This window comes from Eschrichtius robustus, chromosome 2 (genome assembly GCF_028021215.1).
Source record: "Eschrichtius robustus isolate mEscRob2 chromosome 2, mEscRob2.pri, whole genome shotgun sequence".
Classification (NCBI taxonomy): domain Eukaryota; kingdom Metazoa; phylum Chordata; class Mammalia; order Artiodactyla; family Eschrichtiidae; genus Eschrichtius; species Eschrichtius robustus.
This window is the reverse complement of record NC_090825.1, coordinates 173,134,078-173,259,285: the sequence shown is the minus strand read 5'-3', so window position 1 is coordinate 173,259,285 and position 125,208 is coordinate 173,134,078. Positions and strand designations below refer to the sequence as shown.

The 125,208-nt window shown below is 47.8% G+C and overlaps 4 protein-coding genes and 1 non-coding gene across 15 annotated transcripts; 4 read left to right on the top strand and 1 right to left on the bottom strand.

The window, feature by feature from the left end:
- Positions 1–10,228: 10,228 nt before the first annotated feature.
- LOC137760362 (small nucleolar RNA SNORA40) lies at positions 10,229–10,309 on the bottom strand. The gene has a single exon (XR_011073316.1). It is a non-coding gene; the product is annotated as a small nucleolar RNA SNORA40 (small nucleolar RNA).
- A 19,780-nt stretch (positions 10,310–30,089) lies between these two features.
- ANGPTL4 (angiopoietin like 4) lies at positions 30,090–35,621 on the top strand. The gene is made up of 7 exons (XM_068534920.1): positions 30,090–30,597; positions 30,774–30,884; positions 31,011–31,128; positions 33,337–33,450; positions 33,777–33,872; positions 33,961–34,242; positions 34,966–35,621. The coding sequence occupies exons 1-7, from the start codon at positions 30,262–30,264 to the stop codon at positions 35,145–35,147; spliced, it is 1,239 nt and encodes a 412-aa protein (XP_068391021.1). The 5' UTR covers positions 30,090–30,261; the 3' UTR covers positions 35,148–35,621.
- An 8,938-nt stretch (positions 35,622–44,559) lies between these two features.
- On the top strand, positions 44,560–55,117 carry RAB11B (RAB11B, member RAS oncogene family). Its single transcript, XM_068537085.1, has 5 exons — positions 44,560–44,694; positions 51,735–51,930; positions 52,791–52,984; positions 53,336–53,416; positions 54,076–55,117. Exons 1-5 carry the CDS (start codon positions 44,655–44,657, stop codon positions 54,219–54,221), a joined length of 657 nt encoding a protein of 218 aa, XP_068393186.1. The 5' UTR covers positions 44,560–44,654; the 3' UTR covers positions 54,222–55,117.
- Positions 55,118–65,071: 9,954 nt separating this feature from the next.
- On the top strand, positions 65,072–79,135 carry MARCHF2 (membrane associated ring-CH-type finger 2). Its single transcript, XM_068537084.1, has 5 exons — positions 65,072–65,192; positions 69,008–69,235; positions 74,408–74,603; positions 76,077–76,286; positions 78,313–79,135. The coding sequence occupies exons 2-5, from the start codon at positions 69,060–69,062 to the stop codon at positions 78,469–78,471; spliced, it is 741 nt and encodes a 246-aa protein (XP_068393185.1). The 5' UTR covers positions 65,072–65,192; positions 69,008–69,059; the 3' UTR covers positions 78,472–79,135.
- A 2,334-nt stretch (positions 79,136–81,469) lies between these two features.
- HNRNPM (heterogeneous nuclear ribonucleoprotein M) lies at positions 81,470–120,423 on the top strand. 11 transcript variants are annotated; one of them, XM_068537083.1, is made up of 17 exons: positions 81,470–81,625; positions 90,090–90,259; positions 97,660–97,712; positions 98,612–98,619; positions 98,705–98,798; positions 99,916–99,954; positions 100,072–100,107; positions 100,774–100,927; positions 101,795–101,844; positions 102,722–102,782; positions 105,344–105,445; positions 106,719–106,763; positions 107,224–107,301; positions 114,811–114,864; positions 116,901–117,703; positions 118,354–118,405; positions 120,001–120,423. In XM_068537083.1, exons 1-17 carry the CDS (start codon positions 81,513–81,515, stop codon positions 120,162–120,164), a joined length of 2,076 nt encoding a protein of 691 aa, XP_068393184.1. In that variant the 5' UTR covers positions 81,470–81,512; the 3' UTR covers positions 120,165–120,423. The 11 variants fall into 11 exon arrangements, with proteins under 11 accessions (XP_068393184.1, XP_068393183.1, XP_068393177.1 ...); XM_068537082.1 differs by having other exon boundaries at positions 99,916–100,107; XM_068537076.1 differs by lacking the exons at positions 81,470–81,625; positions 90,090–90,259; positions 97,660–97,712; positions 98,612–98,619 and adding an exon at positions 111,330–111,428 and having other exon boundaries at positions 98,711–98,798.
- The last annotated feature ends 4,785 nt before the right edge of the window (positions 120,424–125,208 follow it).

Sequence of the window (125,208 nt, the reverse complement as noted above, 5' to 3'; positions counted from 1 at the left end):
CCAGTGTCTGGGTGAGGGACCTGGACCCTGGATCTTTCCCACCGCAGCGCCTTTGCGCATGCTACTCAATCTTCCTGAACTGTTCTTCCCTGCACCTGTTCACTTGGCCACCTTCTCCTGCCTCTGGGGGCTCAACCTGTGTGTTCCAGTCCCCTAAAGGCCTAACGTGGACCTTCTCCAGTCACTATCTTTCCAGTCACTCTGTTTTATGAATCTAATAGCTATATACTTTCAATATCTGAAAAAAATCTATTATTTATTTGTTTCCTTGTTTGCCATCTGTCTCCCCATAAGGACAGGGAACTGATTGATTTTGGCCCCTGTTTCATCCAGTGCCCCGAGCACACAGTAGGTACTTAATAAATGTTTGTTGAAGAAACAGACTCACAGATATAGAGAACAGACTTGTGGTTGCCAAGTGGGAGGAGGGGTGGGGGAGGGAAGGATTGGGAGTTTGGGATTAGCAGATGCAAACTATTATATATAGAATGGGTAAACAACAAGGTCGTACTATATAGCACAGGGAACTATTTCAATATCCTGTGATAAACCATAATGGAAAAGAATAGGAAAAAGAATATATATATATATATATATATATATATATATATATATATATATATATATAACTGAATCACTTTGCCGTGCAGCAGAAATTAACACAACATTGTAAATCAACTATACCTCAATAGCTTTTTTTAAATAAATTTATTTATTTATTTTTGGCTGTGTTGGGTCTTTGTTGCTGCACGCAAGCTTTCTCTAGTTGCGGCGAGCGGGGGCTACTCTTCATTGCGGTGCACCGGCTTCTCATTGCGGTGGCTTCTCTTGTTGCGGAGCACGGGCTCTAGGCGTGCGGGCTTTAGTAGTTGCGGCACGCGGGCTCTAGAGCGCAGGCTCAGTAGTTGTGGCGCACGGGCTTTGTTGCTCCGTGGCATGTGGGATCTTCCAGGACCAGGGCTCGAACCCGTGTCCCCTGCATTGGCAGGCGGATTCTTAACCACTGTGCCACCAGGGAAGTCCTACCTCAATAAAATTTTTAAAAAATGTTTGTTTAAAGAATGATTTGAAATTACATTGAACTCTTTAACCCATTTGGAAAATATTATGATCGAAAGTGAGTCTACAGATTTTTCCCCTATTAATTTAGCATTTATTGAGCACCTACGGTGTTCCAGGCACTGTGCAGGTCCTTGAGGGGAACATAATCCCTGCCATCCTGGGCCTCAAAGCTGAGAGGAGGAGACAGATTTTCAAGCTATGGTTTATGGTAAGGGGGTAACAGGGATGGGAGCTGGAGTCTATGGGAAGAGAAAAGGGGACACATCATTGTCGTAGAGGATCTGGGGAGACAGCCTGTAGGGATGACACTTAAGGAAAGGTACTCCAGACAGGAGAAAATGCACATGCAAAGGAAGATATGGTGAACTTTGACTAAGTCATGATGTTGGTGGGAGGGGAGCTGGAGGGACAGGCAGAAGGGTGTGTCTGAAGCAGCTCAGACTTTATCTGATAAAATGGGGCCCACTGGAGGCAGGTTACTTTATTCCAGGATTCATCTCTCTATTTGTCCCAGTGCCGCTCTGTTTTAACTACAGTAGCTTTAGAATATATTTTAATATCTGATACTCCACTTTTTGCAAAATTCCTGGGCTATTTTCATTGTCTTTTTTTTTTCTTCCAGATAAACTGTAGAATCCTGTCAAGTTTCCCCTATAAAAACTACAATGGAATTAAAAAAATTTTTTTTAATAAAATAAAATGCATTACAAAACAGAAACAGGGACTTCCCTGGTGGACCAGCAGTCAAGACTCCACGCTCCCAATGCAGGGGGCCCGGGTTTGATCCCTGGTCAGGGAATTAGATCCCACACGCCACAACTAAAAGCTCCCACATGCCACAATTTAAAAAAAAAAAAAAATCCCACAGGCCTCAGTGAAGATCCTGCACGCAGCAACGAAGATTCTGTGTGCCACAACTAAAGACCAGGCTCAGCCAAATAAATAAATAAATATTAAAACAACAACAACAACAAAAACAGAAACAGACTCACAGTCTTCAAAAACAAACTTATGGTTACCAAATGGGAAAGGTGGGGGGGAAGGGATAAATTAGAGGAGTTTGAGATTAACATATACACACTACTATGTATAAAATAGATAATCAACAAGGACCTACCCTGTATAGCACAGGGAATGCTACTCAATATTCTGTAATAAACTATATGGGGAAAGAATCTGAAAAAGAATGGATGTGTGTATATGTATAACTGAATCACTTTCCTGTATACCTGAAACTAACACAACATTGTAAATCGACTATACTCTAATATGAAATAAAAATTAAATTAAAAAAATTTAGAAATGCACACACACACAGAGCTAGATCCAAGAAACCACATAAAAATAAATGTATAACTTAAGGAGTTCCTGAGGGGCAGTTCTCAACCAGGGGCGATTTTGTCCCTTGGGAGACATTCAGCAATAACTGGAGACATTGTTGATTGTCAGGATGGAGTCGGGGGAAGGGCTGTCCTTGGTCTCTAGTGGGTGGAGACCAGGGAAGCTGCTAAACATCCCGCAATGTACGGGGTATTCTCCCACAACCAAGAATCATCTGGCCTGAATGTTGATAGCGCTGAGTGTGAGAAACTCAGCTGGAAGGCAAACATCATTTTAACCCGCACCCAGGTCAACAAAGAACATGTCACCAGCGACCCCAGAAGCCCCTCCAACAGGCTGCATCCCAATCACAGTGCCTCCTCGCTCCGCAAAGTAACCACTGTTGTGACTTGTGTGATAATCACTGCTTGGCATTTCTGAATAGTTTATCATGGAAGTTTGAATCTCTAGACACTGTGGTTTAGTCTTGCACATGCAAAAAAATAATAATAATATATCTTTTAAGTCTCTTAATTCATGGGTTCCCCTCCATCCCTTCCCTGCCTTGCAGTAAATTGATTGCACAACTCAGGCTGTTTCCCACGGTCTGGGTGGTGCTGATCCCATCCTCGTGGTGCACGCTGGCATGGTTCTCTGTCCTTCATCTTCCAGGCAAATTTGCAGTTGTTTCCAGAACTGGGATTAGACTAGGGTTTGATGCCTTTGGCCCGATTGTGGGTGCCGTTCGTCCCTTCACCATCAGGCTCGCACTCTTTGTCTCTCCTTGCATGAGGCCAGCAGCCATTGAGAACTAACTTGGTGGTGAATGCAAAATAGCGATGTCCTCCTCCTCGAATTTTAGCTAATTTTATTAGCTAAAATTCTTCCCTTGCAGATGTTTCCCCTTATGTTCCATTTGGTTACCTAGTGGCACGTTCATGTAGGAGTGCTTGATTCTTTCCCTTTAGAGACCACTTACCTAAATAGTGAATTAATTCCCCATAATCCTCTGAAAGTGATAAATTAGGCTCGTTCTTTTTTTCTATTTTCTTTTTTGATTGAAGCATAGTTGATTTACAATATTGTGTTAGCTTCTGGTGGACAGCAAAGTGATTCAGATATATATATATTCTTGGGACTTCCCTGGTGGCGCAGTAGTTAAGAATCCGCCTGCCAGTGCAGGGGACACGGGTTCGATCCCTGGTCCTAGAAGATCCCACATGCCGCGGAGCAACTAAGCTTGAGCGCCACACCTACTGAGCCTGCGCTTTAGAGCCGGCGAGCCACAGCTACTGAAGCCCAGGCACCTAGAGCCGGTGCTCCGCAACAAGAGAAGCCAAGCCACCGAAATGAGAAACCCACACGCACTACAACGAAGAGTATATATATACATTCTTTCTCAGTTTTTTTTTTTTTTTAATTATTAGCACCTTTAATTATTATTTATTTATTTATTTGGCTGTGTTGGGTCTTCGTTTCTGCGCGAGGGCTTCCTCTAGTTGTGGCAAGCGGGGGCCACTCTTCATCGCGGTGCGCCGGCCTCTCACTATCGTGGCCTCTCTTGTTGTGGAGCACAGGCTCCAGACGCGCAGGCTCAGTAGTTGTGGCTCACGGGCCTAGTTGCTCCGCGGCATGTGGGATCTTCCCAGACCAGGGCTCGAACCCATGTCCCCTGCATTAGCAGGCAGACTCTCAACCACTGTGCCACCAGGGAAGCCCCTCAGTTTTTTTTTTTTTTTTACCACGCTGCAAGGCTTGAGGGACCTTAGTTCCCCTACCAGGGATTGAACCCACATCGTCGGCAGTGAAAGCACAGAGTCCTAACAACTGGACCAGCAGGGAATTCCCCAGATTCTTTTTCATTACAGGTTTTTACAAGACACTGAATACAGTTCCCTGTGCTATACAGTAAGCCCTTGTTGTTTATCTATCTTATGTATAGCAGTGTGTGTCTGTTAACCTCAAACTCCTAATTTACTCCCCCCTTTCCCTTGGTAACCAAAAGTCTGTTTTCTATGTCTGTGAGTCTGTTTCTGTTTTGTAAATAAGTTCATTTGTATTATTTTTTAGATTCCACATATGTGATATCATATGATATTTGTATTTCTCTGTCTAATTTATTTCACTTAGTATGATAATCTCTAGGTCCATCCGTGTTGCTGCAAATGGCAATATATCATTCTTTTTATGGGCTAATATTCTATTGCATATATGTACCACATCTTTATCCATTCATCTGTTGATGGACACTTAGTTTGCTTCCATGTCTTGGTTACTGTAAATACTACTGCTATGAACATTGAGGTGCATGTATCTTTTGGGTTTTCCTTTTAATATTTATTTATTTTTTATTTTTTGGCTTCATTGGGTCTTAGTTGTGGCATGTGGGATCTTTCCTTGTGGTGCGCAGACTCAGTAGTTGTGATGTGCAGGCTCTGTTGTCGTGGCATGCGGGCTTAGTTGCCCCACGGCAGATGGGATCTTAGTTCCCCACCAGGGATCGAATTGGTGTCCCCTGCGTTGCAAGACGGATTCTTAACCACTGGACCACCAGGGAAGTCCCACATGTATCTTTTTTGAATTAGAGTATTCGTCTTTTCCAGATATATTCCCAGGAGTGCTGGATCACATGATAAACCTATTTTAGTTTTTTTAGGAACCTCCATACTGTTCTCCATAGCGGCTGCACCAATTTACATTCCCACCAGCAGTGTAGGAGGGTTCCCTTTTCTCCACGCCCTCTCCATGGCTGCATTTTGTCTTCATTGCTGTGCGCAGGCTTTCTCTAGTTGCGGTGAGCGGGGGGCTACTCTTCGTTGCAGTGGGCGGTGGCTTCTCTTGTTGCCGAGCACGGGCTGTAGGCGCAAGGGCTTCAGTAGTTGTGATTCTCAGGCTCTAGAGCCCAGGCTCAGTAACTGTGGCACAGGGTTGCTCCGCGGCATGTGGGATCTTCCTGAACCAGGGGTCAACGCCGTGCCCCCTGCATTGGCAGGCGGATTCTTAACCACTGAGCCACCAGGGAAACCCTATTTGTAGACTTTTTGATGATGGCCATTCTGACCAGTGTGAGGTGACACCTCATTGTAGTTTTGATTTGCATTTCTCTAATAATTATAGGCTGGCTCTTTCTTTAAGTAGTTATGAGCTTATGGATTTAAATACATTGTGCTCCAATCCATTATCCTCACTGGTGGGCCCACCTGGCCAGTGGGAGCTTTTACTGGTTGGAACTTTTTGAAGCAACTCTGATAGTTTTCTTGCTGTCTCCTATGACCAGATGTTCCAGGCACATCTTGGACATTTCCTGTCCCAGACCTGGCATCAGCCAGAAACTCTGGGGGCTTTTTTTGGTGGGAAATTATATTCATTTGGGTGTTAGAAATGCTCATTTGCTATTGGGTTGGCCATGTGTCTAGACTTTCTTGGTCAAAAGAGCTAAAAGGAGGGAAAAATATATATAATATAATATCTATATATATATAATATAGAGAGAACATATAATATATTGTCCTATAACATAACACATAATTATATATCGTAATATAATCTGTATATAATATATTATAATATATATGTAATATATTATAATGTACATTTATGCATATACATATGATATATATGTCCATATTCTATTATATACAATACTTTATGAATTCATTCTCATATTTCCAGTTCAATTTCAGGACTGCAAGATTTTTACTCAACCTCTTTCTGGTTGGTAGAATAACATCCCCCCAGGGATGTCCATATACTAATCTCTGCCACCTATGAAAATGGTACCTTACATGGCAAAAGGGACTTGCAGATGTGATTATGTTAAGGATCTTGAGATGGGGAGATTGTCCTGGATTATCCAGTGGGCCCAATGTCATCGTAAAAGTCCTTATAAGTGTTGGCAGGAGGGTCAGAGTCAGAGAAGGAGATGTGAAGACAGAAGCAGAGGTGAGAGTGTTGTGATTGCTGGAAGGGGGGCCACCAGCTGAGGATTGCAGGTGGCCTCTAGAAGCTGGAAAAGTCAGGGATATGGACTCTCCCCAAGAGACTCCAGAAGGAATGCAACCCTGAGGACACCTGGATTTTTAGCCTGGTGAGACCCATGTTGGACTTTTGAACTCCAGGACTGTAAGATAATCAATTAATGTTTTGAGCCACTAAATTTGTAGTAATTTGTTACAGCAGCAATAGGATACTAATGCTATCTGTTTCTTCTTTCTTCCATAAAAATCCTGGTTCTTAAGAACACAGATGAAAACAGAATTAGAATGTCTCAGAATCATTCATTTGCTTTAATGAACACTGCTCACACAGTGGTCTCAAAGAAACAATGCGAATACTACCATCAATATGTTACTAAAACTGTTTTAAAGTATCTCTTGCATATACTCTCCCCTTTTGCCATCATATAGATATATTTGTACTGCATCTACACTGAGAGAACATTTATCCATTACATACATCACCCTTCCTTGTTTAGTGCCCTTCAGTCTTAGGTTTACAAGTAATGTTATGTTTCACACTCTTTGCAGTCATAAACACATGCCTTTCTAGACATTTGTTTATCTGAAATGGAATCCTCAAGACCTCATGGAAACCATCTTCCCTTAGCTCTCACATGTTGATAACAGTCTACATCCTTTATATGTGAAAGTCAATTTTGCTGGATATAAAATCCTTGGCTCCCATTTTCTTTTCTAGAATATCTCTAAACATGTCACTCCATTTTCTTCTTGCATAAAGCATTGCTCTCAAAAGCCTGATGAGAGGGACTTCCCTGGTGGTCCAGTGGTTAAGAATCCGCCTTCCAATACAGGGGACGCGGGTTCGATCCCTGGATGGGGAACTAAGATCACACAGCCGAGGGGCAAGGCCGCGCACCTCATCTACTGAGCTCCCACGCCTCAATGAGAGAGCCCGCCTGTCACAAAATACAGAGCCCACGTGCTCTGGAGCCTGCGCACCACAACTAGAGAGACAAAGCTCGCACGCCACAACTAGAGAGAAGCCCACATGCCTCAACACGTGCTGCAGCTAAAACCCAATGCAACCAAAAAACAAAACAAAACCTGTATATAAATTTAGATATAATTGACATTATAAGATTCAGTCATTTCATCCATAAACATGACACATCTGTTAATTAATCCAAGTCTTATTTCAACCTCCTAGTAAAGTTTTAGAGTTTTCTTGAAACAGACCACACCCTCCTCCTCAAGATTATTCTCTTTGGGGGAGAAAGATGGCTGCTTTTTTTCTTTTTAATATTTATTTATTTATTTATTTAGGCTGTGCTGAGTCTTAGTTGCGGCACATGGAATCCTTAGATGTGGCATGCAGAATCTTAGTTGCAGTATGCATGTGGGACCTCGTTCCCCAACCAGGGATCGAACCCAGACCCCCTGCATTGGGAGTGTGGAGTCTTACCTACTGGACCACCAGGGAAGTACCAAAGATGGCTGCTTTTGTAGATAGAAGCTCTGTTTCTTATCTTTTCCTAATTGGCTGCTTTCACCATATTGGAATTCTATTGGTATTGTGTATTTGTGTTCATTTGTTGTGTCCTATCTTTCCTAGAAACACTGAATGAGATAAAAATGGGGATGTGAGAGAGAGAGATGGAGCTGGAGGTGGAAGGGGAGCCAGATGGAGGTGAGACTTGGGAGGTGAGAAAGACAGGGCTTCAGCCTGGGTGGAACTATAACCAGGTAGAAACACGGAGGGACCAGTTTGGGGGCAAAGGCATAATCCCTCCTCTGTACAAACCCTCTCATGGCTCCCATCTCACAGAATGTAAGAACTAAAATCCTTAGAGTGGCCCACAATGACCTGCATGACCCGCTTCTGTCACCTCTTGACTTCCTCTCTCCTCCCACTCACTCTCCTGCACACTCCTTCTGCTCCACTAGGAACAGTTCTGCCTCAGGGCCTTTGCACCTGCTGCTCCATCTTCCTGGAATGCTCTTCCCATAGATGTCCACACAGCTTCTGCCTCACCTCTTTTGATCTCTGTTCAAATGTCACAGTGGGGCTCCCCTGGCCGCCTTCCCACGCTTTCTCCACTCAAGACGCCTCTTTGGCCTGCACTGATCTTTTTCCCTAGCACTTATAACCTTCTTATACATGTCTATCTGTTCCTCACTGGAATGTCAGCCCCATATGAGCAAGAACTTTTCTGTCTGTCTTCTACACTGCCTGGTCCCCAGAGCCTCAAACAATGCTTGGCACACAGAAGGTGCTCTATAAATACTTGATTGCTGAATGAAAGGAACGAAAGGTGAATTTGGATTCCATGTGGACCAAGGATATCCGAGCAGCGTTGGAAGAATGTCCCAGCCTCTCCAGCTAGTGTGGAAGTATGTAACAGGGAGAAGGCACTTTGATTGGGTGGGTGAAGGGGAAAGATGCAATTATCTTTGATCTCTCTCTCTCTTTTTTTTTAATTTTTTTTTATTTTATTATTTTATTTTATTTATTTATTGTTTCTGGCTGCATTGGGTCTCCGTTGCTGCGTGCGGGCTTTCTCTAGTTGCAGCGAGCGGGGGCTACTCTTCATTGCGGTGCGCGGGCTTCTCATTGTGGTGGCTTCTCTTGTTGTGGAGCACGGGCTCTAGACGTGCAGGCTTCAGTAGTTGTGGCATGCAGGCTCAGTAGTTGTGGCTCGCAGGCTCTAGAGCGCAGGCTCAGTAGTTGTGGCGCACGGGCTTAGTTGCTCCGCGGCATGTGGGATCTTCCTGGACCAGGGCTCGAACCCATGTCCCCTGCATTGGCAGGTGGATTCTTAACCACTGCGCCACCAGGGAAGCCCCTTTTTTTTTTTTTTTGCACAAAATGTAAAGGTTGTTTTTTTTTTTAATGTGTAACATAGGCAAAATTATTTGTCAATAAATTTTTAAGGAATTTCTCATGTTCTGATTCTTTCCACTGCCAATCACCTTAGTGCCTCCAAGGTCATAATCTTCAAGATAAGACAGCCCTTTCAAAAAGAAGTTTTGCTCAGTTCACAGTTGTCATGTCATTTGGTCCACAATTCTTTTAGTTGGGCTTCTTTGATCTCCAGTGGAATACGGACACACTTCAAAATTCCCCACCTGTAATCTTTGGGATCCAATTTCCTCAAGCAAGTTACTTTAGGACCACGGTTACGGTCAGGAGATGGTTCTGTCTGGTTCTGAATTTGACACTCTCTAAAAATGCATTATGTTCAAATTATACTCACTCCTAAGCTATCACACCCTAGAACAGTACAGATCGTTGGGATATGCCAATAACTTTTTAAAGTCCAGACACTGTGTTCTCAAGGTAAAAGCCTTAAAGAAAAAGCCATCTCAGGGACTTCCCTGGTGGTCCAGTGGTAAAGAATCCACCTTATAATGCAGGGACTCCAGTTCGATCCCTGGTCAGGGAACTAAGATCCCACATGCCACGGGGCAACTAAGCCTCCAGGCCACAACTACCGAGCTCGCGCACCTCAACGAGAGAGCCTGAGTGCGGCAAATTACAGAGCCCTGGGGCCGGCTCACCACAACTAGAGAAGAAGCCCGTGCGCCACAACCAGAGAGAAGCCCACGTACCACAACAAAAAGAGCCCTTTGCCGCAACGAAAGTTCCTGCACGCCTCAATGAAGACCCTGGGAGCCGCAACTAAGACCTGATGCAGCCAAAAAAATAAACAAAATGGCTTTTTAAAAAGCCATCTTTGTTTCATGTCAACATTAAAAATAGAGCACTAAATCAATGTATCTGATAATTTCCCTCATATCTTAAGCTTTCAAATTATCAACTCTATAGTGCCGGAAGCAATCTTTATGTTAATCAATACACCCCCATCACTTGAATCTGTTTTAGGTATCATGTTCCTTCTTATCTGTATCAAAACTCACACTGAACAATCAGTTCTGGGTCTCAAAAGAGGATTAGATCTCTTAAATAAGCTTTTTTTTTCCTCCAGATTCCTAAGACCATTGATGGTAGAACACGTGACCCTTCTCTGTTCCACCCTATCCCAGGCTGAGGCTTGAGCCAGAGGAGAGGAGAGCTAGTCTCCTGGCCACTCCAGGACGCACGTGAGCCTCTTGGGAGCCGCCTTCAGCTCCTTCGCCAGTTCAAGGGCCTATTGGAAACTCTGGAGCAGCGCCCGCCCTGGTCTGGGATGCCCAGCTGTCCCAGAGAGTCTGTGTCTGCCCCTCAACACTCACATCCCCAGCCCTGAGGGCTCATCAGCCCCAGTTGAGGGTCTCAAAGGGCAGCATCTCCCTCTGCCCAGTCCCCCGCTTCGCCCTCCACCCTCCTCCCCAGGCTCAAAATCTAACCGGTCCGTCCACATCCTATTAGTTTCACCACCTGAGTAGTTCTGGAATTTATCCCTGTCTCCCCATCTAGTTACTCAAAGACCCCACCATCCCAGGCCTCCCTGCTGCCCTCCTGCCCCCCATGCCCGTCCCCAGCTTTGAACAATTCACATTTATCCCCAGGCAGGAACGTGTTGGGGTTTCACATATGCCGATGTATCCCTTTCTGAGCCTGGTTGAAATTTACATGGATGTGCAGTTCACTGTTACTCTTCCCACTTCACACGTATGTTAGAAGCAACCTTTTCAGCCTGTTCAGTATTTATTTAAAACAACTATTAAGGGACTTCCCTGGTGGCGCAGAGGTTAAGACTCTGCGCTCCCCATGTAGGGGACCTGGGTTCGATCCCTGGTCAGGGAACTAGATGCCATGTGCATGCCGCAACAGAGTTCGCATGCCACAACTAAGGAGCCCGCCTGCCTCAACTAAGACCTGGCACAACCAAATAAATAAACAAACAAAATAGATATAAAAAAACAATTATTAAAATCAGGACAATTGATTCAGGCCAGAATCCTCAATGGATGAGATAGTCAGTGAAAGTTTCATGAGGAAACAGGATATTTGTGTAGTTTCAGTGTAACCGCCCATAAAATACACATTCATGACAGGAAAAAGTTGTCACTTCACAGAGGAGAAACAGACAGATAATGCCTTCATCAAGTGATCATAGTTAAAATGACCAGGAATGGGGCAAATGGACAAATCAAATCCTAATATACTGCATAGAGAAGAACGCACCATCACTTCTGTGGTATTTCTTCCAAAGATGCTTAACCTGAATCTAATCATGAGGAAAATTAGACAAATGCAATGTCCCAGACAGGGACGTTCTACAAAACGACTGGCCTATGACCTTCAAAAATGTCAATGTCAAAAAGTCTACAAACAACAAATGCTGGAGAGGGTGTGGAGAAAAGGGAACCCTCCTACACTGTTGGTGGGAATGTAAATTGATACAGCCACTATGGAGAACAGTATGGAGATTCCTTAAAAAACTAAAAATAGAGCTACCATATGATCCAGCAATCCCACTAGCGGGCATATATCCAGACAAAACTCTACTTCAAAAAGATACATTCACCACAATGTTCATAGCAGCACTATTTACAATAGCCAAGACATGGAAACAACCTAAGTGTCCATCAACAGATGAATGGATAAAGAAGATGTGGTATATATAAATACAATGGAATACTACTCAGCCATAAAAAATAATTAAATAATGCCATTTGCAACAACATGGATGGACCTAGAGTTTACCATACTAAGCATAGTAAGTCACAAAGGGAAAGACAAGTACCATATTATATCACTTATATGTGGAATCTAAAATACCACACAAACGAACCTATCTACGAAACAGAAACAGACTCACAGACATAGAGAACAGACTTGTGGTTGCCAAGGGGGAGGGAGGTGGGGGAAGGAAGGATTGGGAGTTTGGGATTAGCAGATGCAAACTATTTTATACAGGATGGATAACAAGGTCCTACTGTATAGCACAGGGAACTATATTCAATATCCTGTGATAAACCACAATGGAAAAGAACATATATATATATATATAAACTGAATCACTTTACCGTGCAGCAGAAATTAACATAACATTGTAAATCAACTATACTTCAATAAAATTTTTAAAAAAGTCAATGTCATGAAAGACAAGGAAAGGAGAAAGGACATTCCAGGCATGACATCTGTCTGCAATGCGTGATCCTGGATTGGACCAGAGATCAGAAAATAAAAATTACTAAGAAAGACATTATTCGACCTTTGATAACATTTGAATATCTGTAGTTCAGGTAGCAAGATTAGTAGATCAGTATTAAATTTCCTGATTGTGATCATTATACTGTAGTTATATAAGCAATGGTTCTCCACAGGGGAGGGGGGAGGGGCACTGTCTGTCATCCAGGGGACGTTACGTAATGTCTGAAGACATTTTTGGCCGTCACAGCCGGGGTGTGTGTGCTACTGACACCTAGTGGGCGGAGGCCAGGGAGGCTAAAACTCCTACAGTGTAGGACAGCCCTCCACAGCAGAGAATTATCCAGCCTCGGTATCAATAAGGTAGAGAAACCCTCCGTAGGAGAAGGCCCTTTTTCTCAGGAAATATAAATGGAAGTATTTAGGAACAAGAAAGAGTCATGTCTGTAACCGGCTCAAAAAAGGTTCAGAAAAAAAATGTGTATCTATATCTATACCTCTCTCTCTCTCTACACACCTAGATGTGTGTGTGTATCTTCCTTACCCCAATTCCCCAAATGCTAACCTGTTGCCACATTTGCGTATTTTTTTCTCTGTTTGATTCCGCCCCCAGCCCCCCACCGCCAACCCGAACTTCTTAGTGTTCCTCAAACTCATCAGGAACATTCCTGCCTCAGGAACCTCAGGGCCTTTGCACTGGCTATTCCCTCCTTCTAGAATGCCCTTCCCCCTGATATCTGCCTGACTGACCTCTTCACCTCCTTCACTTCACTACTCACACACCCAGTGAGACGGTTCCTGACCACTCTAGTTAAAATTGCCAACATCCCCCCATTCCGTATCTCCCTTCTTCGATTCATTTTTCTTTTTAGTACTTATCGCCATGTAACATGCTATATATTTTCTTCGTTTACTGTGGCTCTCTCACACAGCCATTGTGCCAGCTCCATTAGGGCAAGGCCTTTGTCCCTGGTGCTTAAAAAGGGGCCTGGCACACAGTAGGTGCTCAGTTCATTGATGAACGGATGAATTGCTGATAAGTAAAAGAGATGGCCTGAAAGGAGGAGGAAGTGGGGGGGCGGGGAGGAGGAGTAAGAGGAAAGTTGCTACTCATCAACTCCACATCTCCCTTTACCTCCTCCTTTGAATCCTTCATCTTCTAGGACAAGACCTCGAGGCCACTTCTGGGGGGCCCTTCGGCCCTCAGGAGTCGCGCACAGGGGGCGCTCAGCAGCCAGGGGCACTTTCCTTCCCTCCCGGGAGCCCGGGACAGCGGAAAGGAACGCGCGTGAGCTGCTCTCTGACTCGCCACCAGGGGGCCGCTTCGGGTAAGAATTATTCTTCAGAAAATTTCTAAAAGAGAGAAAGGAAGGAAGGAAGGAAGAAAAGAGAGAGAGAAAGAGAAAAGAGAGAAAGAAAGAAAGGAGGGAGGGAGGGAGGAAGGAAGGAAAGAAAGAGGCAATCTCTAGCTTTTTCTTATTGTTACAAAAATACTTGCTTAAAATGAGCACATTCATGGGATTTCCTTGGTGGTCCAGTGGGTGAGACTCCGCGCTCCCAATGCAGGGGGCCTGGGTTGGATCCCTTGGTCAGGGAACTTGATCCCACATGCATGCCGCAACGAAAGATCCCTCATGCCACAACTGAGACTTGGCGCAGCCTAAATAAATAAATAAATGTTTAAAATTAGCATATTCATCATAGAAAATTAAGAAACTAAAGAGAGAAATAAAAATTGCTGCACTAGCCCATCAAAATTGGATCTACCAGGGACTTCCCTGGCAGTCCAGTGGTTAAGACCCTGCACTCCCAGTGCAGGGGGCCTGGGTTGGATCCCTGGTCAGGGAACTAGATCCCTGATGCCACAACTAAAACCCGGCACAGCCAAATAAATAAATAGTGGGAAAAAAAATTGGGGGACTTCCCTAGTGGTCCAGTGGTAAAGAGTCCACCTTACAATTCAGGGGATGAGGGTTTGATCCCTGGTCAGGGAACTAAGATCCCACTAAGATCCCAACTGAGCCCCCCGGCCACAACTACTGAACTCCGGCACCTCAGCTAGAGAGCCTGCGTGCTGCAAACTACAGAGCCCACATGGCCTGGAGCCTGCGCCCCACAACTAGAGAGAGAAAACCCACATGCCACAACTAGAGAGAAGCCCATGCACGAAGAGCCCACAAGCCTCAATGAAAGATCCTGCATGCCTCAACGAAGATCCTGCATGCCGAAACTAAGACCAGATGCAGCCAAAAATAAATAAAATAATAAAATAAATAAATAATTTAAAAAATTGGATCTACCAACATATTTTACTTGGATCTCTATTTGCTTCTTTAAAATTTTTATTTTAACATTTGATTTTGGAGAATATTAAACCAAAAAAAGTAGCAAAATGTACTTCATGCCGCTAAACTGTACACTTCAGAATACTTCAAATGGTAAATTTTATATGATGTATATTTTTCCACAATGAAAAAAAAAAGTAGATTGTATAACATGAACACCAGTTACCAACTCAGTCTTGTTTCATCTCCCCCGAGATTCCCACTTCCTCCCATCTGGATTACTTTGTTTTTGTTTTTGTTTTGTTTTAAGTGATATTTTGGTGAAATCACATACAACTTTTTAAAAATAAACCTATTCATTTAGTTTTGGTTGCATTGGGGCTTCATTGCTGCACGCAGACGGGGCTTAGTTGCTCCGTGGCATGTGGGATCTTCCTGGACCAGGGCTCAAACCCATGTCCTCTGCATTGGCAGACGGATTCTTAACCACTGCGCCACCAGGGAAGTCCCTGGATTATTTTGAAGCAAATCCCAGATGGTCCCTCTCCTGTGAATATTTGAGCATGCATTCTAGGAGATAAGGACTTTTTTTTTTGGAATCATTTCTTTTTAAAATACCCATAATAGCATTATTATACTTTAAAAAGTTATTATCATCAAATGTCCAATATGTGTTCAAATTTCTAATTGTCTCATAAATGTTATAATTTGTTTTGTTATCTTTTGTTTTATTATTTTAGAGATGTTTTGAATAAAGATACTTAAATATCCATACATTGCATTTGGTCAAAATGTTTTAAAATCTCTTTTGATCTAAAAATTTTCTCACCATCTTTTTATTTTTTATTTCTTATTTATTTATTTATTTGCAATTTATTTGTTAAAAAGAAAAAGATTTATCCTCTCACAGTTTGGATTTAGCTGACTGCACACCTGTGGTGTCATTTAAGATGTTCCCCTGCCTTCCATATTTTGTAAAATTTGTTATCTAGATATAGACCAATGCTGTCTAATAAAAATATAATGTGAGCCACAAATATGAATGTCACGCAATTTAAATTTTTCTAGTAGCCACTTTAAACACGAAAACAAAGAGGATGAAATTTATTTTAATCATATTTTATAATTACTTGTATTGAAGTATAGTTGATTTATTTATTTGTTTCTTTATCTATTTTTAAATTTTTTTAGCCGCACCACTTGCCCCCAAGGGATGGAACTCTTGCCCCCTGCAGTGGAAGCGCAGAGTCCTAACCACTGGACCGCCAGGGAATTCCCAAGTATAGTTGATTTATAATGTGTTAATTACTGCTGTACAGCAAAGTGATTCATTATACATATATATACATTCTTTTTCATATTCTTTTCCATTATGGTTTATCATAGGATATTGAATATAGTTCCCCGTGCTATACAGTAGGACCTTGTTGTTTAGCCATCCAGTATATAATAGTTTGCATCTGCTAATCCCAAACTCCCAATCCTTCCCTCCCCCAGCCCCTCCCCCTGGGCAACCACAAGTCTGTTCTCTATGTCTGTGAGTCTGTTTCTGTTTCATAGATAGGTTCATTTGTGTTGTATTTTAGATTCCACATATAAGTGATGTCATACGGTATTTGTCTTTCTCTTTATTTTGATCAGTTAATTTTAACCTAACATATCCAAAATTTGATGATTTCAGCATGAAATGAATATTAAAAACTTAGATATTTTAACACTTTTTTTTTTAACCAACTCTTCCAAATCTGGTGTGTTGTTTACATTTAGAGCACATCACATGTCAACTTGGAATGGCCACGTTTCAAGTGCTTGACAGCCACAGGTTACCTCATTGCTGCTATTTTGGACTTTGGACATTCTAGAGATTTTTTTAGGTTCAAGTTCGATTTTTCAGCACAGTGACTTCTTTGGTGGTGATGGGCACTGCCAGTAAGAGATGCACAGCTGCCTCCCTTTTGTGATCTGGGCATCAACAAATATCTTAATGAATAAATGAATGTTCCCACAGAAACCCTGCCTGAGATTATTAGTCCATTTCTCTGTTTCTCACCAGCCTCTTTTCTCATAAACACGTTTAAAAAGAAACATTGGAACTGAATCACTTTGCTGTACACTTGAAACTAACACAACATTGTAGATTAACTGCACTTCAACTAAAAAACAGGAATGGAAGAAATATTGGAATGCTACTGGATACACAGTTTGGATTTCTTGTTTAACACACCCTATATTTTTCCTAGGTCACTAAGTACTTCCTTAAAATAGTTTGCAGGGCTTCCCTGGTGGCGCAGTGATTGAGAATCTGCCTGCCAATGCAGGGGACACGGGTTCGAGCCCTGGTCTGGGAAGATCCCACATGCCGTGGAGCGACTGGGCCCGTGAGCCACAATTACTGAGCCTGCGCGTCTGGAGCCTGTGCTCCGCAACAAGAGAGGCCGCGATAGTGAGAGGCCCGCGCACCGCGATGAAGAATGGCCCCCACTTGCCGCAACTGGAGAAAGCCCTCACACAGAAACGAAGACCCAACACAGCCATAAATAAATAAATAAATAAATAAATAAATAAATAAATAAATAAATAAATAAATAAATAAATAAAATATTAAAAAAAATAGTTTGCAATTTGAAATCTTGTTGCACTTGATGGCTGTTCCTTAATGTTGGAACACTTAGGTTGTTTCCAGACTGTCAGCCAATCACTGTTACAATAAGTCATTGGTTAGGGAAGTGGTTAACTGATTCATGAAGATGTTGTAATTTCAATGAAATAACTAAGCTTGAAAATAAAACCATAAATGTTCTGCAAGGGAAAAAAAGGGAGAATCTTATCTTGCAATAAGGATTTTCTGTGACTTAAAACCTAGAAGACCTTTTTTTTGGTCTTTATTTTTTAAATTGAAGTATAGTTGATTTACAATGTAGTGTTAGTTTCAGGTTACAGAAAAGTGATTCAGTGGTACATATATATGTATACATATACATTTGTATATATAAATGTATACATATACATTTATATATATATATATATATATATATATATATTCTTTTTCAGATTCTTTTCCACTATAAATTATTACAAGATATTGTATATAGTTCCCTGTGCTATACAGCAGGTCCTTGTTGGTTATCTATTTTATATATAGTAGTGTGTATCTGTTAATCCCAAACTCCTAATCTATCCCTTCCTCTGCAATCTAGAAGACATTTTTAAAAATTGATAAGTTTGCTCTCTTTCATACACACATAAAATTTCTGTATGGCAAAAAATATTTAAAGCAAAGTCAGAGACAAATGAAAAGCTGAGAAAAAAAGTTTGCAATTCATATCACAAAGACTTAATCTGCCTAGTAAAGAACTTCTAGAAATCAATAACAAAAAGAACAACACAAGAATTTTTTTAATAGGGCAAAGGAAATACAAATGGCTATTAAGCATCTGAAAAGGTCATCTCATACTAAGACAGATGAAAATTTAAACTATGTGAGGTACCGTTTTCCATGTATCAGAGTGGCAAAACTCCAAAGTTTAATAAGGTAATTTATTGGCAATGCTGAAAGAAAATAAGTGCTCTCATAAGTGGTCTCTCACTGTTGGTGCCAGTGTATACTGGCCCAACTCCATGGAGGGCAATTTGGTAAAATTCGTCAAAATTACGAATATATATCCCTTTTGACCTAGTAATTCCACTTTGGGAAATTCATTCTCCAGGTATAATTGCACAGGTACAAAATGACAGTCTGCAAGGTTATTCATTATTGTATGGTTTGTAATAGCAAAGGATTAGGGATAACGCAGGTCCTTAATAGGGACCTGGTTAAATAAATTATAGTACAAGCATAAATGGAATACTATTCAGCTACCATATAAAAAATGAGGAACCTTCTATGGGCTGATAAGAGCTCTGAGATTTATGTCAAGTGAAAAAAGATACAAAACAGTGCATGTGACATGCTATCTTCTGTGTAAAGATAGTGGGGAAAATTGCTTATATCTGTATAAATAAATGCAAGAATACAGAGGAGAAACTATTGACAGTGATTCTGGGTATGAGTGAGGGGAACTGGACAGATAGGGGACAAGAGTGTTAGGGAGATTGAAATTAAAAGTTTTAATTAAAAAATTTTTCCGGGGCTTCCCTGGTGGCGCAGTGGTTAAGAATCCGCCTGCTAATGTAGGGGACACGGGTTCGAGCCCTGGTCGGGGACAATCCCACGTGCCACGGAGCAACTAAGCCTGTGTGCCACAACTACTGAGCCTGCATGCCACAACTACTGAAGCCCGTGCACCTAGAACCCATGCTCTGCAACAAGAGAAGCCACCGCAAGGAGAAGCCCGCGCACCGCAACGAAGAGTAGCCCCTGCTCGCCGCAACTAGAGAAAGCCCGCGCACAACAACGAAGACCCAACGCAGGCAAAAATAAATAAATAAATAAATGTATTTATTTAAAAAAATTTCCTCCAAGAGAAATGAAAGCACTCTCCCATCAAAAACTTGTATGTGACATTGGATGCAACTAGAGATTATCATACAAAGTGAAGTAAGTCAGAAAGAGAAAGACAAATACCATATGATATCACTTACATGTGAAATCTAAAATATGGCACAAATAAACTTATCTATGAAACAGAAACAGACTCACAGACACAGAGAACAGACTTGCGGTTGCCAAGAGGGAGGGGGGTGGGGGAGGGAGGGATTGGGAGTTTGGGATGAACAGATGCAAACTATTATATATAGGATGGATAAGCAACAAGGTCCTATTGGCATAGCACAGGGAACTATATTCAATATTCTATGATAAACCACGATGGAAAAGAACATAAAAAAGAATGTATATATATGTATAACAGAATCACTTTGCGGTACAGCAGAAATTAACACAACATTGTGAATCAACTATACTTCAATTTAAAAAAAATTTTTTTAAAACTTGTATGTTCTGTCAAAGAAAACTGCTCGCAAAAATCACACACACGCAAAAAGTTGTATCAGTTCTCAGCAAGATTTTCAAGTAACGTATTTCATTAGTTGATCTAGCATGGTTACAAAAGCCATTTTCCTATTACTCTGTTTCTTGTCTTTCCCATTCTAACATCTTTCTCAGTTACATTGTCTGCATGTGTGTCATTTCTAGCCTTCAGAGAAACAAACAAAATCTAAAATGTATGTGATTTTTTCCCCAGTATTTTGAAAGCAGAGCTCAGTAAACAGCTATATTAATCAGATTCTGTTAAAATGTTACCGAGTTGGTGAGTACCAAAATTGGTTTTTATCACAATTCCGTTAAGTAAAAATACTCATCAAGATTCTGGGCTTTAAAGTATTTCAAACAATTGGTTAATATTTTTAAAACTAGAAGGAGATTCTTTGATATGCAACAAAAATTTTACTGTTTATATATATTACTGTTAAATTGCCATTAAATTTGATATGTTTCCATGTCATTTTTTATACCCATATTTTGTGGAGAATACCTAATTTTTGTTATCTTTAGTTAATCATGGTTTTATATTAACCCATCTTTAAAATAACAATTTTTTATGTCAAATGCAATGTATGACTATTATATTTGGATAGAACATTAAAAAGTAGTTAACCTAAAAAAAAAAAAAACAAAAAAAAAACTTGTATGTGAATGTCCATAACAGCTTTATTTTTAATAAACAAAGACTGGAACAACCCAAATGTCCTTCAACAGATGACTGGATACAGAAACTGTGGTTTATCCATATCAACATTAAAAATAAATATACAGGGCTTCCCCGGTGGCACAGTGGTTGAGAGTCTGCCTGCCAGTGCAGGGCACACTGGTTCGAGTCCTGGTCTGGGAGGATCCCACATGCCGCGGAGTAACAGGGCCCGTGAGCCACAGCTACTGAGCCTGCGCGTCTGGAACCTGTGCTCCGCAGCAAGAGAGGCCGCAGCAGTGAGAGGCCCACGCACCGCGATGAAGAGTGGCCCCCGCTCGCCACAACTAGAGAAAGCCCGCACACAGAAACGAAGACGCAACACAGCCAAAAATAAATCAATTAATTTTTAAAAATAAATAAATAAAATAAATAAATAAATATACTATTGATACACACTCCAACAGGGATGAATCTCAAAATAATTGTGTTAAGTAAAAAAAAGCAGGCAAAAAAGGAGTACATTCTATGTACTCTATGTGATTCCGTTTATATAAAATTCTAGGAAATGCAAACTTACCTGTAGTGACGGAAAGCAGGTCATGGTTACCTGGGGAAGGTGGGAGGAGCCAGTGGGAGAGGTTCTTAAGAGGCACAAGGAAGCTTTTGGGTGTGATAGAGATTTCCATTACCTTGATTATGGTGATACATTCACAGGTGTTTACATAGGTCAGAGTTGATTAGATCGTGCACCTGAAGTATGTGCAGATTATGGTATGTCAATTACACTTCAATATACTGCCAAGATGTTTTCCCCACCGTTTTTGTCTTAGTCCTCTTGGGCTGCTATAACAAAATGCCACAGGCTGGGTGGTTTAAACAACAGAAATTTATTTCTCACAGTTCTGCGGAGGCTGGGAAGTCCAATGTCAAGGTGCTGGTATATTCGGTTCCTGGGAAGAACTCTCTTCCTGGCTTGCAGATGGCCACCTTCTTGCTGTATTCTCATATGGTGGAGAGAGAGAGAGAAAGCTCTCTTCTGTCTCTTTTTCTAAGGGCACCAATCCCATCATGGGAGTCCTGTCCTCATGACCTAATCATCTCCCAAAGGCTCCACCTCCAAAGACCATCACACCTGGGGGTTAGGGTTTCAACATAATGAATTTTAGGGGAACACAAACATTCGGTCCATAACAATTTTGAAAAGGAAAATGTTTAGACATACAAAAAAACTTCAAAAGTGATTATGAATAAACCTGGATAAACATTCTCAAACAAAGTTTTAGGTGGACACACAATTAGGGAAAGGGAGACTTCTCCAGCTATGGTTTTTATTATTTTATTTTATTTATTTTTAAAATTAATATTCTCTTCTTTAGAAAAATATTTATTTGTTTGTTTGGCTGAGCCAGGTCTTCGTTGCCGCATGTGGGATCTTTAGTTGCAGAATATGAACTCTTAGTTGCGGCATGTGGGATCTAGTTCCCTGACCAGGGAGTGAGCCCAGGCCCCCTGCATTGGGAGTCTTAGCCACTGGACCACCAGGCAAGTCCCCCAGCTATGACTTTTAGACTTTTGGGGTTTGGCACAATGCAAATGCCTTCCCCATTCAAAATTCTAACTTACAAAAACAGACAAGATTAAAAAAAAAAAAAGATTCATTAGTTTGGAACTAGAGAGAATTAGGTTGAAATCTTGGCCTTTCTAAGTTGTCTGTCTTTGGCCAAGTGTGTGAACATCTCAGAACCTCACAGTTTTCCCATCAGTCCAAAAGGGAAAGGAATGCTTTTGTTTTCAGCGCTGATTAAAGGGTGACAAAAGATAGACTATGCACGTGCCTAATGGGATAAAGGTGAATGCTAAATTAATGTGCACTGTTATAATTATTATTCTTACCTTAGTGAGTTCAGGGCTGTTTGCCCTGGTGTCCAAAGGCGGCAGGTTCACACACGCGCCAGCTCCCAGGCTGGGAGGACTGGGAGACGGGTGGAGATGGGGAGAGTGTCTTGGGCAGAGGCCATTCCATTCCTTTCTGGAGCCCCAGCCCAGAATCTGAGTCATTCTTTCTGCTCTGAGACTCTGAGGCTCCTGCCCTAAAACTGACCTTTCCTGATGACCTGATGTGACTAAAGGCTGACAGGAAAGGGCATGGGCAGTTGCCAGGGGTGGCAGGGGCCACTCCTCGGGGGGACCAGCAGCCTTGTTTTGGGATGTCCACATACAATGTCCCTCTGGGCTCGTCTGGAAAGAATCAGTCACATATCCCACACTACAGTGCATTATTCATGCTCTTCCCAAATCTGGGTCACCTATTCCATATCCTTTTCATCTGGATAATCTTACTGTTCCTCAGCCCCAGGGCCCCTGCCCAAAAAGCCTTACCTGCTGGGATAGGTCCCTTCTCTGACCTCTTCTAGGCCCCTGTGCTTCCCCATTACAGCACGCATCATCCAATATTAAAGTTAAGTGGTTAAACAGACATAGAGAACGGACTTGTGGTTGCCAAGGAGGAGGAGGGGTGAGACAGGGAAGGATTGGGAGTCTGGGATTAGCAGATGCAAACTATTATATATAGGAAGGATAAAAAACAAGGTCCTACTGTATAGCACAAGGAACTATGTTCAATATCCTGTGATAAACCATAATGGAAAAGAATATGAAAAAGAATGTATATATACATATAACTGAATCACGTTGCTGTACAGCAGAAATTAACACAACATTGTAAATTAACTATACTTCAACAAAATAAATTTAAAAAATAAAAGTGCTTAAAATAATCAAAATTAGGTCAAAAGATACAAACTTCCAGTTATAAAATAAGGAAGCCCTGGGGTTGTAACATACAGCATGGCAACTATAGTTAATAATACTATTGTATATTCAAAAGTGGCTAAGGGTAAATCTTAAAAACTCTCATCATAAGAAAGTAATTTTTATTTTTTGGCCGCTCCGTGTAGCTTGCGGGATCTTAGTTCCATGACCAGGGATTAAGCCCAGGCCCTCAGCAGTGAAAGCACAGAGTCCTAACCACTGGACCACCAGGGAATTCCCAAGAAAAGAAATTTTTTTTTTTTAACAATTTTTTTTTTTGGTATTTATTTATTTATTTATTTATTTATTTATGGCTGCGTTGGGTCTTTGTTGCTGTGTGCAGCCTTTCTCTGGTTGCGGTGAGCGGGGGCTACTCTTCATTGTGGTGCACGGGCTTCTCATTGTGGTGGCTTCTCTTGTTGTGGAGCACGGGCTCTAGGCACACAGGCATCAGTAGTTGTGGCTCGTGGGCTCTAGAGCGCAGGCTCAGTAGTTGTGGTGCACGGGCTTAGCTGCTCTGAGGCATGTGGGATCTTCCCAGACCAGGGCTCGAACCCGTGTCCCCTGCATTGGCAGGTGGATTCTTAACTGCTGCGCCACCAGGGAAGTCCAAGAAATTTTGTAACTCTGTATGATGATGAATGTTAACTAGACTTATTGTGGTGATCATTTGGCAATGTATATAAATATCGAATCATTATGTTGTACATCTGAAACTAATATAATGTTATATGTCAATGCTGTCTCAATGAAAGAATTTTTTTTTTTTCTGCGTTGGGTCTTCGTTGCTGCGTGCGGGCTTTCTCTAGTTGTGGCGGGCAAGGGCTACTCTTCATTGCGGTGCGCGGGCTTCTCACTGCGGTGGCTTCTCTTGTTGCAGAGCACGGGCTCTAGGCCTGCGGGCTTCAGTAGTTGCAGCACGTGGGCTCAGTTATTGTGGCGCTCGGGCTTAGTTGCTCTGTGGCATGTGGGATCTTCTCGGACCAGGGATCGAACCCGTGTCGCCTGCATTGGCAGGAGGATTCTTAACCACTGAACCACCAGGGAAGTCCCAAGAATAAATTTTTAAAAATCACAATTAACGGTGCTAATATGCGCAAACAGACTTGCCCCCTGGTACTATGCCCGGAGGTCACAATATCACTGCCGAAAAATGCATAGTAATCGGGAGGAAGCATCAGACAAATGCAAAGTGAGGAACATTCCACCAATAACTAGTGTGTGCATTTCAAAAAAGTCAATGTCAAAAAAAAATGGTACAGGGCTTTCCTAGTGGTTCTGTGTTAAGACTCCACCTTCCACTGCAAGGGCCATGGGTTCAACCCCTGGTCGGGGAAGTAACGCATGTTGCAAGGTGTGGCCAAAAAAAAGAAAAAAAAGGTACAAATGAACTTATTTACAAAACAGAAACAGAGTCATAGATGTGGAAAACAAACTTATGGTTACCAAGGGGGAATGGGGGAGGGATAAATTGGGAGATTGGGATTGACATATACACACTACTATGTATAAAATAGATAACTAGTAAGAACCTACTGTATAGCACAGGGAACCCTACTCAATACTCTGTAATGACCTATATGGGAAAAGAATCTAAAAAAGAGTGGATATACGTATATGTATAACTGATTCACTTTGCTGTACACCTGAAACTAACACAACATTGTAAATCAACTATACTCCAATAAAAATTAATTTAAAAAAAGTCAATGTTGTGAAGGACAAAGAAGGATTGAGGAACTGGTCCAGATTATGGGAGACTAAGGAGACACAACAAGGAAATGCACCATGTGATCCTGGATGGGACGCCAGAGGGGGGAAGAAAAGCTGTAAAGGACCTGATGAAACTGGAATCTGGACTTAAGATTAGATAACAGCATTATGTCAGGGTCAAACTTCCTCAAGTTGCTATCTGTGCTGCAGTTACGTAAGTGAAAGTCCTTGTTCTTAGTAAAAGCACTAATCATGTCTGCAGCATACCCTCAAATCATTCAGAAAAAAAAAGTGTGTGTGATTATCTTTTTTTCTATGTGTATTTTATATATACATATATATGTGTGCATTATATATGTGCATGTGTATAATAGGTGCGTGTGTGCATATTATATGTATATACATGTGTCTCTCTGTATATAAATATTTCTCTCTCTCTCCTCCTCTCTCTTTTGTACAAGAATCATCTCTGTTTTATTTATTTCACAGAGTAATGATTTTAATTGAATACATTTGGGCACAGTAAATATTTGACATGAAAAGTAGTTGTATCAGAATGGGCATCAGAAAAATAGCAACTCATCTTTACACATAATAAGTAGAAAATATTTTTTCTGTCTGTTCATGTAAGTGTTACAAATCCTGAGAATGTTATACACTGAACAAACTAGGTACTACCTTATAATTAAATCTTGCATACATATATATATATATAGAGAGAGAGAGACAGAGACAGAGAGAGACAGAGAGGAGAGAAATATATATGGAATATATATATATATATATATATATATATATATATATATATATATATATATATATAATTTGTGTGTAACATATATATGCCTCTCTTCCTTTATGTGAGGGAGGATCACCAGAGAAAAGAACTGCTCAGCTGAGTCCACTGGATGTGGTTTTGAGCCACTAAGTTTGGGGAATGTTTGTTACACAGCAAAAGAAAACTGATACACTAATGCTGTTAAATAATAAAATATGTTCTATCCTCCCAGTTTTTTAAATATGCCTTCAAAACAATATGAAAGGCCAGATTCAAATTTATTATTTCTTTTTTGTTTTAATAAGATTTGTTTTTTTTAGATTAGAGTTTTTAACTTGTGGTAAAACATACATAATAGAAAATTTTTAACCATTTTAATGTATACAATTCAGTGGCATTAAGTACACATACAATGTTGTACAACTTCTACCTAGTTCCAGAACTTTTTCACCAGCCCAAATGGAAACTCAGTGGTCTAAAAGGAAGTCTATGGGCTCCAGTAAATATACCCATTGCTCCCACAACTCCTTGCCTGGTGGAGGCATTCACCCTCCAAAGTGCAGTGCCATAATAGAGGTCCCTCTTGCCCTGGTCTGAGGCTGGCACTGGCAACAGAAAAACACCAGCCCAAAGGCAATGATCAGAGGCTTAAAGGATCTGCAAAAAAACAGAGCATGGAAGGGCCTGTGTCGCACAGCAGTGATGGGGCGGGAGGGCCTCCCTTGGCCAAAGGGGGCAGCTCCCCTTCGGCTTTGGACCGTTGCAAACAAGCAGGACTGCAGACCACTCCTGTTGGACCTTCCAATTTTGCAAGAGAAGCAGAAATTCTAGATTTTCATTAGAAATCTCCTGATACTCAAAATTCTGGGCAGACCAAACCAAGCATATCTTCAGGTGGAATTTGGCCTGTGGGGTCCAGCATAGGATCATGCAGGATCTGTGCCTAAAACATGGGTGAGGGGGACTTCCCTGGTGGTCCAGTGGGTAAGACTCCATGCTCCCAATGCAGGGGGCCTGGGTTCGATCCCTGGTCGGGGAACTAGAGCCTGCATGCATGCCGCAACTAAGAAGTCCACATGCTGCAAATAAAAAGATCCCATGTGCAGCAACTAAGACCCAGCTCAGCCAAAAAAAAAAAAAAAAAGGTGAGGGATGGGGTAAGTGGGAGAGCAGAGCTGGCAGAGGGGGCTTGGCTTCTGTGCAAATTTGAGCAGGAGACAGGATTGCAACTTATGGGTGCAGCATTAGCTGCACTCCATGTCCACCACTGGCAGCACTCAAAATAAAGCATGGTTGGAGCAGGTTTAAGCTCAATAATAATCCTAGTCTTCCTGGGAAACTTTATTCCCCCCACACCTCCTCTCTCAGACTATGTGATCTCTCTGCACCTCTGTTTCCCCTTCTTTAAAATAGAGACCTTACAGGATATACTAAGTGAATGAATATATGTAAAATACATAAAATAATGCCAAGTGCAGGGTGGGCACTACTTAAGTGTTGGCTACTGTATTAGCTGCATAATGAGTGGCTTAAAACAACAAGACACATTTATTATTTCATAGTTTCTGTGGGTCAGGAGTTTGGGAGCAGCTTAGCTGGGTGGTTCTGGCTTGGGGTCTCATGAGGTTGCTAACAGATGCCAAGTGAGGCTACATCATCTGAAAGCTTGACTGGGGCTGGAGGATCTGCTTCCAAGATAGCTCCCTTGCGTGGCAGACAAGCTGATGCCGGTTGTTGGGTGGAGGCCTCAGTTCCTCACCTTGCGGATCTCTCCAAAGGGCTGCTTGAGTGTCCTCACAGTATGGTGGCTGGCTTCTCCCAGAGCAAGTGAGCTAATCAAGAACAAGGCAGAAGTCACATGTTTTTTATGACCTAACCTCAGAAGTCACACACATTGTCATTTCAACAATATCCTCTTGGTTATATGATGGAGAGGAACTACACAAGGGTGTAAATATCAGGAGGCAAGGATCACTGCACTATTATGAATAAAGGTCACATGGCTGCTAAGAGCAGAGCTGTGAGTCAGGCATCCTGGTTTCAAATCCTAGCTCTGTCTAGATAACTGTGAGAACTTGGACAAGTACTTAACCTGTCTTTCACTGCATCCTCATTTATAAGATAGAATAACAGTACTTACTTCATTTGGAGTTGTTATTGGGATTAAGGGAATATATAATCACTTCAGAACAATTCCTGGCATATAACAAGTGCACAATAGGTGTTTGCTGCTACTTTTTTTTTTTTACTTGAGTTGTACACGTCATTATTTATTTATTTATTTATTTATTTGGTGTGTCAGATCTTAGTTGTGGCATGTGGCTCCTTAGTTATGGCATGCGAACTCCTAGTTGCGGCATGCATGTGGGATCTAGTTCCTGGACCAGGGATCAAACCCGGGCCCCCTGCATTGGGAGCACGGAGACTTAACCACTGCACCACCAGGGAAGTCCCTGCTGCTACTTTTTTATAGACAGCTCCTCCACTGACAGATCAGCTCCTCCCATACAACCCACCAGAAGCCCCAATGATTGAAGACTAGTAGAGAGGGACTGAGGGGCCCCCAGTAATCTAGGTCGTAGAGATACAGATGGAAAGACTGTTCATGAGACTGTGTCCTGCTCCAGACTGAAATCTCCCAAAGGCAGGGATTTCCTTCAGCTGCCCACAGACAGACCAAAAAAAAAATTCAGTTTTACTGCTTTGCTTTCTGATGAGAAACTCCAGCCCGCATGTCACCTTTCTAATGCCATTTACTTTGCCCAGAGTAGCCTACATTGGGTGGAGGGGGCATCTTGCCCACCATTATGGACCCAGCATAGTAACCAGCACACAGCAGGTACCAAAAAATCAATTGATCACGGTGATATGTTATCGCTGGGTCAAAGGTATATTCCACAGAGCAGTTTTTTAAGATATAATCCAGGGCCAGCTCCGGGTCCCTGGACAAATTCTTTTGTAGCTTGTTCACTGCAGGTGCCTCTAAGAGGCTTGGGTGTACTTTGTGCCCTCTGAAACACAGCACAGAGGTAGAAGCCCCTTAAAAGTGGATCAGAAAAAGGCCTTCAGGTTGGAAAAGTAATTGATCATTTTTCTCAGTGCAAGAAGCCAGGGAGGAGGAGCGCTCACTCTTGGATAGCTATGTCCCCCACTCAGAAGGAGGCCAGGGGCTGGGGGCTGGACAGGCCGGCTGCCAGGGCAGATGGTGGCTGTCTGGATCTATTCCTTGCCAAGGTTCTCCTCTCTGCCCTTCCCACCTGCCTGTCACTGCTGCCGGGATCTGCTATCCTGGCACCTGGCCCAGCCAAGTGTATGGGGCGCACAGTTTCGGATTCCAGAGGCTGAGCTGGCTCGGAGCCCTGCTGAGTCAACTCTGTTTTTCTTGCCTGTTCTCTGAGCCATCGTGCCCTGGGTTTTTCCTGGCAGGCAGGTTTTCTATGCCAGCCTCAATTTTCAGGGAAGGTATAGGGAAGTTGGTGGGAATGGAGGAGGAGAACTTTGGTATAAGTTTGTTGAATAAATGCTTAGCCTTGTGAAATGAAAGCCGTCCACCTCACAGGCTCACTCAATTCTTCCTCTGTCCCAACTCTGTCCCTACCCCAGGCTCAGAGTGTTGGGGTCTCTCCACCAGCCTGGGAGCTCCATGTAGGAGAGCAGAGGACTGTTTGTTGAATGAATGAATGAATGAGGGAGAAGGGGGAGACCTTCCTTCCATGTATCCCCTCTTTTTGTTCCAAGGTTCCTGCTTTGATTCAGGCAAACACTCTGAAGACCCTGACGGTAGAGAGTGGGCAGTGGGGAGAGAGGCCCCCGCTGGAGACTGAACAAGACAAATCTGGGCCCTGCCACCAGGGCACTAAGTTGTGCGGAGTGGGATGAAAGACGTTAAAGGATCCCACAAACACATCTGCAACGACCAAGCCTTGAGCGGGAAGGAGCGCGGGAGCCCGAGATGTCTCCCCGGGAGACCAGCCTGGTCTTGGGCGGGGATGTTTGAGGGGTCCCGGGCTTCCCGCCTAGCCCTGCTGGACTGAGCGTACCAGGACCCTCTTCCCCAGCTTTTGACTTGGGGAGGGGGTCAGGAATGCAGCCCTCACGCCCCATCCCCGCTGACACCAGCGCCTTTTCCCCAATGAGCGCGGAGGGGGTTTGGGGGGGCTCGAAATTCCGGCGCTTGGAAAGGGACCGCGGGGAGAGGAAGTCACGTCTTCCACGGTCAGTAGAGAAGGCACGATGGACCACGCACGTCGGGCCTGGTGGGAGGAGCCAGAGTTTTGCACCTCCCAGGGCGCCCCTCACCCCCAAAACTACCCGGCCTCCAGCACACTGAACCTCACCCCCGGCCCCACGCCCCGCCCCCGGAACCCCATGCGCCCCGCCTCCCAGGCTCCTCCTTCTACTCCTGCACTGTGCTTATAATAGAGGGCGTCGCGGGCACAAGCCGAGCTGTGATTCGAATCTTTCTTCTGGCTTCGGCGCTCAAGCGAGTCTCCACCAGGGCCCCGGCGTCTCCACGCCTCTCATCTCGACCTCCGAGTCCCCCTTGCGCCCCCTCACCCCTGCCTCTCCGATTCCCCGCGTCCCGGCGTCCACACCACCTGGAAGGATGCGCTGTGCGCCAACAGCCGGAGCAGCCCTGGTGCTGTGCGCCGCCACCGCCGGGCTGCTGAGCGCGCAGGGCCGTCCGGAGCCTCCCGAGACGCCGCGCTTCGCCTCCTGGGACGAGGTGAATGTGCTGGCGCACGGGCTCCTGCAGCTCGGCAACGGGCTACGCGAGCATGTGGAGCGCACCCGTGGGCAGCTGGGCGAGCTGGAGCGGCGTCTGGGCGCGTGCGGGGCCGCCTGCAAGGATCCTGAGGGGTCAGCCGCGCCTCCGTTCGCCCCGGAGAATCTGGTCCCTCCCGCCGGCGACGCAGTCCCGGAGACCCTCCGCAGCTTTCAGGTACGTACGCTCCTACTGCCCTGGAAGGGTGTGGACGGGAGGGGGCACATCCTGGACTCCCTGGGCTCTCCTGCCCGGGTTTCAAAGGATGGAGAGTTGGGAGTAGGACCGGCGGATGAATGGAGAAGTTGGCGGCAGAAGGCCAGATCCTCACCAGGGTTTTATACTCTCCCCAGACTCAGCTCAAGGCTCAGAACAGCAGGATCCAGCAACTCTTTCAGAAGGTGGCCCAGCAGCAGCGGCACCTGGAGAAGCAGCACCTGAGAATCCAGAACCTGCAGAACCAGGTGCCCGATGCTTGCCCCAGATGGGGAGGGAGGTTGAAGTTGGACCTATGGGTCTGGACGTGGAGCTAAGCAGGTCGAGCAGCCTGAGCCAGCCAGACCTGACCCCCTCCTCCTGTCCTGTCCCAGATGGGCCACTTGGCCCCCATGCACCTGGGCCACGGGGTGGCCAAGCGTGCCAGGAGGAAGAGGCTACCCAAGATGGCCCAGCTTGCTGGCCCAGCTCACAATATCAGCCGCCTGCACAGTGAGTGTCCAGCCCTTTGCTGTTCTCTGGAAACCACCCCCCCACTATTCTTGACCCCCCCCCCCACCTTGTCAGGTCCACCTTACTGAGAAGGAGAGAGGCCCCGGCCCTGCGTCCCTGTGGGCTGACGGGTCTCTGGTGAAGGGGTGACTGGGACACCCCCTCCTCAGCCCTCTCCCTGCCTCATGGGGCCACCCCACCCTTCTTCCCAGCAAGCCAGTGGGATTTCCCCAAAGCCTCACGGGGCCACTAACTGGAGCAGCAGGCGTCTGGGAAAGAGGGTCCAAGAGGGACTTGAGCTGCAGGGGTGTGGGAAAAGGGGTGGTACAGCTCAGGGACACCTTCCTGGAGGTTGGAACCTTCTAGGAGGACAGGATGGGGGACAAAAGGGTGCCAGCTAGGGAGGCTGGAGCCCTCGTTGGGTGAAGAGAGAATGGCGGCCTGGGAGGGGAGGTTCTGATGTTTGGCTGCCACCCACCCCCCATGGTCTTTTAGACTGTGGATCTAGGAGGGGAGGCTAGGGCAGGGAACCCCCATCTCCTTGGCCACACGCACCACTCTTGCATCTCTTACAAATCCAGGCCTCCTGACTCACACATCTCTTCCGTCCCACAACCTTCTATTGGCCCGGAAGTCCCTGACCAGCCGTTCCCATGCCCCCCCCCCAAGTTCTGGTTCCTTTATTGTGTATGCCCCATAGCACCCCAGATCTCCTAGCATGTCTGTAGGTGTCTGACACAGATTCCCAGCTCCCGGTGTCTCTGTCCCACTGATCCAGACCTGGCTGGCTTCCCTGTGGTCCTCGTACCCCATCACCCAGCCTGGCATCTGCAGCAGTCTGCAGCCAACTGGGTGAAAGTTCAGATCTCCCTCTTCACACCCTCGGGCTGGTTGCTGGCTTCCAGCCCTCTAGTCTTGAGGGCTCTGGCACCTCCCCGTCCCACCACTCTCCCTCCCCTCCCCAACCAGGAAGGGTCCATTACGCCCTCCCAAACCGGAGCCCTGGGGTGAGCGGCTTCTGGGTGGGGCCCTCAGGCATAGATCCAGGCTGGGGAATGTGATGGGGAAGGGGGGTCGTGTGTAGGTTTGGGGACTCCAGGCGCGGCCCTGCCAAGTTTGGGAAAGTTCAGAGCTGAGGAGACAAACAGCTGGTGTTAATGGAAGCCACATTGGTGGTTTGGCGGGCTGCCTGTTGTGATTGGAAGAGAGGAAAGTAGGGGAAAGGGGAGCTGCCTCAGGGGCCAGAAAATGCCTCCAGTCATCTGGGCCCGCCCCCATTCCTACAGTGTGGACACATTCACCCCGCGACCTGAGCCTTCCCCTCCCCCTGCGACCTTTCCCCTACTTTCCGGGCTGGGCTGGGGCTGGGGGCGGGGACTTCCCCGGTCGGCCGATGTGCCCTGGCCATCCCTCCCTTTTTTCCTCCGTCCCTCCCTCCTTCACTCCTTAACCCTTCCCCCTCCCTCTCTGATACCTGGGACCCCAGGCAGGGCCTCTGTGGTGTCCCCAAGCCCTATCCAGGCCTGATTCCCCACCTGCCACTGGACAGAGCAGAGCCCCCTCCTGTTTATCGCAGTTCTTGCCCCATCCCCACTCTGGTCCAGCTCCTTCAATCATTCCTTCATGGCATCTTTAGTAAACACCTGCTGTGGGCTGGGATCAGCCTGGGCACCGGTGCCATATGGGGGGCAAAGAGCCATTCCTTGTCCCTAGCCTCATGGACCTCATTCAGTGTGCGGAGTTGGAGAGAGACCATCAGATGACCCCAGTGTTGGGGAGTAGGAAGTCCTCAGTGCCCCTAACCTGGTCTGGGGGGGTCAGGGACATCATCCTTTTCAGAAGCTGGAACCTTTAATGTGAGGCAAAGAAAGCTATGAGGGAAGTGGGTCTCAGAACACTAGCACGTGCAAAGTCCCTGTGGCAGGAGGGTGTGTGGTACCAGGAAGGGTGTGTGGCCAGAGGGTGGGCGTGCAGTGCAGGAGGAGGGAGGATGGGTATAGCACCCAGTCCTGGGGTGCCTTGTAGACTGTGTTGAGGAAAGGCATGGGGAGCTATGGAAGACTTTAGGCAAGTGGGGGGAGTGTCATGAGCTCCAGATTGCCCTCTCCTGTCTCTGTCACCCGCTGCCCAGCCCCCAGACATGCCTGTTTCCTGGAACCCCCAGGACTGCTCTCTGCTTCAATCCCCCCACCCTTGTATGCCCTGCAGAACTGCCCAGGGACTGCCAGGCACTGTTTGAAGAGGGAGAGAGGCAAAGTGGATTGTTCCAGATCCAGCCCCAGGGGTCCTCCTCATTCCTGGTTAACTGCAAGATGACCTCAGGTAGGGATGCTCTGGCCCCCCAGGTACCCCAAATATCATGGGCCCGGTTGTCTTTCTGTCAAATGCAGCTCACCCCCCTCCCTCCCTTGCTCCCCGCTTCCTCCTTCCCTGCTGGATCCTTGAGACAAAGATCTAGGCAGAGCCCTCCGCCTGCTGACCAGCCCATCTTTCTCCTTCGACCATCTTCCTCCAGTCCTGCTGGGATGGATGAGAGGAACATTGGTCTTCCTTGGTTTAGAGGTGGTTTGGGGTTTGGGAGCCAGATGGGGGAGTCAGGGTCTCTTGTGAGAAGAATCCTCCTGGTGACCTTGCACCTTTCTGGGCAGATGGAGGCTGGACTGTAATTCAGAGGCGCCAGGATGGCTCAGTGGACTTTAACCAGCCCTGGGAAGCCTACAAGGATGGCTTCGGAGACCCCCAAGGTGGGTGTTTCCTGCAGGCCAGAGGCACAGGGGGAGGAGGGGGCCACCGAGGTGGGTCGTTCTCACAGATGGGCCTTTCCCACTGTAGGCGAGTTCTGGCTGGGCCTGGAGAAGGTGCACCGCATCATGGGGGACCGTGGCAGCCGCCTAGCTGTGCAGCTGCAGGACTGGGAGGGTAATGCCGAGTCACTGCAGTTCCCCGTCCACCTGGGTGGCGAAGACACAGCCTACAGCCTGCAGCTCACGGCACCCGTGGCCAGCAAACTGGGTACCACCACCTTCTCGCCCAGCGGCCTCTCCCTGCCTTTCTCCACTTGGGACCAGGACCACGACCTCCGCGGAGACAAGAACTGTGCGAAGAGCCTCTCTGGTGAGCAAGCAAGCTCTGTCCCTCCTTGTCTTGCCCTTTGCCACACAGCTGGGACCTCCCCTCCCTACCTTTCTGCATCCGTCCCCTGCCTTCAACTCCATCTATTCCCTCCCCACTTTTCTCCTTATGTGCAGCATACCCTTGGGCAACTGACTTGACACTTCACTTACCCCATCTTTAAAATGGGTATAACCACACCGTCCACACCATAGGATTATTATGAACATACGACGAGATGACGTTTGTGGGATGGTGGCTGGTGTGTGGCAAAGCCTCCGAGACAGACCCCAACTTGTTCTAATGAAATCGGAGGCAGAGCCCGGGCCCTGTGAAGTGAAACATATGAAACTTGCCTTTTGGTGGGTCAAAGAAGGATGGAATAGTGGTTAGTTTCATATGGTTCAATCTAATATAAACTAGTGAGATGCATGACAGTCATAGAGAGGCTTTAATAAATGTTTGCCATGTGCCAGGTGCGGAGAAGTCACTCGCCAGGGTCACAGACATAAAAGCTGCAGTTACTGGGAAGGGGGGTGCCCAGAGCCCCTGAGGTGCCTTTGTCACAACCTGGGGTTCCTCAGAACACAGTTTGACAACCACTGCCAAAGTCATCTCATCTAAAGTGTGTGACGTCCCACACCCAGCCTCATCCCCATCCCGGCCCCATTGGAGGCCCAAGGACCCATGGGCCTGACCAAGTCCCCTTTTCTCTGACCCCGGCAGGTGGCTGGTGGTTCGGTACCTGCGGCCACTCCAATCTTAATGGCCAGTATTTCCATTCCATCCCGCGGCAGCGGCAGCAGCTTAAGAAGGGCATTTTCTGGAAGACCTGGCGGGGCCGCTACTACCCGCTGCAGGCCACCACCATGCTGATCCAGCCCACAGCGGCCGAAGCAGCCTCCTAGCCGCCTCGCTGGGGCCTGGTGCCAGGCTCCTGGAGGACGGTGACTGATTCTGGCCCAGCATGTGGCCACTCCCTGCCTGGGCAGGGGCTCCGAGCAGGGGCCATCTGAAACCTCATGGACAGAGAAGATGTCCACGACTGGAGATGCCCCCGCGATGAGTTGGGGGCTGCGGGAAATGCCCTCTGAGAAGAACAGAGCTGCAGGGCTGCAGGGCACAGACCCCGAAAGCGTGGGACACGGGGGCATTGAAGCCCACTCCTCGCCCGCCCGAGGAGTAGGGGACGCAGAGGGACCACTCGGGGGCAGCCAGGCCAGCCCTTGATGGCGGATTCAGTCACGTTGACTGGCTGGGGGACCAGGACTCCCATAGGCCCCGGGCGCCCTTGTGGTGCTGTAGCGTGTGGGTGCTATAGGCGAGCCCGCACCGACGGCATCTGGGCTGAGCCCACAGAATTCTTGGAATAAAAGCAACCTCAGAACATTTCGTTCCTTTTCGTCCTTTGTTTTTGTTTTGAAAAGTGGACAGTTTTCAAAGTCCACATAAACATGTTCCCAGGGTGGAGGGCGAATGCTTCCAGGGCTCTTGAGGACAGCACTGGTTATCCCTACCACCTCTGACAACTGATTTCAATTTCCTTCACTTATGATTTCATGATGCATATCTCATTTTTTATTTTCAAAGTTACAAAATAAAACCCTCATTCAGTCTTTCTGGAAGCAGGTAATAGAGGAAACAAGAAGCTCTTCCTGACCATACCTACGTGTATGAATCACTATTAACTTTTTAGTGTCCTGCCATCTGATAGAAATATGATGTGAGTTGTGTGTTTAATTTTACTTTTTTTGTAGCCACATTTTTAAAAAAGCAAAAAAAACAAGTTTTAAAAGAAACAAAGTAAAAAAATTTTAGGAATATACTTCATTGAACCCAATATTTCCCCAATATTACTGTTTCAACATGTGGTCAATATAAAAGTTATTGATGAGATATTTGACATGGCTTTTTGTACTGAGTCTTCCAAATTCAGTATGGATTTCACACTTACGGTGCATCTCAGTTTGGACTGGCCGTATTTAAGGGCTCAGTAGCCACAGTGGCCAATGGCCACCATCTTGGACAACCCAGCTCTACTGTGTGACATTAATGCAGTGTTCTGGGTAAATTCTTCCCATTTTTGGCCATGTCTGCAGAAGTTTTACTTTCAATTGGCTTTAAATATATATATATATATATCTTGGGACTTCCCTGGTGGTCCAGTGGTTAAGAATCCGCCTTCCGATGCAGGGAACGCAGGTTCGATCCCTGGTCGGAGCTAAGATTGCACATGCCGCAGGGCAACTAAGCCCGAGCGCCATAACTAGAGAGCCTGCGTGCTGCAACTACTGAGCCCGCACACTCTGGAGCCTGCGTGCCACAACTAGAGAGAAGCCTGCCGGCTGCAACGAAAGGCCCCACATGACGCAAGTAAGACCTAACGCAGCCAAAAATAAATAAATATTTTAAATATATATATATGTATCTAAAATTCAGCTAATATTTCTTGAGCACCTACTACAGGTCAGGCCCTGTCCCAAGTGCTTGGGATACTCTAAACAGAAAGATCCCTGCCGCACCAAGCTTGCCTTCAAAGCCCCTCCCATTACAGAGAAGGTGACCTATAATTGATGGTCCAAACTGGAGACACTGTTGAGAGTGAAAGCGGGGGTGTTGTTAATAATTAAGCCAGATGACAGATGTAAAGCAGCTCCCTCCCAGGCATATAGGGACTTACTGACCCAGTTTCTAAAAATGTAGTCACATATCTTACAGCATGTGGAAAACCCTGCCATAAATAGGTTAGTAAAACTAAACTCGGTGAAAACAAAACAATGCAAATGCTTTCAAAGTCCAGCTAGAGGGAATTCCCTGGCCGTCCAGTGGTTAGGACTCCACGCTTTCACTGCTGTCAGTGTGGGTTCAATCCCTGGTGGGGGAACTAAGATCCTACAAGCCCTGCAGCCAGGCCAAAAAAAAAATCCAGCTAGAAAACTGATCTATGGTGAAAAAAAACCCCCACAATAAACGAAAAGTTGTTGCCTCTGGAAGGGTGGGAGGTGGGATAGGGATTGACTCGGAAGGGATATAAGGGAACTTTCTCGAGTGATGGTGATGTTCTGAACCTCAACAGAGGTGGGTTACTCCCGTGTTCACCTTTGCCTTGGTGAGTATACACTTAAGATTTGTGCATTTCATTGTATGTAAATTTCACCTTAAAAAAAAAAAAAAGCTACAACAGTCATAAAAAGACATGGAACTCTAGTTAATGGTATGCATGCTGAAGTGTTTTAGAGGTGCAGTGAACTGATGTCTTCAAGTTTGTTTTATTTAAAATTTTTTTCCAGCTTTATTGAGACGTAACTAACATACAACAGGACTTCCCTGGTGGTGCAGTGGTTAAGAATCCGCCTGCCAATGCAGGGGACACGGGTTCGAGCCCTGGTCCGGGAAGATCCCACATGCCACGGAGCAACTAAGCCCGTACCGAGCCTGCGTTACAGAGCCGGCGAGCCACAACTACTGAAGCCCACATGCCTAGAGCCCGTGCTCTGCAACAAGAGAAGCCACTGCAGTGAGAAGCCTGCGCACTGCAACGAAGAGTAGCCCCTGCTCGCCGCAACTAGAGAAAGCCCGTGTGCAGCAACAAAGACCCAACGCAGCCAAAAATAAATTAATTTAAAAAAAACATAAAACATTGTGTAAGTTTAAGGTGTAGGACATGTTGACTTGATACACATATACTGCGAAATGAGAAGCACCCTAGCATTAGCCAACGCCTCCATCACATCACACAATTATCTTTTCCTTTTTGGTGGTGAGAACACTGAAGATCTACTCTCTTAGCAGCTTTCAGGTACGCAATACAGTGTTACCTGTAATCACCATGCTGTCCATTAGATCCCCTAAATCTTCAACTTCCTTTGAAATGCATCAAAAAATTAGATGACGGGTGACTAGAGAAATGGATATGCGATAAAGCAAAATGTTAATAGTGCGATCTGGGTCTGGGTATTCTCTGTACAATTCTTTCCGTTTTTCTAAATGTTTAAAAAATTTCACAATGAAATGTATGTAGGGAAGAAAATCCTAACGAGATCCTGTTGCCTTCTAAAGGCTCTCATCCTTCATCTGAGCTCAAAAAGGGAGATGAGGATTAGATAATTGTTGAAGAGATATGAGCAGGAGAGAGTGAGCCTCTCTCCTTGATGAGTAATAAAGGTCTTCGAGAATTGAAAAAAAAGGGAGAGGGATAAATTAGGAGTTTGGGATTAGCATATACACACAACTATATGTAAAATAGATAAACAACAAGGACCTACTGTGTAGCACAGGGAACTATACTCAATATTTTGTAATAACCTATAAAGGAAAAGAATCTGAAAAAGAATATATATGTGTGTGTGCGTGTATAACTGAATTACTTTGCTGTACACCTGGAACTAACACAAAATTGTAAATCAGCTATACTTCAATAAAAAATTTAATTCATTTAAAAAAAGGAATTGAGGGCTTCCCTGGTGGCACAGTGGTTAAGAATCCGCCTGGCAATGCAGGAGACACGGGTTCGAGCCCTGGTCCGGGAAGATCCCACATGCCACAAAGCAACTAAGCCCCTGCGCCACATCTACTGAGCCTGCGCTCTAGAGCCCGTGAGCCACAACTACTGAGCCCGTGTGCCACAACTACTGAAGCCCGCGCGCCTAGAGCCTGTGCTCCACAACAAGAGAAGCCACCACAATGAGAAGCCTGTGCACCGCAACGAAGAGTAGCCTCCGCTAGCCGCAACTAGAGAAAGCCCGTGCGCAGCAACAAAGACCCAATGCAACCAAAAATAAATAAATAAATAAATTTATTTTAAAAAGGAATTGAAAAAAGGTAGGACTTTTGCAGTATGTGGTTCAATGTTATTTAATGCACTGCTTACGATTATCACCCATATCATATGGCACATTATCATAGGGCACATGTTTGGGAAAAACAGCATCTGCCTGTGCCCTGAGCCCCAGCTGCTGTTTTAATAGGAGAACCTATTTTTCCAATATTCCTAGGGGTTCCTTGGGAAGGTAGTGGGGGCCTCTTTCACTAGAGGAGAGCCTCTGTGTTGGGGACACACTAGCTTCCCTGGGGCCCTGGCTGAGCATGGGTGACGAACTCCTCAACACTTGGAGGCCAGACCCTCTCCAGGATCCTTGTTTGGGGGTGTCCTGTATCGGGCAGGCTTGGAGAGTCTCCCTTGAGACCACTGTGGCTGAACTGGTGGGGAGTCCAGTCTGTTGAGGTAGGGGCAGAGCCCTCCCAGTTATGCCCTCTTTATTCTCAGGTTCTGCCAAAGAGGGCTGATTGCTCCTTCTTCTGCTATCACCTCCTCCTCCAACACAGCATTTCCTGCCCCTCCATCACTGGGAACGACAGAAAGAGTAACCACCATGGCTGGGAACCAAACAAGAGCCAGGAAGTGAATCCTGACCCAGCCAACTTCAGAGCTGGCGCTCTTAACCATATCACTCTCCTGCGGAGGGGCCAGGACAGGACACTCAAGCTCTGTGGCCTCAGCTCCTGCATCCGGAAAATAGGGATGGTCTGGTACCCCACCCTCCCATCCGCACCGCCCCTTCCTGTTCTCCAGGTGCCGTGAGGATTTCATGTAGCATTACATGAAAAGCAGTCTGAGCAGTGTCTGGCTCATGGTGAGCACACAACATAAACATGAGCCATCATTACAAATACTATCATTACTATGAGCCATGCTGGGTGGGCGCGGGAAGAACATGACCCAGACAGGAGAAATGCCTTCATGGTGGAGGTCACTTTTGAGTCAGTTTTTAATTTTTTCTTCTTATTTAAAATCATGTTTATTAAGAAGGTTTACTTTTAAAAAAAACCATTTATTTTATTGAAGTATAGTTGATTTACAAGGCTGCGGGGTTTTTTGTTTTGTTTTTTTTGGCCATATGGCTTGTGGGATCCTAGTTACCCGACTAGGGATTGGACCCATGCCCTCGGCAATGAAAACACGAAGTTCTAACCACTAGACCGCCAGGGAATTCCCTACAATGTTGTGTTAATTTCTGCTGTACAGCACAGTGATTCAGTTATACATATATATGTATAATTTATATATATATATATATACATATATATATATTCTTTTTCTCATATTCTTTTCTATTATGGTTTATCACAGGATATTGAATATAGTTCCCTGTGCTATATAGTAGGAACTTCTTGATTTTTTGTTTTTTTTTAAGGCCTTTATTGAATGTGTTACAATATTACTTCTGTTTTATGTTTTGTTTTTTTGGCTCCAAGGCATGTGGGATCTTAGCTCCCTGACCAGGGATGGAACCCACACTCACTGCATTGGAAGGCGAAATCTTAACCACTGGACCACCAGGGAAGTCCCGACCTTCTTGTTTATCCATTCTATGTATAATAGTTTGCGTCTACTAATCCCAAACTCCCAATCCATCCCTCCCCCATGAGTCAGTTTTCAAAGGATAAAAATTCTACAAAGATGGGGGAGGGGTGTGGCACCGCAGGAGGAGAGCACTGTGAGAGCAAAAGCCTGGTTGCCTTGGAAGGAAGCACAGCTCCTGTCTGGCGAACCAGTGCATAGCCCCACCTGGCTGCAGCGAGAGGCAAGAAGCTTGGGTGGTGAATGCGGGTGGGGTGGGGAGGGGGTTTGGGCGGGAACGTGCTGGGCTTCAAGCCAACAGCCCAGGAGTGTGCAAAGGCCACTAGGGTCCTCCCTGGTCTGGCTTCCAGCCTGCCTCACCTTTTCCCCTAATCTCATCTCTGGGCCCTTGGACTCAACTCTCCAGCCACTGTGGCCTCCTGGCTGTTCAGAGCCATTGGGCTCTCTCTCACTTGTTTGTTTTGTCTGTCTAAAATGCTGTTCCCACCACCTCCTCCCCCTCCCTTGGACTCAGTGCAAATGCCACCTCCTCTGGGATGCCTTCCCTGCCTCCCTAACTAAGTAGATCCGCCATCACATAGCCCAGTTTATTCCTGGGCTCACTGCACTCTGAAATTTCTTGTGCGTGCCGTTGTTTACTTGCTTCTTGTCTGCCTGTTCCACTAGACTGTCAGCTCTGCAAGGGCTGGGACTTGGTCTCCTTCAACTCTGCATCTCCAGCCCATAGAGCATTGCCTGGCCCAATGCAGGTGCTCAGTAAATGCTCACTTAAGGAAGGACTAAAAGATTTTTAAACAGGGGAGCAAGATAACCTGACTTATGTTTTAAAAGACTCTCGGGGTGGGGGGGAAAAATTAGGAGTTTGGTATTAACATATACACATTACTATATATAAAATAGATAAGCAGGGACTTCCCCGGTGGTCCAGTGGTTAAGACTCTGCTCTCCCAATGCAGGGGGCCCAGGTTTGATCCCTGGTCAGGAAACTAGATCCCGCATGCTGCAACTAAAAGCCCGCATGCCTCAAAGAAGATCCTGCACGCCGCAACTAAGACCCGGTGTAGTCAAATAAATAAATAAATATTTTTAAAAGTATATAAATAAATAAAATAGATAGCCAACAAGGGCCCACTGTATAGCACAGGGAACTATATTTAATATCTTGTAATAACCTATAGTGGAAAAGAATCTGAAAAAGAATATATATGCCACTGAATCACTTTGCTGTACACCTGAAACTAACACATTGTAAATCAACTATACTTCAATTTTTTTAAAATAAATAAATTTATTTATTTATTTATTTTTGGCTGTGTTGGGTCTTCGTTGCTGCGCACAGGCTTTCTTTAGTTGCGGCAAGCGGGGGCTACTCTTCGTTGTGGTGCACGGGCTTCTCATTGTGTGGCTTCTCTTGTTGCACAGCACAGGATCTAGGTGCGCGGGCTTCAGTAGCTGTGGCATGCAGGCTCAGTAGTTGTGGCTAGTGGGCCTTAGAGCGCAGGCTCAGTAGTTGTGGCGCACGGGCTTAGTTGCTCCGCGGCATGTGGGATCTTCCCAGACCAGGGCTCGAACCCGTGTCCCCTGCATTGGCAGGCGGATTCTTAACCACTGTGCCACCAGGGAAGCCCCCCCAATTTAAAAAATATATTTATTTATTTATTTGGTTATGCCGGGTCTTAGTTGCGGCAGGCAGGCAGGCTCCTTAGTCGTGGCATGTGGGCTCCTTAGTTGCAGCATGCAGGCTCCTCAGTTGTGGCACACAAACTCTTGGTTGTGGCATGCATGTGGGATCTAGTTCCCTGACCAGGGATCAAACTTGGGCCCCCTGCATTGGGAGAGCAGAGTCTAAACCACTGCGCCACCAGGGAAGTCCCTATACTTCAATTTAAAAAATACATAAATAGGAACTGCCTGGTGGTCCAGTGGTTAGGATGCGGCTCTTTCATTGCTGAGGGCCCAGGTTCAATCCCTCGCTGGGGAGATAAATCCACTAGTCATGTGGCGTGGCCAAAAAAATTTTAATTTAATTTTAAAAATAAATAAATAAATAAAAGACTCCATGTGACTGGTATGGGAAGAACAGACTGTGTGGGGTGAAAGCAGAGCAGGGAGCTTTGGGAGCAGGAAACTACACAGGTCCGTGAAGTGATGACAGGGCCAGTATAGGGGTGGTGGCAGTGGTGAGGGTGAGAAGTGGTCAGAAATTTAGGAGGGAGGAGGGACAGAATAAGGCAACTGAGGGAGGGGTTGGGAGAGAGGGGCAGGGGAGTAAAGGACGAGGAGGAGAGGGGAGTCCACCACCTCTGGCTTTGATGATGTGGGTGAAGGGATGGAGTCACAGGAGGAGGAGAGGATATTGGAAAAGAGGCCAAATTTGTGTTTGGGATGCCTGATTGTCATCCCAAGGATGAGGTCCAGGAGGCAATAACTATTATAATTAGCACATAAGCTATACTTACATTATCACTAATCAAACATTTATGGGACTTCCCTGGTGGTCCAGTGGTCAAGACTCCGCACTCCCAATGCAGGGGGCCTGGGTCTGATCCCTGTTCAGGAAACTAGATCCCTCATGCTGCAACGAAGATCCCACGTGCCACAACTAAGACCCGTACGGCCAAATAAATAAATATTTAAAAGCAAAACACAGCGTTTATTGCCCACTGGGGACACAGCAGTGACTGCCACAGACACAGCCCCTGCCCTCACATGGCTGATGTTCTGTTGGTGGGGGACAGAAACTAAATAGGATTGTGAAAATTTAAAAGAGGAAACCTCAACTAAAATTGGAGTCAGGAAGTCTTGCAGAGGGAGCTCTTATGCCCTGCCACTCCTCAGTTACCCCAAACAGGAAGACAGCCAGACCCCAGCCAGAAGAGATGTATGTACCTTGCACTCCCAAACAGTAACTGCAATTACTTTACTAAAGCTGGAGAAGAGATTTTCTTCCCTCCCAGCAACAAGCCCAGCCAATGGAAACACCACAACTTAGCCAATGAGAAGCTGTCCTCACCTGAACGCTTACTTTCCTCCGAATTAACTTTCATTTTACTATTGTCCATGACTTCTTGTCTCATCCTCTTTTCTATAAAAGTCTTCCATTTTGTACAACCTCTGGGAGTATCTCTGCTTGACAGATGAGATGCTGATTGATTCATGAATCTTTTAATAAAGGCAATTAGACCTTCACACTTACTCAGTAGAAGTTTGTTTTTTAACAGGATCGAGAAAGAAATGCATACTTTAATGTCAAGTAGGGATAAATCCTTGGGGTGGGGGATGGAATAAAACAGGATAAGGGGACAGAGAAGGGGAGACAGTCTGACACCCAGTAAGGATTTATAAATATTTGTTAAACAAAGACTTAATGACAGACAGTGGATGGTTGATTTAGTATGTGTTTAGGTCAACGATCTAGTCATACTCCAAAGATTCCATAAGGTGAGTTTCTCCCGTTTTACAGAGGGAGAAAACTGCAACCCAGAGAGGAAAGGGGACCTCTAAGCTAAAGAAGTCCCCACTCAGATGTCCCCCCAGAAACTGTCATTTCTGGGGGCAGCGGGGGTGGGGGTGCGGGTGGGCGGCCCAAAGAGCAGCGCGCATTGACCTATGACGTCATCGGGACGGTAAATAGCGTAACACTACCTGGACGTAGCCCTATTTTCCCTCCCGGACAGGTCCTCTGCTGGTCCGGTACTGTCTGGATCAAACCCCTCATTGGCTACTCGCTCCGTCAATCCGTTTCATTGTTCCAGTTTTCCGCCCCGCCTTCCAGATCTCGCCTGTGATAGGCTGACGAGGCCGTCACTTCAGAAAGGTCCGCATTCCTTCCGCCTTTCTCCAGGAGACCGAGGGAGAAGAAGGTGGATCTCCGGCGGCGCCCACCCCTGGGGCACTGCTTCCGCCTCTTATTGGCTTCTCTGGGTGCCGGTCGCTACGCCACCCATCGCTGATTGGCCATCCGGCCGCCGCTCTGCGCGGCGCCGGCTCCGCCCCCGTCGGGTGTTTGTGGTGGGGCTGCGAAGTCGCCAATCCCGCCGGAAGCGCCAGGACAATGGGGACTCGGGACGACGAGTACGACTACCTATTCAAAGGTGCGGTTGGTGGGGCACAGACGGGCGAGCGGGCGGCGGCGAGGCGCCGGGCAAGCACCCAGGCTGCGCTCCAGGCCTCTGGGCCCATGCCGGAGCCCGAGGCTTGGGGCCTGGCAGGCCAGGCAGCCGGGATGGCCAGTGCAGGCCGGGCTTGGTCAAGTTCGGGCCGGGATGCGGAGTCATGCGGAGCAGGCTGTCCAGAGAGGCTTGGGGGCCCGGGATGCTCCGAGGCGGGGCCAGGGCCCAGGGGGGTGGGGCCCGGGGCAGTGGGAGAGGCCGTTAGGGGCGGGGCAGTCAGAGGGGACGGGGCCGCCCGAGCATTTGGCGGTCCGAGCTGGGTGGAAAGCTCCCTTCGTGATGGGGGCGTGTCCGTTAGAGGCGGGGCTAGGATGTGGTGGGCGTGTCCAATAAGTGGGCTAGGGTGGGCGGGTGGGGGTGTTGCTCTCGTGGAGTAGGAGGGGCCAGTCTTGATTGGTGGCAGTGCATCTGGGGGCGGAGCCCGGGAAGGGAGGGGCGGACAATGGGGGTTGAGGTGCGAGTGTGGCGGGGGGTGGGGGTGGACCCTGGATTGGGGAGCAGAGTCGGAATTGCGTGGAGGGGCACCTGCGGTGGTGGCGGGGGACTGTGTGTGCTGAACCCAGGCCTGGTGGTTAACAGCAATAATTATATCTTAACTCTTAGATCTCTTGAGAGCGCTGTCCAAGCACCTGCACTTTTCTAAGCACTTTACACACATGAATTCATTGAAATCCTCACCACGACCCTGTGAGATCGATATTATCCAGCATCTCTCTTTATGGACCTGGAAACTGGAGGGACAGTTTAAGTATTAAATCAAGATTTGAACCCAGACCACTTAAGGAGTGTATCTGGGGGAGCTTGTGGCTAAGATCTGGGACTGGTGTTGTCAGATGGTCTCCTCCAACCTGCTGGAGGATCTTCCCTGCCAGGGCAACAGAGGGCTCTAGGAGCCTCAAGTAAGGCCTAGAAAGGTCAGGCAGCTTAGGGGTCACTGACTTTCCAGTGCCTTCTGTGCCAACCTAGGCTTTGGCCAGGTCCTGTGCTGCTGTGTTGGGCTCCCTGGCTGGCATTGGTCACCCTTGAGAGCTAACCCCTGGATGCACACAGGACACCTTTGCCATGCTGCCTGCTGCGTGAGGGGGTGCTTCCCATGCCAGCCATAGACATCTTTCCCTCGTTGGGGGAGCTTGGCCATCCCTGGGAGTGTGGCCTGTGTGACACTGTGTGTCTATGGTATTATCCCTGGTTGGGTCTGGGGTTCTGGGGACCTTGGGAATGTAGAAGATGGGATGGAGCGCTTCCTACCTGGGATATCCACGTGGTAAAAGGTTTCTGGGCAGAGAGAGTCCCCATGCAAAGGTCCGGAGTTGCCACACAGCACCATGGGCTCGAGGAGCTGCCTGCAGGCTGATACGTTGCTGGCAAGTGAGGCTGTGTGGTCGGCAGGCATTGGGCCCAGGCCCTTGTGCCGACTGAACCTTGGGGTCTCACTTTAGAGGCAGAGGAAGCTCTGTCAGGGCCTTGGGGACGGATGACAGGTGACTGGACGCCAGTCCTGCTGCAGCTGGTGCCTGTCTCTACCCAGCCCACCCTGAGGCAGCTGCTCCTCAGGTCCTGGCTGGCACCCACCTGGGTGTGTTACTACAAGGGCAGGGGGCGTTCCTCCCAGTGTTTCCGTGGTCATTCCCCACTCGTTATTTTCAGCCGCTTGCTGTTGTAAATAACCCAGCTCCAAGTGTTTGCATGAGTCATCTTTTGCCCTTTGGGTTATTTCCTTGAAGTATGTTCCCAGAAGTCCAGTTATTGGGTCAGGGGCAATGGAGCAGGCTGTGCGCTTCTCAGGATTCATCTCCGGAGTCCTCTTCCTGGAAACACTACTGCGACAGCTGGTGGGGGGGGGGGGGTGGGGCGGTGCCTGCCTGCCCCGCTGCCCTCTGCCACTGGGCTCCTTTTCTGAGTCAAGCAGGTGCCCTGCTGACTGTCTCAAGCCAGGTCAGAAGAGAAAGTGTAACTCACAAGGTCAGCGTTTACCAAACTGGTCCTCTGAGACCTCACCTTCACACTTAACGCCTTGTTGGAGGACCCTCTATTATCTTTTAATATTTGTTTGTTTGTTTTTATAAATTTATTTTTTATTTTTGTCTGTGTTGCATCTTTGTTGCTGTGCACGTGCGGACTTTCTCTAGTTGCGGCGAGCGGGGGCTACTCTTCGATACAGTGCACGTGCTTCTTATTGCAGTGGCTTCTCTTGTTGTGGAGCACAGGCTCTAGGCGTGTGGGCTTCAGTAGTTGTGGCACATGGGCTCAGTAGTTGTGGCGCACGGGCTTAGTTGCTCTGCGGCATGTGGGATCTTCCCAGACCAGGGCTCGAACCTGTGTCCCCTGCATTGGCAGGCGGATTCTTAACCACTGCGCCACCAGGGAAGTCCCCTAATATTTGTTTTTAAATCCACTCAGTTTTTGTCTCACTTAAATAGGAAAAGGAAATTCTTTCTGACTCACAGAAGGAAGGAAGGAAGCCAGCAGGCAGGCAAGCCGCCACCATGGCATCACTGGCCATAAACATGGCAGGTAGACTGAAACGTGAATACACTGCACCCCACAGACCCTCCTGAGACCACGTGGCCTGCAGAGGGTCAGGCCTAGGCAGTAGAGAGGTGTCCAGGACACAGCTGTGCCAGAAGGGTTGACAAGGACCAGTACTCTCACCGCACATCTCCCCAGCCCTGCCTCCTGGCGCGGGGAGTCCTTCAGGAGTGGAGGGGGGCTGTGATCCTCTCATCCCCCATCCCGTGCCCAGCCTCCCTCAGGCTTCAGTCACCTTCCCCTGGCCCTGCCCTGGGCACAGAGGGCCCACACCTCTCATGTGGGACCCTGGCTGCCCCCCCTCTCCAGCCTTCCCACCACTGACTTGCTTTTTTTGGCAGCCACGTCACAGGTTGGCTCTCCTGACCTCCCGGCGGAGGCCAGCAGATCCCCCTGGTGTTCCACCCCACCCCAGCCCCCATGCGGCTTGTTTTCCTCCCTGCTCATCCCCCCCCCCCCACCCCAGGAGTGAGGTTGTTTATTTGTACCTAATTATAGATCCTCACATTTATCCTGCTAACATTTTATCCTTTTCAGCGAACGGCCATTTTCCCAGCCTGCCGATCAATCCCCGGGGGCGCCCCAAACTCTTCTCTGAGGGACTGGGCGGCAGGGGCCACAGTGCGAGCAGCTAGGTCCCCGAGGGCCACCAGGGCCTTCCCAGAGCTCCCGCCACTCACTCCCAGGGAACAGGCCGGCCCCAGTGCTCACCAGGTGCTCCCGAGGCAGCCTCCTGGCTCTCCAGCCTGAGCAGGCCTCGCACCTGGCCGGCTGGTCTGGGACCCGAGCACACCAGCTCCCCCCATTATGAATGGTGGCCCTGCCTGTGCCCCGGTGTCGGGCACCTGTCCTCTGCTGTCTGATTCCCCCGGGGAATAGATCTGGCTCTTCCTCCCCCGGCCAGTCCCTGGGGCCTGGAATCTGCAGGGCCTGCTTCCTGGCAGAGGGGTGGAGCCCTGCTCTGCCTGGAGTCGGGGAGCCGAGCGCCCCCAATGGCCACTCGGTGACCTGAGTGTCAGAATGGGGGCCCCAGATGTGCCACACTGTCGTGGGGTGGGCCAGAGGACCAAGGGCATCCAAGAGGTGCCAGCTCTTTGTTTTTGCCAACTGGGCTTGCCTGCTCTGCCAGCCAAGTGGTGTGCCCAGGGGGACCGTGTCCTGGCCAGTGATGCCACCAACTCCTGTGGAAATGCTGGGGGCTGTGTCCTCAAGGGCCCTTTCTTTCCCTGAGACAACAGATGACTTGTATCTTGGACAATGCCATTCTCATTCCCAGCCTGCACACGGGACCAGCCCGGCCGCTGCCCTGCCGGCCACTTCTGCATTGGGCACCGCGTGCCAGGGACCGCAGGGGCAGCCCCGCCTTCCCGCCATTTGTCCGGGCAGCAGCTGGTGGCCCTTGTTCTGCTCTGGGCCCCACTGTTCTCACTGGGTGACCTTGGGCCAGGGAACTTGGTCACTCTGTATTGAGTGTCTCCAACTGTACACGATAATGTGAACATCTGTCCCTGGGGTGGCCCTGAGAACTCCGTAACAAAGCCTTTAGGGCTGGGCCTGGCCTGAGGGGCTGAGGAGATGGTTGGCTGGGCCAGGGCAGAACCCCGATGTGGCAAAGGGGACCCTGAGGCTGGACAGCTGGACAGGGCTGGGAAGGGAGTGAGAGGGTGGGGAGGATACAGGCAAGGGCCCAAAAGGACCCTCCTCCTCATTTCCTGTTCTGTTCCTGAGGATGTGAGAACTACGTGCAGAACTCCCTGGCTTTGGCCGGGTTCCTATAGCTGCCGTGGGCAGGAGGTGACGGGGTGAGGGCGTGGACAGTGGGCCCTACGGTCAGTCCAGTCATAGCCCCACTGGCATGGCTGGGCGCCCTTGGCCCTCAGCCCCAGGCCCATGTCCATTCACCTCTTTCCACCTTTCTCTGAAGTCAACTTGGCATTCTTATGCTGGGTGCCCCCAGTGTCAGGGGAGGACCCCGACACTCATCACAGGTGTTGTGGGCTAGGCCACGTGGTGGTTTGGGAGAAGAGGAGAAGCCTGAACCCACGGATTTTGAAGGACAAATAGGAGTTTGCTAGCTACTCTAGGGGTTCACGATACCCCAGATGGTGGGAGAGGAGGAAGCTGAACCCAGACCCCTGCGCTCAGCCCTGGATCCAGAAAACCTGGGTTCACATCCTGCTGGACCACTCTCCAGCTGGGTGGCCCTGGGCAAGTTGCTGCTTGCTGAGCTTGGTTGGGGGGTGGGAGCGAGCCTGCAGTTATGCACGGGCTCAGACCCCAGCTCTACCCTTGGTGACCACGTGCCTTAAGCTGGTCATTCCCCTGTCTGCACCTCAGTTTCTCATCTGTAAAATGGGTCACGTGATGCATATGTGAGGTGATGGCACATCCAGAGCTTTCCCAGCACGGAACGTTCTTCCTGTTCTTCTTGTTCTTGGCTCTAAAGCAGCCGGACCCAGAGAGGGTGCTGGGTCCTGGGGGCTGCCTGGCCCGCCCCCTCCTTACTTGTGGCCCAAGGATGGTGACCTGGGCATCTTCCAGTGTGGGGGGAGGTGGGCCTGGGAAGCTCCGCCAGCCACTTCGGCGTTTGTTCATTTGACAGGCATTGATCAGGTGCGTCCCGTGCGCCGGGCAGTGCACCAGGTCCTGGGGATACAGCAGGGAACCAGACTGTCTGAGATGGCTGCCCTTGAGGCAGAATGACAAAAAAAAATCTATAAGGGAAACCTGGTGAGTGTGAGAGGGTAGGGAGAGCTATGGGGGAAAGGTAGGGGAGGGGAATGGGGAGTGTTGGGGGGAGTGGGTTTTTGGGGGTTTTTTAAAATATTTATTTATTTGGCTGTGCCGGGTCTTAGTTGCGGCGTGCGGGATCTTTAGTTGCGGCATGCCGGCTCTTAGCTGCAGCATGAGGGATCTAGTTCCCCGACCAGGGATCGAACCTGGGCCCCCTGCGGTGGAAGCACGGAGTCTTAACCACTGGACTGCCAGCGAAGTCCTGGGAGTGGGGTTTGAAGAGGATGGCTGCCATCCGAGGGGCCACACAGAGGAGATGAGGGCAGGAACCTGGTGGGTACCTAGGGAAGAACACTCCAGGCAAAGCGTATCGTTGCAGGGAGGCCCGTGTGTCTGGAGCAGAGTGAGCAAGGGAGAGAGAGGGAGGAGGTGAGGGCAGGGAGGGGACGGGGCAGGTCATGCACGGCCCTGTGGGCTGCCTGGAGGACTTTGGAGGGGGGAGCCCTGGAGGGCTGTAAGCAGAGGAGGGATGGGACCCACGCAGGGTGCTCACAGGCACCCTCTGGTGGCCAAGAGGAAAACAGCCTGTTGGCTGAAGCTGAGAGTAAATGTAAGGGCGGGCACCAGGGAGGGGGCTGTCACAGCAACCGGGAGTGACGGGAGTGATGATGGCCTGGGGTCGGGGAGCAGTGAAAGTGGTAAGAAGCAGCAGGAATCTGAACACGTACACATAGAAGTTCTCATCAAGGAAAAACTTTTCATCGGGGCCTTGAGTGACCAAGTCTGCAGCCCCCGTGGCTCCCCACGAGCCAGAGCCACCCTAGGGTGCCAGAGCCTAAGGCCCACACTTGGGGGTCCCTGTGGTTTCCAGCTGGGGCGTCCGGAAAGAAAGGCTGTTTCTTCTGCGCCGCACACACACCTATGCACACACTGACACGAGTCCCCACTGTGTCCTGGGTCTGAGCACAGCCCTCCAGGCCCAGGCCCCCCCAGGACCCTCCAGCCTAGAGCTTGGAGTGGCTGGGCCCCTAGAGGCAGGGCTTCTACAGGTGGGGGCAGGAAGCTCAATAAAGGGAGGGATGGAGGGAAAGACCCGCCTATGCCTGCCCTGCTCTGCCCTGCACTGCTCAGGAGGGCCCTTGTTCCCACCTCCCTGCAGGACGATCTGACCCCCCACCCCCACCCCGTCTTAGCATACGAGATGCTGGCTGAGTTCTGATCCCAGGCATTCCCATGTCCCCCTCCCCGAGGTGGCTCTTGTTACTGTCTCCCTTTTCACACCTGTGGAAAAGGCAGCCCAGAGACGTTAAGTGACTTGCCCAAGGTCACCCAGCCCTGGGGCTTTCTCAGGCATGCCTGGCTGCCCAGGTCACCAGGCCGCCGTGGAGGTTTGGGAGTTGATGGATCCCCAAGCTGCCTTCTGCCAGGATGCATGGATCTCTGTGTCCCATCAGAGCAGGGGCAGCCCTTCTCTGAAGGACCCTATTCGCTTCTGTACCAGGAAACGTGGTGCCTCGGGCCAGGGGCCCCAGGACAGCTCCGACTCTGCCCCGTCCCTGGCTGTCGCGTGTCTGCAGCACCCGGGGTGCCCCTGTGAAGGTTCTGTGGGTGGACGTGGGCAGCATGTGGGGTCTTGGCTCGGGGCCACTGCCCCCCTCTGACCCAGGGAGGCTCACTCATATCTCTCCCCGCCCCCAAAGTGGTGCTCATCGGGGACTCGGGCGTGGGGAAGAGCAACCTGCTGTCGCGCTTCACCCGCAACGAGTTCAACCTGGAGAGCAAGAGCACCATCGGCGTGGAGTTCGCCACCCGCAGCATCCAGGTGGACGGCAAGACCATCAAGGCGCAGATCTGGGACACCGCCGGCCAGGAGCGCTACCGCGCCATCACCTCGGCGTGAGTGGCGGGGCTGGGGAGGCCGTGGGCCCCAAGAGATGGGTAGGAGTTGGGCTGGGGGGGCGGGGGAAGGGGAGAGCACAGACCCGAGAGCAGGGGGCGCAGGGTGGAGGGACAAGACACCCAGGAGCTGTGGGACCCTCTGAAAGGCCAGTGCCCAGGCTTGGTCAGGCTGTCACCCCAGGTGGGCATGTCCCACAGCCCCTCTGACCCCTGGCGTCCCATTGAGGCACTGCAGTGTCGCCGGGTGCTGGCTACACGGTGAGGGCTGTTATCAGGCTCTGCCCGCTCCCCAGCCTGCCTGCTCGGCCCGCCCTGCCCAGCCATGTTCCCAGCCTTCCTTTTCCAGGTGCAGCCCTGGCCCCCCTGGCCCTCCTGTGGCCACCCCACCATCAGGATCCCCTCGACTGCCTCTTCCCTGACCCTCCCAACTCCTGGCCATTCCCTGTTAGTCACTTGCTGTCTTCTGGAATCCCTCCACCGAGGCCTGGTCACCTTCTCGGCTCCTTGATCCCTTGGAGTGGATGTGTGTCCATCCGTCTCCTTGGTGCTCTGGGCGGGCAGGGCCACGGCAGGCATTAGAGCTTCTGCCCTTTCCCTGCATAGTCACTGTTTTCCTCCTCCCCTTTTGGTGGCTGACCCCGTGGGTGTCTTCTGACCCCAGATGCCAAACTCCCTCCTTAGGCCTCCCCATTCCTGAGCTGAATCTGGGGAGTGGAGCCGGGGCCTCAGGACACGCACCCCTCCCTCGAGGCCCTGATGGCCACCCCTCGGGCCAAGGAGCCACTGCCCACAGAGCCTGGGGGGCCCCCAGGGACGCTGGCTCGGCTCACGCCTGGGCCCTACCCCCGTCCCTGCAGGTACTACCGTGGTGCAGTGGGCGCGCTGCTGGTGTATGACATCGCCAAGCACCTGACTTACGAGAACGTGGAGCGCTGGCTGAAGGAGCTGCGGGACCACGCCGACAGCAACATCGTCATCATGCTGGTGGGCAACAAGAGCGACCTGCGCCACCTGCGGGCCGTGCCCACAGATGAGGCCCGCGCCTTCGCAGGTGAGCGCACGCCGGGCCGGAGGGCGTGGCCAGAGGGCTGCTAGGTGTCGCTCCGGGCCATCTGCTCTGGCCAGGGCCTCTAGGTGCCACACTCCTGAGAACGAGACTCTGACTGAAGCATCCGAGAAGCATCTGGAATGCAGGCAGCTCCCCTGCACCAGGTGCATCTTCCCTGGCCGTGCCCATGGCTGCAGGGGTGGGCATCTCAGTCCTACCCCTTCGGTCCCAGCCCTTTATTTCCTGGGCCAGGTGAGCGGACAGGCAGCCAAGGTCCCCAAGAGGAGGGTATAGGGGACCACCCTGCCCCCCCTCCAGCAGCGGACTCACCTGGGCAAATATTCTCTCTTTCAGAAAAGAACAACTTGTCCTTCATTGAGACCTCAGCCTTGGATTCCACCAACGTAGAGGAAGCTTTCAAGAACATTCTCACAGGTGGTCACAGGGCCCAGGTGGGATCACAGAGGGTGGGCGTGGGAAGGGCACCAGCCACACGGGTCACGTGCTCCAGAACGTAGCCCCTGAACCTTCCTTCCTTAAAACTGCTGTTCAGTCTGGACACGAGGACAAACAGGGCACCCTCCACAGTGTGAGGCCAGATCCCACCCCTGCTGGCACTCAGGGCACAGAGACCCTCTCAGCCCAGCTCCCGTAGACGGGCCCTGCCATGGCTTCACTAAAGAATAGCCCACAGGGTCAGCTGGGGAGGCAGGTGACCTCAGGGTCCCAGAGCCCCTGGGCTTCTGGGAGTTTCTCCTGAGGGAGGAGGGCCTCTGATCTTAAAGAATGAGAGGCCTGGGCTGGGAATTAACATCTGCAAACAGATATGGGTCCTTCCCTTGCTGAGTACACAGCCAGCATTGGGGATGGGCAGGGAGCCTCCAGGAGCCCAGCCCATGGCATGGCTACCCCTGACGTGATGGGGGTGCACAGGGCACAGTGGGAGCCTTTGGAAGGGGTTCCAACTCAGCATCCAGGGCGCTACCGTGAGGAGGTGACATCCAGATGAGTCCTGTGGGAGGGGGAGGTAACCGAGATTGGGGGCACACAGCGCATTCACCCTGTGTCGTTCTCCCCGCCCCCGCCCACCGAAGAGATCTACCGCATCGTGTCACAGAAGCAGATCGCGGACCGCGCAGCGCACGACGAGTCCCCCGGAAACAACGTGGTGGACATCAGCGTGCCACCCACCACCGACGGACAGAAACCCAACAAGCTGCAGTGCTGCCAGAACCTGTGACCGCCCCGCGCCTGGTCTCAGCGTGCGTGCACGTCCTTGTCCTCCGCCCGCCCCTCACTGCCCTGTCCTCCCCGCCCACCCCCTCCGCCCTTCTGTGACTGGCTCCTGCCCTCCCATCGAGCTCCGCACGAAGAACAGGAGTTGAGCGGCATCTCCTGTCCCGCCCAAGGAAAGCTAGAAGCCCCGGCTGCTGCACCTGCTCTCCTTGGGTCCCAGTGGGCATCTCAGCGGGGCGGGGAGGGTGGCAGGATGGACCGGGCCGGCCAGAGGCCAAGAGGATGGGCACGCCGAGCAGGCTTCTCCAGTTTTCCACGGTAGCCACCGGGGAGCAATCGCCGCCCTCCCTCTCTGGCCAGCTGGCCCAGCTGGCCCCCGGTCCCCACCCAGAACCCCATTCCAGGCTGAAGCCCGAAGAGCAAGGCGCCAGGGGCCGGGCAGACGGACACTCTTGGCTCTCGGCATCCCGCTACCCCGCGCACAGCCAGCAGCGCACATGCCTTCGACCTCTCCCGTGCGTGCGGGATTCCAGCTCCTGCCTGTAGATTTATGCTGGGAGAAGACCCTCTCCCCACCTCACCCTCCTTTTTGCACGCGGCGCGCTCTCCTCCCACCACCCCCTCCCTGTGCCCTTCTCTCTGTCTTGTCTCCCTGTCTGGTCAGGAACCTGTTTGCAAGTGAAGCAATATCTCCGTGTTTTGTATATACAACCGCTCTTGTAGCCTTTGGTTTTTTTTGTTATTGTAGAGAAACACAGATTCTTTATACACTTTGTAAGATTTATGCCAAACCCTAGCTCTCGATCTCTTATTCTTCTTGTGGCCCGTGCACTGTTGCCCCGATGCCTCGTTTCTCTCGCCCGGTTACTAAAATGTATAATCCGACTTCCTGTACAGAAACCTGCCGCTGCGCCTTTGTCTTCTTTCTCTCCACCAGGCGGCGCTCCTGAGCCAGGGTCCCTCGCTGCAAGCTCCAACCGCCCTGGCTCAGCCCCAGCCCCGCCCCCCCCGCCCAGGACAACGCGGAGCACCCTGAGCTGACCACGGGGGGCCTGGGGCGGGTGAGGGTGTGGTGGGGTGGACCTGCTTCTTGCTACCCGTGTGGCGGGGAGGAAGGGAAGGCGAGGAGTTGGGCAGTTAAACTCCCTGGCCCTAGGACAGCAGCCCTAAGACCGGAGGGTGCCCCTTGGGAAGGGGTGGGCTGTGCCCGCTGCTCCGTGTTCTCAGCCCCCGAGTTGGGGTTCACGGCTTTCATCCACTGCCCACCCACCTAGCCACCACCTCACCTGTCACCTTGCCCAGGGAGGTTGGCGATGCCAGTCCCACCCCAGCTCCCTCCATCCCAGACTGACCTTTGAGGAGGGCCCACTGGGGGGACACTGGTGATAGAGGAGAAGCGCGCAGGTTGGGGGGGCAACTGTTGCTCTGCCTCTCCTCAGGACCCAGCTTCTCCCGCTGGTCCGGGTGGCAGGGCTGGCTTGAGGGCCACTTGCCACTGCAGAGGAGGCATATAGCCATCCCCCCAGGCCTATATGGGCCCTCCACCCTACCCTGCCCTGATCACATGACCCAACGTGTGCTTCCTCTCACCTGAGTGCCGGCAGCTGTTCTAGAAGCTCCAGCCTCTGGCTAAAGCCACTTGTGCCCTTGACCCCTAGGACAGTCACCAGAGAGGGGGATGCACGCCCTCCAGGCTCTGGCTGCCCTGCCTGGAGGGATGGGCGAGCCCAGACACACCTCTCCCGAGGAGCTCAGAGCCACAGGGGCTGTTCCGACAGGGGCGGTGGAGTAAGTCAGGGTGCGTGGTCCAGGCCAAAGGGGTATCCTGGGCCAAGGCCGTTGGTGGGAGAGCTGGGGGTCTGGTGGGGGGCGTTCATAACAGCCCTTGGGGGCACTGATTCCCCTGGGTTTGGACGGGGCAGGGCGTGGAGAGGGCGGATGGTGGAAGGAGGCGTCGGGAGGGCTAGGAAAAGTGGTAAGGCACGCTGAAGGGTTTCAATCAGTCAGAAGATGAAATCTGGGACTTCCCTGGTAGTTCAGTGGTTAGGACTCTGCGCTTCCACTGCAGGGGGCACGGGTTCCATCCCTGGTGGGGGGAACTAAGATCCCGGATGCCCCACAGCGTGGCCCAAAAAAAAAAAAAAAAATCTTTCTGGAGCCTCTGTGATTGGCCAGCCCTGGGGCACATACCTGAGAACAAGAATGATGTGACCCTGTGCCCTTGGGGGATCACAGTACAGCGATGTTATTTCAATTACTCTACGTTCAGTGATTTACTAAGCACAGCGTGTTCTCTCTGTGCCAGGCACTGTTCTTTATTTTTTTTTTAAATATAAATTTATTTATTTTATTTATTTTTGGCTGTGTTGGGTCTTCACTGCTGCACGCGGGCTTTCTCTTGTGGTGAGTGGGGGCTTCTCATTGCGGTGGCTTCTCTTGTTGCGGAGCATGGGCTCTAGGCGCACGAGCTTCAGTAGTTGCGGCTCACGGGCTCTAGAGAGCAGACTCAGTTGTTGTGGCGCACGGGCTTAGTTACTCCGCAGCATGTGGGATCTTCCTGGACCAGGGATCAAACCTGTGTCCCCTGCATTGGCAGGCGGATTCTTAACCACTGCACCACCAGAGAAGCCCCAGGCACTGTTCTTAAGTCTTTTTCTTAAATGGTAAAATAAACCATAAAATATTACCGTAAAATATACATAACATAAAACTTACCATCTTAACTATTTAAGTGTACAGTTCAGTGACGTTAAGTATCATATTGTTGTACAAGCATCTGCACCATCCATCTCCAGAACTCTTCATCTTGCAAAACTGAAACTCTGTCCCCATTAAACGCTAACTCCACATCCTCCCTCCTCCAGCCCCTGTCAGCCACCATTCAACTTTCTGTCTCTATGAAACTGACTCTTCTAGCGACCTCCTATAAGTGGAATCAGACAATATTTGTCCTTTCGTGACTGACTTCATTCACTGAACATCATGTCCTCAAGGATCATCCATGTTGTAGCAGATGTCAGGCTCTCCTTCCTTTTTAAGGCTGAATAATATTCCATTGTGTGGATATTCCATTTCTTGTGTATCCATTCACCTGTTGATGGGCACTTGGGTTGCTTCCATCTTTTGGTTATCGTGAATCACGCTGCTATGAACGAGTATGCAAATATGTTTGAGTTCCTGATTTTATTTCTTTTGGGTCCATACCCAGAAGTGGAATTGCTGAATCACATGGTACTTCTGTGTTTAATTTTTTGAGGAGCTGTGTTAACCTAAATAAATTATGATACATAAAAGATAAGAACATGATTCCACACACACACACAAAAATAAGTTTTGGACTTCCCTGGTGGCGCAGTGGTTAAGAATCTGCCTGCCAATGCAGGGGACACGGGTTCCAGCCCTGGTCCGGGAAGATCTCACATGCTGCGGAGCAACTAAGCCCGTGTGCCACAACTACTGAGCCTGCGCTCTAGAGCCCGTGAGCCACAACTACTGAAGCCCACGCACCTAGAGCCCGTGCTCCACAGCTAGAGAAACCACTGCAATGAGGGGCCCGTGAGCCACAACAAAGAGTAGCCCCCGCTCGCCGCAACTGGAGAAAGCCCACGGGCAGCAACGAACACCCAACGCAGCCAAAAATAAATAAATTAATTAAAAAACAACTCTTACAAGTCATAATTTATTTACTATTTACAACAGCCCTAGGAGGTAGGCATAATTTACTAGCCCCGATTTAGAGATTTAGGGGAACAGAAGTGAGTGACTCACCCAGGAAGGGTCCCACAATTAGTAAGAAGCAAGCAGGTTTCAATTCCAGAGCTGGGTTTGTAACCACTAAGCTATGAGGCCTTACCCAATGTTTATTGAGTGCCTACCATGAGCCAGAAAGCCCTAATAAATTGAGAAGATGCCCAGATAAAAGACTAGGAAGAAGCATACAAAAATTTTTATGGAAAAATTCAAACACATAAAAGTGGACAGAATAGTCTAATAATGAACTCCCATAGGCCCATCACCCAACTTCAGCCCATCTAATTTCACACTATTCCCCTCCTGTTTGCAAATCCCAGACACTCCAGCTATAAATATTTCAGTATGTATCTCTAAAATACAAAGACTTTTTTTAAACATAATAACCTCAATACTATCATGCTGCCTAAAGAAATGAGCAGCAATTCCTTAATATCGTCAAATAGCTAGCCAGTGTTCACATTTCCTGATTGTCTTATAATTTGTTAATGATTTATTTGAATCATAGTCCTCTGGTTTCAATTGGTTGATGCTTCTCTTTGGTCTCGTTTAGCTTATACATTCTCCCCCCCCCCCTTTTTTTTTTTTAAAGGAATTCCTTTATTTTATTTATTTATTTATTTATTTATTTATTTATTTATTTATTTATTTTTGGCTGTGTTGGGTCTTCGTTTCCGTGCGAGGGCTTTCTCTAGTTGTAGCAAGCGGGGGCCACTCTTCATCGCGGTGCGCGGGCCTCTCACTATGGCGGCCTCTCTTGTTGCGGAGCACAGGCTCCAGACGCGCAGGCTCAGTAGTTGTGGCTCACGGGCCTAGTTGCTCTGCAGCGTGTGGGATCTTCCCAGACCAGGGCTCAAACCCGTGTCCCCTGCATTGGCAGGCAGATTCTCAACCACTGCGCCACCAGGGAAGCCCCATTCTCCCCCTTTGATCTCTTTGTTTTCTTGCCTTTTTTTTTTTTCTTTAAAAAATTTTTTTAAATTTTTAATCTTTTTAATTAATTTTTATTGGGGTAAGTTGACTTACAATGTTGTGTTAGTTTCTGCTGTACAGCAAAGTGAATCAGTTATACATATACATATAGCCACTCTTTTTTTAAGATTCTGTTCCCATATAGGTCATTACAGAATATTGAGTAGAGTTCCCTGTGCTATACAGTAGGTCCTTATTAGTTATCTATTTTGTATACAGTAGTGTGAGTATGTCAATCCCAATCTCCCAATTTATCGCACCCCCCCGCCCTGCTTTTTTTTTGGCTGGCCATGCGGCATGTGGGATCTTAGTTCCCCGACCAAGAATCAAACTCCCCCTGCAGTAGAAGGGCAGAGTCTTAACCACTGGACTGGACACTTCATAGGTGATATCGTGTACATAACCCTAGGAGGCAGGTAATGTCAGCGCATTTCTCACTCGTGGTGGTAGTGCCTGCCGATAAACATCACCTAGATTCATAATCCATTAAGAGTTACAAAGTGGTGATAGTCAAATCTGCCACTTCTTCATTGACTTTTGGAATAGGTCTGTAAAGAGAAATTTCCCCTCATCTATGTGGTTACCCAGAGGTACAGATGGTGTAAGTCAGCATAAATACTTAATTCTCTCTTTAGCTTGTCAATTTTCAAATTTCATAATTTTCAAGATTTTGAGTTGGTTCCCAAGTAGCCTTCAAAAGTGACTGGTTGGGCGGGGGAGGGATAAATTAGGAGGTTGTGATTAACATATATACACTACTTACATAAAATAGATAACAAACAAGGACCTACTGTATAGCACAGGGAACTATACTCAATATTTTGTAATAACCTATAAGGGAAAAGAATCTGAAAAAGAATTTATATACATATACACATATATATGTATGTATATGTGTATATATATACATATATATGTGTATATATATACACACATATATATATCTGAATCACTGTGCTGTACACTGAAACTAATATGACATTGTAAATCAACTATACTTCAATTAAAAAAAAATACATGGAAAAAGTAAAGTAAGCAAAAAATTTAAAAAAAGATAAGCTAGGGATAACTGCCAATCAGTTTTTGATTGACATATGATAACCAGTGTTACTGATTTTATATATAATGCCATAAAAATTGAACAAAATAAAATGAAAGAAAAAAATAGGTTTTCCAACCTGTACTCTTGTAAAATAAAATAAAAAGGAATTACTAGAAAAATGAAAAAAAGTTGCTGGCTATTTATTTTTTAGTTAAAATGCATAGATTTAGCTCCTCTGTCGGGGCCAAGCTTTCAGCCAGTGTGCCCAAAGGGGGTGGAATTAAACAGGAAGTTTATATCTGGGACTGGGTCTTGGCCAGGGTGTCTAGAGTTTGGATACACACTGGGTGGGGGTCAGGGGTGGGGTGGAGTGCTGGGGAATGATCACTAAGTGTCACGGGAACCAGGTTTTTCACGGTCACAGAAGGACTTTAGAAACATGTAAAGGGGCTGGGATAAACCTTGGTGTTGGATTAGAATTAGAGATATTGGTGTGCACCCATGGGTTTAAAGACATAAGATAATATAGGGACATATTGTAACATATTACAACGAGAGAAGCAAGAAATGACACTGGCCTTCCCTGGTGGCGCAGTGGTTAGGAATCCGCCTGCCAATGCAGGGGACACGGGTTCGAGCCCTGGTCCGGGAAGATCCCACGTGACGCAGAGCAACTAAGCCCGTGTGCCACAACTACTGAGCCTGCGCTCTAGAGCCCCATGAGCCACAACTACTGAAGCCCGCGTGCCTAGAGCCCGTGCTCTGCAACAAGAGAAGCCACTGCAATGAGAAACCTGCGCACCGCAAAGAAGAGTAGCCCCCGCTCGCCGCAACTAGAGAAAGCCTGTGCGCAGCAACGAAGACCCAACGCAGCCAAAAATAAATAAATAAATAAATTTGTTAAAAAAAAAAAAAAAAGAAATAATGATACTGTGGTAGCAGTGAGCCCACCTGGCACCCAGATCTTGGTTTCTAAATATCATTCCCCACTAAACAGAAGGAAAGCTCCTTGGAGAAAGGGTGGAGTCCAGAGCTGGGGCAGGTAAAATTTCAAGAAAAAATCACACTGGAACATCTTGTTGAGCCAATAAGGAAGGAAGTGCCAAAGATGGAATTAGAAAACAATCATCATTTAGCAACCATTATCTGATAGAAGAGACAGACATGGTGGACACCTCCGTGCCACTCCCTTTTTCCTGCCTTCATTGAGGATGTGCTGCCTGGAGCCACAGCAGCCATCTAGCTACATGAGAAAATGGCCAAGAGAATCTAGGTCATTAACCCTATTATCATTTGACCAAATCAATGCCAGCAGCCATCCTCCTCCAGAATTCTTGTAAATAAAAATAAAACCCTCTTTGCTAACAACAGCAACAAAATTTGATTCAGGCAAGAGTCATCAATGAATATTCAATCTGGTGGGTGAAGGTCTGTTGAGGAGCGGATATTTAATTAGTTTCATGGTATTTTCCAATAAGGCACTTACTGATAAGTGCAACACACTAACTCATGCTGGAGAAACCTGGAAGACACCATTTAATTAATTAATTAATTAATTAATTTAAAAAATATTTTTAATAGAGGAGGAAGGAACATTTCCCACTTCATTTTAATTAATTAATTTATTTATTTATTTTTGGCTGTGTTGGGTCTTCGTTTCTGTGCGAGGGCTTTCTCCAGTTGCAGCAAGCGGGGGCCACTCTTCATCGCGGTGCGTGGGCCTCTCACTATCGCGGCCTCTCTAGTTGCGGAGCACAGGCTCCAGACGCGCAGGCTCAGTAGTTGTGGCTCACGGGCCCAGTCGCTCCGCGGCATGTGGGATCTTCCCAGACCAGGGCTCAAACCCGTGTGCCCTGCATTGGCAGGCAGATTCTCAACCACTGCACCACCAGGGAAGCCCTATATATATTTTTGATGTGGACCATTTTTAAAGCCTTTATTGAATTTGTTACAATATTGCTTCTGTTTTATGTTTTGGTTTTTTGGCCGCAAGGCATGTGAGATCTTAGCTCCCCGGCCAGGGATGGAACCCGCACCCCTTGCATTGGAAGGGGAAGTCTTAACCACTGGACCGCAGGGGAAGTTCCTGGAAGACACCGTTTTAACATAATCAGGTTATTATAATTAGGGTAGGTTATAAGTAGTGGAAGAAATCAACATTCTTTGCCTCCTGATACATGCTCTGAGAACATAACATCACTTCTGTGTTTCTGTCCTAAATGCATAAGTCATGAGGAAATATTAAAGAAAAGCAAATTGAGAGGCTTTCTACAAAATAACTAGCCAGCCAGTAATCTCCAAAAATATCAAGGTCATAAAAGACAAGGAAAGAATGAGGAATTGTTCCAGACTGCAGGAGACTGAATTAGACAGCAAAATACAGCATGTGATCCTGGGACGGATGCTGGAGCTTTAAAGAACTTTACTGAAACTCTGAATGGGATTTGGGAATTACCGGGTGATATTGGATCCATATTAATTTCCTGATTTTGAAGATCATACTGTGATTATATGGAAGAATGTGCTTTACTTAAGAAGTAAACTGGGACTTCTCTGGTGGCACAGTGGTTAAGAATCCGCCTGCCAATGCAGAGGACACGGGTTCAAGCCCTGGTCCGGGAAGATTCCCCCATGTCGTGGAGCAACTAAGCCCGTATGCCACAACTACTGAGCCTGCGCTCTAGAGTCTGTGAGCCACAACTACTGAGCCCACGTGCCAAAACTACTGAAGCCTGTGCGCCCGAGAGCCTGCGCTCTGCAACAAGAGAAGCCACTGCAATGAGAAGCTGGTGCACTGCAACGAAGAGTAGCTCCTGCTCGCCGCAACTAGAGAAAGCCCACGCGCAGCAATGAAGACACAGCGCAGCCAAAAATAAAAATTAATTAATTAATTTATTTTAAAAAATTAAGAAAACCAATCAGTTAAAAAAAAAAAAAGAAAGAAACACTAGGGACTTCACTGGTGGTCCAGTGATTAAGAATCGGCCTTCCAATGCAGGGGATGTGGGTTTGATCACTGGTGAGGGAACTAAGATCCCACATGCCTCGGGGCAGCTAAGCCCGTGCACCTCAACTACTGAGCCCACTTACCACAACTAGAGAGAAGCCGGCGTGCCTCAAAGAAAGAAAGAAACACTGAAGAATTAAGGGTTAATGAGACACCATGTGTGTATCTTATACTCAAAGGATTCAGAAATGTTAACAATTGGGGAATCTGGGCAAAGTGTTTATGGGAGCTCTGTGCATTCTTTCTGCAACTTTTATGTAAATTTGACATTATTTTAAGATAAAAAATTAAAAACCCAAATGCACAAAGTTGAACATTTGATGCATTTTGATCTGCAATCATTATCCTTATTGAGGATCAAATTGTCCAGTTTGTGGCCAATGGAAGCTTCTAATTGGCTCCCATTGACATTATCTTACCAGGTAATGTCTTTGATAACTCCCTTTCTGGTATATCAAGATGTGCCATTTTTGTCTGTACATTTCCTGCCCCTGACTCAGAATCAGATTTTTCCTCAGTGTTCCTGGCTTCTTTCAATTGGAAATGGTATTTAGAGACCATGATCTGGGCTTATGGGGTGCTTATTACAAGAAGGTTGGTCTTTGTTTCAGACTTTTTTTCAGTGGACAGAGGTAGGAAATGTTTGCTTTTTATAAAGATAAAATATATCATGATACTCCCAATTCAAATTCAAGACCACAGGGTTTTTCTTTAATGTGATCAATCTTACATCTGTACCTCCTTCATTCTCTCTGAAAAGCCCTGTTCTTGCCACCAACATAATCACTCCTTTACTTTATCCCAGACTAAATGTGCAACAAGCTCAGAATAACAATTTTAACACCACCACCACTATTATAGTGGTATGTGCAATCAAATTGTGGCGTTTTAAAGTCACTAGTTCATCTCTGCATTGTTTTGTCACCAACTGGATACACAGGTTAATTCGTTTTATCTTACTTTTGTTTTTAGGGATATCTTATATTTTAAATTTTGTTTTAAAGTTATATAAAATATTTACATGGTTGTAAAGTCAGATATCCAAAACAAGGTACAGTTTTAAAAGTCTAGCTTCTATCTTTGTCCCTTCTATTCTACCCCTTCCCTCTATAGGTAACCTTTTAAAAAATGTTATGATTTATTGTTCCATTTTTGAAAAATGTAAGCTAGTACACCACGAAAGAATTTGATTAAGGTAATTGAGCTGATCTACATATTCAATAAAGGCAGGGGAAGGGGAAGAAAGGAGTATTGAGGCAATTCTCCATCCCACCTCAAGCTCTTTGCATCCCACCTCAAGCTCTTATCCCACCCCAAGCTCTTCGCCATTGTCAGTTCCATTGCTTCTTTAGGGAAATATTTTTGGACTTTCCAAATAGTCCATGATATGCCTCCCTCACTCGCTATAATTTATCACCTTTGTAATTAATAATTACATAATTGACTGCTTAATGTCTATCTCATTCCCTAGACTGAGGTCCATGAGGGAGGGCAGCAATATTTACTCAACATTGTGTCCACAGCGCCTAGCACAGTGCCTGGCTCATAATAGGCCCTCTTATTGATGCTTATTACATCTAATGAATGAATTTATTGTATGTATGAATGAATGTGAATGATGAATAAATGATGTTGGCTTTAGGCTCTTCCACGGCCCCTTAACCTCTCTAGACTTCTGTGGTTCCTCTCTGTAAAATGTGATCGGACGGTTCATCCCTCCCCCAGGATTGGCGAGAAGCCTAAGAGAGGTGACGAACACTTACAAATCCCTTCGCTGGTGTCGCGTTGAATTCTGTAACGGTTTTACTTATTAACTGGTCTTCTGCAGGTGGCGCCACGTGCCCCGCTCGTGCCCCGAGTCGGGATGGGGCGGGGCCAGGGATGGGGGCGGGGCCGAGGCTGGGGTGGAGCCAGGACGCGGCAGGGGCGGGGCCAGCAGCTGCGGCGCCGCCGGGCCTGTGCGGCCCAGGACGTCCCCGTCGCCTCTGGCCCCGCCTCCCAGGGCGGGACTTCTACGGCGATTGGCCAGTGTAGGCGAGAGGCGGTCGCCATTGGTTCGTGGCACCGTCTGCTTGGCGGGCGGTGTCCCGACGCAGGTGCCGGCCGGAGCGGAGCTAGCGGCGCTGACGAGACCGGCCGGGCCGGGACCAGGGCCCGGGCAAGCGGAGGGGCCTGCGCGGCCGCCCGGCCCGGCCGCGGATCAGGTAGGCACGGACGGGAGGATGGGGCCAGGGGGTGCCGATCCGCGGGCCGGCCCCGAGTTTGAGGCCCGAGCCCGGCCCCCAGGCGGGACGGCCGGGCTCGGACAGTCGGCCTCAGCCTTCCCAGGGACTAGGTGATCGCAATTTCCGTCTTTGCAGAAGGCAGGAGGTCCCCTGGGGGCCGGCACACAGTAGGTGCCTCTCTGAGCCTCGGTCTCCTCATCTGTGAAACCGGGTCATCCCAGTACCAACCTAATCGGGCTGTAGGGAGGAATCAGGAGGTGGCAAAGGAGGAAAGCGCTCTGCACACAGTAGGCCGTCAATAAATGACCAGTCACCTTCCCCAACCTCCTTCTCAGAGGGGCTCTGCCAGGAAAATAGTAAATATAATGACCCAGGCACTTGCTCAGCAGAGTGCCTGGCTGTTTGTGGGTGCTCAAAACGGGATAGCCAGAATTTATAGGACTAGCTCATTTAGTCCTCTAGCGACAAGATCAAGTGGAAGTACTAGAAACGTTCCCTGCTATACGGATGAGGAATCAAGGCTCAGAGAGGTCAAGCCTTTTGCCCAGGGCTACACAGCGAGTAATGATCAGAGCTGCCATTAGAGCCTGGCCTCCAGTGCAGGGCCATGCAAGTACTGAAGGGCATACAGGAGCCTCTCTGTGGTAAGTGAAGAGGAATGAATGCATTTCACAGGCTCCATGTTTATCCTGAAAAATAATAACAGTGAGCATTTCTTGAGCGCTTACTGTGTGCCAGGCACTGGCTGTGCCTTGTCTCATCAAACCCTACCAACAGCTCTGTAAGCTGATGATAGTAATTATCATAAAAGCTAATATTTATCGACTTTCCCGTATTTATGCATGTATGAGCTGGGTTTCTTTGGGGCCCCATTATACAGAAGAGAAAACTGAGGCCCAAAGAGCAAAACAGCTGGACTGAGATGACACTGTGGGGAGCTAGGGCCCTCTGACTCTTCTTCTCTTGGTTTCCTGCCCTCAGAAAAAAGGAGTCTGGGTAGGTGTGGAAAGGTTGTGGTGCCCCAGCGCCACCCCAGACAAGCCTAGCCAAGGGCGAGCTTCGCTGGAGGAATTGAGCCTGGGTGCTCCTTCCCAGGAAGCCCCTCATTAGACACAGTCCACTAGCTTTGTCAACTTATTTGACAAAGGAGAATAATGAGGCCCAGAGAAGCCAAGTGTCTTGTTCCAGGACACATAGCATTAGTAACAGAGTCAGGACTTAAAAGAACCCGGATCTCTTGAGTCCCAGACCCACTCACTGGACTAAGTTCAAATCCTGGCACTGTGCTGACCTAGCTGTGTGATCTTGGGCAAGAAGCTGCCCCTCTCTGAGCCTCAGTCTCCTCACCTGTCAAATGGGGGTAATTATTGGACTTACGTCATAGTTTCGTCGTGAAGACTCAGTGAAATCCATCTCTCAAGCACTGGGCCAAGTTTGCTTGAGGCATTGGCTCGCTCTGCCATCCCAGCAGCCCCAGAGCTGCAGCCACCCTATCCTTGCATCCAGCCTCGAGTTTGGCCTCTTGCAAGCCCAAGCCTCTGTGCTTTGCACAGATCCCTAGCCTCTAAATATTTCTGATTCCCATCATGGGTGCTGGCGGACCAGGGTCTGGGGGGCGGGGTCAAGAGACCTGGCTCTCCCAACCCTGCGCTTACACAGAGGAGGGGCTGAAAAATTAATGCAGGAACTCTGTACTAGACACAGGGCCAGGTGCTGGAGAGACTGATGAGTGGAAGACAGACGTGGTTAAACCAGTAGATGAAGAAATAAGAGCATTTCATGGGAATTCCCTGGCGGTCCAGTGGTTAGGACTCTGCTCTTTCACTGCTGAGGGTCCAGGTTCAATCCCTGGTCAGGGAGCTAAGATCCCACATGCCGTGCGGCGCGACCAAAAAAGAAAAGAAATAAGAGCATTTCAGGCCCGTAGGCAGAGAGTCTTTCTGCGCTGTTCCTAAGGCCGCTGAGTCATTGGGCCCCCTGGGTCCGGCCTTTGCCCAGTTCTTGGATGGATCGAGAGGGAGCCCACTGTGGCCGTATGCCTGAGCACCCTCTCCAGTATCCGCTGACTCAGGAATAAAGGTGGCATTGGCCTCTCAAAAAAAAAAAAGAAAGCATTTCAGAGATGGGTACCTTCTGTAAGGGCAATAATGTGGACACCAATGGCACTTTGACCAGAGTGGTCAGGGAAAGCCTCTCTGGGGAGGTGACCTTTGAAGGGGACACTTATAACAACTGTTTGAGTTCAGTAAGCTTAGCCACAGTAACCGGCTTGCAGTAGGTACTTAATAAACAGTAGCTGCTATTATTATTTTGGTGATTTGCAGGCCTTGCATTAGCAGATTTTACCAGTGTTTTTTGTTTTTGTTTTTCCCCTGACAGTACAAGAAATGATAGAACTTAATATACAGTAGCTGTGATGTTTCTTGTGATGCCCAATTACTTGCAGAAATGTGAAGGCCAATCCTTGGAGGGGCAAGAGGAGTGGATTCCCCTCTGCCTGCATTCCCTTGGGTAACCCAGCGACTTCCCTGCTGGCCTCTGAGCTGGAAATTCTGGTTGCAGGCACTCGGAAGGGACACCAGTGTACACAACGTGGCAGGCCTGGCCACTGCCCTGAGGATGTTATCTCAGTCATGCAGCCTTCCTCCCAGGCTCCTCCTGCCTCTGGGCTGACACTTGCTTATGTGGCCAACTATAGAGGCTCAGAAGGGCCTGCTGAGCCTGGAGGTCTTCTGGCTGAGCTGTTCAGAGACTGTTGATCTGGCAGCAGACTGTCCTGGTGCAAAAAGTTAGCCGATGACTTACACTGCTTCCCTCCCGCCCCTCTTTGGGTCTCAGAATTTGACTGGCAAGGGTTGGTAAAAAAACAATTGTGGGGGGACCTCAGCGAATGTTTCGGGGGTCTCTGGATCATAGTTCCTAGGGACAGACGGTGGAGTATGAGACAAGTTTGGGACAGAGATCCTTAGCTCCAGGGCACCTGTATTGGCTTCAAGAGGCCTCTGTTACTTTCATGAAATTCTCCGAGGGAAATACACAAGCCTTGCTGGCTGGTTCTGTGACAGAAGAAGAGCTTGCCAAGGGTTCCTTTTGGCAGGTCAGACCCTGGGGTGGGGGGCAGAATCCTGCTGAAGTCTCCCACCCAGAGCAGACTTCAGATCGCTCCGGTGGCCTCTCCTTGGGGACAGAGGCATGGGTTAGAGCAGCTGCTCTGGTGGGTGGAGACAAGAGACTGCCATGGTCCTCCCCAGCCTGGGCCACTTCCTTGATAGCCTGAGTTATCAAGGAGTTCAGAGCCCCACAAGAGGCCATGAACCAGGAGGGTCAAAGTGACTCACCATCCTGGTCTGCTGGGCCAAGTTTCTAGCTCAGTTCTGGCCCACTCCAAGGCGGGCATGAGCCCAGGCCTGGCAATCCAATCCATGGATAACAGTCTCTACATGCTTGGCGGGCATGGTTCTGTTCCTGGAAAGCGCCAAGCACAGGGCCTGCTATACAGAAGGTGTTCAATCACTGTTAGGTGCTGTTATCATGTCTGGAAAGGTGATATTGGGGGTGACCTGCATGCTTTGCAGGCTGGGCCGGGCTGGGCTCTCTTAGGAGAGTCAGAGGTAATATAATCAAGCCCCTGAGATGTGCCAGGCCTGGGCTGAGCTGCATGTGTGACCTTATTGAATCCTCACAGCCCCCTCCAAAGCCCCATCGTACAGATTGGGCAACCGAGGCTCAGAGAGCTGGATTCGGTGTGTGGCTTGCTAACCTTGCCCTTAATCTTCCTGCCGTCCTCTCCCCAGGCTCCTGGGACCATGGGCCTCGGGCCCTGAGGACGCGGGGCTCCCTGTGGCCATGACGACGGGTGACTGCTGTCACCTCCCTGGCTCCCTGTGCGACTGCTCTGACAGCCCCGCCTTCTCCAAGGTCGTGGAGGCCACGGGCCTCGGGCCACCCCAGTATGTGGCACAGGTGACTTCAAGGGACGGCCGGCTCCTCTCAACTGTCATCCGGGCCTTGGACACACCGAGGTGAGTGGTGACCAAGCAGGGATATTTGCCTTCACTCACTTCGCTCTCAGGTCCGAGGGATTTCCTCCCAGCCCTGCCTGGGGTCAGAAATACAACTGCGGGAATCCCCTGGTGGTCCAGTGGTTAGGGCTTGGTGCTTTCACTGCCGGGGCCTCGGTTCGATCCCTGGTCGGGGAACTAAGATCCCACTAGCCGCGGGCCAAAAAAAACCAAAAAAGAAATCCAGCCCCCTAGAGGGGCCAGGTGGGCAAATAAACCAGTAATTGCCACGTGGAAACTGGCTAGCCAGGTCTGATTCTTCACGATAAGCAGAAACTCCAGATTACTGGGTAAAATCTGAAGGTCCGATGTTGGTGAGTAGCTCACGTCTTGGGGCGGCTGCTTGAGGAAGTGGCTGCCTGTGGACTCAGGGTGCCTGGGCTCAGGTCCTGAGTAGAAGCCTCTCTCCCTGTACAACCTGGGAAAAGTTGCTTCACCCCCGTGTCTCTAAACTGGGGACACCTTCCTCACTGGGTTGTTTTGAGAGTACATGGCTGTGGTCCACATAAAGTGCCCGCAAGGGGCTTTGCCACCTCATAAGCATTTGATAAGTGTATTTAAACCTCACTGCCAGCCTTCCAGACCCACGTGTGAGCTGAGTCCACCTGGTTTGCCAGCTTGTCACCAGTCCCAAGGAAAAGAGATTTAAGGAAACCCCACACAAATTTAAATCCACTTTAACTCATTAAGATTTAATCTGGCCACCAGGTTTTCAAGTTTAATGTATTTTCATGATGTTTACTTGAGACAATTTAATTCATAAGCTTCTCTTTCCAATTTTTTTTTATTGTTACGATATAACATACAATTTAGCTTCTTGGCCATTTTATTTTTTTAAAATTTATTTATTTTATTTATTTATTTTTGGCTGCATTGACTCTTCGTTGCTGCACGTGGGCTTTCTCTAGTTGTGGCGACCGGGGGCTACTCTTCATTGCAGTGCGCGGGCTTCTCGTTGTGGTGGCTTCTCTTGTTGCAGAGTATGGACTCTAGGTGCGCGGGCTTCAGTAGCTGTGGCATGCGGACTCAGTAGTTGTGGCTCGCGGGCTCTAGAGCGCAGGCTCAGTAGTTGTGGCGCACGGGCTTAGTTGCTCCGCTGCATGTGGGATCTTCCCGGACCAGGGCTCGAACCCGTGTCCCCTGCGTTGGCAGGCGGATTCTTAACCACTGTGCCACCAGAGAAGCCCTCTTGGCCATTTTAAAGTGTACAGTTCAGTGGCTTTAAGTACATTCACAGTGTTGTGCAACCATCACCACCATTCAACCGCATAACTCTTTTGATCTTGCAAAACTGAAACTCTGTCCTCATTAGACACTCACTCCCCAGCCCCCTCCCCCAGCCCCTGCCCCCACCATCTACTTTCTGTCTCTATGGATCTGACTTCTTTAGGGACCCCCTGTGAGTGGAATCAGACAGTATTTGTCCTTTTGTGACGGCTTCTTTCACTGAGCATCATGTCTTCAGGGTTCATCTGTGTTGTAGCAGGTGTCAGAATCAATTCATAAGCTTTTCATTCAAAACATAAAAAGAAGCAGATGGAAGCCTTGCAGTGCTTTGGAGGGAGCCCACTGCCAGTCACCCTGTAAGTCTTTGCCTGGCATCACTTCTTTCAGGAAGACTTGCCTAAGCCCAGATGAGATTGGAGTTCTTCTGGGCTTCCTCCAGGGTCTTGGTTTTTATGTCTGCATCTCCATCAGACCCCCTGAAGTCAGGACTGTGCTGCTTGAGCCAGGCTGGGAGCAAGGGGACCCTTGGGGGGCCCAGGGGCCTCCTAGCCAGAGCTGCCGGGGTGGGGGGCAGGGAGGAAGTCTCCCTCCATGGGGTTCCTGGGGGCCACTGAGTGAGTTGACGTCACCTTGCCCCACCCTCCCTTTTTACACCTGGGGAAGCCGAGTCCCAGAGGGAGCTGGACCCCTGCCAGTGTCACTGAGCAGAGCTGAGGCTTGAACCTAGGGCTCCCCCTTGGGTGTGGGGGGCAGGAGGAGAAGCCTGTTCGGTCCCATCAGCCTCCCCTGCAGCCCTCAGAGACCCAGGCGAGCAGCAGTGCCAGAGTGGCCCCTCCGCGGGCAGCTGGTGGTCAGGACAGCCCTGCCCGCTGAGACCGACTGCAAGGCCCTCCTGATCTACCCCTCTGCCATTTTTTTTTGGGGGGGGGGCTGGATTGTATGGTAGTGCTTTTTTTTTTTAATTTTTAAATTTTTAATATAATTTTTAAAGGTTACACTCCATTTACAGTTACAAAATATTGGCTCTATTCCCGGTGCTGTACAATACATCCCTGTAACCTATCTTACACCGAATAGTTCGTACCTCCCACTCCCTGACCCTCACGTTGCCCTTCTCCTCCCTCTCCCCACTGGTAACCACTAGTTTGTTCTCTATATCTGTGAGTCTGCTTTTTGTGTTGTTATACTCACTAGTTTCTTGTATTTTTTAGATTCCACACATAAGCATACAGTAAGTGTCTTTCTCTGTCTGACTCATTTCACTCAGCATAACACCCTCCAAGTCCATCCATGTTGCTGCAAATGGCAAACTGTCATTCTTTTTGACGGCTGTCTCTTCTGCCTTCTTGTTTTGTTTTGTTTTTTGGCCGCACCGTGAGGCATGTGGGATCTTAGTTCCCCGACCAGGGATCGAACCCGTACCCCCTGCAGTGGAAGCACGGAGTCTTAACCACTGGACCACCAGGGAAGTCCCCCCTCTGCCTTTTGATGCAGCTCAATCCCAACTTGCCCAGGCTGAAGGCCAGGGCAGAACAACCCTTCCCAGAGAGAGGGCTGCTGTCTTCCCAAAGGGATGTCAACATCCAGGGATGGGGCCCATCTCCCCAGGAGGAAATGAGGATCCTCCACTGCCACTGCTGGGAGGTGCTGGGGTCGGCAGAGGCCACCCAAGCAGGTCAGTGTCCCCCTCCTTCTCTTCACTCACCCTGTAACTCCTCCTCCCAGCCAGCCTGTGCCATCTGGGAGCAGCAAGGGTGGGGCTGAAAGATACTGTCCCCAGCACCTGGCGGGTTCCATGACCATACAATCAAGCCTTCCATTTCACTTCAGAGGAGACCCTGATTCCTGGGGGCCCATGGCACCCCAAGTGGGGCAGAAAGTTCTGGACCCTGAAACCTTCAGAGGCCAAAGAGGAAGGCCCAGGAGGTATCTCCGGGGCCCAGGACAATCCACAAAGGCTCAGGCTTGAGGGCCAGCATCTGGGGCCCCTCTGGCCTCTGTGAGGCCTCCGTTCTCTCCGGCCCCTGGTCTGTGAGCTGGCCAGGCCCTCCCGGAAGGTGCCCTGAGCATTGCTGCACCCCCAGCCCTGCCACCTGGCCTCCTCCCGCTGCCCGATTCCCCATGGCTTCCATCTCCATCTCCCTTCTGCCCATGGAGCATGCTCTGGGCAGCCCCACTGGGATCTGTGGATGTCTCACCCGCTCCCCCGTCCCATTTCCTCCTCAACTGTATCATTTGCGTGGTTTTCCTGCCAGAATTTCGAGAGTAAAGCCCACTTCTCTTGCCCTACTACTGGTGGCAGGCAGCCTAGTGGCTCAGAGCGTACAGGCCCTGGAGTGACTTCCTGGGTTCCAATCCCAGCTGTGCCCGACGACTAGCTGTGTGACTTCTGCACAAACAGGTTAACCCCTCGACGCCTCAGTTTCCCTGTCTGTAAAACAGGGGCAAAAAGAGCGCCTTCCTCCCAGGCTCCCTGTGAGAATGAGAGAAATTAACCCAGATGTTGCCCTCCAAATTGTGCCTGGGACCTCATCAGCGCTCAATCATAAATCAGTGTGTGCTTTGCTTTCTTGTGTTTTGTTTTCTCTGAACTTGCACCTCTGAAGTAGGGTTCTTCAGGGACAAACCCCAAAACCGACGTGGCTCTCCCTCAAGGTCCTCGTCACTTCCACTTCCCGGCTTGGTTTCCGGAGCCGGGATCCCTTTCCTGTTCACTTGATGTGTGTGGGGAGTGTGGGAGCAGCGGGGAGCCGGGCATGCCCTTTTGACCTTGGAGGAAAAAGTAGCAGCCCAGGCACAGGATTGAGGACCAGAAAGCAGACCTGAGGGGTCAGCTCAGCTCTTGGGTTTCAAAGCAGCCAGGCCCCGCCCCGCAGCAGGAGACGCTGAGAAAAGGATAGAAAGTTTCTGAGGGGAAACTGGCGTTATCTGGAAAACAGCTCTCCTGCTCCGCCTCCTCCGTGGGTTCCCGCAGTCCTCTCTCTGGGCAGAAATGTCTGGAAAACAATGACTCATGTGCTGGACAGCCGCTGGGGCCACCAAGGCCACGCCCCTGGCCTCCTGAGCTGCCCCAGGAAGGACCCAGCGTCCCCAGAGACCAAGCTGGGGCCGAGACTTCCCCGAAGCAGCTTCCTGCAGACGCTTTTTATGTCTGTTTTCCGAGCCTCACTAGAGCAGAAGAGCCGGGGAGCTCTTCTCCCTGGATGCACAGGTTTCTTAGGTAGCATGGCCTTCAGGTGCGGCTGGATCCAGAGCTTCTGACGATGTCCTTGAGACTCTGCTTCTCCCTATCTCTTGGCTCCACCTTCCTCTGTTTCCCTCTGTTTTGGCATCATTCACAGACTCCATGTGGGGACCAGGCTGCTGCCAGCAGCTCCAGACTTACATCAGCCATGCTGCCTGTAGTTCTGGAGTTTAGGGGGAAAAAAAAAAAAAAAAGAATTTCAGGAATCAATTCCCAGTGGCTCTGATTGCATCACACATGCCGTTCCCTGAGTCGGCCCCTGTGACCAGGGATGTGTGGTGTTTTGATTGGTCAGGCCTGAGGTCATCAGGGGTGTCGTCTTGAGGACCAAGAGTTGAGAGTGGATTGGTTGCCCGGCACAATCAGGGTGGTATTGTAGCAGAAGGAGGAGTGGACGCTGGGCAAGCAGGTACAAGTGATGCTCACCCTGGGCCTAAAAAGGTGCTGTGGGAACCTTGGGGAGGGAGTACATCACTCCACCTGTGGGAGTCTGTGAAGGCTTCCCAAGGGAAAGGATATTTGGAGCCGGGCATTGAAGGATGAGTAGGAGTTTGCCAAGTAGCAGCATATAGGGGCAATGCTGAGCTTGTGATCCAGTGCATGTGAAGTAGGCATAGGCAGGAAACTTGATCGTTACTCATGTGTCCCATCTCTGTGTCTAGCGATGGTCCATTCTGCAGGATCTGCCATGAGGGAGCGAATGGGGAGAGCTTGCTGTCTCCGTGTGGTTGCACTGGCACACTGGGCGCCGTGCATAAGAGCTGTCTGGAGAGATGGCTTTCCTCATCCAACACCAGCTACTGCGAGCTGTGCCACACGGAGTTTGCAGTGGAGAAGAGGCCCCGGCCCCTCACAGAGGTATGCTTGGGAGCCTGAGGTTGGAGTGGGCAGAGGGGAAGAAGGCAGGCGAGGGGCCGGAGGAGGGAATTGCCCTGGAGGATCCTGGTAGGCTGGGGAAGCAGCTTCTCTATAGGGAGGAACCTCTCTCCTCTCCCCGGGGTCAGTTCTGCTGATGGGGGTGGGGAACCGGGCCTGAGGTTCCAGACCTGACAGACCCTGTGCCTCCTCCCTGTTTTGGTCACTTCAGGTGACCCTAAGGCTGAGACCTGGGGAATGAGAAGGGGGTGCCCAACCTGAGGAAGGGCAGTCCTGGCGGAGGGCACAGCAAGTGCAAAGGCTCTGAGGCCAGGAGAAGCTTGGTGTTTTTGACAAAGCCCACATGGCTGGAGTGGAGCTAGTTAAAGGTGGAGGAGAGTGGCCCAGAAGGAGGGGTAGTGGCCTCGCCGGGGGGCTTTGTGGGCCAAGCCTGGGAGCTTAGACTGTAGCCTGAGCGTGATGGGTGGGGGTTGAGATGGGATATTCCCAGGCATGACGGGAGCCACATGGCTTTCCAGAGCATTGCTGGTTGCCCGAGTGCCCTCCAGGCTCCTCTCTGCCCAGCTTGGCTTGGTGTGGGGCAGCTGAGAGCTGCAGGGGGATGTCACTGCGCCGAGGTGTGGGCTCCTGGAAAGGCCCCGGGCCCGCCCGGGACCTTGGGCTCTTAGGAGAACAGTTGGAGGGAGAGCCAGCCTGCCTGCACCGCTCCCCACCCCCCGCAACGCTCCCACCCCAGTGCCTTTGCACATGCTCCTTCTGCAGCCTTGAGCGCCGTCTCCCCCATTCTTCACCAGGCCCCTTCTGCTCGTTCAGTTCTCTGCGGTGTCACCTCCTCGGCATAGCCTTCCCCATCCTGATCATTCACACTGTTTCATGCCTCCCCTGACTAGCATGGGAGCTATGGGCAGGGACTTTTTCCTGCCATCATCTGTGGCAGGCAGTGTAGCATAGAGGCCAAGACGCACAGGCCCTGGGACAAGACTTCCTGGGCTCCAGTCCTGGCTTTGTGGACGACTAGCCATATGAGTTTGCACAAATGGGTCAGCCTCTCCGTGCCCTCAGTTTCCCCCATCTATAAAACAAGGTCATGGGGCTTCCCTGGCGGTCCAGTGGTTAAGACTCCGTGCTTCCACTGCAGGGGGCATGCGTCTGATCCCCTGCACGGCCAAAAAAACCAAAGAACCAAAAAACAAAAAACAGGGGCAGAAGTGCCCCGCACCTATCCGGGCCTGGCCTGTGTCATCGTCATTGTCTCCATAAATATTTGAAAGAAGGAACGAACGCAGGGAGGTGCCAGGCGGGAGGCTGGTCCTGCAGGGCCCAGCGATGAAGACGGGCGTCAGCAGAGGGGACGGAGGCCCTGGCGGTCCCGCACCCCATCCCCCCGCGGAGGCTCGACGGAGGGTGGTGCATGACGGTCTCTCTCAGCGGCTCCCCCTCCCTTCTTCTCCGCAGTGGCTGAAGGACCCAGGGCCTCGGACAGAGAAGAGGACACTGTGCTGCGACATGGTGTGCTTCCTGTTCATCACGCCTCTGGCCGCGATCTCAGGCTGGCTGTGCCTGCGCGGGGCCCAGGACCACCTCAGGCTCCATAGCCGGCTGGAGGCGGTGGGGCTCATCGCCCTCACCATCGCCCTCTTTACCATCTACGTCCTCTGGACGCTGGTGAGTGGCTGCCCGCCGGAGATCAGACATCTGGGAGCAGTCAGGCCCGGGGTTTGGTCAGCGGCTTGGAGCGGGTGGGGGGCGCCCTGCCTGCCTCGGCTTGTGGCTGGCCCTCGGGTGGAAGCAATTCCCAGCATCTCATGGAGCTCCAGATTCCAAGCTGGTCCAAGGTCCAGGGAGCCAGGCGTGAGCCTTCTGCCCCAAGGATACAAGGGCACATGATCACCTCTGCTGAGTGCAGGCCCCGCCAGCCACGAGCTCCACCAAGACTGTACTGGCTGGGGGGTGGGGGGGTGGGGAGAGGCAGAGGGACACCGAAAGGCTGCGGAAGAAAGAGCAGGAGAAAGAGAGACAGAGAGAGAGGACCATCAAGAGACAGAGAAGGACTTCCCTGGCGGCCAGTGGTTAAGACTCCACGCTTGCACTGCAGGGGGCGTGGGTTGATCCCTGGACGGGGAACTAAGATCATCCCACGCGGGGGTTGGGTGGATGCTGAGAGAGAAAACGACTGGGGTTGAGAGAGAGTGAGTGTAGTGGGGTGTTGTCCCGGCTTCTGGCAGGCATGAGAACCCTCGCTCAGAGAGGAAAGGTCCCCAGAGTCTGGCCCCTCAGACAGAACCACTGGCCTCCAGCTGTGGGGCACTCCCTCCTCAAGAACTGTTTCCCAGCGCATCCACCAAGCAGGTTTTTTAATACAAGTAGGATGAAATCATAGGTCCTGCTTTGCAGTCTGCTTGTTTTCACTTTGCTAATGTCCTTTAAAAAAAAAAAAAGGCAGCCACCCAACAATCCTTCATTGTATGGGCGTGCTGTATTTTTTTAACTAATCCCTTTTGATGGACACTGGGATCATTTCCAATGTTTTTTGTTGTTGTTGGTTTGTTTTTTTGTTTCCCTTCTTTTTTTGCCGTTATAAACTGTGCTTTGGGTGCCACCTGTGCAAATGTTTCTTGGAACTGGCTTGGTTAAAGAGGATGAACCATTGACATTTATTGGAAAAAAAATTTTTTTTTTTTAATAGATTTGACTCATTAGAGCAGTTTGAGGTTAAACAGCAAAATGGAGCAGAAAGTACAGAGTTCTCCAAAATCCTTCCCCAACACCTGCAGAGCCTCTTCCACGAGCAGCAGGGCACCAGAGCAGTGCATTTATTACAGTCGACGAACCAACATTGACACATCATCACCCCAAGCCCATAGTTTACATTAGGGGTTCACTCTTGGTGTTGAACAATTTGTGGGTTTAGACAAATGTATAATGACATGTATCCACCATTAGAGTGTCATACAGAGTATTTTCACTGCCCTAAAACCCCTCTGTGATCCTCCTGTTCATCTCTCCCTCCCCCAAGCCCTGGTAACCACTGCTCCTCTTACTGTCTCCATAGTTTTGCCTTTTCCAGAATGTCCTATAGTTGGAATCATGCAGTCTGTAGCCTTTTCAGTGAAAGCACCGAGTCCTAACCACTGGACCGCCAGGGAATTCCCTGTAGCCTTTTCAGATCTGCTTCTTTCACTTAGTCATATGCATTTAAGGTTCCTCCATGTCTTTTCATGACTTGATAGCTCATTTCTTTTTGGTGCCAAGTAACATTCCATCATCTGGATGTCCCACAGTTTATCCACTTACCCACTGAAGGACATCTTAGTTGCTTCCAAGTTTTGGCAGTTATATGATCCATTGACGTTTGGCCCCTTCCCAGAGGCTTTATCACTTCACTGCCACCCTCTGAGAGACAGAAAGGGACCCCCCCCCCTTCCACACACACACACACACACACACACACAGACCCTCTCACCCTTGCAGGGCCCTCAGTGCTGGTGGGGAGGTTCCCCAGGTGAGGCAATGGGTGTGTGTGCACTGTCTGTGTGAGAAATGCCCGGATGCTGCCCGTGCTTCTGGAAGCAGGAGCCTGGTCCTGGTTAGGTCGAGGCAGATGCCTCAGGGGCCCCGTTTTCCTCTCTTGGGGGTAGAGGCTGGCTGGCCAGAGGCTGGCCCTCCTGCTCATCTCCACCCTGCCCTGCAGGTCTCATTCCGCTACCATTGCCAGCTGTACTCCGAGTGGAGAAGGACCAACCAGAAAGTGCGCCTGAAGATCCGGGCCACCGATGGCCCCGAAGGCACCCAGCACTCCCCTCTGGCAGCTGGGCTCCTGAAGAAGGTGGCAGAGGAGACGCCCGTGTGAAGGCCGGGCTGGCAGGGCCAGAGGCAGCTGGCGATGCCCTGGCGTTTGGAAGGACAGAAACTGCCCGACCCTTCCCGCACGGCCGGAATGCTTCTTAGGCCAGGAGATGCCAAAGTGGAGCTGATTCCGTGATTCCCGTGTGAAGCTATTCTCAGATCGTTTTGCACACTCTGATACACGAGGAGGACAGACGGACGTGGTCCCGAGCTTCGGATGGAGCAGGCACCCTGATCTCATTCTGAGGTCTACCTGGCCCCTCCTGGGCCAGCAGCCATGGCCAGAGGCGAGTCGCGGGCACCCATCGAACTGGGAGGTTCCGCAAGCTTCTTGCACTTTTCTGCACCTGGCAGGCTCACATTCCCGGCACCCTCAACTTTATAAAGTTGCACCGTGTTTCAAAACCCACCCCACCCCACCCCCCCCCCCAGTGAATAAAAGGAGCCCTTGCTGGACAAAACGGACTTGTCAGTCACGTTTCTGAGGCCTCAAAGTGAGGGTGCTGGGACCGAGGGGAGTCAGGACCACACAGAGGTAACAGCAGCAACAACCAATGCTCTCGGCTGGTTTGAGGGATCACAGGGCTAGAAGCAAAGTGGGAGTTTTCAAGTGAAGAGCAGGTAGCAGGGCTATGTATTAAATGATTTAAAATAAATATACATAAGAATAGTGTCTACTTCCTGTGTGTCTCCCATGAGTCAGATACCCCGCTGGGCCCTTTACACTCACTAACAAGTAATGTCCACACTTACCGAGGGTCACCCTGTACAGGGCCCAGTACTTTTTTTTTTTTTTTTGGCCACATCACGCAGCCTGTGAGATCTTAACTCCTCAACCAGGGATCGAACCCTCGCCCCCTGCATTGGAAGCACAGAGTCTTAACCACTGGACTGCCAGGGAAGTCCTGAGTTGTAGTTTGGTGCTAGGCTGTCTTTCATGACCCTTAACCCTAGCAGAGAGAGAGCAAGTCTTAGACTCAGATCCTTTGGCAGAGCGTATGACTGAATTTACACTTTAATAGCATCATTCTCTTATTTATTTTTTACAATAAGCTATTTAAGGTAAAGCAACATTTTAACATCCTTTTTTTCTTTGGCTGTGCTGTGAGGTGAAGCAACATTTTAACATACTTTTTTTCTTTGGCTACGCTGGGAGGCTTGCAGGATCTTAGTTCCCCAACTAAGGATCGAACCCAGGCCTTGGCAGTGAGAGGGCAGAGTCCTAACCACCAGACCGTCAGCGAATTCCCAAAACATCCTTCTTTTAAAGAAAATAAAGTGTCAGTTACAGGAAAGAGTGAAGGAATTAATAGTGCAGGTGATGGCTAAACCCAGGAATCTGGGCAGTGTTGGATTAAATCAACCAGCCTATAGGAGCACAGCCTAGTAGAAAGTTTGTCTCCTCAGCCTGGGCCTGGCTTGTGGCTCATCTCCAGTCACACCCACTGCCGGAGAAGGGATCAGAGAAAAGGTGGCTTCTTGTCCCCGCTGCTTTGTATTCGGCCTCCTCTCCATGATTCTGACAGACTGCTGTGGCCTCTTCCGCCATTTCTGAGCCCTGTTGGGCAAGGGAATTCAGAGATTCGTGAGGCTTCTTCTGGTCCAGGGGCCCCTCTGGTCTAGAGAGGTCTAAGGGGGAGGGGGGGAACTTCCCTGGCTGTCCAGGCCAAAAAAAAAAAAAAGAGAGAGAGAGAGAGAGGTCTAACGGGGAGGAAAGGAAACTGAGATAGATTCCAGTGGGACCATGTGAAGAGGGTTGGTGTGCACAGGGGATTTTAGTAGATCAGAGATTTCCGGGGGCAGGGGGCAGGGGGCAGGGGGCAGGGGGCGGGGTGGGTGGGGGGAGATGAGAGGAGGGGCTTGCAGATGGGCAAGAGAAAGGAGTTCTGAGACAGGTGAGTCTGGGAAGTTCTTGGGAATGGGAGCTGGGAAGAGAGGGTGGGGCCTATCCTCTGCCTTAGCCTGGGCTATTGGATTTATTATTCTCCGGGCCTGGAGTTCTTAACCTGGCCGGATTAAGTATTTAATTTGGAGGAAGGTGTGGCAGGTGAGATAGCTCCTCAGAGCCTGATGAAATGTAGTTATTTTGTGAGATACGGGGAAAAAAACCCATTTTTCCCATTGTGAGCTTGTTTGAGAGTTTGGTGGTTAGATGGGAACTTCTTCAAGATCCACTGAAGCATTTATTTCAAAGTACCAGAGACAACAGAGACCAGGGGTGGCTGCTGGGTAAGGGAGCCTGAGGCATCTGAATGCTTGGGGCTCTGGCCTCTTCCCAGGCCACTGTGGCTGTCCCAGGACATTGTCCTGTAACAGCCCTGAAAACCCATTTGGGGAAAGGGCCAGGCTCTCAGGGCAGAGGCACCCACGGCAGGAAGGAGCCCCATCATGTGATTTCTGTCACCATGTTTGGCTTCTTGCTTGTTCATTCACTCAAGAACCATTCATCAGCACATTCGAAGTCTCCAGCTAGGCGTCTGGTTGCTGACGGCTGTTAGTGAGAGAGACTTAGGCCATGGGCTCTGCACCCAGGACTTCTCAGCGTGGTGGGGAGACAGGTCGGATAGAGCCCAGATATTCTTGGTGCAGGATGATACTTGCTTAGAGAGAGAGCATTTCACACATTTGTCCTACGGCCTGGCCCTTCAGTGTCCTACCCTTGCCTGCCTAAATCCTTTCTAGCCTAGTAAACACAACTTTCGCTGCCCTTCTGCCCTAGCTCTGATTACAGAAAGCTGGGAGTGACGAGGTCCACGTGTGGGGGGTGGAGAGATGGCGCCTCTACCAGACCTGGAGAGCGGATGGAGTATCCAGTAGGCGCCAAACGCAAGTTAGTTGCGAGAATGAATTAGTAACAGCTGACGGTGCGCGCCTGCGCGCGGCGGGGGCGTGGCCCGGAACAGGGGCGTGGCCCGGTGCTGGAGGGAAGGAGGCGGGAGGCCGCCGCGGCGCGAGCAGACGTTACTGGTCGCGCCGGATCACGTGAGCACGCAGGCGCAGCGCCGCGCATCCCGCTCGCTCACACAAAGCCCAGACGCGGAGAAAATGGCGGCAGGGGTCGAAGCAGCAGCCGAGGTGGCGGCGACGGAGCCCAAAATGGAGGAGGAGAGCGGCGCGCCCGGCGTGCCGAGTGGCAACGGAGCTCCGGGCCCGAAAGGGTGAGTATTCCACAGCTCCTTGTCCCAGGCCGGGCACTTTTGCGGCGGCCGGCGGCGGCTCCGTTAGGTCTTGGCGGCTTCCCACCGGCGCGGCCTCGGCCGGGCTTTCCCCTCAGGGTCTGCCGAGGGTGGGGGCCGCCCAGGCCGTGAGGGGTGAAGCCGGGCGGCCCCGGGAGCGCCTCTAGGACAGCTCCTTCTTCCCAGGCCTCGGGCCTCAACTCCCCCGGTCCCTCCAGGCCGGGTCCGACACCGACCCTGACGCAAAGGCCTCAGGCCGGGCCTCTGCGCGCGGGGATAATGGCGCGCGGGCCCTGGAGCCGACGAGCCCCGGAGTCCGCGACCCGCTCGCCTGTCGGGTGACCTTGGTTGGGCGCGTGGTTTCACGTCTCTCCGCAATGGCCCGGGGCCTCAGTTTCCCGATCGGTAAAGTGGGGGGAGGGGAGGGATTGCGCACGCAGGATCTCGCCCGTTGTCGGTCCGGGTAAACGGTAGCAGAGGCGGGTGGGTATCGGGAAGGACCGCGAGGCCGGCTCCGGGAGCCTCCTCCCCTCTCCCGCTCCCCGGCGCGCGCCGTTCCCCTCCTCTCCAGCCCCCCCCTCCCCCGGCCCCGCGATAAGTGCCTCGGTCAGAACCGCCCCTCGCTCCACGCTCTGGCCTCGGCTCAAGTCCCTCACCTCCTCCCCAGGTGCGCAGTAGGTATTTGTGGAGAGATCGGACCTGCTGCTCAATGTTCAGCCGTAGAAGCAAACTATACGGGGGGAAAAAAAAAGGGAAACATTCTCTTTCGTGTTCTAGGGGAAGATTTTTCCATCATCAGGCGGGTTCACCCATTTCCAAACTCCCGTCACCCTTTCAGTCCTGTTTAGAGGTCTGTCTCGGGTCCTCGGTTTTTAAAGTTTCCATAAAGCTTTAAAGCATTCCCTTATGTCCCCTTGAACCCCACTCATTCTGATTACAGCCGCCTGAAAGATGGAGAGGCGTTTTGCCTCCTCCCGGCAGCTGTGGGGGGAGGACAGGGGAAGGCTGGGCACACATTTGATTTACCACATACGTTTTTTAAAAATTGTGGTAACATACGTAAGGTGAAATTTACAGTTTTAGCCATTTTTAAGTGTACGATTCAGTGGCATCAACTGCATTTGCGGTGTTGTGCAGCCATCACCAGTATCCGCGTCCAGAACTTTTTCATCATCCCAAACAGAAACTAGCTGTTAAACAATAACTTCCTCTTCTCCCTCTCTCCTGGTTACCTGTGTCATACATTCTATCTCCTATGAATTTGCCTTCCCACAAATTTTTAATGTGCATAATTGGAGTTCGTGGGGATTAAAAGTGAATGTAGTTAAAGCGCTTTGTTAATGAACACTCACTAAATACTAGCTTTGTTGTTAAACTTTCTCTCCTTAGGTGGGGAGGAACAAAATACCGTGGTTACTGGTCCTTGGAAATCAAGAGAAAGGCATCTTAGAAGTATTCCCAACCTTTTATTATTGAAAATTCTGGAAAGGGATGTGTTCATTTAAACTTTTTTCATTACCTATTTCCTTTCTTTATCACAGGATGGAGTGCTGCTAGAATCGTGCTAGGTGAGAAGTTATTAGTTATAGATTATAGCATCTGGGGTACATTTTTCAAATTTCCCATTTTCCACTGTCCATTTCCAAATAGTCATTTTGTGACGCACGTTAACACATGGGCTATTAGAAAGAACCTGAAGGTTTTAGAGCTAAAAGAGCCCTTGTTGGAAAGAACCTCAAAGTCTAGGACTGCTTAGTAGAGACTATTTTAGGAAGTTAGGAACACTTAGATCTGTTTCGGAGGGCCATTGGAAAAGTTAGTGTGCGTGGTGTTTTTTTTTGCATCACGAAGCTTTTAAAGCAGAGTTCTTTAGAAAACAAAGCCCCCCACCCCCCCCCCCCCCCCCCCCCCCCGCTCACAGGGAAGGCCAACGAATATTTTTGTAGTAAAGTAATTGTGCTGTGGTATTAGTAAAAGGAGTTAACTAGGTAGGGAGCTTGGAGGGGCTCCCCTCCCCCCAGCCTAACCTGCTGGGGGCAGTTAAGAGGCGTTCCTCTAGGGGGAGGAGGATGAAAGACGATGGAGAGAGGCAGAGAGGAGAGTGTCCAAAGACTAGGAATTTTTATATTTATATATTTGATACGTATTTATAAAGAACCCAAACTGCTGGAGCACTGGGGGCCAGCTGGTGGGCAATGAATTCCAGACTAAGGAATTTAGATTTTTATCTTGAAAGCCTTTGAGGGAAGGGAGATGAGTGAGACTGGATTCTTCTTACCTTTGTCTCCGCCGGGAGTGGAGTGTGCTGTAAACCAAAAAGGCAGTGAGATAGCAAGCTTGATGAGGACCCCAGATAGGACAGCTTGTTTTGCAGTTCCTTTTCTTCTGGGTATAAGAGGAGGGTTTGTTTTATTTTGATGAGAAATCTGTTGCATCTAAAGACAGTCAAGGGACTTCCCTGGTGGTGCAGTGGTTAAGAAGCCGCCTGCCAGTGCTGAGGACATGGGTTCGATCCCTGGTCTGGGAAGATCCCACATGCCGCGGAGCAGCTAAGCCCGTGCGCCACAACTACTGAGCCTGCGCTTTAGAGCCTGCAGGCCGCCACTACTACTGAAGCCCGGTGCCTAGAACCCGAGCTCTGCAACAAGAGAAGCCTCCTCAGTGAGAAGCCCGCTCACCACAACTAGAAAAGCCTGCATGCAGCAGCAAGACCCAATGCAGCCAAAAATAAATGAATAAAAATAAATAAATTAAAAAAATAAATTCTGAAGTTAAAAAAAAAATAGTCAAGATTCAGAGTTAGAGTATATTAGTCAGGAGGTAAAAGCGTTCATTTTAGAGGAGTATGTAGGCTTAGGTTTGATTTTTTTTTTTTTTTTTTAATTTAAAATTTTATTTTTTAAAAATAAAGGTTGCACCGTCCATTTAAAATCAGTGACTTAACCTACTCCACTTTCAGAGTAACCTGTGGCTGAATCAGAAAACTGAGAGATAGGCTATTTTAAAAATATTTAAATTTTAAAAATGTATTTAGTATAAATTCCTGGGGATGTAATGTTAGTGTTGACACTGTTTTACAGTCAAGAAAAAAATTTTTTTTTTTTTTTAAACAATTGAGAAGACTCAGGTTAAGGAAATTGACCCAAAGAATCTGGGGGAGGCCATCTTGACTCCAGGTCCTTTGCTGCTTCCACACACCACCCTGGTAACCTCTCACTGAACACAGTTATTTGAAGTGGTTTGTTGTTTTTTTTTGTTGTTGTTTAAACCAGATTCTCTGTGCTTTGCAATGATTTGAGTGTTTGCTGTACTTTAAAAAGTGATTGTGTACTTGATAATAATTTTGAGGCACATTTGATTGTGAGCTCAAGATTAGAATAGGGGCTGTAGGTTGTTTGAATGCATGCTGCCAGCTCTTTGCTTTCACTTTGCTCTTTGATTTTATTCATGGCTAGGCAGGGAGATACTAGTCTGCAAAGATTAGGTTGTTTGTTTCATTTAGGAGTTGGCAGATGGTCTCTCCCATTACCATGTTTTGCAGTCATAGAGGTGAAAGCTGAATTGCTCCTTTGGTAGTCTGTAATGAGTACAGTGCCTAGATTTCCTCAGCCACGGCCCCATGGGCTTATTTTAAAACCTAATCAGTATGTGCAATGGTAGAAGGCAAGGAGTGAATCATTCTCCAGAAAATTTTTGGTACAAAAATATATCATTGCCACAGTTAGTGTGCCAAGTCTGTCCTTTAAACTTGTCAGTGTGGATAAGTAACCTCCTTTCACAGATGAAGGAACTGAGGCCTGACAAAGAGTTGGTGACATTGGGGTTCAGACCTAGATAACCCTACCTCTTAGTCATCTGTAGTACTGCTCCCTTAGGTATTGCGCTTAACATTTACCAACCTGCTTTTTGTTAGGCTGATCGTTGATTCTCACGACATCCCTGTGAGCTACATGGATACAGGTTATGCTGGTTTTGCTGGTAAAGAACCAGAGAGGGAAAGCGCTTAAGTCACGTGGGTAGTTAGGAGGTGGACCTGGAGCTAGAATAGTGCTGTGAATAGTGCTCTCTGCATCTTAAATGCATTAGGGGAAACTCAGGATTGAAAGGATTTCTGTGAAGAGTCATTTTACATAAGGGATGGTTCTCAAGGGAATATGGGGGTGGGGGAGTCTTTTCCCTCAGGAGATGTGGTCAGGATTTCAGCGTGTCGGGGTTGCCATTTCAAACTACACTCTTGATTGAAAAACTGAGAATAATGAGAGTATTATACGTGAGAGGGAATGCCATGGAGGCGTAAGGGAGGATAGGGATTCACTGTTTTACATGTTGAATGTGACAGCCCTTGGTGAAATAGGCAGGCACCCTATCTTTTTACTTGTGATCTTTATGTACAGTATAATTCTAGTATGGTGGAGCAGTGACATGTTAAATTATCAATTTTCAAAGAATGCAGTCAGTGAAACAATTCCAAAGCCATATTAAACAATTAATCTTATTTTAATGACTTGGGAGGTTCTTAAAGATAATTTGGGCTTATCTTTATTGATGTATCGTGAATTAGGTTGATAGAATGTCAGAGAAAGTTTTTTAACATATTGGGTCTATTTAGAACTTCAGGTAGATGATTGGGTGCCAGAATCAGATGGGGTGTTCATTGGGAATTGGGAGCCACTTAGCGAGGAGAATATTGGTAAGGCATTTAGCTTGCTTAGGTAGCTTCAGTTTCTTTGAAAGATGACAGATTTGTTACTTTATATAAGAGTTACAAGTCAAGTTATATTGGGGTTAGGTTTGAAATTTAAGAAACTAGTGGAAACTTAAAAAATGTATAATTGGCACAATAAACTGCGTAAGTTGGAAGTGTACGATTTGATACCCTCACTGAATCAAGATAATAAATACAACCATAACCCCCTTTGCTGCCCCTTTGTAATCCTCTGAGTCCTTTTTTTCCCCACCCCCAGGCCATAGTATGCATCAGTGGTTCTCAATGGGGTGATTTCTTCTTTCCCTTCAGGGGACATTTGGAAGTGTCTTGGAGATATTTTTGATCTTCATTTTCAAGTCTGAGGAGTGGGGCTGCTACTGGCCTCTCTTGGGTAGAGGTCAGGGATGCTGCTGAACATCCTACAGTGCACAGGGCAGCCTCCCACAACAAAAGGATTATCTGGCCCGCAAATATCAGTAGTGTTGAGGTTGAGAAAACCCGCTATAGATTAGTTTGCCAGATTAGATTTTCTCAAATATAGTTGTATATGATGATTAGATTTTCTCAAATGTAGTTGTATATGATGAAATCTTACCATATGTACTCCTTCTTTGTCTGATTTCTTTGAGTATAAGTATTTTGAGATTCATCCGTGTTGTGTGTAGTTCATTACTTTTTGCTGAGTAGTATTTCAGTGTATGGATATACTCTAGTTTGTTTATTCATTTACCTGTTAGTAGACATTTAGATTTCCAGTTTTGGGATATTACAAATAATGTTGCTATGAACATTCAGGTCTAAATTTTTGTATGGATATATTTATTTTCCTCTGGGTGAGTATCTAGTTGTGGATAATGTATGGTAGGTGTGTTTTAACATTTAAAATTCTATAATATTCTAAATTTGGGGTATTTAGGATAAAGCAGGTTATTTCGTCAGTGTAGCTAAATTATAATCTGCCTATAAAAATGTGCTTCTAAAAGGTTTTCACAGCTAAGTGTTATGTGTATTTTAGGGCTAGAAGCATATTCCCCTAATTTTATCCCGAAGGTAAGTGAGAAAATTGAATTAAACATGAAAAAACTGGGCTTTTCTTAAACTGTCACATCATCTATACTTGAACGTGTGTCACGTGAGGTTTCTTTGAGGGGGGTTTTCCTACAATTCTGTCAAGAATAGAGTTGATGGTGATCATTAGAGTTACAAAAAGGTCAATTTTTTAAGGAACTGGAAGTGATGAGATAGGAGGAAACTTCTCGGAGAGAGGAAATGATTAGCCAGAGAAGGACTTGGGTACAGTAGTGCTTTGCTCACACCTTGGCCATAACCCATTTGAGCTGCTTTCTTGATGATGAGCCACGTGATGTGGATTAACCCCAAACCAAATCCCCAGCTTCTGGGGTTAGATTGGGTAGTTTATTCTTAGCAGTAATGATGCATGGCAGAATATGGCCTAGACACTTTGTTACCTACTTTGTCTTGTAATTAGTTATTTATACATTTTGTAACTAATAAGGTGAGCTGGGCAGTCTTTGAAAACACAGGCTGGAAGCATTACTGTGTCATGCACCCTGTGTCAGAGTAATGTTTTTTAATGTAGATTGTAGAATATTTGGGTTTCAAAAGAAACCAGTTCTAAAATATGTTCCTACCCACAGACTCTCTGTAGGCCCATGAAATGTAGATTGATCTACATTTTATGAATTGTTGTAACACACTTCCTCCTTATGTACGGAGGGTAAAATGCATGCTCTGTCTGGCAGACGGGTGCAGGGCTTTCATATGGAGTGGATGGGTGGACCGTGCTTGCGGTGTGCAGTCAGCCTGAGGAGGGTCTGTTGTGAGCCTGGGTAGACAGAGTGAAGAATTCTAGGAATCTGGGGATTGGTGTGGCCCTACTCCCCCTCCCCCATCTGCCAGCCCATGTGAAGGAGGTCTATTTATTGCATGTTGGTATAGTTCAGATCATGGAGGAAGTTGCTTTCCTTAGTTTTGCCTAGGGTGATAACTTCACTGGGTTACCACTTGGCACGCCTGTGTGTGGATATGAGGGACCAGTAGAAAAAAGTACTTTGGGGACTACAAAAAGTTGCTAACTTCAATTTTTCCAAGTACACTGAAAGAAAGTCCTCCGCTACCATTGATGTTTGAACACTACCCCTCCCCCACACACTACCCCTCCCCCACACAGGGAGGACATATCCTAGAATAAAGATCAACCCTTTACGTTAAAGAAGGTGGTCTTATAGATCATCAGTACTGTAATCTTGACTTTTTGTTTTCTTTCCATTTTTGTCCTGGATCACAAAGTCTCTGCTAGAATCTGTAGTTTGGGAGTCCCTTGATTCTCACTGGTGGAAAGCATAGGGCTTGGGAAGCAGAAAGTGCTGGACTTAGTGCCCTGAGAGGACTTCTGTGGCTGCTGCCTCCCCAGTTGTTCCCGGTCAGCTCTCACAGGTGTCTGCCTGTGGTCAAAGGGGGCTCGGAACAGCCACACGCAGCCAGCGCAGGGCCACCCTGTCCGGTTCCTGGGCTCTGGACTGGGCTTCCAGCCTGTCTGGTTCTGTGCTTTGGGAGCCTGCATTTCTTGTGAAACTTCTCCTGCCCACTCTTAAGCCAGATTCGTACCTGTAGAGCTTAGAAATGTTACTCCATGGAAGCACCTAACACACAAAGGTAAAGAGTATTACAGGAAAGGCCATGTCAGAAAAACAAATCCACCCTTCTTTGCCAAAGGTGGAATTGTTTGCGTGCTGTCTTTAACCTACCGGCGTTGCTCAGACTTCAGTTTCCCTAGCCTCAAAGTAATAGGGTTGAGTAGAGAATGGTTTCTTTCCCTTAAAAATTTTGTTTTTAAAAATTGTAGTAAAATATATGTAAATTTTGCCATCCTAAAATGATTACGTGTACATTTTAGTGGCATTAGGTACAGTGTTGTACACTATGCCGATAGCCACTCGCCATTTCCAGAACTTTTTTCTTTTATCATCCCAAACAGAAACTCTGTAGCCATTAAACAGTAACTCCCCATTCCCACCTCTCCCCAGTCCTTGGTAACCTCTATTCCTTTTTTCTCTATGTCTGGCTTATTTCACTTAGCATAATGTTTTCTAAGTTCATCTGTGTTGAAGCATGTATCAGCACTTCATTCCTTTTTTTATGGCTGAATAAGTAATATTCCATTGTATGGATCTACCACATTTAGTTTACTTCGTTCATCTGTTGGTGGACACTTGGGTTGTTTTCACCTTTTGCTATTGTGAATAATGCTGCTAATGGTGTACAAGTACCTGAGTCCAATTTTTTTCTGCCCACAATGAAAGACACTTTTATTTGTAAAGCTAAAATTGGTTGGGCCTATGTGTACCACCTCATTTCTGTTCCATGAAATCTTATAAATCTTCCTTCTCTTTTCCTGTTTCTGTCTTGGAATTAAAGCACCTTGGGCAGGGAGTTGGCCTGTCTCCCCCACCTCTGTTAGAGCCCCACAGGAGTGTGTGAAGGCCTAGGAAAGCACACTTGTCTTGGGAATGATTTTTTTGATAGGTGGGTTTTAAGGAGTGTACTACTGCAGTTTTCTGCTCTATGGACCACTTTATAGTTTGTCTCAAATCAGGATCAATATTAGTCTTGTGTTACATGTAACTTTGTGTGGGATTGTACACCTGGAAAATCAAATATTGTCTTTAGTATTGTGCTAACATATGGACTTTTTTTCTCCCTCTCTTTTGAATTCAGTGAAGGAGAACGACCAGCTCAGAATGAGAAGAGGAAGGAGAAAAACATAAAAAGAGGAGGCAATCGCTTTGAGCCATATGCCAATCCAACTAAAAGATACAGAGCCTTCATTACAAACATACCTTTTGATGTGAAATGGCAGTCACTTAAAGACCTGGTTAAAGAAAAAGGTAATGGTACTGGTGGTTGAGTAGGGTCAGAAGGTTGGTGTGTCATCTTCTCTGTGGATAATTCCTTGGTTATTTTTTTGTCAGTGAAGCTGTTCTGGGTAGAGCATGTGTTCTCTCCAGGCTTGAGAGTGAAGCGCCCCCATCCTACTTTTTTATTTTTACTTTTTGTGGTCATGCACTTGTGTGTCAAAAAGGTTGTTTGTTTGATCCCTTGGCCTACGAATGATTTTACTGGCTTAATATGGTTAATAGGGCTTTGATTAAGCTTGAGGGGAGCCTCTTTGTGGTAAGGAAATTTTTTGAATTCTTCATATGAGGTGGGAGAAATTTTTTCTTGTTCCTTTTTGTTTTAAAATTCTGGCGGGAAGGTAGTTTGTTTAAATTTTGTGGCTGTCTTCCTGGGATCAAAATTTGGTAGCTGGAACTTGTGCTGCTCGGATCCTAAATTATAAAACCGTAGCTTGTATTTAAACTGTTAGGCTTCCCCACCCTGGGGAGGAAAACACAGAATAGATTGGCAATTGGATAGCTCAAAATAAAGCATCTGCTTTGTAGTTTGGTGCCTTTAGGCACGCATTGGTCACAGCCCTGGTGTTAAAGTCTGGCCTAGGGCAGAGGAAGCAACTGAATGAAGCTCCGCTGCCACCAGGAGGTCCTAGGGGGTTGGCTGCCCCCATGGTCCTCTGCTTTACCCACCACCACCACCACCCCCGTGCACACCACGTGTGTCCTCCTTCTTTTCACACTCTTGTTCTGCTTCTTTTGTCGTCTTTTCCTGATTCTGGGCCCTGCTGGTGGCACACAGGGCTAAAGAGATCGCTCAGCCCAGGTTTAAACAAAATTATTCGTAGAGAGCCATTTGTCTAATGCCTTGAGGTCTCCCCTCACCCCTACCCCAAGGGAAACCTAGAATCAAATTATTCTTAAATGGAGTCTTTTTGAAGGACTGAAAGGTACTGGTTTTTCTGGAGCATTCATAATGAAAAGAGATTTGAGCTTGATTTGTCAAATGATTAACATTTCAGTGACAGATGCCACTTGGATAGGCCATTTTGGTATGTGTACTGGTGCTCCCAGCATTGGGTTTTGAAATTATGAATGGCCCACTGCCATCATTGTCCCATCACTTTTAATTCAACCATGACATGCCAGAAGCACTAGGCACCATGAACCTCTCTGTACAGTCATGTAGGCTGCTCCCATGTAGTATTTCTCCAGGTAACATGGATAGAAAAACGTTTTGGTGTGAGATTTGTTTTCCTGCCTTGATCAGCCAAATCATTCCTGCCAATGCTCCTAGGGCAAGAGTGAAGTTTCTTCTTTTTGTCTGAAGGGCGTGTCATGTGGCATCCCAGATGCAGTGTTCTTGGTTTTTGGGACTGCTGCTTCAATAAAGCTTAGAATTTCTGTACAGTACAGTTGGGTCTCATTCGAATTAGTTTTTGGAATAACCCCCAAATTTGTGTTCTCGTGATTTGGTTGAAACGCTGAATTGATACTTCCATTGATAATAAGGTATAGTAGTTCCAAGAACCAGGAATGTGGCTTTGAAAATGCAATTGTTAGAATTTTGTAAGAGATTGCAGGCCAAATTATTTTTCCATTTTTAGGAGTGTGTGAACCAGTTTTGGGACATGATGGATAAAGTAGGTGACATTTTTACTGCTTTACCATTCAGTAATTCAGTTTTGGAAGCCTTAAAGCTGGTAGCAGCAGCAGCCATGACGTTTCTGGATGTAGAAGCAGTTCACCTCAATTTCCTATTTTGCACTGTATTAAGTGTGGAGCCAGCCTGGTGGTTTATTCGGATACTTCCAAACTGGTTCTCATATTCCCTCGGCATACTGCTATGAATGCCCTGGCTCAGCCCTTTCAGTGTATTTTTGGTGGTGTAATTTAGAATTACAGGTGTGCAGTAAATCAGTTATTCTTAACAAACCTTAAAATGTTCTTGTTTAGAGCTCCCCTGTACAGGTTAAATTAATTACTTTTCTGTTTAATTAAATTATTAGAAGTATTGGATTGTGGATAAAGGGATTCATAAGAGAAAGGTAATCTTTTTATGGTAAATCTTATATTCAGTATGTGAAGTCTAAAGAAATTTACTGTTTACATATGTACAATTTCTTTAAAATGTCCTTATTTTCATTATGTGGTTTTAAAAAATACTTTAATTCATGTCTTGGTATACCAAAAATATGTTTCAATGATTATTTGAAATCTGAAATATTTACTTGAAATGTGTTGCACATGTTTTAAGGTTTTTGAAGACTCGTGTTGCATAGGAAAAAAAAGTTGCGGATAGAGGCACTTACAATCTAAAAGTATTAGTCTCAAAATAGTCTCTGAAGTGGGCAAACCACAGAGATTTGGGCTGTTATAATCCAACCAGTCTTTATCAGTCTGCATTTTAAGAGTCTATTCCTGATGAAATCGCAGTGCTGTTGTTTCAGGAAACTAGTGGAATAGCTAGAATTAGTTGTCCTCGGCTTAAAGATCTGAAAAATGCTCTGTCATTGCAGCACTGCCTATAATTGCTGCCTGTCAGAACTCAAGTAGTAGCTTTGAGATGGCAAGACAGGAGTTTTTTTTCTAAGGATAATCACGCCTGAGAGTGCTTCATGTACCCCTCCCTAGTTCCCGATCTTTTCTCCCTCCTTGGACACCAAGTGTATATTCTCCATGTTTGTTAGCATTTAACAGCCTTCTAGGAGATCCTATTAATAACGCATGTATTATGTAAACATGCCACTTATGCCTTTTCCCCTGGATGGGATCACAAAGCTTGTTTGGTGGCACTATCATGAAATCAGCATTGCTGACTTTAAAGAGAAAAGGTACTGAGAGCTTTGTTTTGTTCTGTGCCAGGGTGCTTCCCCCGCCCCTCCCCCATCACATCATTCGGGGACATGGATTAAACAGCCTGCAGAATTGAACTTGAGCTTTCCCTGAGCTTTCCCCTTCCTGCTCTAAGTGTCTGATTGAGCAAAGGAAAGGTTTCTATTGTCCGTCCTTTTGATCACGCTTATTTTTAACGGAGATACTACTTGGAACGAATGACTGCTGTGAACACTGAAGAGTGGATTGAAACAAAAATTGAGAGCCAGTGTAATAGGAAATTTGAATTGGAGATTGCCAAACCAGGTTTGAAAGTGACTTAACAGTCTCAACAGCTACCTCATTTTCATCACTGTATCGATATTGGGATACACATCTCAAAAGAGTTTGACCATAAGGTCTGGGCGAAAAATTAAGACTTCCGTGAACAAAAGGTGATTGATCTTGGGAATTCTAAACTTAAATAGTGTTGTGCTACATTACCGAGAAGTCCTGTGTGGATGAAGAAAGCTCGTCGTTGGGCTGTTGTTCTCCTGGCCTAACCAGGGAGCCAGCAGCATCGAGGTGGGGCAGCTGCAACCGAGGCAGGACTGAGCTGCACGAGCAGTGAGTAAACATGGAGGACAGTTTGAGGAGGAAAGAAAGGAAGGTCAGTGATACAGCTTACTCTCAATCAGTCTCAAGTTTAGCAGCAGTCAGTTTAACTTGTGTAAGCAAAGATTTCTTAAGAACTTAATCCTTCTGTTTTTGTTGAATACATCACTTTAAGTCAGTTTCAAATTCCAGCTGACAGAAAACTGAGGCCCAGAGGGCAAGTATAGTCCAATAGTAAGTCTCTGTTGGCTCTTGAAGATAATCTACATTGTGGGTCTGTGGAGCAGAACTTTATTTTCAATTTAAGTAAAAATCCCTACCCAGTCTGTGTGGCTCCTTCATATTTTCCTTTGTTGGAAATTCAGCCTGCGTTTTGGAAAGGCCTGTTGATGCTAAAGCATTCATATCTGTGGGTACTTGGGTTGAACCTTAATAGTGCAGCCTGCCTGGCTTATTTGTTGGTTTTTGGTCGAGTTAGAGAGGCAGTATTCTGTCTCGTCCATGGAATTAGGAGAAAGAAGGTGTTTAATCATTTTCTAATTTTTCCATAAATTGAGTAATCATTGTATAGAATAATTATTTTGCCGTGTTTCAAGTTGTCTGTATATTAAAGAAACAGGCTTTCCAAGTTAAAATATGCATTTATTCCATGCACCCCTCCATTAGAGCATGCCCTGCTTTGGAGCTCCTCCCCACCCCCCTTTGAATTCTTTTCAGTGCAGCTTTAGCCCCTGTACTTTGTGTGTGTGTGTGTGTGTGTGTGTGTGTGCGCGCGTGCGTGTTTGTTTCAGCCTTGAGCAGTAAATGAAATGAGAAAACAGAAACAAATACTCTTTGTGATATAAGTATGTGCAGGAGTGTTAAAGTAGCTCCAAGGGACTACGTGAATTCTTTTAGTGTTGCTCATTATCTTACCCTCATGATATGCTTTATTCTTGGGGTAATATTTTTAATAATCCACCTAAATGTTGGTTAATAATGAGTTCTTTGAGCATTTTAAAGTAAAGGTAGGGACTTCCTTGGTGGTCCAGTGGTTAAGTCTCTGTGCTCCCAATTCAGGGGGCCCAGGTTCGATCCCTGGTCAGGGAACTAGATCCCACATGCCGCAGCTAAGACCTGGAGCAGTCAAATAAATAAATAAATATTAAAATATCTTACCTTTAAAAAAAATAAAAGGTAGGTGATGACATTTGGCATTAGATTTTTCAAAGTCTTAGTTTTTTCATTTAGATATTTTGATGTTTAAAGCTGCAGTAGAATTTGTCTTAGTAGCCTGCCCTTGGGATTCCATGGATTCCATCTATGTTCAGGAATGAGAGGAGCAGCAGTATTTTTCATTAATACCTGTGAATTCCATGTCTGTGAGACTTGCTACTGCCAGTTTGTTAACTCTGCCTCAGTCCTAACTGATCTGCTCTGGTTGATTTGCTCTTTTAAACTTCATTTCATTGAATGTGACCAGACTGTGAATAGTTGGTAAATTTTGCCTTCAAAGTTTTGTTGATAGTTGTACTGACTATACTAAACAGGTCTTTGCCTAAATAATGTAGAACTAAAAGGGAGGTGGTCTTTTAAAGGTTTTATTATTCTCTTCATGTAGGGAAGTATGAACTGGCAACTGTTGCAGATCCTGTAACAGTGATTTGCTTACATCTCTGAATTGATGTGGTCTCTCAGGGTAGAGATCAGAATATTATGAATTCATGAGGAGCATGGTCATTATTGTTGATACTCGGGAACAACACTACTCATGGTAGAGCCGCAAGGCTCGCCTAACCTATGGCTAAACTGATAGGATGGAGGCTTTTTTAAATGTAATTTTTTGTTTTTAATAAACAACTATACCATTTGGGGAAAAAGAGGGAACATTTTAAGCAGAGTATTGGTGCAGAGGATTGAAGTTGGATTTGTGCTGTCTCTAGAATGTTAAGTAGAAAAAGTCCTAATTTCTAAACCTGGCTTTTTGTAAAAAATGGTTATGACCATGGAAAAAAGTTTGGTTTGGACTTGCTTGGTTTCTGGGTTGCAATGACAGCTTTTTGATATAAATCAGTGTCTTTATGGGCACAAACTAGAAACTTTGAAAATACAACAATATTTGAATTCTGACAACGTAGTTACAGCTGTCAGAGTTAGATACTGTGATTGTTTTAGTTATTTTTAAGGTTATTAGGCGGTAGTCACAGCTCTAGGAAGTAAACTTGGGGTTGGGTCTCTTTACTGTCTTGACACTACTTGGCATTTTCATCAACGTGGAGACAGGGGCTGTTGGTCCTCAAATGGCTGCTGCTGTTGAAACAAATGGCTTTTAACATGGCCTCAGGAATGACCACAACATTTTGGGAATTGCTTTATTTTTGTAAGGATAACAGAAAGCCAATTTGTATGATTGTCCCTTGGCTGTGATCATTTTTCAGTTGTACATAGTCCAAAAGTTAAACTATACCAGTCCCTCCTAATTTGTTTCTTCATTTCTTTGCACTGATTCTCCTTCCTGTTTTGTGCAAAGTGCTGGTTTGGTTTGTAATATTTCAGGAAAGGACAAGGGAGGTGAGGCTATACAGTTAAACTTTGAACACTTGGCCTTCTTGCTGCCAACTGCCATGCAAATATACTACTAATATGTCCTTCAAATTTTTAAAAATACTTTTATTTTACATTTCAGTCTTTCCTTGGTATATTAATTTTAAAATCTTCATAATAATTTTAATATCCTTTGAACAAAGGAATTAGACTAGGAAGGACTTGGGCCCATTAAGAGGGTTATTTTTACCCTTGGCTGCTAAACCAAATTGAAAGCTGAATGAGAGAAGGCTTTACCATCATAAAAATAATCGTTAAAAAAGAAAAAGTATTTCTTAGAACAAAAGCCCTTTCTTGACTTTGGAGAGCCTGCTTAGATATTGTTTCCACAAAGTTAACTCTTAAATTTCTGGGGGGTTTTTGGTGTCTGTGTGCCATCTTCAAGTTCAGCAGCCATTTTGGTGGTTGTCTAGGTGGGTTCTAACATCTGGTTGTGGTGGTCATGAATTGGCAATCCAAACCTTGAGGAAAATCTGCGGAATCTTTTGAAATGCTTTGTTTTTTCCCCTTTGTATAGATTAGCATCCTAAGTGAGTCTGTGTAGCTGTTTAGATGCAGACTGAGCTCTAAGTTTGCATTTATCTGTGTCCTTTAATGAGAAGGTTGAGAGAGCAGCAAGAATACAGCCTGGCTTAATTTTAATTCACTGAAGAGAATCCAGATGCTGCTCTGGTTTTGTGATAGAATATTTACACATCCTACTTGTGACGGTTGTGGAGCCTAGTGCTGTGTGCAGGACCAGCCACAGACTCTGTGGGGCCCAGTGCAAAATGAAAACACAGGGCCCCTTATTTAAAAATTACTGAGAATTTCAAGACAGCAACAGAACATTAAACCAAGTGCATGGCCCTCAGTGCAGAGCCCCAGGCGATTGGACAGGTTGCACACCCACGTAGCCGGCCATGCCGTGTGTGCGCCTTTGAGGATATATATTATACATATACACATCTTTGTAGTTAGCATTTGAGCTCAGTTCAGTGGCATTGCAATTTGTGTGCTGTTCACCTTCTTTCAATATTAAGAGTGTATTTGTAAAACTGTTTTCTTCCTTTCTCCAAAAAAGTGAATCATGCAGACTTCTTTCCTGTAGATTTGGATTGCCTCTAGTCATGAATGAGTATTTCAGACAGGGAAATTGATATGGAAATCTGTGGAAATAGCTTGTTTGAGGTGGGAGGAAAATCAAGGACATTGTTAACAAGTTTCACCTACTTTTACTGCACACCTGTAATGCCTAGTGTGGTGGTTTAGAGAATATGGAGTGTTTCTGGGCTTTCTTATAAGGCAGAGGCTCCATACAAGGTTGCTGATGATTGTTCTAAATTCCCATTGTTTTCTTGGCTTTTCTCCCTTGGTTTATGTGTCGTCTGGAAACTGATTTGTAGTTGGTGAGGTAACATACGTGGAGCTCTTAATGGACGCTGAAGGAAAGTCAAGGGTAAGTGTCTGAGAGAATTTCTTCTGTGGATTTACTACATGAAAAATGTAACTGTATGGTGGCGTGGAATCGAATGAAATCAGGAAGGCAGTGAGTGCTCATGTTATAGTAGCTATGTTTGATTTTGCCAAACATTCGAGTGGGGTGGGAGGGGATTTGCAAACGGGAGTCCCGCTTTTCCAAATGGCTGGGCAAAGAGCTTTTTGGTATTCTGTTTGGATGCCCAATTTGGATAACTGGGGACCAATAGCAGCATTGTCTCTTTGTTAACAGAGGAATTGGCTGTGTGTGAATTATGCATGGAATTTTAGCGGTGGTACATTAATGTAAAACGTGTGTTCTTGTCTAGAAAATGTTACTTTTGGTTGTTTGCTGTATTTGCAAGTTGCGTGAACCAAAGATTCTGAAAAGTTGCCTTTGTGCCAGTAAATTGTAAAACTAATACTAAAACTTGAACGTTTAAAATTGGCCTAGTTTAAAGAGAAAATTAACTATTTTCTGTCGTGCAATAGAATGGCTTAGAATAATCAAAAGGATGAGCTTAATTTATGGAAGGGATGGATTTAGGAGGAGTATGATAAGGAATTGATTGAGTACAGAGAGAAGCAGATCTAAAGTTTGTGTGATTTCTCGGAGAACCTGAATTTAGGTCTGCTCATTATAACTTCAGCAGCTATAGTGCAAGGCTGGTAATGTGAAGGAAGAGGAGATACTAAGGAGCTGAGCTCTTAATAAGGAAGGCTAGGCAAGACACTTCTGTCAGCTTCCCCTTAGAAGGGTTAATTTAAAAACTGTTACATAAATCATATTTTTAATTTATAACTGTCATTGAAATTTACTATTTTTTTCTTTTCTTTTTTTCCCCTTGCTCTTCTGACTGTCTGTGGCTTCTTCCAAAGGGATGTGCGTAAGTATTGTCTAGTTACTTATTGGCAATTGAGCCTTCTAAGTTGTAGGACTGGTTTCACTCATTTCCTTTTGACTCTTCATAGCGTTGTTGAATTCAAGATGGAAGAGAGCATGAAAAAAGCTGCTGAAGTTCTAAACAAGCATAGTCTGAGTGGAAGACCACTGAAAGTCAAAGAAGTAAGCTCATGAAACACTGTGGATACCATTTGTAGTTGTCGAGTTTCCCTGTTTGGAGTTAGGAAAAGACAGAATAGTCCTTGATGACATTTTACGGAGCAGAACAACCTGTTGTTGTTAATGAGGAGGGTCAGTCACAGGCTTCAGCAGTCATTCCTGTAAGAACTTTGGGATAGTGGCTGAGCACATCTTGAGCCACTGGTGACTGCCTTCCTAACATCTCTGATTTGTATTAGGCCAGCCTGCCTTGGTTTTCTCAGGGGCAGTCAAACTGAGTCCATGGTTTTTTTTTTTTTTTTACTGTGTGTGTGTTTGTTTTTTTGTTTGTTTGTTTTAAGGTATTCTACATCTACAGTCTGAACCCTGTTCTTGGCCCATCTTTTTTCTTTTTAAAAATGAGTTTAAATCCTTTTTCATAGCTAATCCAAATCAGGTATCTTCTCTCCCTGGAGGGAAGTGGGAGGCTTTTTGTTAATTCAATTCTTCCTTGACTTATTTTTACCTCTTATTCTTGGAGGAAGGTCAGTATATGCGAGCTCAGAGAGGAAAGCATGGTAGCGCTTAAGTTCTCTTGTGTGAAGGTAGCACGCAGAAGGGCAAAGAGTTCAAGAATATTGTCAACACCAGAGATTCATAAACCTTTCCAGACTTTACACATGAGTCAAATGCCTGAATACTTGAAGGATGGAGTACCTTGGTGGTCTAGAGCTGTGTTCTGAAACTTTTGGGAAAACCACCAGTTGGGTTTGCAGAAATTATAAAACCCCATTGAGTTAGTGAGATTCAACTGTACCAAGCCCTTGAAGATCTTATTTCAACCTGGAAGTTTTAATGTCATCCACCCCCCCCCCTTTTTTTTGCTTTTTTAACTTTTTTTACTTAGTTCAATTGAGAGCTAAATTTTACACCCTTCCTTTCTTCCTCATTCTTTTGGCTAGAATTGTTCCTGGCCTGGTGGTTTAGTTTTACTTCATTTGAATTTTTTGTTACAGATTTTGAGAAATGGTTTCCAAACAACCTCTCAATCTCTGAAGTTTTGGGGGTATCACTTACTGTGGGAGCATGGTTTTAATTGTCACTGGGTCAGTTAAATGTAACCCTTTTGTGCTTGTTTTAGGATCCTGATGGTGAACATGCCAGGAGAGCAATGCAAAAGGTGATGGCTACGACTGGTGGGATGGGTATGGGACCAGGTGGCCCAGGAATGATTAATATCCCACCCAGTATCCTAAATAATCCTAACATCCCAAATGAGATTATCCATGCATTACAGGCTGGAAGACTTGGAAGCACAGTATTTGTAGCAAATGTAAGTAAATGGAAACATTGTTTCATAAAGTTTGATTTTCTACTTTAGACAGTCTTGTCAATGTGTTATAAAAGTAGTTCTGACATTTGAGAAGAAAAACTTAAAAGAGGGTTATGTTATCTTCTTGATTTATTTAAAAAATCATCCTTGGGCTGGGCTTTGTCCCCTAATGACCACTGCAGTCATAAGTCACACAGGCTTGACCATGGTCCTGTTGGGGCCATGTTTATGGAGTTTTGCTGGTGTGTATAAAAGTAGGTGCAGGGTAAAGTGTATGAGCAGAGATTGTGTATTGACATTTCCCTCTTCCTGTTAATGTCTGGGTGAATGGTAATACTTTGCCATTTGCAGAGGGAAGTATTTTTAAAAGAAAGTGGATTGGGGAGGATGATGGTAAACCTTATCTGGGGAACAGCATTTTTTAGTATTCACAAAATAAGCATTAACTTGAAAGGTATGAGGTGACTTAAATTGTTATTTCAGAGAAAAGAGACAGTAAATAGTAGAAGGCAAACCTTCGTAATCCTATTTGAAAAATTATACTGACATATTTTTGTGACATTATTTTTGTGACATTTTCTAATGCTTGTTTTCCAACCAGAGCATGTCACATTCATGTAGTAAAAATGTTTACAATGAGATTTTCCTCCCCTTTCCCTTGATTAGCTGGATTATAAAGTTGGCTGGAAGAAACTGAAGGAAGTTTTTAGTATGGCTGGTGTGGTGGTCCGAGCAGACATTCTTGAGGATAAAGATGGAAAAAGTCGTGGAATAGGCACTGTTACTTTTGAACAGTCCATTGAAGCTGTGCAAGCTATATGTATCCTTTTATCGGAATTCAACTCCTGGTGAATTTAGTTTAGCCTAAATGTTGTATTAGTAAGACAGGTTTGTGTGGGGAAGTGGTAATTTTGTGTATTAGTATTTCTTATGTGACTAGAGAGGATACATTACTATGGATATTACTAAGGGAGTACAAAGTATCTACATAGTATTGTACTTATGTAGATAGAAGAGATGGTTAGAAAACAGGCACATGTCCATGAGTGGTCTTTTCCATTGTCTTCTTTTTAGAGGAGACTGGTTTGAAGGGAGAAGTCCAAAGAATGTGCCACTGGAGAGAAATTCAGTGTTATTTCATATATAAGTCCTTATAGGGCCCTATCTCTTCAGTGGATTAACATTCTGGAAGAAGCACTTCTCTCTGACCCTAGGCTGCTCACCCTACTCACCCCAGAGTTACATCTTTGTAGTCACAGGGAGAATACCACACATGAACACTATCACTAAACTCAGGCAAGATTGTCACTGAGTATATTACCCAGAAAACATGGTACTCCAAAAAATGGTAGGACACCTGACTTACTGGACACATACAGAAAACTGATCTCAGTGCTTAATTGACGAGGAGGATGGTTTGGTGAGAAGTGTAAGGTTTTATGAATGGCGCGCCACACCTAAGGAGTAAGCGGAGGTTTCCTTTTTTCCCCTTGAGTGTTAGTTATTGTCCCTTTAATGTTTACTGTAGGGATAAATACTTGAAAGTATAAACAGGAATCAAAATTGCTCATAAATTCACCACTTAGAGGCACTGGTGGCAGCAGTTGGGGTATTTTTCTTTTAGGTATTTCTGTTCTGCTGTGCGTGTTTCTAGAATTGCAAGAAATAGCCTTAATTGTAATATCAGCTATGTTTAATGGCCAACTGCTATTTGACAGACCAATGCACGTGAAAATGGTAAGTTAATAGGATCTTTCCTTTAATATACTCAGATAAGTTTAGCAAAAACACGGGTTTATTAAGAGTATACATACACATAGCCACTGTACTTTTATTTATGGATCAGTCCAAGTTAAAGGGTACAGCACATTGAGCAAATTTATGACAGAAATAACTTTTTGCTCATGCACCTCTTCGGATATTTTTTCCTTTGCACAGTTACTGGCATGGTCAGGAGGTCACTTGCGTATCCTGCTTGAGCAAGTGATCAGTTTCAGAGAATGGTTTTATATATATAGGTTGCCAGTTTTCAGAGTATTGCAGTACGTTTAATTAGCATCATATCTATTGTGAACATAATTAAGTCTGATTCAGAAAGCCTTTAAAGTTCTATTGAAGCGTTTCAGTATAAACATTAGCCCAATTATGGCTGTGCCCAAGATGCCAAAGATAATAGTATTAATACAAGCATGACCGGAACGTGCTGAGGGCAATCTAGTCAGGGTTCCAAATCAGGAAGGACATAAAAGGAGCTCTAAAGGAATTTTTTAGTTTCTTTTAAACATTCAGTTTAGTGTTTTGAATAGATAATTGCTTCACATGATTCAAAAGTCAAAAAGCATGAAAAATTCAGTGTGGGAGTCTTGCTCTTACTTTGTGCCCAGGTTCCATCCATCCCCCACAGTGATATGAATGTATATTCTTTTAATCTTTCCCCCTTTACACAAAAGGTAGCAACTCTTCACGTATTCTTTTTATACTTGCATGTTATTCTATGGCATGGGTGTATCATAATGTATCTAATCCATCCTCTGTTGATAGGAATGGTTTCCATCTTTTGCTGTTGCTAACAGTACTGCAGGGAATAGTGAGATTTATTCACTTTCTCTTTCAGGATGAGAGGGCCTTACCAAAGGGAGATTTTTTCCCTCCTGAGCGTCCACAACAACTTCCCCGTAAGTGTCTCAATTATTATGGCTAAAATTTTGAATTTGACTTATTCTAACCAGAAAACTGCAATTACCTTTGAACTTGTGCCATGTCATTCTTGTGCCATGTCAGTTATCTTGACCATTCTTGAGTAAAACATTCAAAAAGGTTGTTTGTTTGTTTGCCCTATAGATTTTTCTGGGTGAAAAAATGAGTAGGGAAATTCACAACTTAGGAAGGATTGTTAGGATTACACTGTGGTGTGAGGCAGGCTACTCAGGATGTAGAGGCTGTAGTTGGGAAGAAACAAACTGCAAAGGGAATTAAAGCCAGGTTGCACTTGGGTTCAAAAGAGATTGGTTATTACCATGTGGCCTAGCAATTCCACTCCTAGGTATACTACAAGAGAGCTAAAAACTTAACATCCACACAGACATTTGTACACAGATGTTCATGGTAGCATGAGTCTAGCTGATGAATGGGTAAATAAAATGTGATAAATCCACACAGTGGAATAGTACTCAGCCGTAAAAAGGAGTGAAGTACTGATACATGCTACAGCATGGCTGAACCTTGATTCCATCTCTGAGAAATGTCTAGAATAGGCGAGTCCACAACAGGTGGATTGTGGTTGCCAGGGGCTGGGGAAAGGGGTGAGTGGAGAGTGACTGCTTATGGGGATGGGATTTCTTTTGGGGGTGATGAAAATGTTCTGGAATTGGATAGTAGTAATGGTTGTGTAACTCTGAACATACTAAAAATCACTAACTGCACACTTTAAATCGGTGTGAAGTACAGCAGTCAGAAGTTTTATATAGTGTTATTCGCAACGTGCAGGTGAAAATCTATCCTGGGACAGGGGAGGCTTGTTGGTTGGTTGGTCACTGCGTGGGTGGAAACAGCGCACAGTAGTTAAGTCCTAGACACTCCCTCTGGCAGGCCCACAGAGAGGAGCAGAGCCTGAGCACAGACAGCCCAGGGAGTGGGAGTGAGGGCCTGCTGTAGCATGAGGGTTGGGGAATCTGCGGTGCGGGCAGGGCTAATCTGTAGAAGGAAGACTGGGTGGTGGGTGAGGGCAAGATCTGCTTGTGCTGTGCTAGGGAGGACTTCCCCCGCTGAGGCTGCTGGGGTGGAGCTGTTTGGAGGGCCGGCCAGTCCCTCCTGTCTGGAGCAGTGGCTCAGCCGTGGGAGATTGAACTGAACGGGAGCCTAGACTAGAACACTAACTCTTCTTCGCAGTTTAGGATCGTAGAAGCATCGTAGAGGCAGATTTTGAGCGGAGGTCTGTGGTTTCAAGAATAGGAGATGGCTTATCTGTTGAAAGTTAAGGACCCCATTTCCTTGTCATAATCAGTGTGATCACGTGCAGTAATTACCCAGGAACGGGACGATGGCTCTTGTTGACTTTGGGCCTGGAGGAGGCGGGTGAGGGCTGCATGGCAGCCTCGGCAGGCACACTGGGCTCCAGGGAGCCCATTATCTGTGGCTTTTGGTCTCCCCAGCACATTTCAGAGGGTTGACTTCAGAGTCTTCAGTGCTTTGGGGACTAAGTAACCTTGGTGAACTCCTGCTGCTGTTTCTATGCAATTTAAGAACAGGATTTTAATCAGATTAAATATTTGGGAACTGGTGTCAGGTTTTTTTAGTGAACTGTGTTCCCATTTCAAAAATCTCACCTGGTCTTGGTTTAAGCCTCCGACCCATGGTGACCCAGAGCATTGTAAGTGTCTTATGCTGTCAGGCCTTGTTGGCTGCTCCCTGTTTGTGGAGCGGGGAGTTTAAGGTGGGTTGGGTACGATGCACGCCTTAGGAAGCTTTCTGGGTAGAAGATATGTTCTTTGAATACACTAGCTTCATTGTTGTTAAAACCGCCTGCAGCGGAGTCAGAGAATAGTGTAAGCCCAGCGTGTTAACTGGCTGGTTTATTACATTGTTTTTCGTGAGAAAAGTCCTTTGGGTCTCCAGGTTGATAGGTGTGGGTTGGGCATATGTGCACCGCTTGCCACCTGATGTCTCCAGTTGCCTGTTTTGATTAAACATTTCTCAGTTCACGATTTAGGGAAACAAATCGGTGCTCACGATTCTCGTTGAGTGGGTTGTTCATGGTTCTTCTCCGTAGTTTCCACGTGAACTGATTTTTAGTTGCCCTTGTTTTATTTTTTAAATTTAATTTAATTTTTTAAAATTTATTTTTCATTTAGTTTTGGCTACGTTGGGTCATTGTTGCTGCTGTGCATGGGCTTTCTCTAGTGGCGGCGAGTGGGTTTCTCATGCGGTGGCTTCTCTTGTTGCGGAGCACAGGCTTTTGGCGCGTGGGCTTCAGTAGTTGTGGCACGTGGTGCCCTTGTTTTATACATATCTCACACTCTAATCCGTAAAGTTGTATAAGAGCTTATGCCTTAAAAGGGAGAGCTCCCAAATGCGCCCTTGTTGACGCATGGATTAGACCCTGGATTTGCTGGTGGAGGTGGGCGGTGGGATAAGCGTGACAGCTACAACACAGTAAACAAAGGCTCTTTTTGCCTTTGAGAGTCATGGTTTCCTGAGTAAGTGGAATCAATACTCTGACTTTGTCTTTTCCTTTCAGATGGACTTGGTGGTATTGGCATGGGGTTAGGACCAGGAGGGCAGCCTATTGACGCTAATCATTTGAATAAAGGCATTGGAATGGGCAACATAGGACCCGCAGGTGAGGAATACGGTGTGCCTCGACTGGGGATTTCCGGGGAAGTTAAAGTTATTAAAGTTAACTATTGGGACAATTGGACATTGAGTAGTTCAAATGGAATGAGGCTTTAATTGGGACAAAATTAATTCCCTCCTTATTTATCTTTGATTTATTTTGATAAAAACAGTATTTTGTATTTTTACCGAGTTGAGTGTTCTTTTCTAAAGCTATTATGCTTTGCATTTTATCCTCACGAGACCTTCTGAGCTGAGGTACTCAGTTAAGCCTTTTGGTAAAAGGAGGCAAGCCAGAGAGTTGGTCTTGCTCAAGGTCACACTATCAGTTAGTGACAGAAACTGTAGGTCTCCTGATCCTGGGACCACAGCACTGCCACAGTCTGTCACCCAGACGCCCTTGGGTTCTCACCTGGTGTTGACATGGCTTGTAGAGGTAGGGGCGTTGGTGGATGCAGAAAGGTATGGAGGGCCTCATTGCATGACAGTATAGCTGTCATAGGCCACAAGGACGAATGATGCACAGTGTTCTCTTTGTTTAAGAAGAAATAGCTAATGAATAAAAGCTTTGGCGTGTAGAATAAACTTTGAACTTTACTTTTTAGCATTTTCGTTTTCGTGCAATGAAGCATTCGTATATCATTTTAAAATATTTCATTTTTATAACCTCAGGCCTATGTCTTTCTTGAAATTCTTTGAATTGCAAGATGGATGCCCTCTACCCTACTGTTGTCAGTTCTTCATATCCTTTGACTCCCTCCCAGATTAAACTCTGGGGCTGACCAAAACGACTTGGCCCATCACCTTGGGTGGCTATACCAGTCTGAACACCACATCCCCTGACTGATACCTCAGAGGAAAGGCTGCAGGTGGCAGGGAGGGAAGCCTCAGCGTTTTGAGGAACTGCTTTATATTTAGAGAGTTTTACCTTTAAAAGGGAGTTTTAAATCTACTTCTGTTCCCTAGTCTGTACCTGATATTTATATTTCATGTTTAAAACTGTCTAACTTGGGCATTTAATGAAACTATGTGGACACTATAAAATTTTGAGTCACATGGTGATTATTTTGTTAAAGGCTTAAATAGTTTTCTGGGAATGTACTAGTTTGACAGTTGAAATGGAAGAGCCCCCACCCTGTTTTTTGCACTTGACAATTAAAATATATTTGTAGTCAGGGATATTTTTGCTCATTTGCTGGTGTGGAATTTCTTGTGCTTTTTAAGTTCAAACTTTACTGCTTTGACATAATTTTAGTTTGCATTGACTTTTTCTTTTTAAGGAATGGGAATGGAAGGCATAGGATTTGGAATAAATAAAATGGGAGGTAAGAACTTTAAAATGAAGTACAAATGTAATTACTTTTAGGTATGGTTTTCCCTCTCTTTTTCCCCCCTTCCTTTTCTCTTAAGCCCTGCATGAAATTCTCACTTAGGTTTCCAAAAAGTTTGAGTCTAGAAATTACTTTTACCTGTTGATCCTTCTAGTGGGTGTCTTGGCCTTTGGTTCTGGCTTTCTCACTAACTAGCTCTGTGACCTTGGGCAAATCACTCCATCTCTCTGGGCCTTTCTTTGCTTGTCTCTTCATTGAAGGGGTTGGATCAGATCAGCCTTTTGAAGATAGTGATTTTTAAGTAAGGGCACTAGCCTTTTTTCTCCAAAAGCCCTTTAAACTTGGTGAGTTTCTGGCAGAAAGTGCCGTAGGTGAAACTTGTAAAAACATTTTTCTTTGCTTGTTCAGTCTGAGTCTTGTTAGGCTGGTGCTAAAATGCGAATGTCTCTTTCAGGCATGGAGGGACCCTTTGGTGGTGGTATGGAAAACATGGGTCGATTTGGATCTGGGATGAACATGGGCAGAATAAATGGTAAGATTTGTGTTTCCTTCCTGCTTATACCTACCTTTGTTGGCCGTTGGCTCTCAGGTGACCTTTAAGCAGCAGACCCATTTTTAATAAGTGATATCTCGCTTCCACTTCTGTACTGAATCTGATATCTTTGAATTGCCTTAAATAGTTTGTATTCCAGAAGCTAGACTTAGCGGTAGGGAAGTGTTAATTCTCTTAGTTACTAAATTCTTGAGGTTTTCTGTGTTTCAGATCTTCCCAATAATTGTCCAATAAAACTTTAAAGCTTTCCTATTGCCTCCAGCACTTGTCTCCCCTGGAGTGCTGGACTGGGTGAGTTCTTGAGCATCTGCTCTGATGTCTCCAGATTGTGAGCAGAGGCATTTGTTTAATTTAGCATTTATATAATGCAAAATTTGGCATACTATTATTTAAATCTTCCAGCCCTCCCAACTTAATAACCGAAATATAATTATATCACTTGTAGTAGTAACACTGTGTTATTTCATTTAGTCCTCGCAAGAACCGCATGACGTGTAGGTACTGTTATCCCCATTTCATTGGAAACTGAGGCCCACAGTGACTTGCCTAAGGTCCCATGGCTAGTAATGGTGGGATATGGACCCAGGCTGTCTGGCTCCGGAGCTTGGCTCTTAATCACATTGAGATCCTGCCTTTTAGAATTTTGCCTTCAGGCGTCACCCCCCACCCCCACCCCACCCCCACCCCCCGCCCCCGCCCACCAGCAGGGCTGTAGAATGCCAGGAGAAACTTGCTGTTATGAAAGTCTGTCTTTCTAAATCCTCTGGGTGTGGGTGGACTCTGACCCACACCTGGGGGAATGCTGCTGCTTTTATACACAGACTTTTCTGGAATGGGAAGTTACTAAGGACTTGGGGTTTCTTTTTTGTTTGTTTTTTTTGTTTTTACCTTTTTAAATTGAAGTATAGTTGATTTACAATGCTGCGTTAATTTCTCCTGTACAGCAGAGTGACTCAGTTACACACATAAGGATTTGGGTTTAAATGTTTCTTTGCTGGTCTGTAGTAACATATCATGTGAAGATGGTACAGAGCAAGCAAGAACCTTACTAGGATAGATATTAACTGTCAAACTGGAAAGAGAGACATTCCTGATGAATAAGCTGCCCTTCTTCATGGAGTGCCTTGTTCTAGATGATGATGAAAAGATTCAGGAAGATTCTTACCATTAATAAGGAATGAAGGGACAAAGGTCTAGCTCATGTGTGCATGGAGTTTTTAATAAGAAGTGAGAGTTGGAGAGGTCTGGCTTAATAAAGTGTTTGCTCAGAACAGATGAGCCATTAGAAAGGAGATTTGGGTTGCTGCTCTGAGGAATTTAGTGATGCGACTTAGACGTAGATGCAAACGAGGGTGCGGGCTGTGCTGAGCCACAGGGACAAAGTCTTTGGTAATCTGGCAGATGGAACGCAGCAGTTCACGCTTCTGAGCCTGGTGATTCAAGGTTCAGAGTGCTGATTGTCCTGAAGAGCCACAGTGGAAGATGTGTTCTTACGCTGTGTGGTTAGATGTTCTCCGATACAGATAGATACTCAGGAGTCCTCCTCCTCCATCCTCTACAGCAGAGAACAGGGCCTTCCTTGCCCTGGAGCTGTTTTGAAATTCGGGTGGAATTGGCTCTAGAGCCCTTGGGTGCTGGGTCCAAGGAAGGTTTCGATCACTGGGAAAAAGTTGATAGGGATGTTTCAGATTTAACTTAATGTTTAGTTGATTATCATGATGCATCACATTATAGTCACAGGTGCTGACAACATTAGACTGATTAGAAATCAGATTCTCAGGGCCAGTCGACCAACCAGTAGAGGTCAAATCTTCATAGAACGGGTACAAAAATTTTAAATTGAAAGATCATCAAATATTAAATGATGACTGGTTTGATGCAATATTTGACAATGAAAATTCCTTCTCTGTCTCTCTTGCTCTCTTTTTTGTGTCGGTGGGGAGCACATTGGAGTTCGTACAGGGTTGGTTCCCTGTACTCTACGTTCTGTTGACAGTTGGGAAGATAAATTCTGAGGCCTTTGCCAACACATTAATGCCTGCATGTGACTTCCTAATGTGTGTGGGGGGGTGTCTTCTTCATGGGCTTATGGTAAGGATTAAAGGAGTGCAGCAGAGCCCCCATCCATTACGGTGCCACTCTGGGATTTCTGTTCTGTGTATACAGGCTCGCACAAGTTAGATATATTTCCAGCAGATAGCATGCCACCAACCTGTGGGATTCAGTTGGATGGATTCAAGCTATGAATGTAAAGTCCACCATTGTCATCTGCTGCATCTTCTTATTAATTCATAATGCTAGTCTGCTTCCACGTTTGTAATAGACTCATTTACTTCTTTGAAAGTATAGGGGCTCCAGCTGCATATTTTGTAGTTGTGCAGTAAAAGATGTCCATTAATTAGCACATGTATACCTGATATTTCTAAGGAGCAAGATTAATTAACTAGGTTTTCCAGGGACCTCTCAGTATGGAAAGGAGACAAAGTGTGATGCACATTTTAAGTCTTGCTTTAGATGAATATACAAGGAAAGAAGTAGCCAGTGACAGGAGTCGTGAAAGGGTTTCTCAAACAGGTGACAGCTATGGCGGGGCTTTACCCCCACAGAAGCTAAGACCTTGTTGTTGTTGTTGTTGTTTTTAAATAAATTTATTTATTTTATTTATTTTTGGCTGCGTTGGGTCTTCGTTGCTGCGCACGGGCTTTCTCTAGTTGCGGTGGGCGGGGGCTACTCTTCGTTGCGGTGCGCGGGCTTCTCGTTGCGGTGGCTTCTCTTATTGCAGAGCATGGCTCTAGGTGCGCAGGCTTCAGTAGTTGTGGCTCGCGGGCTCTAGAGCGCAGGCTCAGTAGTTGTGGCGCACGGGCTTAGTTGCTCCGTGGCATGTGGGATCTTCCCGGACCAGGGCTCGAACCCGTGTCCCCTGCACTGGCAGGCGGATTCTTAACCACTGCGCCACCAGGCAAGTCTGAAGACCTTTGTTTTTAAAAGACATTGTGAGACTTCCCTGATGGCGCAGTGGTTAAGAATCCGCCTGCCAGTGCAGGGGACACGGGTTCGAGCCCTGGTCCGGGAAGATCCCACATGCCACGGAGCAACTAAGCCCGTGCCGCCACAACTACTGAAGCCTGTGCGCCTGAAGCCCACGCACCGCAACAGAATAGCCCCTGCTCGCCGCAACTAGAGAGAGCCCATGCGCAGCAACGAAGACCCAATGCAGCCAAAAATAAATAAGTAAATTAATAAATTTGTTTTTAAAAAAAGACACTTTGAAAAATAACAAATACTGCTGCAGTCAGCATAGAAAAAAAATGATGAAGTTACCAAACCCCATTATGTAGATGAAACCACTCCAGTGGATGTCTCTAGAGAAGTCATGTTGTTTGCACACAGGCGTCTTTCTCTGTTCTAATGGTTGTGCTTGTGATTGGAACATGGGTTTTTGCATTGGAGTTAGGTCCCAGCCTTTGCCTCACTCTTTACCAGGCATGTGACCTTGCTCAAGATTCTAAGTCATTTGAGCCTCAGTTTCTTTGTAAAGGGGCAGTGGTGATGGAGGGTAATGTAGGTGTGCAGTCTGGTTGTGAGGATTCCATGAAGTAATAGCACATATAAAGCCCTGGGCAGGGCAGGGCATGTGGGAAGTGCCCCAGAGGTGGTACCTGCTGCTGCTGTAACATAGGCAGGCTCTCCTGCAGCCTACCTTTGATGCCACATGCACTGCAGCCTCCCCACACCATTTACTGCAGCAGTGGGTGCTTGGTGTATCCGTTGTGTGACTGTGTGTAAGCTGGAAATTAGTCCTAATGGACTAAAGGTGGGTTGTTCTCAGGGATTCATTTGAGGTGACTTTCTTTTTTAAGGAATAAAGGATGAACGATGGTTTCCTATAGAAAAACTAAAACATGCTGACTTGCTCGTAGCTGTTGTGTGTTTATAGTTTTTTGTTTTTAATGTCTAAAACATAATGGTATTCCTGGAAAGGCCTAGGGTAATATTTTTTTCCACAGAGATGGAGCGTGGCATGGGTGGAGGATTTGAGAGAGACTTTGCCAGAAATGAAATGGGAATGTCTCGAAGCTTTGGAGAGCCCCTTGGCAGAGGAATGGGTAAGAAGGCCCCATGGGCCCCTATGTGGGCGGGGTCAACCCCCCGGGGGTGCAGGCTCACCCTGATGTCGGGAGGTTCTTAGGCAAAGTCAGCTATCTTTCCTTAGGCTTTAAAAAAAAATTGTATGTTTTCTAGGTCTAGATAGGAACTTTTGGTCCTTGAATTTTTTTATTGGTATCAACAGCACCATTTTTCTTTAGTCTTTTCAGATGGCTGCTTTTTTCACATTGGTATAAGGTGTTTTCTTGCTGTGGAGTTAAAAACTGCTGTGTTTACATGACGTTGTGGCTCTCTAGTCACGGTAGAGATTTTCAAGGCCCTGCTCAGTCGGGGTGTGAGTCTCCTTAGTCCAGGGGCCTGTGGTGTTCCAGTTAACAAAGGATGACGGTGTGCTTGCTGATGCAGTTGAAAGAGATCTTGGTGAACAGGGAAGTTTCCTAATGTTGGAAGGCCTGGAGTATTGGGCCTGTCTAAATGTAGTTTTGGTTAGTTTGCAAAGCAGTTTTTTCTTTACTTTTCCATGGATGTCTTCCCCTGTTTTGAGATTAGACATTTCTGAGAATCTGCCAGCCTGATTCTTAATTAGTGTGGAACAAGGAGATTGTCTATTCCTGGGCTCTGAAGTTTGTTTCTCTCAAAGGAGATTTAGAGCATGGAAAACTCTCTCCCCAACACCCCCTCCCCCATCTTCATCAGCTTCTCATCCTGTGCAGATAGGTGGCTACTAGGTGATAGCCTCAAAGAGTGTTCAGCCTGTCTTTATGGGTCACCTTGGGCTAGCTGTGAGGATTTTAAGCTTTTTTATGTCTAGTTTGTATGAGCTGAGCTGTATTTATCTCCAGGAATCCTATCTTCTTTGTTTCCTTCATGAAAACCAGGAATTATTAGAAACTATTTCTCTCAGAGTAGACTGTTGGCTTTTGTTTCATTTGTCCCCCTGACCATGGTTAGGAAAGTTAAGTGATTTTTCTTGCATCGAAACTAGCTGGTACTGAAGATTTACTTTTTCTGTGCTCACTTGATATGACTGTAGCTTTATTCTAGATTGTTCCAGAGCTTTAGAATTTGGGGGTGAGTTCATAATCTGTATGTGACTAGGTCAGTTAAAAGTTTCTTGTTGCCATGACTGGCTTTGTTTTTTGTGTCTTGAAATGGTAGGGTATTAAAATTTTTTTTTAATTTACTGTCATTTGGCTGCAAATACTAATTTGTGGGTGGATACCTGTGGTGAGAAGAACAAAATGGCACGTGACTTTCCTCCCACAGGCACTTTGTGCTGCTCTTGAGCCTTCAATCCTTTGCTGCTCTGGGTCCTCTCACCTCACCTCTGTGATGAGGCTTGTCAGCCTTGTCCCAGATCGTGTGGAGGCACAAGAGGTGGACTGGTGAGGTTATTTCATGTGGCGACAGGAAACATGTCCTGTCCTGACGTGAATATAGGAAGGTCATCTGCAGGCCTTGCTATCTCCTGCTACTTTGGCACCTTCTTCCTGATTGAGACCATGGTCTGTTTGTCCTGAGGCTTCCCAGAGTGACCATGGGCAAGAGCAAAGAGCTTTTGTTCTCCTACTACTTATGATCAGACTCAAGTTAGTAAAATGGTCTTTGTACCAAGGAAAATCTTTAAGTCAGGTTTTCAGAGTAGTTGCCTGGATTGTTTGGTTTTTTTTTCAGATTCAGTTCTTGATCTTTTTTTTCTGTATTATTTACTTGACAGTTGGATCATTTTGGTGTGCTACTTTTGTAGTGCTCTCCCTATTCAGTATCCCTTCTTTCCTATCAAGGCAATAGATCTTTGTACTTCTTTGTGCAAACAACTGTGCTTGGTGCTCCAGGGCTATAGATAGATATGTGATCCTTAACTTTGAAGGATGTGGTGTAGCTGAGGAGACGGTGCTCAGAGTGGCTTGGGACAGCACCAGAGATCAGCACGTAGAAGTGGCCTAGTTGAGGGAGCCAGTGGAGATGTTGATTCCCGGGCTCTCCGCAGCTATGTGAGCACCACACAAAGGCGATCATTTTCTGTGTTAAGATTTGAAAAAGCGCTGCTCTAGATGCTTGATAGAAGTGTTCTGCTCAGAGAACACAGGATCGAGGCAGGGGTGTAAGAAGACCATGCAGGAGATGCAGTTCACGCTGGAGGGGCTGGACTTCACCATAGGTAGAGGGGGGTACTGGCCCACAGAGAGGGCGGACAGCATCAGGTGCAGAGGCTTGGAGATGTCAGTCTACTTGGGGTGGGAAGAACAGAACAGATTAAAGTTTTAAGTCGGAGCAGGGAGCCCTGTGAACACCCATGAAAATAATTTGTCCTTTCTCTTCAAATCAGTGGTCGGCTGATTGTGAAGTCTTTTGCCAGGGAATGGTTTGATCCAAGTGCTGTTTTAGGAACTAGAACCTAGGCCTGGGCGTGCTGAGTAGGCTCCCAGGCATCATGGAAGAATAAGCCCCGGTCTTGCTTCCTGGCTGGAGGTCTGTTTTCTTGGTGTACTTTCCCACCCCCTTCCTTTAGCAGGTAGTTGTAATACTTGAAACAGCTGCAGGGCTAGGGTTTAATCTCTTCATGGTCATGGTCAAAATATGATATGTGCTCTGTGGCTCTTGTCCATGTTGCTCAGCACACTTCAGGACCAGAGAGGGGGTGGGTACAAGTTTCTTTTATATAGTGAAAGACCCAGAAGAAACTTAAAAGCTAACACTAATGATAGCATTAGACAAACTTAACAGAGGTTTGAATGAACTGCCAGCAAGCAAGCAGCAGTATTGCTGTTTTGGAAAGCTGAGTGTGTTGGGGTTTTGTTTACCTGAGGCTTTGTCTGTCACTTGGTTACCATCACATTTAGCTCCTTCCAGGCAGGGCTCGTAGGCTCAGTTCGCTGCAGTCTTCCCTTGCCTGGCTCGTTGATTAGGTCATATTTCCAGCACTGCATGCGGTTGCTGCTGGTTTTCAGGGGTTGGGCTCTAAGTGTAGGTACAGTGGTAGTTTGTTGAAGGGTAACTGTGAGGTGCTGATTGGGTCTGGGTGGGTGAGTGCACGCTTCAGTCTGTGAGTACTGAGTGTCTGGACCAGCTTTAGAAAACTGTGCTACTGGCCCCATTCTTGCTCTAACCTTCCAAGTTCAGCTCGTGGGTGCAGTACCAGAGGCCCTGCCAACTTGGCCTCAGACTCTGGAGCTACATGGGACTCTAGCATCATGACCAATCATCAAGGACCCTTACAGTTTTCCAGTAAAATGACCTTGTCTGTGTGTATATTTCTCAACCCCTTCCCCTTTCCTTCTTTATTTTTTAATTAGTAGTAGTCCTGCTCTGGAATCTGTAATAAATTTCTATTACCATAGAGGAACTTGGCTAATTTTTTTTTCTTCCTGATTTCCTTAGAAATCCTAAGTAATGCACTGAAGAGAGGAGAGATCATTGCAAAGCAGGGAGGAGGTAGGAAACGCTTAGTTTTGATGTTTTGATTTTTAGAATAGGCCTGTGTTGCCGGGGATAGTAGTGTAGTGGTGAAAGCATGGGCTCTAAAATAGACTGCCTGGGGTGGGGAACCAGCTCTGGCTCCTCCTAGCTGTGTGACATTTGGCAAGTTACTGAACTTCTCTGTTTTTTGTACTGTAAAATGGGGATATAATGGTACCTACCTCATAGGGTTGTTCTGTAGAGTAAATGAGTTAATGCATAAAAGAGGACGTATGTATGTATGTGCTGTGTACACGTTAGCCATTGTCAAAATGTCCATGTAATCTGGGGGCTTTCTCGTTTCTAGTACTATAAAATTGTAAATTGCTAAAAGTAAATATTTTACCTGATTATAAAAGTGTACACCACCTAATCATAACATATGTTTACTATGTACACATGTACTCAAAAAAATTCAGAACATTATGAAGAAAGTAAATACCTGAAATCTCACTGCCCTGTGATGAATGCTGTAAATATTTTGGACTATATTCTCCCATTAATACACTTTTTTTAAGGGGTGCCTAAAACTAAATGTACTCACTTCAGTCTGATTTTTTTTTTTTCTCATGGCTCTGAGCATCTTGGCATTTCCTTGGTAACTCCACTTGCTGGATTCATTTCTGTGGTGGGCTGATTCTAGAACTCCACGTGGGTACCATTTCTTCCTAGTTCTCTGCTGCTATTGGCATCTGGAGTGTCACCCTCATTTTTGGTACTTTTGGGTATGCTACCCACCCTCTCTAGGTCTCTTACATTTTTTATAGTTTCTGAGATATTTCTGCTGTGAAAGCTTAATATTCTTAAAATTGTGTTTATATTTTGCCACTTGGTGCACTGTTATTCAGCCAAGGAAACAGTCACCGAGAAGTGGCATGACTCATGCAAGGTCACGGCTTTGGTCAGTTAGAGAATCAAAGAAACGGCTGAATTTCCTCTTCTTGAATTTGCATCTTGGCCTGGGCTGCTTGATTCAGTAATGGGCTGGCTGAGGGCTCAGCTGCCCATTTTTCAGAGGCAGGTGGTGATGGTGAAGCTTGAGTGAGGGGGACCCTCGGGCTCTGCATGTGGAAAAACTTGGTGGCCAGTGGCCTTGGTGGTGGAGCCAGACCCTCCTTCTCCAGAATTGCAAGCATCACAGGGTCGGCTGTGCACTGCTGACCTGCCAGTGTGTGTCCAGCTGAACCGTGACAGTGAGGGACTGATCCCAGGCCTCTTACTGAATCTACTCTGCAGTGCCATCAGCTTTTTTTCCTCCAAAGCTAGCAAAGTTACACACGGCAAAGTCGGTTGGCGGTTTCCGTGACAGAGTAAGGTTCCCTAGAAGTGGCTGGCTGTGTTCATTTTTTCGTGAGGATCTGTATTGGTGTTGGTGTTTGTTTTCTTTATCTCTTCCTGATTACATGGCTGTGTAATAACTTACCTATGCCGTGGAGGTGCTAAGGAAATGCAGCCAGACTGGTTACCAGCAGGGCATTGTAGAGGGACAAGTTGGGAGAGGATAGAGGTTGTGAGCAATTTTAATTGTCCCCGTTATAATCCATGTAATCCATTATGTCGGGTGACCATCTGAGTGTGGGGTTTCTGTCCCTTGCGCCCGGCCCCCCAGAGCCTTTATCAATGTCTGGTGGTAGGGAAACTGCAGAGTTCTCAAGGAGTTGATGCCTGTTGCTCACAAAGCTTGTCACAAGTATTAGCACTTTCAGAGTAATGTGGAGAACATTGTTGATCAAAGTCCTCGGGGTGGGTTTTTTCCCTTTTTAAATTTTATTATGGAAATTAACTGTGGCACAGAAGTAGGAAGAATGATGTACTCACTACCCAGCTTTAACAGTTGTCAACGTTTGCAGGATATCTAATGATAACTTATGGTGGGACTTAAAATTTCTGAACCGTGGTTGAGCTTGTGAAGTGCCTAGGCCTCTGCACCCAGGGAACCCTCCTGGCATGGTGTGCACACAGATCCTCAAGTACCTGACATACGCCTGACACATTTTGTGTCTCTGTTTTAGGTGGAGGCGGAGGCAGTGTCCCTGGAATTGAGAGGATGGGCCCCGGCATTGACCGCATTGGGGGTGCCGGCATGGAGCGCATGGGTGCAGGCCTGGGCCACGGCATGGATCGTGTGGGCTCCGAGATTGAGCGCATGGGCCTGGTCATGGACCGCATGGGCTCAGTCGAGCGCATGGGCTCCGGCATCGAGCGCATGGGCCCGCTGGGCCTCGACCACATGGCCTCCAGCATCGAGCGCATGGGCCAGACCATGGAGCGCATCGGCTCTGGCGTGGAGCGCATGGGTGCCGGCATGGGCTTTGGCCTGGAGCGTATGGCCGCACCCATTGACCGTGTGGGCCAGACCATTGAGCGCATGGGCTCTGGCGTGGAGCGAATGGGCCCTGCCATCGAGCGCATGGGCCTGGGCATGGAGCGCATGGTGCCCGCAGGCATGGGGGCAGGCCTGGAGCGCATGGGCCCTGTGATGGATCGCATGGCCACCGGCCTGGAGCGCATGGGCGCCAACAACCTGGAGCGCATGGGCCTGGAGCGTATGGGCGCCAACAGTCTCGAGCGCATGGGCCTGGAGCGCATGGGCGCCAACAGCCTGGAGCGCATGGGTCCCGCCATGGGCCCGGCCCTGGGCGCTGGCATTGAGCGCATGGGCCTGGCCATGGGTGGTGGTGGCGGTGCCAGCTTTGACCGTGCCATCGAGATGGAGCGTGGCAACTTTGGAGGAAGCTTCGCAGGTTCCTTTGGTGGAGCTGGAGGCCATGCTCCTGGGGTGGCCAGGAAGGCCTGCCAGATATTTGTGAGAAATGTAAGTGGCTGTTCAGGAACTTCTCAGGGGTCGTATGCACAAGGGAGGAGGGGGCAGGACCGAGTGGTAGCAGGTCGAAGTCAGAGGGAGAGCTGAGTAGCGTGCAAGGGCCCTTTGCCACTTTCCCCAAAGTTTGGTGTTGGTAGAATGAGGAGGGAATGTGAGAGCTCATGATACTCGTGCAGCAGAAATAGCGGGTTTTGTGAAATCCTAGGCTTCTCTGACTACTGGATGGAAAAGACAGTGATCTGAAGAACTTGAGTTTCTTGAACTCTCAGCTTAATGAGCTGCTAAATGACGTGGCACGACAGTTCGGGGGTGGGGGGGAAAGGCTGTCTCTGAATTATCTTTACCAGATCGACCACCTTCAGCTACTACTGAGTGGTTCTGTGGGCTGCTCACCACAGGCAGCTGTGTGTCCTGCTCCGTGCATGGTGCTCCCACAGACAGATGCAGACAGGAGGGAGTGAACTTGCTGTGCTAGTTTAGAACCTCACCCAGACAGACTCGTTTTGTTTTCTGCTGATCATCTCAGTGTGAAGGTCAGCCAGTTTCTCTGTGTAATAAGTTTTAAAGGCACTCTGAGACAATTGATGTTTGTGCATTAGGATTTGGTTGAATCACTCACCAGTCTCCTTTTTCTCCCTCAGCTCCCATTTGATTTTACATGGAAGATGCTAAAAGACAAGTTCAACGAATGTGGTAAGTATTTGAGAGGCTTTCTAGGTGCTTCCTTGTGTTGTGGCTTGTTGGTGCTGCATTGGACTCATGCAGCTAGGCTTCCATCCTAGTCTTCACAGACGCCTTCCGTGACTCTGGAGGATGGATGGGACTTGCCATTTTTCTGCCTGTGCAAGTATTCAAGCAGGTTGTTGAGTTTCCTTTTATGTGTCAGATACTTTTTCACCTGCGTTCTCATTTCATCTTTGTTTTTCTCTTTTTTTCCCTCTTCCGGTTTTTGAAAGGAGGTAGTGTTGTCCCCATTTTACAGAGTCAGGCCAAGTCATGTTCCCGGGGTCACATGGCTTCTAAGTGACAAAGCTAAATTAAATACATCTGAGACAAGGTTGTTTTCCACAATAGCACCATTGGTTTGCCCCTCAGAGAGCACTCGCCCAGCAGGTCCCTTGGGTGAGGTTTCACAGGCTCTGGGCACACAGTAGCTTGTGTGCGATGAAGCTAAGGGTCTCTGATTGAGGTTTCCTGGCACACCAGGCAGCCATTCTGGAAGGGTCACTTTGTGGCCAAAAAGAAGTTGTCTCCGGGTTAAGCCCTGCCCCTCACGCCTACCACCTCTTTTCTTTTAACCGTGTCAAGTTGGGAGCCCCAGCCCTAATCCAGAGGTCTGGGTGGCTCCCTGGATCAAGGCCTCCTCAGTGTTTTCTCATTTCCTTTTGCTGCAGTGACTCAGATTTCACCACTATTGCTGCTTCTCCTGGTTCTTCTCTCGGGTCAACTGTTGAGCCATAGCCTGCCTTTTTGCCCAGTTCTTGTCCTCTTTCCCCACTCCTTAGTTCCCAAGTTGTAGTGGATATTCTGAAAAGTCAAATTGGATCATGTCACTTCCCCCCTGCCACAGATGCCCGGAGGTGTCCCTCTGCTGGCAAGAGAAAGCCCAAACTACGATCCCCTGTATGACTTAATGTCACCCTAAGCTGTTTTAGAACTTTCCTGTGAGAAGCCCTCCAGGATGTTGACCTCTCAAGCAGAGTTGATGGCCCTAGAATTGTGGGTGCCAGCACCGGTTACACTGTGTGTTCTTGGCCCTGTGTTTCTGTGGCTCTTCCCTTGTAGATTGTTTCCATGGTGCTTGACACATACCTGGATGCTTAACCGGAGCTTGAATGAATATGTGTAACCTGCTTGCCAATTATTACAAAGCTTGTATTTGGACAGTACATAAGTGTCCATGGTATTGGCATTGGCCTTGTAAATGCGGTGGAGCAGTGTATTAAAGGTGAGGCCTCTGTAAAATTTGCCTATAAAGCTGGCTTCACACAGCGTCTTTTTATAACTCTTGAGAGTAAAGGTGTGCATTTGAAGCCGCCAGGAATGCTTATCACGGGTCAGATTGTTGTCCCGTTGGCAGAAGAATGGCAACGTGGCTGAGGGCCGTAGTAGCTGGGTTCCAGCCGCTGTGTTCTGAGCATTTGTGCGCCAGGCGCGAGGGCCACTCTCCCTTTTGACTCTGTCAACCGAAATCCAACAGGTGATCTGGACTGAGTGGAGCCCAGACTGAGGCTGAGCTCTGGGTTTGCCTGATGAGTTGTGGTCTCTTCTTCCCTCCCTGTGCCCAGGCCACGTGCTGTATGCCGACATCAAGATGGAGAATGGGAAGTCCAAGGGGTGCGGTGTGGTTAAGTTTGAGTCGCCAGAGGTGGCTGAGAGAGCCTGCCGGATGATGAATGGGATGAAGCTGAGTGGCCGAGAGATTGATGTTCGAATCGATAGAAATGCTTAAGCAGTTGCCTTTTTTAAACATCGATACCAGACCTCTGAATTTGTATTTTTTCTTGTTAACCATTTTAATTTGTTGGCTGGATGTATAAAGATGTTTAAAAAATTCAGTTGCTTTTTGGGGTAATTTGAATTACTTTTTTAATGACTGGGGTTCCATTTGACTGTTTGCATTGAGATTGCAATGTGCGCAATTTTTTTTGTAGTTGTGGCATCTTGTTGACATCGAATATGACTTTGATAATAAATACCAGTTCCTGAAAGCTGCTTGCTTTTGCGTGTGTGTTGTGGGGTAACTGCCCAGAGTTTGGGGGAGCTAGAGCTGCTCAGTCTCCTTTCTACCCTTGGAGCTGTGGACCCTTGGGGTGGGAGGCCACTGGCCCCAGCCATTTCAGAAAAATCTTGTTGTGGAAACGGAATCCTGAGTGGACCTCAATCCCCCAGGGCCGGTTAATGGTGCACTCGGCTGTCGGAGCCATCCTGTCTCCCCTGGTGCAGTTCTGTGGGGCACAGATGCTGCGTCAGGCTCGTTTCCAGTTAGACTTTTGTCTCAGTCTGCTCCGGCTGCTGTAACAAACATTTGTTTCTCACAGTTCTGGAGGCTGAGAAGTCCAAGATCAAAGCGCTGGGAGATTCAGTGCCTGGTGAGGGCGCGGTCCTAGTTCGTGGATGACACCTTCTAGCTGTAACCTCACATGGCAGAAGGGGCCAGGGAACTTTCTCAGACCTCTTTTATTTATTTTTTTAAAAAATAATTTTTTAGCTTTACTTGTTCGGCTGCGCCGCGCGGCTTGTGGGACCTTAGTTTCCCCACCAGGGGTTGAACCCGGGCCCTCAGCAGTGAAAGTGCGTGCAGAGTCCTAACCACTGGCCTGCCAGGGAACTCTCTCAGACCTCCTTTGTAGGGGCACGAATCCCATTCATGAGGGCTCTGCCGCCACGACCTAATCCCCTCCCCAAAGGCCCCACCTCCTAGTACCATCACGTTGAGGGTTAGGTTTTCAACGCAGGAATTGTTTTTGGCAGCAAGGACACAAACGTTCAGTCCATAGCCGCGTTTCTTCACTAAAACAGACCAAGTAGGGTGAGAGTTTCTGAGCATATTTTGTCCTGTCAGAGGTGTAGGCTGAACTTGATACCTGGACTCTTATCAGAACTGGGTCACATTCCCCGCAAGATGTGATCTCATACGTAAGTCCACTTGGGCTGTAGTGTGTGAGGAGCTGCAGCTGCTGCTTGTCACGTTGGATGTGGATCGGAGGGTCTTCACTCTGGCTGGCGGCTGACACGGGGTACCATCACGGGGGCTCCCACCTCAAAGTCTAGCAAGGTGCCAGCTCCCTTGCTACCTTCCCCTGCCCTACTTTTCTCCTTTCTGGCCTTTATCCTTGAGGGGTGAGACCCTGGAGGAGGGGGTTGACCCCACAGATTCCCCCAAGTGTCTGATCATGGCTCCACTGTGTGGTGCCCATCAGGAGGGAAAGAAAAGACAAGAAGCAGGAATTGCTTTAAAAGAGGGGCTTTATGTGGTCTGTGTAGGTGGTCAGACAGGAGCCTGGGCAGTTCTGTGATGGCCAAACGGATCCAGGGCTCCGTCGGTTAAGAGGTGGCTGGATTGGTGGGTTGTCCTGGGTCCCCACCCCTGTAGGCCTTATCGTCCCCCGGGGAATGGTTGGTTATCCACAGGATCTGCCGAGGAGGGGTGACTTCCAGTGACCCTTGCCCCATGAGCAGGTAGCCAGCAGCCCCTGGCGGAGTGGGATGGGACCTTCCCCACCGCCCCCCCCCCCCCCCCCCTCCCCGGACGCTGGAGTCCCTTCCAGCCCACCCGGAGCATCCACATACATACCCCAGGAACCGACGTCATCATACACCTCTGTTTCCCTGGTTGAGAGCCCAGTTAAGGTCAGTAAGGGTCACCCCACCCCTCCTCCCTAAATCCCCGACCCCATCAGGGCCAGCACTCACAGGGGCAGTAGAGCTGTTCTGGGCACGTAGCCATCTGCAAGGAGAGAGGGGGGGTGGGTGAGTTGTCTGCCCTCCCTGGTGGTGGTCGTCTTCCCAGGGCTGCCCCTGCTGGGCTCACTCACACTTGCCCTTGGTGTCCCGGCACAGCATCTCCTCCTTGCTGGTGAACTCGATCACCTCCAGGATCTCCCCACGCCGAATCGCCAGGTGCTTGCCACCCCCGCGACGGGTCTTGGCGTTGGGGTCGATCATCATCCTTGTCTGAATCACAATCTCCCCCTCAAACTGGGGAGGAAGACATTAGAGCTTTTGGTCATGCTGCCACCCCGAGGACCCCTGGCTTCTTTCTGAGGATGGAATTTGTGGGGCTTTGGTCAACTGGGGCTGAGCCCAGCCCTCCCAGGACTCTTGCTTTGCTTGGGGTTCACACCTTGAACTTCTTCCGGAACTCCCGCTCAGCTTTCTCTGCCTTCCGGATCTGCTTCAGAGACTTCAGGTCCGTGGGCGGCAACTGCTGTGGCTGGGGGCCCTTCTTCCTGAACCCCCCGGGGAGTTGGGTGCTCGTGAGCAAGACGTGCTTCTCAGGGACCCCCTTTTACCGTCCTCCCAGAGCTCAGCCCCACCCTGCCCCACTCCCTTTGCCCTCTGGTACCTGGGCTCTTGGTCTTGAGGTAGCCTCCTGGGGGGTTGCTGGGTAGACAGCACTTCATCTGGGACAGTCAGAATGCTGAGTTAGGGCAGGGACCGTTGGTTCGGCCTCTGAATCTGGCGGCCTGCTCTTTCCCTTGTCAGTTCTCAGGACCTTGGTCCCCTCCCCACCCCGCTGCCCAGGCCTTTCTCATGAGTTGTGAATTCTAGTGGATTGCCTTTCATTTTCTTAACTCCTGTCGCAGGCCAGGCATGGCAGAAACTGTTACCACTCATTTCAGCTGTCTCGACTGTCATCCCAAGTTGCTTGCCGAGGAGGACGTAAGGGTTCAGAGAGGTAACACAGCCTGCCCCAGGTCACCCAGCTGTTAAATGGTAGAGGCAGGATTTCTCTGTAGGCTTTTGAGGCCATTTCACACCTGCCTCGTAGAGCAGGTGGGGTTCTGGGAGTGATGAGATTTGGGTCAAAAAATAAGGCGAAGAAAAATATTTCCTAGAAGCAGAAGAAGTCCGCCTCTGAGAAGGGGCTGTTGGGCTGGGGCTCTTGCCTGGCCTGGCTGATGATGAGACCGGACTGTGAGGGGTCTCCCAGGTGAGGACTGACTACCCCCAAATGACCAGCTTTCCAGGTATGAGCCCTGCTGGCCAAGGGTGTGGCTTACAGTGAGAGCCTTGTGAACACGAGTGAAGGATCCAGAACCTGAAGCCCCCAGCTTTTTGCAGTCCTCTCTGAATGACTTGAAGTGCTGCTCTGGACATTTCTAGGCCAGCAGACCCTTCCATCAAGCTGCCCGAGGGGCATCTGCATGGTGCCCTTCCACCCCTTCAGACACTGAGTTTGCCTCCAGCCTCAGCTGGGTGGTGCTCGGGTAACAGTGCCACCCAGAGGCTGCCCAGGCTGGAGATGGTCACCTGGCTGGGAGCAGTCTTGACTTCACCCCAGGGCCCCTACAGACCTGCCACAGCCAGAGAGCACAGCCTTGGGCACGGCAGTGTGGGGCAGACCCTGGTGCCCTGTGTCCCCAGCTTCCTGGCAGTGTGATCCTGAGCACGCTACCCTCAGCTCCTGAGAAAGAGCTGGGCCCGGCCCCTCCAGAGGAGCCCCCAGCTGTGCAGGGAGCCTCTAGTGGAGCCGCCACTGCTCTGAGTGAGGCAGAGAGTGGGAGGGAGGAGCCCAGAGTCCTTCCAGCTGGGGACAGACTTGAGAAGGGCAAAGCTGCCTTTGGGACAATCAGTGAGCCCCACTTAGTGTCTCGAGAAGGGGGAGATCTGGGGAAGCATGTGGTATGGGGTCGGAACCTTGAAGAATGACTGGCGGTTGTCCAGTGGCTGGGACGGTGAGCAGAGGGAGGGATGTGCCTGGTCTACTTGGGGTTGGGGAAGGGGAAGGGGTGGGCCATGCCTGCGGAGCTGCTAGAAGTGGAGTGGCCAGAGGTGCTCCCTCCCCACGTCCACATCCCCAAGAGCGGCCCCCCAGACCCAAGCCACAGAGCCTAACTGGAGCGGAAGCAGGAGGGGCCCTGTCAGGAAGCTCTGTGCTAACGGGTGTTGCAAGCAGCCCCTGGGGAAAGCCCAGGAGAAGCAGAAGGGGCTGGGGAAGGAGTAACAGCTGTAGAGGCAGCAGACTTTGGAGGGTGGGCTGGTGAGGAGGGAGCGGTAGCTGGGGATCCCAAAGGCACCTCTGGTGAAACGTTCCCCTGCAGGAGACCCTTCCAAAGACAGGGCAGGGAAGCAGCCTGGGAGCCTAGGGTCTGGGCTCCTGTGTACTGGCTGTGCAACCTGGGGCAGGTCACTTCTGTCCTCAAGCTTCCACTCCTGTAAAATGGGCAGGACACTGCCTCGGGGGTGGTGGGCTGTGCACATTCGGTGAAGTGCTGGCATGGGAGCCGTTGGTGTTTTCACATAAGGTTGGTGAATGCCTCATCCCCGGGCTGGGCCTGCTTGGCCTTGGCCTTCATCCTGCTCTCCAGGAGCAGAGGTGTGGAAGGGAGAGAAGAAGGGTCCTTGGAAACCCAGAGCACAGAGAGAGAGAGAGTTGCCTGGGACTGCAGACCTGGAGGGTCGGCCACACCCTGTCTCCAGCCCCTGCCTCTGAGTTCAGGCCCAAGTCCTGCCTGGACATCCCTCAGGCACCTCCAACACCATGGGTCCCTTACTCAGGTGCAGACTCAACTTTTGGGCCTCATCCCTGTCATGAGCTCGCTTGCTCTTGTCCCTGGTGATGCACCACTAAGTCCTCTTCCTGCTTTGTACCCGATTCTTCCACTGCTCTCCACATCTTCTGTCACCACCCTGGCCCACACCCCTGCCCTGGCTACACCCTGGTCAGGCTGCCGGCCTCTGGACCGCCCTTACTCACATTCTTCCGCCCACCAGGAGCTGGCGTGACCTTTCTGAAAGGCCCCTCCTCCTCTCTGCCTCGTCCCCTGGCG

Bases quoted from the DNA above. Each gene is read 5' to 3' on its own strand.
- ANGPTL4 (XM_068534920.1), top strand. From the start codon at position 30,262: ATGCGCTGTGCGCCAACAGCCGGAGCAGCCCTGGTGCTGTGCGCCGCC. The intron at 30,885-31,010 runs GTGCCCGATGCT...GTCCTGTCCCAG, and splicing joins TCCAGAACCTGCAGAACCAG to ATGGGCCACTTGGCCCCCAT. The intron at 33,451-33,776 runs GTAGGGATGCTC...CTTTCTGGGCAG, and splicing joins TAACTGCAAGATGACCTCAG to ATGGAGGCTGGACTGTAATT.
- RAB11B (XM_068537085.1), top strand. From the start codon at position 44,655: ATGGGGACTCGGGACGACGAGTACGACTACCTATTCAAAG. The intron at 44,695-51,734 runs GTGCGGTTGGTG...CCGCCCCCAAAG, and splicing joins GTACGACTACCTATTCAAAG to TGGTGCTCATCGGGGACTCG. The intron at 51,931-52,790 runs GTGAGTGGCGGG...CCGTCCCTGCAG, and splicing joins TACCGCGCCATCACCTCGGC to GTACTACCGTGGTGCAGTGG.
- MARCHF2 (XM_068537084.1), top strand. From the start codon at position 69,060: ATGACGACGGGTGACTGCTGTCACCTCCCTGGCTCCCTGTGCGACTGC. The intron at 69,236-74,407 runs GTGAGTGGTGAC...CTCTGTGTCTAG, and splicing joins CGGGCCTTGGACACACCGAG to CGATGGTCCATTCTGCAGGA. The intron at 74,604-76,076 runs GTATGCTTGGGA...TCTTCTCCGCAG, and splicing joins GGCCCCGGCCCCTCACAGAG to TGGCTGAAGGACCCAGGGCC.
- HNRNPM (XM_068537082.1), top strand. From the start codon at position 81,513: ATGGCGGCAGGGGTCGAAGCAGCAGCCGAGGTGGCGGCGACGGAGCCC. The intron at 102,783-105,343 runs GTAAGTGTCTCA...TTTTCCTTTCAG, and splicing joins GCGTCCACAACAACTTCCCC to ATGGACTTGGTGGTATTGGC. The intron at 106,764-107,223 runs GTAAGAACTTTA...TGTCTCTTTCAG, and splicing joins TGGAATAAATAAAATGGGAG to GCATGGAGGGACCCTTTGGT.